Here is a 111,697-nt window from a genome sequence, read left to right as displayed (position 1 = left end):
TTTTTTTTTTTTTTTTTTTTTTTTTTTTTTTTTTTTTTTTTTTTGAGAGAATCTCAAGCAGGCTCCACACTGGGTGGAAGTCCTCTTTTGTTTTTTGTTGATGAGTGGTGGGGTTAAGGTTTAGCAATTTCGTTTATCTTTCCAAAGACCCAGTTCTTAGCTTACTTGATCTTTTTCTTTGTTTAGACTCTATTTCTGATTTGATTCATTATTTCCTTTCTTCTATTTACCTTGGGTTTTGTTCTTTTTCTAGTTCTTTTCTTTCTAGTTCCTTTAGGTATAAAGCTAGATTGTTTATGGAGATTTTTCTTGTTTTGAGGTAGTCGTTATAAATTTACCTCTTAAAACTGCTTTTGCTGTTTCCCATAGATTTTGGGCAGTTGTGTTTTCATTTTCATTGTCTCCATATATTTTTTAAATTTCTTCTTTCTTTGCTTACCTGTTGATTGAGTAGTATCATGTTGTTTAGCCTCCACATGTTTGTGTTTTTCTTGTGACTGATTTCTAGTTTCATGCTCTTGTGGTTGGAAAAGCTGCATGATATGATTTCTGTCTTTTAAATTTATCGAGTTATTTTTATTTTGTCCTCTAATATGATCTGTCCTAGAGATGTGTCCCATGTGCACTGTGTATTCTGTTTTTGGATGGAATGTTCTGTCTATATCTGTTATGTCCATCCAGTCCAATGTGTCATTCAAAGACAGTTTCCTTATTGACTGACTGCCTGGATGATCCATCCATTGATGTAAGTGGTGTGTTAAAGTTCCATACCATTATTGTATTACTATCAGTTTCTCTCTTTGGTTATGTGTGTTTTATGTATTTCGATGCTCCTGTGTTGGGTGTGTAGATATGTACACTTGTTATATCTTGTTGGACTGGTACCTTTATCATTATGTAATACCCTTCTTTGACTCTTTTTACAGTCTTTGTTTTAAAGCATATTTTGTCTGATATGTGTACTGTTACTCTGGCTTTTCTTTTTGCTTCCACTTGCATGATGTTTTTCTATCTCTTCATTCTGAATCTACATGTATCTTTAGGCCTGAAGTTAGTGTCTTATAGGCAAGATATAGATGGGTCTTGTTTTTTAAAATTTTTTTTTTTAACATTTATTTATTTATTTAATTTTTTTTTATATATATATGAAATTTATTGTCAAATTGGTTTCCATACAACACCCAGTGCTCATCCCAAAAGGTGCCCTCCTCAATACCCATCACCCACCCTCTCCTCCCTCCCACCCCCCATCAACCCTCAGTTTGCTCTCAGTTCTCAACAGTCTCTTATGCTTTGGCTCTCTCCCACTCTAACCTCTTTTTTTTTTTTTTTCCTTCCCCTCCCCCATGGGTTCCTGTTAAGTTTCTCAGGATCCACATAAGAGTGAAACCATATGGTATCTGTCTTTCTCTGTATGGCTTATTTCACTTAGCATCACACTCTCCAGTTCCATCCACGTTGCTACAAAAGGCCATATTTCATTTTTTCTCATTGCCACGTAGTATTCCATAGTGTATATAAACCACAATTTCTTTATCCATTCATCAGTTGATGGACATTTAGGCTCTTTCCATAATTTGGCTATTGTTGAGAGTGCTGCTATGAACATTGGGGTACAAGTGCCCCTATGCATCAGTACTCCAGTGTCCCTTGGATAAATTCCTAGCAGTGCTATTGCTGGGTCATAGGGTAGGTCTATTTTTAATTTTCTGAGGAACCTCCACACTGCTTTCCAGAGTGGCTGCACCAATTTGCATTCCCACCAACAGTGCAAGAGGGTTCCCGTTTCTCCACATCCTCTCCAGCATCTATAGTCTCCTGATTTGTTCATTTTGGCCACTCTGACTGGCGTGAGGTGATATCTGAGTGTGGTTTTGATTTGTATTTCTCTGATAAGGAGCGATGTTGAGCATCTTTTCATGTGCCTGTTGGCCATCCGGATGTCTTCTTTAGAGAAGTGTCTATTCATGTTTTCTGCCCATTTCTTCACTGGGTTATTTGCTTTTCGGGTGTGGAGTTTGGTGAGCTCTTTATAGATTTTGGATACCAGCCCTTTGTCCGATATGTCATTTGCAAATATCTTTTCCCATTCCATTGCTTGTCTTTTAGTTTTGTTGGTTGTTTCCTTTGCTGTGCAGAAGCTTTTTATCTTCATAAGGTCCCAGTATTTCACTTTTGCTTTTAATTCCCTAGCCTTTGGGGATGTGTCGAGTAAGAGATTGCTATGGCTGAGGTCAGAGAGGTCTTTTCCTGCTTTCTCCTCTAGGGTTTTGATGGTTTCCTGTCGCACATTCAGGTCCTTTATCCATTTTGAGTTTATTTTTGTGAATGGTGTGAGAAAGTGGTCTAGTTTCAACCTTCTGCATGTTGCTGTCCAGTTCTCCCAGCACCATTTGTTAAAGAGACTGTCTTTTTTCCATTGGATGTTCTTTCCTGCTTTGTCAAAGATGAGTTGGCCATACGTTTGTGGGTCTAGTTCTGGGGTTTCTATTCTATTCCATTGGTCTATGTGTCTGTTTTTGTGCCAATACCATGCTGTCTTGATGATTACAGCTTTGTAGTAGAAGCAATCAGACAATTTAAAAAACTAGACAAAAGGCATTCGGATTGGTAAGGAGTAAATAAAACTGTTACTATTTGTTGGTGACATGACCCTATTAGAAAACACTAAAGACTCCACTAAAACACTACTAGAACTGACAAACTCAGTGAAGTTGCAAGATACAAAATTAATATATAGAAATCTGTTGCATTTCTATACTCTAATAATGAAGTAGAAGAAAGAGAAATTTACAACTGCACCAAAAAGAATAAAATACTCAGAAATACACTTAACCATAAAGATCAAAGACCTATATACTGAAAACTAGAGGACACTGCTAAGAGAAACTGAAGAAAACACAAATAAATAGAAAGATATTCTCTCCTCACAGACTGGAAGAATTAATATTGTTAAAATGTTCATAATACCTGAAGCAACCTACAGATGCAATGCAATTTCAACCAAAATTCCAATATATTTTTCACAGAACTAGAACAAATAATTCCAAAACTATGGAACCACAAAAGACCCCAAATAGCCAAAGCAATCTTCAGAAAGAAGAACAAAGCTGGACAATCCCAGATTTCAAGACATACTACACAAATATAGTAATCAAAACAGTACGCTATTGTCACAAAAACAGACACACAGATTATAGAACAGACAAGAGAGCCCAAAAATAAATCTACGCTTATGTGGTCAATTAATCTATGGCAATGAAGGGAAGAATATACAATGGGGAAAAGACAGTGTTTTCAATACATGGTTTTGAGAAAACTGGGTGGCTACATGCAAAAGAATGAAACTGGACCATTTTCTTACACAATACACAAAAACAAACTCAAAATGGATTAAAGACCTAAATGTGAGACCTTACCATTAAACTCCCAAAAGAAAACCCATGCAGAAATTTTTTAGACACTGCCCTTAGCAACATTATCTAAGTTTTCTCAAGCAAGGAAAACAAATGCAAATATAAACTATTGAGACTACATCAAAATAAAATGCTTTTGCACAACCATCAACAAAACAAAATGGCAACATAGTGAATGACAGAAGATATGTGCAAATGATATCTAATAAGGGATTAACATCCAAAATACATTAAGAACTTACACAACTCAACACCAGAAAAACCCAAACAATCCAATTAAAAATTTGGCAGAACACCTGAATAGACATTTTTCTGTAGACAGAGATGACAGACAGATGAAAAGATGTTCAACATCACTAATCATTAGGGAAATGCAAATCAAAACCACAACAGAATATCACCTCACACCAGTCCAAATGGCTACTATCAAAAACACAAGAAGTAGCAAGTATTGATAAGGATGTGGAGAAAAAAGAACTTTCTGGGGCGCCTGGGTGGCGCAGTCGGTTAAGCGTCCGACTTCGGCCAGGTCACGATCTCGCGGTCCGTGAGTTCGAGCCCCGCGTCAGGCTCTGGGCTGATGGCTCAGAGCCTGGAGCCTGTTTCCGATTCTGTGTCTCCCTCTCTCCCTGCCCCTCCCCCATTCATGCTCTGTCTCTCTGTCCCAAAAATAAATAAACGTTGGAAAAAAAAAAAGAAAAAAAAAAAAAGAAAAAAGAACTTTCATGCATATGTAAAAATAGTATGGAGGTTCCAAAAAACATTAAAAGTAGAAATACCATATAATCTAGCAATTCTCCTTCTGGGTATTTATCCAAAGAAAATGAAAATACTAATTCAAAAAGATATACACATCTCTATGTTCACTGCAGCATTATTTACAATAGCCAGGATATGGAAGCAAACCAAGCATCCACTGATAGACAAATGGATAAAGAAGATGTGGTGTGTGTGTGTGTGTGTATATATATATATATATATATTATATGCAATGGAATATTACTCAGCCATAGAAAAGAATGAGAGCTTGTTATTTGAAATAAGATGGATGGACCTAAGAGGTATTAGGCTAAATAAGTCAGAGAAAGACAAATACCATATGATTTCATTTACATGTGGAATGTTTAAAAAAAAACTCATACAGAGAACAAACTGGTGGTTGGCAAAGGGGAAGTAGGTAGAGAAAATAATGAAATTGGTGGAAGGGATTAAGAGGTACCAACTTCCAATTATAAAATAAGTCACAGAAATGAAAAGTACAGCATAGGTAGTATAGTCAATAATATTACAACAATATTTTATGGTGACAAATAGTAACTACATTTATCATGGTAAGCACTGATTAATGGATAGAACTGAGGAATATGTTGTGCTCCTGAAACTAACATAACATTATATGTTAATTATACTTCATTAAAAAAATAAAAACTCTTTGCAAACTAAAAATCTGTTGAAAAATAATGCATCCATATATTACAGTATTAATTTGAGTAGTGGGATTTGGAGTGATTGATACATTCTACTTTGTGATTTCTGAGGTTCCCATAATTCTATCAAAAAACATCACCCTTCTGTACTACTGCTGGGAATGTAAAATGGAACAGTGAGTATGGAGAAAAATACAGCAGTTCCTGAAAACTTAAATAGAAGAAAGAGCATGTGATTCAGCAGCTCCACCTCTAGAACTCCACCAAAAGAACTGAAAAGAGAGACTCAAGCCCGTTTGTATTTAAACGTTCATAGCAGCATTATTCACAATTGCCATAAGGTAAAACAACCCAGATGTCCACTGACAGACAAACTGATAAACAAAAGGTGGTATATACATACAATGCAATGTTATTCAACCTTAAAAAGATACATATAAAATGGATGAAGCTCAAAGACATTATACTAAAGAAAACAAGCCAGACACAAAAGGACAAATATTGCATGAGTCCAGTTATCTTAGTTACCTAGAGTAGTCAAATTCATACAGAGTACGAGTAGTGTTGCTAGCAATTGGGAGAAAGGGAGTAAGAGGACATTATTGTACGATGGGTACAGAATTTCAGTTTGGAATGATGAAAAAGTTCTGGAGATGGATATTGGTGATGGTTACACAATAATGTGAATTGCTCCCATTGAATTGTATACTTAAAATTAGTTAAAATGGTACATTTTGGTATGCTTTACAATTTAAAAAAAAACACAAAACATAAAAATCAGAATTTTTAAAACAAATATTTTTATAATTTATTATTCTTTATTTTTATTAAGACTTTCCTCTAAGAGCAGTTTAAGGTTCACAGCAAAATTGAAAGTACAGAGAAAAACAATTTTTTTCAAAGAGCATGCAGTTAGAAACAAAACAGAATATACTATAAAATGTAATCATTTCCACTAACCTGAAATGGCTGCCATCCTAAAATTGAATTGGGATCCAAACTTCTTTCTAAAAGTGAAAGAAAAATCACAGCAAATTTTTTTAAACCATAGTATTGATAATGCCTACCCAATAATTTATCACTACTAAGCATGAAAAATGTCAGAAATTATATATTATAGTGACTTTTAAAATAAGGACTACATGGTTATTCCCACACTAATTTTTATAGCGAATTCTCTAGATTTCAGAGAAGTGTCCAAAATCACATAAACAAGTATAACATCAATGACACTTAAACACCACATACAAAGCAATTAGCAAAAAAGAAAGCTTTGAGGCTAAACAGTTTTAGCAATAAATTACTGTATGATCTTAGCAAAGTTAAACAACCTGTTCCTCTTCACCTCTTTCCTTATCTGTAAAATTGGGATGGTAAAACCTATCTTATAAATAACAGATTCAAACATCCCAGATTAGGTAAAATCCACCCACATAAACACTCAAATTAATCATTCAACATTTTATTGAATACCTGCTTTACAGTTACAATTTAGGTTCAATCTTAAAAGAGGAACTGGTATTCCACGGAGGGACTAGATTTCAGGAAAAAACATGAAAATATCAGAAGTGGGGGAAACACATGGTATGTAATTAAGGAACTTTAAATACCTATGAATGACTAAAACTTAAGACTACATACAGATGAACAAAGTAGAAGGAGAGGAGGCTTGAGAGCAGGAATTTCTCACTTTATAAACCACTTTCTAACAATATACCTCTGAGCTTCCTTCCATGTTTTGGTTTGAATGCTCTTGGTTTGCAGTCTGTCTTTCTGGTGTGTGCACAATAAACTTTTTCTGATTACTACTTCAATAATTCATTGGTTTTACCTCTGGTAATTCTAAACTTTTGACAGTCTGTGGTGTAAAAATGGGATCCAAAAGGGGTGCCTGCGTGGCTCAGTTGGCTGAGTGTCTGACTTCGGCTCAAGTCTTCATCTTGCTGTTGCCAAGTTCAAGCCCCACGTCAGGCTCTGTGCTGACAACCCAGAGCCTGGAGCCTGTTCCAGATTCTGATGTCTCCCTCTCTCTCTCTGCCCCTCCCCAACTTGCCCTCTATCTCTCTGTCTCAAAAATAAATAAACATTAAAAAAAAAATTTTTTTAATGGGATCCAAAGAAGACACCCCCCCAACCTCCCTTCCTCCTTAACTCTGAGGCCCCTATGGTGATGGAACCCACAGAGTCCATTTAATTCACTTTCTCACTGACTCTAGAGTTTGAAGTCAAGTCTCTCTTATATCTGAGCTCTGTTCTCTCCATTTTGAGCTGACTTTAATTTGCATACCTGTATTTTGTTTGTTGAAGCTTCTAGGTAAATCTTCCTATTCTACTCCAAAGAGAGGAGGGCAGGGAAACACATGGTTCCCTGTGTTTTAGAATAGCTTTTAGAAAGCAGGGCCCCTCATATCTAAGAACTAACTCTTAGGGAATCTAAAGGTAAAGATGTATTCTACCTGGTTGGTCTATGGACCAGGATTTTGTGCCTTTTTGGAAAAATGGGTGAACTTCTAGAATTGTAGCAGCCACTGGAGGGCAACTTTAACTTAGAGAAGTGTATCTTAAAGCTGTGCCTTTGACAAGAGAAGATTTCAAATCTCTCAGAGACAACAGAATGCATTCTCTGATAAGCAGAAACTTCTAAAAGACACAATGACTGCAAAAATAGCTCTAAAAGATCTTTGCATCATGCAAACAAAAAAAAAGTTACTAGGGGGAAAACAAACAACTTTGCTATCTGAGCAGGTAACCTCAACTTCCCAGAAAGACAATTTAGATCCAACTGTTCTTTTCTAAACTGGTGAATTTTGCAATATTATGGCTATCAGCTCATGGCTAAACTTTTTTAAACAAAAGCTACAAGATCTGTTTGCCTCTGTCTGTATGTTTATGTATGTCTATGTATGCATGTTATAGATGGGTAATATTTTTCTAATTCCAGATGCTATTGCCAGAATATGTAAGGAGCTCTATTTAATTGGCTTAAAGAAAAATAAGCACTTATAAATTAAGTACTCCTGAAACCCTCAGACATATAAAAACAAACCAAAATGTTTTTCAAGTTCACATGACCTGATACAACCTTTGATATGTAAAACCTAGTTTAAGTTTGTTGACTTAAAAAAAGCAAGCATGTCTGGGTGTCTGGGTGGCTTGGTTGGTTGAGCATCTGACTTCAGATCAGGTAATAATCTAGTGTTTCATGAGTTTGAGCCCCATATCAGGCTCGCTGCTGTCAGCTCAGAGCCTGCTTCAAATTCTCTGTTCCCTTCTCCTTGCCCCTCCCCCATTTTCGCTCTCTCAAAAATAAAACAAAAACATTAAAACAAAAGCAAGCATGACTTCAAAATTTGTTGATAAGAAAAATAGTGTGATGGTTAGCTGTTTAATGTCTAATCCAAGAATAATTGGTAAAAATAAATAATTTAAATAAATGTAAATAAAAAGTTTATAACAAGTTAAACTAAATCATGAATATTTGTTGAGTATCTAAATCATTTGCAAATGAGATAATATACTGAATCATTAAATGCAAAACATAAGTTTATCTACTTTAAGCTTTTTTTTTGTACAGTATTGTAGTATTACTAATACTTTATTTAAGGAAACTAACTTTAAACTTTTATTGAGATAAAACTATACATCACTACCAGAAATGAAAACAAAAAAACAAAACAAAAAACTGTCACTTGCTAAAAACAGAAAGTAACCATACCTATGACTGTAATAAACATAAACCAATGATATTTCTACCTGCTACCGTTTGGAGCTTGGTAACTGCTCTTTTTGTTAAAGTGAGTAATTAGCCGATATAAGAAAATTACTAAGGACATACAACCTCAACTAATAATTTTTCCCTGAAGCTAATAAGAACTACAGAAAGTTCAAAAGAAAGTATAACTATATCATTCAATATACTTCTCAAGTCTGAGGGCCAACTAAAACTGACCTGAGCAAATCAGTGTTTTGGAAATGCCATTTAAAGGTTGCTTAAAGTCTGCTCTCTGAATTGGTTCCCATCATGGCAGTCCCTCAGTACTACTACAGTGTCTCAAATCTACCTCAGAGTGAATGGTTTTCATTGTGCATCTCCCTTGCACTACTATGCAAGGCTCTTATTTATGTTTGATTTCTAGTTCCATTTGTATCATCTGCTACAAGATAACCTAAATCTAGTTCATCTTCTAGGAGAACTCTTCCAATAAATTCAAGCTTTGGCAACTCTCTTTTGATTAATGACAAATTGCTTTCTATTGGCACCTGCCAACATTGTTTTACCCTAGCCTCACTTGCTCAGTCTCAAAAGAGTCACTCAGACGTTAGTGGCCTAGGATTCATTAGAACAACCCCAACTTTTCGCTTTTTAATTTTTACAGACAGACAATAGATACTTGGGTCTATTAATAACTATATCCTTTGTCACATTAAAAACTATATTATAAAAAACATAGATCTCTAAAAGGTTTTTATAATTGTGTATGTACAAAGTTGCCAGTCCACAATTGCTTAATTCTTGTTTTTTACTAGGAATTAAAGATAAGAGTTAAGAAATCTAATTAATATATTTAATTAAAACTACTAGAAAGAGTAAGATTAAAAGAAAACAACAGTATATGAAAAGTAGTTAAAGAAAATAGAACATGTTTTTGGACAAGGAAAGAGATGAAGAACATGGGTATGTTGTTTTGGTAAAGGAATAAAGGAAGTAATTTTGTCCAAAAGTAAAATGATTATTCCAGAATGAGAAAAAAAAAAAAAAAGACGTAACAAAAACTGGATGGATATAAAGTGTAGAAGGTTTATGGAAAAGGGATCTTGAGAAAGGAATTTTTTGTGTGGTCTAGCTAAAATTGAACTGGATTTAAGTTTGTTTTTGCAAAACTGTTCCTACGATAGTGCTTCATCTGCAAAGAGATTCATGGAAAAGACTAAGAAGTACAGGTTTCTGTTAACTTTAAGATCATAACACTGAACTGGGTAAGAATTTCTAAAAATCTAATGAAAAACTGATTCATAAAGTTATTAACCCTAAGGTGAAGCAAAACAAGAATTACAGGAGACTGAATGAACTAATGAAGATGATTATAATTTTTTATGATTTCATTTAAAATATTGCTGGTTCTTCAATGTCCTGCTTTCCAGATTTAAAAAGCTCCATTTTCTCCTCTCTTTTAAGCTATCTATAGCTTACAGTGATTCAGTAAAAACTACTTTTGTAAACAAAGGTTGAAACATTTATCTTTTTCTTTCTACCTGATCCCACCAGAATTTAAAACCTGTTATTAAATAGTCTTATTTTTCATGACAATATATGTATTTACTTAAGCTCGATCTGATCTCCTTGTAATAGGACACAATTAGACAAGTCCTTAGTTTGGCTGCTTAGCCTGAAGAGCCCTGAAAAGTTCAATCTAAGATTCTTTATGAAAAAGTTCCAGCAAAGCAGATTTAAAAGAGCCTATATGGTCAGTCACTATTTTTGCTGCACTTATGTAAATAGGCCAAATTTATTGAAACTAGACTCAATTTGCAAACAAATTAGCCTAACTGTAGTTACCCTAATAGAAATGGGATGATGACAGAAAAATTATGATTATGTTTTGGTAATACATCTAGTGCTATTAATTTTCCTTAAGGTTTTATTTTCTACTTATAAACTGAACTGGATCCTGAATTCTAGTTTCCTCCAATATCTGGCTAGAACTCTCCAAACTAACATTTCCAATTTCCTCCCATTCTTGTAACTTGGAATCACTGTGAAAATAAAACTGCCCTTTTCTCAAAGCCATGCAAACTAAAGCTGAACAACCTGATGTAAACTTCAGAGAAACCACCAAAGCAGCTCATGTGAGGAGGACAACGTGCCTGTTGCTATGTGGTCACTCAGCAAGATCACCAGTGACATTCAAACTGCAAACCAGGAAAATCTGTCAGATTGTTACTCTTGCCTTCATCCATCTAAAGATAATTTGAACCCAACATCTAGAAATTTTCTCAATTGGTTTCTCTCCAAACTCAGACACTGAATTTATAATCTTCTTAAAATATTAGCTTTTATTTTTCTTTTGCTTCCACAGAAATGCCTCTCCTTAAATTACTTGATTGCTCACACCAGAGGCTTAATTTAGGTGGAAGTTCACCTGCAACACAGCCACTTAAAATAAAACATCTTCACCTTCATCCAGTCCTGAGTCATCACAAAGATGTGACTGTTAATATATCATATTATGCTTATGTAAATACCTTTAAAAAAACTGAAATCCATTTGATTTATTTACTTGGTTAAATCTTGGCACCTGGGAATCTGCTCTGGGAAATTTTCAATCTTTGGCTATTGTTCTCCTTAAATCACCTCTAATGCGCTGCATACTCTCCAAGGTTTTAAATGCCTGTCAGCAGCCACTCACAGACCAAATGGTATCCATCAGGATCAGACAACTGTATGAAATCAACAATAACCACATAAATGATGAAGATGGTGACCACGTGGCCCTTAGCCTAATAATCCAACTAATGACAACAGCAAAAATGTGATTCTTGGGGCGCCTGGGTGGCTCAGTCGGTTAAGCGTCCGACTTCAGCTCAGGTCATGGTCTCGCGGTTCGTGAGTTCAAGCCCCCCGTCAGGCTCTGTGCTGACAGCTCAGAACCTGGAGCCTGTTTCGGATTCTATGTCTCCCTCTCTCTCTCTGACCCTCCCCCGTTCATGCTCTGTCTCTCTCTGTCTCAAAAATAAATAAACATTAAAAAAAATTTTTTTTTAAATAAAAAAAATAAAAATGTGATTCTTCAGCCTGAGTACTTCAATGGTACAACCTGAAAATAACACTATACTGGTTGATCATACTCTCACCCTGCTGAGAGAACCAAAAGGGGGAAAATGTTAAAATCAAAAACAAACGGAGAAGAGCCTTGAAAATTCCTCAAAGGGACAAAACCAGTTTAGTCAAACAAAGTCAATTGACCTTACGTTGTTGTAAGACTAACTTGACCTAGGTAATTTCCTTTTTATGCCTCCAGAAATCATAAACAAAACTTGAAACGTTTCCCAAGGCTGATATGAGATAACCACTAACCAATTCCCTACCTTAAGAAAATGTTAATATTCGAATCACTGCGAGGAATAAAGTCACTGACTTCTTACTACATAAGCCGCTTTATAACAATATACCCAAGAGCCTCATTCCCTTTTTGGCTTGAGTGCTCCTGGTTCCCTGTCTCTTTGGTGGGTGCACCACAAACTTTAATTACTACTTCAGTGATTCATTGGTTTTACTCCCGCTATTTCTTAACTTTTAACAGCACCCACAGCAAATATTTCACGGGGTCACAGCCAGTCATTGATACTGGAATAACCGTCACTACGGTACCACAGGCTAATTCACCAGGCTCCCCAGCACCTGCTTTTTAAAGACAACATTAATTTAATAATACCCTCCACTTGGCCTATGCGTCCACCGTGCTGTTCACCAATAAACGGTGGTTGCCAATAAACAGACTTTGGTAACCAAGCTTCCTGCATGGGAAAGGCTAGAGATAAAAAGAGAGGAGCAGAAAGTTCAAGGTGCCCCTAAAGGCCCGAACTCCATTAGAGACGGGCGACGATTAACGCCGGTTTCTCTCCTGCCAATATATTGGTGAAAGGAAGTGATCCGCGATAGACCGGCCTCGCCCTCAGGAAGGAAAAAGAAAGGTTAGCCCATTCAAAGCAGAATTACCCCCAGATCCCCACCCCTCCACACTCCACCCCTACCCCACCCCACCCGCTTCCTCGGTCTCCCACCTCAAAGCGCTCGGCTCAGGACCACTAGGTACTGCTTTCAGCCACTCTCCAATGAAAACTTCCCGCCACCAAGCTTTCCTTTTCCTCTTGCTGGGAGCATCCGCCCTTCCGGTTAGGTCTCCTCAACCAATTGCAAGTAACACTCTTCTCTAATTGGTGAAGGGGTGTGGCCACCATTTGCGTCACCGAACAAGACTAAGGATGATTGGTCTATATTGGGAGCGGATTTCGCCAATGGGAAGCTGTCTTGAGGCTAGGGTAGGGGTGGCTGCGTGTTTCCGGAAGACGTGGCGGCTCTCCCCTGGGTTGTTTCCCGGCTTCTTTTCTCCCCACTTTGCTTAACGACCTGGGCGCCCGGAGGTGCAGTAGCCGTTCCCCTCACCGCTGCAGCCATGATTTCCTTAACGGACACCCAGAGTAAGCACTCGCCCCGGTATCCCCGCCTGGAGCCTCACACACCCGTTGCTCGAGCTCGTTTGGCTCGCCCGCCCCTCTGCCCGGGTCAATGAATGAAGCTCCGTGTTGGGGGCGGCGGCCTGCGGGACTGAGCGAGGGATGCGGGACTGGGAGGGCTGCCTTGAGGGGTCGGGGGCTGGACTTGCAGTGGCAGACCTGGTCTGGGAGGCGGGTCGGCGGGGTCCAGGGAGAAGTCCGATCTGGAGTGGGGGGAAGCCTTTGCTGAGCGTCTGTCTTGCACCAGGGTCTCGCCGCTCTCACCCCCAGTGAGATGGACGCTTTGTTCCTGCAGATGGCCACAAGAGAAAGTTTGATGCGCGGTACCCACGGTTCATCCTTGGGGACGTTTCTGCACATGACAAACTTGGGGTCCTCTACAAGTTACTGGCCGGTTGTTTGGGAGGCGGTATTTTAGATGTCACCTATTGTAGGTGTTTGGGTTTTTAAAAAATATGCTTACACTTAAATATTTTGAGTATTTCGCCTTTTGCCACCTCTGGAAACCTTCCAAAAATTCCTTGAAACGACTTCACTTTTCTACCACCTAATGTTTCCGCAGTAGTAAAAAGCCACTTTGTGTTCAGTTAAACGATTTCTTTCCTTAATGTTGTATATTGTGCTTTGTAGTTTGTTTTATTATTTTAGCATTTCTTTCTGCCTACCACAGAGTTCTCCAGGCTTATTTTATATCTAAGGTTAGCATTGCTATCTGTTACCATTTCTTTCATTATAACACTTCTACTTTTCTCACGCTTTTGTCAATCTTAATAGTTTTTGTATTTACCTATCTGCCCAACAATGGGTCCTATCTTTTAATGGTCATGATAGTCTTTTTGTCTCACCTTGCTTTATCTGTCATGATTTTTTTCTTAATTATGCTTAACTTACTTTGATTTTCAAGATTTTAAAATCTAAACAGTCTATTGAAAATAGAGTTTCATTTAAAATGCTCTATATTAAAGCGGAGTCTTAAAGTTTGGATTCAAGTCATGGCTGAGTTGAACTTGACAGAGCTTCTGTTGTGTCCTATATACACTACCACCCCAATCAGGTGCTTTTCCTTCCAGTGGTTGGATGGGTCTACACCTTCGTGCCACCTGCACTGACCCCTTTTGGTCTGTTGGCCTGCTCTGATCAGAAAACATAAAGTCCTTTTTTGTTTCTTTTTTTCCTTTTTTCTTTTCTTTCTTTTTTTCTCCTTCCCCCCCCCCTTACTGTTATAATAGAAACTAGCAATTGTATAAAGGCATCTTCTTTTATTTTATCAAGTGCTTTCATGTAAATCATTACACTGAATTTTTATTAGAGCCCTATAAGGCAGGGAGAGGTATATCTCTTCTATAAATTAAAAGAGGCTCAAAAGAAATTCAATGTGTGGTCATAAGGAAAGTGACAGAAGCAAGGCTTGATCCCAGGTCTCCTGGCTCAGAAACCTTTGTGTTCACTGGACCATACCAGCATCTAAGAAGACTTGACATAAATCTTATTTGAGATCTATCTTAGAATGATGTAATTCTTTCATAGCAAGAATAGTTGCAACGGTAGATATTTATCCTACACAATTATGCATTGATTTTTTTTTGAGAGAGAGAGATTGTGTAGGATAGTCAGATCCTATTCTGTTTGTGATGCAGTGTTCTGTTCCTCTTGACTGAGACCCAAAATTAAAATTAGGTTGTTACAGGAAATTAGGAGAATTGTATACCTAAATTGCTGAAATTTATTTCTAATTCTACTAATTAGAAGAAGTACTTAATCTCTACACAGTTATTCTAACTATAAAGTATTATTTTTTTTATCTGAGTCTGATTATTACACAGATTAAAACTATGAACTATTATCCTTTGCACAGAGATTCTCTTCTGTTGAAGACTTCTTATAGGGACAGGTGCCTGATTTACATTCTTCCAAAATCCAGAACCAAGGGATTGAGTTGGAATGTGGGCAGAATAGGTAGGGAGTGTTCCCCCTTATTAAATTGATGAGAAAGGTTAAATTATACTCTTTGATGTTCATTTGCCATATGTTTTAGTTAGGACAGTGGATTGGAACACAAAATGGTTAGTGAACCAAAAGCTCTTGGATTTCAAATGGTGTTTGTGTGTGTGTGTTTAACTGCAGAAATTGGCCATCATTCAAGTGATTTGCCGAGATTATTCTGGAATCCTGATTCTGGGAGAGGGTGACAGAGCACTGAACAGAATCAATAGCAATTCATGATTGTTTTAAGGGATTCTATAATAGCACTCTCCCCACCCCCTCCATAAAAACACAAGATTTATTGAGGGGATGGAGTAGGGCATTTCCCATGCTGCCTGTAAATCTTTACATCATTATGTCACTTTGTCTGAAATTCTACCGTAATATTCAGTTGAGTGGTTCAATTAGCTGATATTCAGTCGAGTTCTTTATAATGAAATTTTCTGTTTTTTAAAAGGCATAGGAAGAAAGAGAAAGCTAATATTAAAATTTTTAAATAAGATACCAAAATGTTAGTGATTGCTATTGGATTAAGCGTATCTTTCCTTATAAAGTTTCCACAATAAGTTCTCTTTTTATTTTAGACAAATTTCATTAAGTTGTTTTTATTAGATTGTTCTTTAAAAAAAAAAAAACACACACACATGGGCAAGAGGAATGCAGATTTGATAGCTGCAAGAGAGGAAGGTAAATTTGTTTTTCTGGATATGATCCTGGTGATGAGCGGGCAACTCCATGTAGGGCTTTACTAACCAGAGGGCTTATGAATGCATAAGCCTAGGGAAGATGGGAATTCAGGAGATGAGAAAAGGGCACAGTGAGGCCAGTTAGAGACTTTTGGCCCATTCAGGTCCGGAAATAACTTGGCAACATGATGCCAGTACCAGTTTGGGCAAATATGTCACAGGCAACTGTCTCCTCCTGGACTACACTGGATGAAATAGTTTTGGTTCCCCTGTTATGGTTTTTAAGCTGTGGAGTCCAGAAACAGGGTTTGAATTCTAGCCTGACTCCACGCAACCATCACTCTTCCTGCCCAGCTGTCCCCCCACCTCCAAGGTACCACATACATACATTTGCTGATTCTATGAACAGATGAGTTCCTAATCTGTGATACGTGGGGCGGGTGCTACTTTTCACCTCACATTTTTTGTTAAAAGAATTACAACATATTTGTATAAACACTTCAGTGAATATGAAACCATATCCAGATATTATCTTTTTTCACAGCAGTCAATTTTTAATACTTCTACTAACACCTACTTAGTTGTGTTAGGTAACAAACTAATCCTATTAAACTTGAGTCACCTAGAGATGCTTCTCCCAGAAGCTCAGTATGCTCCAGTGCCCTTGAATTTCATTTAATCAAACATATTTAACCTAAAAAAAAGGTAAGAAAATCCTGTAGGAAGGGGTATGATGTAATAGGTAAGGACAGGGACTGAGTCCAAATGGTTAGCCAGAAGTGTGACTCCAGGTATATTAAGTCATCTCTCTAAACTCCTCTTACTCGATCTCTAAAATGATGTAATGATACCTACCTTGCAGTAGTATTGGGAGGATTAAGTTATGTAAGGCATGCAAAGCACCTCCTAATGGCTAATTCATGGTAAATTCTCAGTACATAGTAGGTGTATTTCTATATAATTCCTTTCTGCTGAACAAACCTCTCAAAATTTTTATGTAATCATTAGGACAATTTATGAAAAGTTGGAAGTTAGTCATACTCAAGTAACTCAGCTGTCGATGACTAAATCCTAACTACTAAATAGTTATACAATGGAATTTTACTTGTTCTTTTGTCCATGTTTTCCTCTAGGAAATTATGTCTGACAGCTAAACAGTTATTTTGTTGAATTCTCTTAAGGGATTTAAGCATGAAAGCATTAGCTTCACATTTTCATAGGATTTTGTGTCTGTGGAATACATTTATCAGTATATTTATAGACTAGTACCTGAATTCTTTTAGACTAACTTTGGGAGAAAAGGTAGCTGGAATGGAAGGCAGTAGATAACTGCAAATTGAGGACATGGGGGATATAGAAAAGGTATATGATAGAAGTATTCAACTCATCAGAACATTTTACAAGTCTTAAATTTTTTCTTAAGTGGCTGTGACCTAGATTTGGGCTTTCTGGAGCCACAGCCAAAAAGTTAAGTAACAGATCAGAAATCATTAATGGTGTATTTAAAATTGAGTTTCCGGGGGCGCGTGGGGGGCTCAGTCAATTAAGCATCCTACTTCCGCTCAAGTCATGATCTCTCAGTTCGTGAGTTCCAGCCTCTCATAGGGCTCTGTGCTGACAGCTCGGAGCCTGCAGTCTGCTTCAGATTCTGTGTCTCTCTCTCTCTGCCTCTCTCCCACTCGTGCTCTGTCTCTCTCTCTCTCTGTCTCTCAAAAATAAATAAACATTAAAAAAATAATATAAAATAAAATTGAGTTTCCAAAAATATGGTAGTTTTTGCTCTGATTGATTATCTCAAGCAGATAGTAAGCATCTAGGTAAAATAAGGATTGGTGAGTATTTCCTGACAGCAAAACTAAAATGATCAAGGTGACTTAGTGGCTTATGCTTTTAGCATTAACAGAAAAGGACAACTGTAATCTTAGAAAGTTAGGAATCTTCAGACTGAAAAGAGAAGACCAAGAGAATGTGAAGGTAATAAAATTATTAGTTTTATATACAGGATGAACATAAACTTCAGTGCTTATGCTTCATTCACCATCAGATAGTACCTAGAAGAGATACAGGCATTTCGGAGTCTTTGAATAAAAAGAATAAAACTCCAGAATATTAATATTAAGTACAACTGTGTTCTTTGAAACTCTGGAGTGCTGCTTTTAGGACTCGTACACTAAACATGTGATTGGATTCATGGTTTAGGTAATTTATAGAAGATAAACCCATACCATCAAGAAGTTAAAAGTGATACATAACCTTCTGAAAATTAACTTTTGAGGAGATGGCAATGTGATTCTCAAAATACTACTGTTGTGAGAAGTGTATCATGGAGTGAAGTATACCGTGCAGACCCACTGTAACATTTCCACTGGGTTAAAGAAGGAGTTAGATGAAAAGAAGGAAGAAGTACTGGAGATATTGTGCATATAAATAATGTCATAGAATATGAAAGAGATAAATAGTAAAAGTAAACTCATACATTTATGCCTGGTGCCAGAGGAGTTCTTGGGAGGGAAAAAATTTACAACCCAAGATTTAGAATCCTGATTATCTTTCTCTGTTATGCATATGTTTATGAGAAGTGCTGTCTCTCATGAATTCATATTTTATATGTTGAGGTTATTTGCTGATGTTACTTTGTTATAGACCTTAATGAATGTCATAAAGTTAACCTGCAATGTTAGGAACCTATTTTCTTATATCATCCAAAAGAAAAACTGAGAAACTTTCTTACTTAGTTTATAGGGATCTTAATGTAACTTTAATTTTTCTCTACCCTTAACTATATAATTTATATTGCAGAAATTGGAATGGGATTAACAGGATTTGGAGTGTTTTTCCTGTTCTTTGGAATGATTCTCTTTTTTGACAAAGCACTACTGGCTATTGGAAATGTGAGTTTTTCAATATATATTTTAACTAAATTCATAAGGAAATTTTAACTGCAAATGAATTATTGCCTGCTGTTAGGTTGGGGGGAAACAATTCCCTATTATTCATGTAAAGATTCCTGTTAGCTTCTCTGTTTCCATCAGAAGTAAAACCTGTTTTCTGTTTAAATAAAAGGTAAACACTTAAAGAAGTTTTTGAATAACTACTCTGTTAAGTGTTTGATGTGTGATATATAATAGATTAAATCAAGGCTGCCTCTAAATAGGAGTTCAAAATAAATGACTTGGTAGCCCCTGTGTCTTGGTAAATTCATAAATATGTTTAACTTAAAACATATGACTTTAGACATTTGGTTCAGTAGCATGAAATAGGTTTTTAAAAGCCATTTAAACCTTTTAATATATCTGTATATTAAGAGTTGACTTCCTAAGAAACGTGCATATTGTTTATTTGGACTGTACTTTGTTGTCCATGTGTGGAGGTTGTGCAAGAGTGAAATATGTTAGAAGTGTGTATTACTGTTGGGCTTGTAATTGGAAATTGGAAGATATAAAGGGTAACAAAATTGTTCAAAATCGATAGGTTAATTAATAACATATAAGTAGCATTGGTATCTGAGAATACGAAGCTTAACCATTAGGTTCAATCAATATTTGTATGAAAATTTTTCATTAAACACAGTTATGAAATGGGGCACCTAGGAGGCTCAGTCGGTTAAGCCTTCAAGTCTTGATTTCTGCTGAGGTCATGAACTCAAGGTTTGAGGGATTGGAAACCACCACCACCATCACCCTGTGGACGCTGAGCCATTCAGCCTGCTTAGTATTCTTTCTCTCCCTCTCACCCTCCCCTAATTATGTGTATGTGTGCACACGTGCGTGCACGCTCACTCGCTCTCTCAAAAAATAATAAGTAAATAAAAATTAAATAAAAATGTTTCATCCCATTAAAAAAAAAAGATAGGAAGGAAGGCAAGTATTGGGAATAAAGTCTGGGAAAAAACAAGCTTTTACTAGATCACCATTTCTTGTTCACTATCTGAAAACATACAAAATATATATTTGAGAACGTGGCTTTATTTTTATTTCTGCTGCCACCAGATATTCTGGAATTAGTAAAACTAATTCCTCTTCCTGGCTTTTCATGGTTTCTTCCATCATCTTGGCCATGTCAGTACTTCTCCCACCCACAGAACACCTCTAGCCTAGGGTGAAGTGTGCAAAACCAGGAATACCTTCGGGTGACATATTTATGGGCAGCCTTCTTTTTTTGCCCTCCCTCTCATCTGCTTAGCCAAGCCCTCTCCATCTAGTTTACCTGGGAAAACCACTGCATGTGCACATGCCCTTCGGTAACATCTAATCTTTAGTTCTCTTTTTCTGTATTTAATCAAGATAGAAGAGGACTGAGAAGACTGGACTACAACTACAACATTAGCATGCTTAGCACACTCCTTGGTTCTGCCTCTTCGTGTGCACTGTAGTTTTCTCCAGCCAGTTGCCCACACTAAGAGCCAGATGTATTTCTTTTTATTATATTTAGCTTTGACCTTGCTTTTCAAATTTATGCAGTGTGTGTAACTGCTTTTCCTATCTTGCATTTTCTTTCTCTCCTAGGTTTTATTTGTGGCTGGCTTGGCTTTTGTAATTGGTTTAGAAAGAACATTCAGATTCTTCTTCCAAAAACATAAAATGAAAGCGACAGGATTTTTCCTGGGTGGAGTATTTGTAGTCCTTATTGGTTGGCCTTTGATAGGCATGATCTTTGAAATTTATGGATTCTTTCTATTGTTCAGGTAAGGCAATTTTTTTATTTTACCTTTTCTCTTTCAAGTACCTCAAATAATTATTACAAAAGCCCAGATATTTGCATCAGCATGAATACAAAGACCATAATTTTCTCAAATGGATTTTTGTTTACATTGAATCTTTTATTACAGCTTTAGATAATTCAGTCAACTATAAAAGTGTTTATCAAATGTATAAATAGTATACATTATCTTGTATTTTCAATGCAACAAAATTCATTTTATTGGGATTTTAAGGCACTGTCTTTTCTATTAAGGCACTGTGTCTGCTATTTTTATCAACTAAACAGTGATACATACATACAGCATTTTAACACTTGATGACAATTCTTTTAGGACATACTCATATTAGAAATTTTGTGCTAAATGAACTATGTTAGATTTTGATCAGTTAACATTTTACAAATGCTAGTTACTAAGTGAATAAATAATAGCATGCAATGTGAGAAAATACCTTTATATAAGGTAAGTTTATTTATTCAGGAAATGTATATCCTTTGTCTTCTATCTGCCAAATACCATATTCTTCATGGGAAGACATGAAAATGAATTAAGTGTCAAATCCGCCTTAGAAAATCTCTCATTTCTGATATGAGCACTAGACTATAAATATCCAGTAGTAGGGAAGCCTGTGTGGCTCAGTCGGTGAAGCATCTGACTTCAGTTCAGGTGATGATCTCATGTTTCATGGATTCGAGCCCCGCATCAGGCTCTGCACTGCTACAGAGCCTACTTAGGATTCTCACTTTCTCCGCTCTCTCTGCCCCTCTCCTGCTTGCACTTTCTCTCTGTCTCAAGATGAATAAATAACTTTAAAAAAAAAGAATATAGTAGTAGTAATAATAGTAGTAATGCTGTTACAAATGTGTAAGCAAAATACTATATGAGCATAATCAAGAAAGATCAAATCCTGGGAGAGGAAAGAAACATTACCACTAAAGGTACATTTGAAATTTGAAGTCTCCAAAACATTTAGAATTTTAATAGGATCCTTTGTTTTTACTTGGTTAGCAATTGATTTTGATAATAAAGAATATGTAAGTTCTGAGAACCTTTTTTTCCTTCTTCCTAGGGGCTTCTTTCCTGTGGTCATTGGCTTTATTAGAAGAGTACCAGTCCTTGGATCCCTCTTGAATTTACCTGGAATTAGATCAGTAAGTAATCATGTATTAGAAATAAAATTTTTAAACCTACAAAATAAATACTGTGATGTTCTTTACTTCTAGAAATACAAGTAATTGATGTTTTTATTATGATATAAATTGTTACATTGCCATAGATTACCATGAATACCAGAGAAAATAATCATTGCTGACCTTACAAAACCTGGAATTTTGTTTCACTATATCCATTTAATATTCTTGTTTTATTTATTTTTTTTAATGTAACTCAAATTTATATTGTGCCTTTCTCTTTGAAAGTTCTGGTACTTTTCAATTAACTTTTATATGATCTCTAATTTTAGAAGCCATTATATAAAAAGGACATCATTATTTCTAGTAAATATTATTTTCTTTCTTAGTATCACCAATAGCATGCATTAAGACAATTAAATCAAGCACTGATTATACTGGAAGTCAGATGATAAAATGCTGTTCCCAACTCTGTTCCACAGTTTGAATGATCTCATCAAATCTGTTCCTCCAAGATGGGCCATCAACATCCTAAAGTTGTTTACAGACATTTGTAGATGTTACTAACAAAGTCCATAGCATTTACTGGATTCTCAGGATGGCTCACCCACAGAAGAATAGGTACCATTGTAAGACAAAAATCTCATTTTCAACCTCAAGTCAATTTTAGAGTCAGAATATTACAGCCCAGACAACCTTGATGTTTGAAGTTACTTTTGGAGAGAGAATGTTGTGCTTTCTCTACACATAAATTTAACTGAAATCCTAATGAATCCATGGTACTTTCAAAGCAACATTTAGTTTTAGTGCACCCATTACCTATTTATAATAATATAAAAGGTTGGAATATGTATATTCTGATTTCATTTGCATTAATCTCCAAACTCATAGTGTAGTAAATGTTGTTTTTACTTAGAATGGCTTTTGAATTTACTGAAACTTCTAATTATGCAGTTGTAATCATTATTCATGTCCTTAATTTAAGGATCCTTCATTGTTTGCATAAATAAACACCCAATGCTGTCAGTTATGTTTCCTATCATTATTACTTTCTTATAATAAATTCTTAAGTAAAAGTGTGAATAGTGAAATGAAAAGAAGGGTTAAATGATTGCTAGAGTTTGATAGTATTGTGACCACTTGGGTTACACAACTTTTAATATATCCACTAATTATTTTGTTTCAATATTTGCATCACCATCTGGAGTGCTGAAGAAGGCCCAATTGCTTTGTATTTGGGGTGGAGTAGCCAAAGTAAATAACCAGTTAACATTAACGTGTGTTAAAATTTATATTCTGTAATTATTAATTTGTGCTTGCCTCATTACATCTATTTTTAATGTCATTGCCACTTTCAGTCTGAAGTCCAGAATACACATTTAAAGTATTTTTAGTCAATAGCTGTTGTTAATTGTTGAACTTAATGGAGTTAAATCTGTTTGTTCAAAGACTACATAGGCCCAGAAGAGATCCACAGTAATGGTCAGTGGAAATATCTTATTGGGTTCATTAATGCATGAATGGCTGACATTTCAGCTTTTTATTTTTTTATTGTTTTGTTAAGCTAGCAGTGTTACCTTCATTTTATCCAGTTTTTTTTTTATTCATTGTGTTGCATTTCTTGTGTTGCACCCTTAAAGTCATATGTGTAACATGTCATGCAAAAACAACCTTAGAAAAGAAAAAATTTTATACACATTTACATGTCAGAAGATTGTGGTGAGTAGTACTGGATTAACCATTGTCAGTCACACCTTAAATTGCCACGAATCTTACGAAGTTGGTTTTTTAAATCAACATATAAAATGTTGATATAATGTTTTTGTAATGCTCTGGGCTTTCTTTTAATTATCTGTTTTTCTTCTCCTTGCAGTTTGTAGATAAAGTTGGAGAAAGCAACAATATGGTATAACAACAAGTGAATTGAAGACTCATTTAAAATATTGTATTATTTATAAAATCCTTTGAAGAATATTCAGCACAAAATTAAATTACATGAAATAGCTTGTAATGTTCTTTACAGAAGTTTAAAACGCATAGTCTACAAAGTACCAATAGCAGTTAACAAAGAAGCAATGAGAACAGGCTTCTAATCAAGTGATCTGAGAAGTCAGCAAGCAAACTAAAGGAGATGAACTCTAGGTTACAGTACTTATTGAAACTCTTGAAGGCGATTTTTATTGTTTATCCACAATGTGCGAAGCACAGCCATCCTTGGAGAACTGTGGTGCCTGTTTCTTTCCTTTTTATTTTGAAGGTGCAGGAGCACGCATAGGCATTTGCTTTTTAGAAATATCCACTGGAATGGCAAAAATATTTCCAGTTGCACTGTGTCTCTGAAAGTGATGCATGAGTTAGATTGGATTATGTCATTTTAATGTATTAAAACCAAGGAAAACCCAGTTTTGATGTATGAATCACTTTTTTTTGTAAACATATGGCTAAAATAAAACATTTGTGGTTCTTCTGATTCTTAATATTTTAGAGCCAGATGAAAACTGAACTAGATATTCACTGTTGGAATACGCAAAGGTCATTTATTCTTTATAACTGAACACTCCAGAACTACTCATAAGTCTTGAGAGTCTAACTTGGTTATCTATATCCTACATTACATGTAAGCATCTAACAAAAAGCATTCTTAACCATGAAGTAGTCTGTTACATTGAATAGTCTTTTATTTAAGATACTAAATGATGCAAACCAAATGGATTTTTCCATGTCATGGTGTAGTTTTCCTTTCTTTTTTGTTTTTGTTTTTGATTTTAGCAGTGGTTTTACTGTTTTGCTTTTCATAAATAACTATTGGTAATGTTTACTTTAAGATGTAATATGTTAAAAGGTTAAACTTACAGGTATTTGTTAAGGGCTTTTCATGTAAAATTGAGTTTTCCTTTACTTTTAGCTTTTTCATAACATAAACATCAATACGCATGATGAATGCTTCATAAGATGCTTTGTCTTGAGTTCATGGAGAAAATACCAGAATTCACATGCTAAAGTTAGTTTACTGTAATTAAATGGGCTATAGTTTCTTAAAAACATGACACTAAAAAAATATGTTGTTTTTCCTACTATTGATGCTTGACTGGCAGTAAGAAACAGTGGTTGTTTCTTGGTAGTTTTCCAAGTTGACAGCTTTTCTGGTAGATGTAAGAACACATTTCAACAGCCACAGTACTATTTGTTATACCACTAATGATTGCGTTATTTACCTTTTTTTTTTTTAACAGTTGCAAAGCTTTTTAATGCACAAAATCATAATTGAAATTTGTGATTTTTATTTAGAAACATGTCTACAAAATATATCATAGCTTATATTATTTTTAGTTAAATCTCAATACACAGGGAACTCCCATTCTTGCTTGTCGAAAGAAGGAAAGACTTGGTATGTAGTTTAATGGTTCAGTCTTGTGAATTACTGCCTTTTGGTACTGGCATTTGACTTATGACATAATCTGTGAAACTAGATGATATTGACAAAATGAGACTCCTACCTCAATAGTTCATGGAATAATAAGAGACCTAGTGTTGTGTCTAATGTTCTTCAAAAAAGTAATATCCTCATTTGGGAGAGTGTCAAATATATACATATTTTGGGGATCGACTTATACAAGTTGCCCTGTAGGACTCTTCTACATATTTTTGACTGATCCATATTATTTTCAGTGGCTAGATAATTCTACCTTTTTAGAACAAGAACAGTATCTGTTAATGTAAGGAACATGTGTATTATTTAACTCCTTTGTAGACATGAATTTCTATCAAAATGTTCTTTGCACTGTAACAGATAACTTTTTCAAAATCTTATTTCAGAAGCATTATTAGAAGTTGTGTAAAGGATTTGATAATTTCCCAGTCCTTAGTAAGATTGAGAGGCTGGAGCAGTTTTCAGTTTTCAAAGAGTCCACAGTTAATCTCAAATGTGAGTTTGGGACTGCTCGGCAGCACTGTATATTTCTTATTCATAACCACTGATGAGGCTCTATTTTTAAACATATTAGTCTTCTGACAGAAAGCACTGTACATTGTATTGTTTCTTCCTTTCCAAAATTAGCCTTCTGTCTTTGTGACAAAAATGTACTTTGATCATTGCTATAAAGATGGAGGAGAAGGTCTAATACTACTTAGCCTTAAGTGTATCTGGCATTGTTCAAATGTATTTTCTGTAACAGAAACATACTTGCAATGTTTTTCTTTTCCCCTTATAAATTGTAATTCCTGGAATACTGCTGCTTTAAAAAGTCTCACAGTCAGATTATATGATCTAACAATTGAATATTGTAAATACACTTGTCTTACCTCTCAATAAAAGGGTACTTTTCTATTAATTGGTGGTTGTCTTAGCTCCGGCTGCTATAACAAAATTCTGTAGACTGGGTAGTATAAACAGACATTTGTTTCTCACAGTTCTGGATGCTGGGAAGTCCAAAAAGACAGGTGAGGGTAGACTCAGTGGTAAGGACCACAGCTGCCTTCTTGCTGTGTCCTCGTGTGGCAGACAGCTTTAGTCTCTTCATCTTTTTATAAGGACACTAATCCCATCATGGAGAGCTCATCTTCATGACCTCATCTAAACCTAACTGCTTCCCCCAAAACACAACCTCCAAATACCCTCATATTAAAGGTTAAGGTCTCAACATAATGAATTTGGGGAGGATACATATTCAGTCCTTAAGAGCGGTCAAATCTTTATAATGAAATCCTAAAAAATTAGTTTAGCATTGCACAATAGCTTGCCTCATTTTTTTTAAATTAGCCTTATATGCAGTTTTCTTTTCTATAAAATGGTCATTGCTTTTTTCATTTCCAAATTGTTTAGATGTACTCAAATAAACCTTAGGTTAAAAAGTTGACAGAAACTGGAGAAATGTTTAAATTATTTTTCTCAAAATGGAAAGAATAGTAACAATTCATAAGTATTTTGTGACGAAACCACTTCTGCGGTGTTTTGATTATAAATTTTGGTAAGACTAAAAATCACTGGCTATGTCTACCACTTAAGGTACCCAATAAGTATTTGTTGAATCCAATAATTGAACGTCAGGTCTTGACTATTGTCCGGCAAACCAGAAGTCTTAAATCTGTTTATCTTTCTAACCTTGTCCTCTGTGCTAAAATGTTCCAACCTCTACCCTTCTGTTACCTGTACCCATGTAGGAGATTGGACACAGAAGTAGGATGCCCCAAACCCAACAACTGGCACACATTTTTTTCTTTTTTAATAGGCTTCACACCCAGCATGGGGCACAACATAGGGCTTAAATTCACTACCATGTGATCAAGACCTGAGTTGAGATCAAGAGTTAGATGCTTAACGGACTGAATGATCCACCCAGGAGCCTCTGGCACACTCTTCCACAACCTTGTCTTTATTAGCTCTCAAGACCAAATCAAAAGTGCACCTCTGTCATATCTTCTTTGACCCACTATACCGAAACATCTGGTCCATCCTTGTCCTCTCATAGAACTTTCCACTTGTTTTGTATTATTTGGTTATGGAAAAGAGATTCCCAAGGTTCAAAACCTTAAGTAAAAGAAAGACAGTAGACATTGGCCAATGAATAGGGAATTTTATTTTGGATAGCAGGCCTTTTCTGTGTCCCTGAATCATTTTTTTTTTTTCCAACGTTTATTTATTTTTGGGACAGAGAGAGACAGAGCATGAACGGGGGAGGGGCAGAGAGAGAGGGAGACACAGAATCAGAAACAGGCTCCAGGCTCTGAGCCATCAGCCCAGAGCCCTACGCGGGGCTCGAACTCACGGACCGCGAGATCGTGACCTGGCTGAAGTCGGACGCTTAACCAACTGCGCCACCCAGGCGCCCCTCTGTGTCCCTGAATCAGAAACTGGTAGCCCTTTGAGAAAGATACTTCTATTTGTGAGACAGCTGACCTACGTGGCAGACTGGCCCTGGCATAGAATAAAGCCAAAGTAGAAGATTGAACCAATGACCTCATTCATATATACCAAAATCCTCTATTCTGTCATCAAAGAAGTAATTTGGATATTTTATTAGTATAATAGCCATATTATCCAAGTGACTTTACCCAAAATAATGTGTTGCCTATATGAACACAATAATCACTAACCTTGTAAAAATATGATTTAAACAGTGACCATTATTGTATAAATGGCCTGCGCAGACTGCAGTCGATTGGAAGAATTCAGGTAGCATCAGCAATACAGGCAAAATGGTCTTCGTTGAATATGTCTTTAAAAAAGGTGTAACCAGTGGGTGCCTGGGTGGCTCAGTCAGATGAACATCCGACTTCAGCTCAGGTCATGATCTCACGGTCTATGAGTTCAAGCCCCGCGTCGGGCTCTGTGCTGACAGCTCAGAGCCTGGAGCCTGCTTCAGATTCTATGTTTCCCTCTCTCTCTGCCCCTCCCCTGCTCATTCTCTCTCTCTCTCTCTCTCTCTCTCTCTCTCTCTCTCTCTCTGTCAAAAATAAAAAAAAATTAAAAAATTAAAAAAAAAAAAAAAGGTTTATCCAAGTTGTCTGGTGCCTGGTCATAATATCAGCAGAACAATATTGAATGGTTTTATCCCTCAAGTGTTTTTTGATCAAGTAACTTTTCTTAGCCTATCTCTAAGTTTAGATATGTAAAAGTCCTAAAATGTTGTGATTTAACAAAAAATATATTGGGAGGCAATGCCATTTTAGAACAAATGCATTATGCCGCTTTTGATAAGACTACAATATTGATAATATGTCAAAACCATTCTCTTCGTTTGTGCGTATTACACTGAAAATGGCAGCTTTGACGTAAAGCATCTGCTTGTGAATTCATCACCTAAACCTTTATAAACAAGCCACATCATACATTTTTCCTTCAAATTATAAATTCAAAACATGGTTTTATTGGTGATTCACTTTCCTGTCCCTCTTCCTAAAAATGTTTCTGTGTTTTTGGTAGGGAGAGGGGGAAGAGGCATTTTATTTGTTTGTTGAGTAACCTAACATTTGGGTTTCACTTAGGACTTCATTTGAAACAATATATAATTTTATTTAGTTTATTGTTCATTTTTGGAAGTTGCTACCATCCCTTGAAATTAAATCCTAAAATCTAATATTTAAAGAAATATTATGATTTTATCCAGTTTGGATGGTAACCTTTTAGTCCTTAGTTTTTAATGTTTTCCTTCTTCTAAGACCTTGGGAAACACTACAGGAGCAGCTTTGTCTCCTTCTTGCTTGACTTATGCTTTAAAGGGAATAAATATTCCTCGAGTTTCTACCTACAGACTACTTTCTATATTCCATTCTCATTTACTAACCTAACCTTATGTTCATGTCTTCACAGCTGGCAAGTCTAAATATCAAGTGCCCAAATCCTAATCTCTCTTACACAATCTATTTGCAGATAGAGAGCATCAGCCCCTCAAACTTCAATCCCAAATCAACTGTATCTGTTCTCTCCCCGTACACTCCCTGATATTTCTATTGCTAGCCATTTTCCCAGCCACACAGACTCACAAAGTTTCATTTTTGTCACTTATATCATCTAAAGCTTTACTACTCAAAATGTCTCAGGATCAGTAGAGTAACATCCATCAGCGTCACCAGGGAGTTTATTAGAAATGAGAATTTCAGACCTCACCCTAGCTGTACTAAATCAGAAACCGCATTTTTACAAGTTTTCCAAGTGATTCATATGCATTTTAGTTCCTGAGGAGCACTACTCTAACTTTTACAGGAAAGGGATTATCTTGCTTATCTATGGTACCTTAGCATATGGTGGGTACTCAGGTCCTTGTTCAGTATCTGCCTATGTATGTAACTGTTTCGACTGAATATTGATATACTTTGCATCCTTTCCCTCTTGCATTCTACACATTCCTTTTTGAAGTTACCTTATGTTCAGCATCATTAATGTCCCCTTCCCCCGGTCATCTCGATCAGCATACACGTTCGGTAAATGGTTTCTTAATTGTTATTCAGACACACAAACAAACCTGATTTTAGCAGGACACTGCAGGTGGTATCACCATCCTGGAATCTGACTTTAGCCCTGTAGGCAGGCAATATTGCCCCCAGAAACTTAAACTTACCACAACCACTTCGGCACCAGAACATGCTTCTCCTAATTCCCACTTTCCTCCATTTTAGCTCCAGATTTCCCATCCAAGTGGGCATGTCTGATTGGTGAAGCCTGTGTCATGTGCTCATATCCTAGCTCAAAGGGAGGCTGGGAAAGTGAGTGCCTAGCATTTTCAGCTTGTACAATAGAAGGAAGACTCTGCCTCCCACCAAGATTCTTATTCCATAATTCATAATTTAGAAAACTTTAGGAATTCCCTAAAAATGAAAGGGTTCAGATATTACTGGAAGGCCAAAAATTAGTAACACACTTCCACCATCCTCAAGCATCTACTCTTTAAAAAAAAATTCACTTTTTCTTTCCCCCTTTTAGTGAAATATAGTGAAACTAACCTAAAAATTGTGCACACTTGTCTTTCTTTCCTCATATCCTATTCACTTTAGACCCACTCCAATATAGCTTATGGCCTCAAAAGCTATCACATTCCCAAATCCAGTGCACACTTCCTAGTGCTCATCTAGCTTGACCTTCCAACATTGTTAGATATTCTGCTGGCTTCCATGGCCTCATGATCTCTGGAAATTTCTCTTTTCTTTTTTATTGCTTCACCTCAACTTGTTTTGCTGGCTCTCCTCCTGTTTATCTCTGTATGTTTGTTTTCATAGCTCTGTCCCTGTTTCTCTTCTTCTTCTTCTTCTTCTTCTTCTTCTTCTTCTTCTTCTTCTTTTAATTATTTTTGAGAGAGTGCAAGCAGGGGAGGGGCAGAGAGAGAGGGACTGAGTATCTGAAGCAAGCTCTGTGCTGACAGCAGTGAGTCAGTGAGCCAGATGTGGGGCTTGAACTCATAAACTATGAGATCATGACCTGAGCTGAATTTGGATGCTCAACTGACTAAGCCACCCAGGTGCCCCCCTGCTTCTCTTTTGTAACTCCTCTTAGTCTCTAGGTGTTCTTGTTCAATTCCAATCCTTTTCCTTCCTTAAAATTCATAGAATTCTTAAATTTGAATTCTGCCTTTAGAAAAAAGTCTCGGGGCGTTTGGGTGCCTTACTTGGTTAGGTGAGTGAGCTTTGGATTCCTATTGGAGAGACACTAAAGATGTTTGTGTCTATTGGTAAACATGCTTCATGCTTTATTAAAAGGTTGTACTACGCAGGTGCCTGATGGCTCCGTTGGTTAAGCATCCGACTTTGGCTCAGGTCATGATCTCTGGGTTCGTGGGTTTGAGCCCCATTGTCTCCCTCTGTCTCTGCCCTTCCCCCTTTCACATATTCTCTTTTCCTCTCAAAATAAATAAAAAACATTAAAAAAAATTATAGGCTGGTGACCTCTTTGCTGAGCTCTGTAGAGTTTTGCATTTCCAACTGCCTACTTAACATTTCAACTTGAATGCTTAATGCATATTTTAATTTTAATATTCAAATTTAATTTCCGTCTCTTTAACTGACTCCTTATGAAGTCTCCAATTTCAGTAATGGCTTTATCATACCCAATGTTTAAGCCAAAAACCCAAAATTCATCCTTGATTTATTTTTCTTATACTCTCATATCCCATTTATCCACAGGTTCTACGTTTTCTATCTCTAACATCTATCCCAAATTCATTTACACCTCTCCATTCCCTGCAAGTACCACCCAAATCTAAGCCATCATCACTTTCACTTATAACCATGTTTGCACATGAACTGGTCCAATTCTTCCTCTCCAACCTCATTTCCAAATGCTCTCGCCTATCACCCTGTGACCAACTTAGCTTTGGCCTCATTGGTCTCCTCCCTATTCCTCAAACAAGCCAAGCTCTTTGTCATCCCAAGATTTTGCTTTTCTTTACTCTGCCTGTTACACTAATTCTCACTCTAACTCATCTCATGTCTGATTCTACCTGATCCTTCCAGACCCCTTCAATTGTTGCCTTCCCTGAACCAGCCCACCACTTACCTTATCACATCACCTAGGTTATTTTTACTTTATAAAGCATTTAAAACAGTTTTGAATTGCCTTATTTACCTGTTTACTAGTTTACGGTATTTCTCCCCTGACTGGAAGATAAGCTTGATCACAGCAGAGAAGGTGTCTTTTTAATGCATGGCTGTGTCCCTTGAACTAAAAGAAGAAATGCCCAATACATAGTAGGCTTTTAATAAATGTTTGTTAAAGAATCGAATGGATACTTAGGTGAAGGATTGATGTAAAATTCCATTGAGATCCCCTAACCTTTTCATTTCTGCCCAAAGGATTCATCTTTAGTCATCAGTGATAGCTTTGATAGCTAGCTACCCAAAACAAGTTTGCTTACTGTATTCATTTACTTTTGATTCAGCCTGGGCTTGTTAATCATTGTCTCTACTACTACTAATAACTACTTTGGGAAGCTAGTGGGAAAAGCAAAAAATGATGATTCTGATATATTCAGGATATCTCCTGGCTGATGTGGTCAGTATCTAACTAAGTGATGCCCACTCATCAATCATTTCTCTACTTCCTGCAAATGAATCTCCCTGCAAAAATCATCAGATCCTCTCAATCTTGAATACTGACAAGAAGTCCCTATGGACTCCCTAACTCTGCTGAAGATCGGGAGGGGTCCTAGACACTAAGATTTAAAAGCCCCACTCTCAGAACAAGATTAGAAAACTGACAGGCAAAGTTGTAGTTACCTCAGGTTCTGGAAAGGAGCAGAACATGAAGGTAAGTAGAAGTTTTACTTACTTGAGACTTTTAAGCTATTTTATGAAACGCTTTATAGTTTCTTACCCATTTTATCTTTAATAAGCATTTTATAAGCTAACGGATATTTAAACAATATGCCTTAAAATATAAAAATCATTTGATTTTACTTCAAAAAAATCAGTCATTTTAGTGAATTAATGGAAATAACATATTTCTACTTTTTCTTACAAAGAGAACTCCCTTGCGGATTAATTACAAGGTAGACTAGGGAATCACCCTCTCCCCCACATGCTAAGTGTTATTAAAAATAATTATCAAAAATAGATCACGTCGAAAAGTAAGAGGTTTGTAATTGTTCGGGTGTAATGGAGTAGAAGATCCTATAGGCACAGAAACTACTTTCTTTGATCTTTTCTTGTAGGGACTCGGAAGTCTGGTGGCAACAACCTTGGCTCTTTTTCTAGTGTTTTCTTTCATAGGAAATTCCAGCAGCGCGCCACAGGTAATCAAACGCAAACACCGGGGCTCCTGGATGTTCTTTCCCTCCCTTCCTTCTTTTCTTTTCTTTTTTCTCTTCTCCCTCCCTCCCTCCCCCTCTTTCTTTCTTTTTTCTAATAGAGGACTGGGCTACATTGTGTTATTAACCGCTTTTCTCTTCTACCTGGGTTGTAGGGATTCTTTGAGAGAAGGAACTGGACTCCCCAATCTATGCTCTATCTGAAGGGTGCACGTACGTTCCAAATACTTTGCTCTCCCTACATCAATAAAGGAAGATCTTTAGGGGTGTAAGAATCCATGGGATAGATGCGTGGGGAGGAAGTAATATCGAGTGTGTTCCCTTAATAGCCGAGGTCATCCTGCAGGACAGAGTGGGGGTGGGGGGGTGTGGCAACGGAAGAAAAAGACTCCCTGATTGTTAGAAATTCTCCATCCTCAAGTGGAGGGCTGCTGGCTCTTGCCGCACAGGAAGACTGCAGACTGGCCTGGGAAACACCCCACGGGCTTGTGAACCCGACCACCGCTCAAAAGCCCATGCGCCGCGGCGGGCCGGGCGCGGGCAGGTACCGGCTGGGTGCAGCAGGTGCAGGAAGTGCTCTGGCCGGTCCCGGCTCGGCGCAGACAGGCGTGGGGGCAGGGCTCGTCTGGGGGCGGGCAGCGCAGGGGCGGGGCGCTGGTAAAGGGCGCTTGGTGCAGTCTGGGGGTGCGCGACGAGCGCCCGAAAACCGCGCGGACCCAGGCCGCCGCCGCGGACCCACCCCTCCTGACCTGGGGACCCGCGGCGCGGAGCCCATTTTAACCGCGATTGTTGAGTGTTTAGCCGGCCAGCTCAGCCCCGCGTCTCGTCTTTGCAGAGGGGCGCCGCTTCATCTCGGACCAGAGTCGGAAGAAGGACCTCTCGGACCGGCCGTCCCCGGGTGAGTGAGCCAAGGAGAGGGGGGCGGTCCGGAGACTGGCAGCAGGACTCAGCGGGCAGGGCGCGCTCGGCCAGGCGCCGAACAACTGCGGCTCCGCTCCGGGAGGGACGTGGCTCCGGGGCCACCCTGGGGGAGAGCCAGCCAGGGCTGAGTCCAAGCTGGCAGCCAGGGCACCGCGCACTGGTGCGCGGCTGAGGCTGGGGCTGACGCTCCCGAAGCTGAACTGGGCCTCGGCTGCTCCGACCGCCCTCTGGCCGACGGGTGTGCAGAGGTCCCGGGGGTGGGGGTTATCCAGAGACAGGCCAGGCCTGGGCTTCACGTTCGAGGAGTCAAGGAGGAGGAGGAGGAGTGAGAACTGTGCAACTGCCCCTAAATGTACCTCCCCGCTTTTGGCAAGACCTTTACACGGTTTCCTCTTCAATGTTCTTGTTATTAAACTAGTGTTTTTCCCGGAAACTTCAAATGTACGCTCCTATTCATTACTAGAAAGGGCTCTAAAGCAGCTCAAAACCGGAAATAGTTCATAGGCAGGGGCCATTAAGAGTAGGGCCAGGGACTGTTATTTTCCTTATGTGTGGCCAAGAATATAGATTATTATTTCAAACTGCTTTGAACGAATGAGAGAGGAAGTAGTCGAGACTCCAAGGAGGATCCATCCCATCCAGATGTTTCTGCCCAGACATCCCATGTTAAGCTCTGAAGGGAAAAGTTACTCAGGGTCCTTTATGCTAATGCACTCTCCTTTCATGGCATTGTCTGCAGTATATTTAAATTCCTTTTCATATATGTAATACACAGCAAAACCAATTGTAAGTAACGTCCAAGGGAAGTGTGAAATGTTTCAATTCATAAAAATCAGCCCTCTGTGGAAGGGGCATCCTTGGCTAAGGCATCAAAAACCTATTTTATAAGGGTTTTTCTATTTATAGTATATCAGAATAGGGTTTATCTACTACAGGAATATTTAAATGCTAATAAGAATGTGTATACACTTTTATTTCTCCAGAAAGACGAAGCCCAAATCCCCAACTACTAACTCTTCCAGAGACAGCAGCTCTGCTACTGGCTTCCTTGCAGAGACCACAAGAAGGTACAAATATGTGACCGCTTTCAACTGCGGGACAGGGAAGCTTTGATCACTTTTGGGATTCTGTGTTAAATACCAAGTTGCCTTTGTTCAGATTTTTGAATATAATTAACAGTTGCCCCCCTCCACAAACAATTCATACATCTTTCTTATATAAACACTAGCACATTTCTCATTAACGTGAGTCCCCAAGAACATGAAAACATTTCCTTGAGGACACTGGGGAATTTCATATTAATTTCATAAACCAGAGCCTATTGTGACCTTATTTTCACTTAGAACTCTAGCACTAAAAATGTTCAAAGTTCAACCTCATTATATACAGTTAATAAAACTGAAGCCAAAGAGGTTTAAAAATGTTAAATCCAATTGCTCACTATTAAAGACTGGGCCAAATGAAATTGTTGACAATGAAATAGTTTTTACTTGCATATGTAGCAGTATCTTATGGCTGATCCTAATAGATTCTAAGCCTGTGTAATTTTCATTATCCTATACAGCTGCTTCTATATGAAGATTAGGTATAATTTTCAAATAGAGACACTCTGGACCACCTGGGTGGCCTGGTCAGTTAGGCATCTGACTTCGCTCAGGTCATGATCTCATGGCTGGTGAGATCCAGCCCCACATCGAACTGTGCTGACAGCTCAGAACCTGCAGCCAGCTTCAGATTCTGTGTCTCTCTCTGCCCTTCCCCAGTTCGTGCTCTGCCTCTCAAAAATAAATAAACATTTCAAAAATTTTTTTAAAAATAGAGACACTCTGTCCATGTAGCATTGAAACCACTAGTTGAATTAAGGCATCTTGCTACTAGATAAGTCAGGGCTTTGGAGTATGTAACAGACTGGGTTCAAATCCTTGTTCTGCTGCTTTACTAGCTGGATGACCCTGAGTCTTAGTATCCTTATTGGTAAAATGGAATAATGATACCCATGTGCAGCGTTGCTATGAGAGCCAATTGGAACAAGGTACATAGTTTTAGTTACTATTAACAATGGAGGTCATCAAAGCATTATTTAGACCTAGAATGTTCCCTCTCAAAAATTGTAATGATGCCATATTGTGACATAATTTAAAATTTTAAATATTTATATATATATACATATATATATATATATATATATATATATATATATATATATATAGCAAGTGGTCTGGTGATCAAAGCACAGGCTGCTGGCCTTGTGCTCTGACACGTATGCTAACGGAGAAGACATATCCTTGGTGCCTACTATTGGATGGGGCATATGAGGAGGAAAAAAGAGCAAAACGTATTTTCCAGCTTCAAGCTTATGGTTTTCTTGGGAAAAAAAAAATACTGATGAGAAGCAAATGCAAGAGAGTGGGATTGGAGGTCTTCTGAACTCAGTGCAAGGCCAAGGTCAACGTGGATGGGTAGTGGGGATTATAATACTTAATTGAGCAAATATGCATTTATGCCTGCTAGGCGCCAGCTAACTGGCAGGCGGAGAAGAAAGCAGATTAAGGGGAAGCAGGAATGAGAACAATCTTTGCAGCAAAATGATGGGGTGAGCAGTCAGTGGAATAGCAGAACGCAGGAGGAGTGGTTATGTTAGAGCTAGGACGACCATTACTGCTATTATTACTACTGCCCGGAGCTACTAGTTGTTGAGGGCTTACTATAATGCAGGGGGCCAGGTGCTGTTTCAGCATATGATATAGGTCAATACTTTTAGCCCTCATAGTAACCCTGGGAGGTAAGGACATTATTATCCACACTTTCCAGGTGAGGAAATAGAGGCACAAAAAGATTAAGTAGCTTGCCCACTATTACATAGCAGGTACTTACTAGAACCGAGATGAAGAATGAAGATAATTTGTCTTTGTTTGAGAATCAGTAAGAAGTCCTCTGGATTCACAGCAGAATGATGACATGGTGAAGGAGGATGAATCTGATTATGGCACAGAGAGTAACAATAAAACAATGATTATGGTTCAGAGAGTAACAATAAGAACAGTAACAATATCTACAATATAGGAACATCTGCCTGTGTCAGATATGAATGCTAACCTTTATAGCTGAGAAAACTGAACCTTTATGAAGTGTGTTTACTTTCCTAAAGTCATGCAATTGGTAAAAAGCCACGATGGGATTTTAACTCAGGTCCAAGTGATTCCACTGCTCTCTCCATTATATCTTGCCGTCTCTCAAATGCATTGTATCGAACAGGAAAGACCACAGATGGGGATCAGGGAGAAGCCAAGGAAAGTGAAAGGAAACCACAGGAGTGAGGAGATGAGGTGGAGCAGTCAGGAATGGACAGAGAGGCTCCACTCCGAGGTGTCCTGGAAGGAAGAATAAGTAACTATTCACCGAAAGGATAAAAGGGAATCCAGAACAAGCACATTTTTGAGTGGTATTATGGGAGTTTGAAATGGTTATGCTGGTGAGGAATGAAAGTTTCTGTGGATATAATGGAAGTTCAGTTTGAGATGACAGAGACAGTCCAGTGAGTAAAGGAGTGTAGGTCAGTGGTTCTCAATTATCCATCTATGGACTGGTTCCATTGGAGTTAACTGGAGAGAGTCCTCAAAATACAGATGGCTCAGCCTTAGACCCAGAGATTCTGATTCTGTAAAACTTGAATGAGGCCTCAGAATCTGTATCCTTGAAAAGTTCCCCCAAATGATTCTGATGGTCAGTCAGATATGGAAACTACTGGAATTCAGAACCAGTTAATAAAGAGTGAAACCATGAAAATGGAAATCTCTTCTAGGCCTCAGATATAACAGGAGAAGGGCAAACAATAAAGGATTTGCCTTGGAGAGTACCTAGAGATTAAGGGGAATAGAGGAAAGTCATATCAGTGAAGGGACTTTTAAAGGAGAAGGCAGGGATGTAAGAGGAGAACCAGAATAACAGCATATCCAGAAATCAAGAATGGAGAGTTCCAAGAAAGGAGTGATTAAAGCATCACATGGAGCAGAATGGTTAGTAAGAGTACAGAAATCAATGGAAAGGAAGAGCCTGTTGGCTAGGACGGGTCACTGAATAGCAGTTCACAGGACTTTAGCTCAGCCCCTGCCCAGTGATACTACTTGCCACTGCCATGCCCCTTCTGAAACCTTGTTGAGAGTGAATTGGGGACAAGAAGTAAGCAGTGCTGCCTGTCCTGGCTCTCAGCACTCTTGCAATGAAAAGGTGAGAAGTAGTTGGATCATGGATAGAGGATGCTGCATCCAAGATGACCTTTACTATTGGACATTCGGCAGGCACACTTACTGATTGTTGAAATGTGTTAGGAGATCGCTGGCAAAGATGGATTGAAGGAGACATTTTTGATTTGGTTTTTGGGAAGATGTGTGAAGCCAGAAAGAAAATAAATAAATAAAAAGTGAGCTAGAATGAAAGGGGGGGGGGTAATTTCAAAGAGGGGAAGAAAGGGGCCCCTGGGTGGCTCAGTCGGTTAAGCATCTGACTTTGGCTCATGTCAGGATCTCACGGTTCATGAGTTCGATGTCTGGTTCTGTGCTGACAGCTCAGAGCCTGGAGTGTGCTTTGGATTCTGTGTCTCCCTCTCTGGCCCTCCCCTGCTCACGCTGTGTCTGTGTGTGTGTGTCTCTCTCTCTCGAGAATAAATAACATTAAAAAAATTAAAGAGAGGAAGAAGAATCTTCATTAGAAACTTTAGGAAAGGGTGTGTGATTATAGGTCCCAATTTCAAGTTTTTTTTGGAAAATAAATATAACTTAAAATTTTTTATTCTAGAGAGAGAGAGCACGAGTGGAGGAGAGGGGTAGAGAGAGAGAGAGAATCCCAAGCAGGCTCCATGCTCAGTGCAGAGCCTGACATGCAGCTCAATACCATGACCCTGGGATCATGACCTGAGCCGAAATCAAGAGTTGGACACTTAACCGACTGAACCACCAGGCTCCCTGGAAAATAAATGTAATTTTGTAGTCATTTAAGTTTCCACAGTAGCTTGTTTCTGGTGATGAAATAAGGGAACAAAATTTTATTACTTTGAATTGATGAGAAAGTTTTGGATTTACATACGATATATTCGTTACTAGCTGCCTTTAATATTTTTATTCTAAAATCCCTAAGTATTACTTGGTAGACTCTTATTTTATATAGTTAATTTTTATTTTAGTAACTGATATACAAGGATGCACTTCTTACAGAGTTTTTTTTTCCCCTTCTCTTTAAAGAGCAGCCCATCATCTGTAATATTCTAAAATGTGCTAGCCATTCAAGTTAAAATGTAACTCAGACATTTGAATTATATTGTAACTAACTAAAGGAATGTGATTTTATCTAGAAATAATCTTAAGGAAGGTTAGGAGATGCATTTTCCTCTGGCAACTCCCAGTCCTGACACCATGGTAAGTTTTAGCTCTTCTGCCCCGTTGTTACAGTCCCAGGAACCTGCTGTCATCTGACTTCTTAGCTATCCTGCCCCGGAAGTGATAACTCATGCTCTAAAGTTTTGCAATCCCATCCAGCTAACAAGGGTCTCCTCTTTTTGTTTCATTTCCTCCCCAGGCCTAGTATAGCTCAGGTAATAAGAGAATATGTGCAAAAGTATTCCCATGTCATCTTTCCAAGTAGGATGCATTGTTAATAGGAAACAGGGACACAGTGCCTTGATGCAATTTAATGGTTCTAATTGTGGATATTTTATTTTATTTTTTATTTTATTTATTTTAATTTTTTTAATGTTTATTTATTTTTGAGAGAGAGAGAGAGAGAGAGCACAAGTAGGGGAGGGCCAGAGAGAGAGGGAGACACAGAATCTGAAGCAGGCTCCAGGCTCCGAGCTGCCAGCACAGAGCCCGACGTGGGGCTCAAACTCATGGACCCCGAGATCATGACCTGAGCTGAAATTGTATACTTAACCAACTGAGCCACCCAGGCATCCCTAATGGTGGATATTTTAGACATGTGGCACACTTAGAGCAAGATATATGGCCTTTTCAGATTTCTACCAAACATACCATATTATAGTTTCACTCATTCTAGAGAGTGACATGTGACATGTGAGTTCCCCTATGTGTGTAGATATGAGAGGAAAAAATTTTAAACCAAATCGATCAAAACACACTTATTTTGATTCTCCATAGCAAAGTGCAGGAGTTAACATAATCTAGGAGGCTAAATGTTTGTTTTTTAAAGTTCTCTTTATCTTATCTTTTCTCCTTTTAAAAACGGAGAATTATGTTTATTTTATGTATTTTTTTTTCTCACAGCTGGAGAAGAAAACTTTGATCAAACCAGAATCCTAGAAGACTACTAACCTGGGGAAAATAGACCAAATTACATTCAAATACAGTTCTGTTCTTGTTGAAAACATGAGCATGTAAATAAAGCCTTTGGAGGCTTTTTACTTCAGTTGTAATCTTAGGAACATGCACAACCAGTTTCATTCTTTCCAGCAACAAAGGTAATGTAGAGTTCTTAGCTGAGAGCATCACCTTCTTTCATTGCTTCTGGTCCTGTTTAGGTCACCTTGTGTCTTAGTCCCCTTTAGAATTAAGCATAAGGCCAGCGACTCTTTAGAGTGTGCTTTCTTTTTGTTAAAACGAGTCTATCTTGATCTAGTGATTCTCAGTTGTTTTTTTTTTTTTTTTTCATTAATTTATGTCTCCTCAGCAGATCTCCCACTCCTTTTCTGCCTTTTTCCCATCTTCATGGGTGGGGGGATGGGGAGGCATGGCAGGATGGGAAAGAGTAGAGTGTTCTCTTAATAGTTCATCTAGGAGACATAAATTAAGAAGGGAAGAGGAAGGAGTTGACTGGGAAGAAGCCCTGTGATAAGAACACTTCAGTGTAGTTGCTGAAAGAGGGCATGATCTCTGAAGCTGGTGGAAGGTTCCACAATGGAGAGCTTCCCTTTGTGTTATTTGGGGATCTCTCTGAATTCTGGGACTTACTGGGAAATAAGCAGATGGAGACACACTCTGTTCCTGTGTACATTGTACAAAAGGAACAAACCAGTTTTTCAGAGGTAACTCATTTTTCACAGCTAAACAGATTCAAAGAGTCTGCTTACTCTAATTAGCTAGAGTTCTAGGCTTTATTTTACCTTAAAACATTACATAAAACACCCTGATAACATCAGTACAGAGTGATATGCCCAATCTGGTCCTTCTCAAAACTTTGAACTTAGGTTCAAAACTGTCTGAAAAAAACACACACATGCAGTAACACACACACACACACATATCCACAGCAAGCATAATAACCTATTTTTTTGGAATTGGAATGTGATCACCATGTTAATTTTTTGACCTAATTAATTGAGAGCTATTATTGATAAATGTCATAAGTGGAAAACATTGTGAATTCTTATTGTCATCAATATATTGTATGTCATCAATATTCAGTAGCTAAAGAATACCTTTATGTGAATGTATCTGTACCTTGAGATTATAGTTTCACTGTGTTATGAAGTCAAAACCTTGCTTATAAGATTTGGCTGTATCTTGTTTCATAATTGAATAATGAAACTATATTCAAGTTAATGTAACACAGATCTCTTGCAAAAACTAATATGCTAGCATTAAAAAAACTGTGGTATTATATAGACACCTGTCATTTATTATGAATTGACTTTAAAGTGGATTTTCTAGATAGTGCTTGTATCCAGTATATTGAGATTTTACTCATCTGACATAGACTTATACATATTGGCTATTTAAACATCATGCTTATTCCAAGAATATTTTAAAACCCTATCATGTGAAATAATTCTTCCCACAACTAAGCAGAACAACCTCAAGTATTTCACACTAAAACAGAGTTTTTAAAAGCTTTCAGGAGGTATGTGGGTGGCTCAGTTGGTTAAGTATCTGACTTTGGCTCAGGTCATGATATCGTGGTCCGTGAGTTTGAGCCCCACATCAGACTCTGTGCTGACAGCTCAGAGCCTGGATCCTGCTTCGGATTCTGTCTCCCTCTCTCTCTTCCCCTCCCCCACTCGTGCTCTGTCTCTCTCTCTCTCTCTCTCTCTCTCTCTCTCAAAAATAAACATTAAAAAAAACCTTCGAAATGACCAACAGCTATTAAAATAATACAGTGTTGGGGCGCCTGGGTGGCGCAGTCGGTTAAGCGTCCGACTTCAGCCAGGTCACGATCTCGCGGTCCGTGAGTTCGAGCCCCGCGTAGGGCTCTGGGCTGATGGCTCAGAGCCTGGAGCCTGTTTCCGATTCTGTGTCTCCCTCTCTCTGACCCTCCCCCATTCATGCTCTGTCTCCCTCTGTCTCAAAAATAAATAAAGGTTAAAAAAAATTAAAAAAAAATAATAAAATAAAATAAAATAATACAGTGTTATATTATAATACTATTAATATTGTATAGAATACCAAGTATATTATAGGCGCCTGAATTCTTTGAATGTTGTTCTGCCATACAGATGTGCTGATTAACATAGTAGTTGCATACAGGCCCCTCTGCCCAGCTGCTATAACATTCTGTCTGTCTTGGGATATTTTTCAGTTCTCTTTATTTCTATCTTTTTCAAAACTGAAATGAACAAAAAATGTTCCCATTGTATGGCTTATATTTTAAAATTGGGAAATACCTGCCTGCAAGTCACATCCATGTCCTAGAATACCACTTCCTTCAGGTGGACAGCTCCCACTGGACAGGACAGTGTCCACTGCTCTTCCCTGTTTGCTTCTGTATCCTTTCTCACCTTTTGCCATCTGGCCCCCAGCATGGGCTCTCAATTACTCTTTTTTCCCCTGGGTTTCCCCAGTGGGTGCCTCCTCTCCCCCAACAGCACCATAATGATCCCATGAGGAGAGGGACGGCAGAGGCCCTGGCATGTTAAAACCAGCCTCCAACTAGCATTTCCCTTTTATCTGGTTATGAGAAATAAACATCTGTATCCTATCAACCTTGATTGGATAATCAAAATAAGTTACATTATTTTGCTTCAGCGCCAGGAGAAAGGGAAGTGGGGATGCCACCTGTTGGTTTCCTCTTACTGGACGATAAATTCCGTTAGTAAGGGTTTATTTCTAATATGACCTCTTCTTTGTATCCCTCACATGTCTTCATAGAAGTATATCTTCACCCTTTGGACCTCTCCAAGCACCTTGACCAGTCCCTCTCCTGAGTCCTCCTTGTGGGAAACTATTAGCAGAGCGCTTGTCACATGTTCTAGTCTCATCAGTATATATAAAACCAGCTCTGCGCACCCTAACTCTTGACATGGAAGGAAGGGTGGTGCAATGCATGAAACATGTCTTGATGGCTGGTCAGGCACACACTATTTTCTATGGTTCCTGTACTCCAATTTATGAAGACATACCTTCTTGAAAAACATCCATTTTCTTGCACTTGTGTTTCTCCCAATAAGACCATTCATTTGTGCAACAACTGTGTATAAGGCACTATGCTAGAAACAGAGTCACCTACTAACAGCCCTATTTGTTGCTCTTCACCTGGCTTTGTCAGTCTTGGGGAAAGGACAGTAAATGACTGGAGCAAGGGGATGGAGTCCAGTGGCAGCAGCTGTCTGAATAGAGGACCGAGTCCAGGGTAGAAACATGCCTGGCTTTGCACTGGCTGGGGCGCTGGGTGGCTCCATCAGTTAAGTGTCTGATTCTTGATTTCAGTTCAGTCATGATCCCAGGGTCATGGATCCAGCCCCGTGTCAGGCTCTGTGCTGACAGTACAGAGCCTGCTTGGGACTCTCTCTCTCTCTCTCTCTCTCTCTCTCTGTCTCTCTCCCTCTCTCTTCCCCTCCTCCACTCGTGTGTGTGTGTGTGTGTGTGTGTGTGTGCACGCGCATGTGTGTGCACGCGCATGTTTGTGCACACCTTCTCGCTCAAATAAATAAACATTAAAAAAAATACGTGTTTGCAAGTCAGTGTATTTCCATGCACTCTATCATTTGTACTCCTTTCTAATCAGGGAACTATTCTTTCATTCAGGAAAAAAAAAAAGCACTTGAATTTTAAAATGTTTTATTAAGAAGCTATTTTATGGAGGAAATCTCATGCTTTCAATAACAATAGACTAACCAGTTACCAACCAAGGGTATCATTTGAATAGACGTATTGTGCCCCCTTACTAGGAATATATTTTCATTGTTATTGTAACACTGAAACCCCTTTTTATCATGAGATCTTTCTGGCACTTCAGCAAGTGAATATCTACATTATAATACAAATCCATCTCCTATTTTCTGACTCCCTGTGCAGACATTCCCAAACTGCTCTGCAGATGTTGGGTTAATTTGGCATGCACAGGGCATATTTCAAGGATTAGGCTTTAGGTAATTTATTTCCCTTTCTCCTGGGCCCTAAATGAGGTGAGTTTGCAATCATCTTCCATTGTGACCTGATTTATGGCATATATCCACCATTCATCTACTTTTTCTTAACAATGGTGATGCGATTTGTAGTTTCAGTTTGAGAGCGAACAGCTAAGAAAGAATTTCTGAGATAGTTTTGGTGCAAAAAGGTGATTTTATTATAGCATGGGGACAGGACCCAAGGGCAGAAAGAGCTGTATCTACAAATATGAGGGATGACTGATTATATATTTTAAGTTTGTGGAGGGGGTTGGGGTAGGGGTAACATAAGTTTCCAAGAAATTTTTGTATGCTGAAAGCAGGGTCTTGCAGGACCTTGAAGATTTAGCTATTGTCAAGATAAGGTTGCTTTTAGTCTTTAATGAAATATAAACATTAAGGCATTAAGGCAGCCATGAACCCCTTGAGGCATGTCATGTCCTGCATCTATCAGTGGGCTGCAGGCTGTAAGGAGATTTAACATAAACTGCATTTTTCTTGCCTTTGTTCTCATCAACGGGGCAAGCAGTGGAGAGCTAGATTACAGTTTTCCCCTAGTCCTGAGCCATTCAACCCAGACCCACGGTCGTTGTTACTCTTACCTTGTTGCCATCGACAATCCCACACTGAACAGACTAAAACTTTTTTAAAAGCTCTGCATATATTGGGGCGCCTGGGTGGCGCAGTCGGTTAAGCGTCCTACTTCAGCCAGGTCACAATCTCGCGGTCCGTGAGTTCGAGCCCCGCGTCAGGCTCTGGGCTGATGGCTCAGAGCCTGGAGCCTGTTTCCGATTCTGTGTCTCCCTCTCTCTCTGCCCCTTCCCCGTTCATGCTCTGTCTCTCTCTGTCCCAAAAATAAATAAAACGTTGAAAAAAAAATTAAAAAAAAAAAAAAAAGCTCTGCATATATAGGTCAACTGATATGCCAACCAAGGTTTTCACTGTGATCTAAATGTAACAATACTCAAGTTGTGGGGGAAAAAAAACAATCCAAGAATGAAGGTGGTTTCTTTTTTTCTTTTTTCTTTTTTTTTTTTTTTTGCCTATTTAGAAGTAATTACATTTAATAATTTTTTTTAAGTTTTTAAATTTATATTGAGAGAGACAGAGTGGGAGAGGGGCAGAGATAGAAAGAGAATCCTAAATAAGCTCTGTGCTCAGCGCAGAGCCCAACATAGGCCTCGATCTCACAAACCGTGAGATCATGACATGAGCCAAAACCATGAGTTGGACACTCAATGGACAGCCACCCAGGAGCTCTTAGGTTTAATTACATTTAAAACAAAGATATGTTTACAATCGCTCAGCAATGTCCCTAAGCACATCATGGATATGTTTAGAAACATTGTTCTTATTATAATTAAGTAGACTCCATATTTTCTTTTTGCTAATTTTTTAAAAGACAGTTTTAAATGTTATCCTTTACAAGGCACTATTTCATAGTAGGTGCTTTCTACAAGTTATCTTATTAAATGTCTTATTTACAAGACATCAATGAAAGCTTAATTGATATGTTGATATTGACATGTTAATTCATTTGGATTTAACAGTTCATCATTTATAGAAGACTGATTGATTGACCAAGTTTTTGAAAAACCTTTCCTTTTAAAGAACAGAAAAATTGTTTCAGTCAGATGGCATAGTACAGATGGTAACATCTTCCCATCATTAAGTTGAGACGTGACCTTGTAAATATGCACGAATAGGTATCAGGATCTGGATTTAAGGTAGCTTGTTTTCTTATGGATTTTGATTATCTACAAAGCTAGATAGAAATTCATTGTTCTGACTCATGTGAAACATGGAAATAATCACTAAAGACTGATTTAATTAAAATATGTTTGTAGTGGACATTCAGGACTGAGATCAGGATCCTTTGTGAGGAAACTGGGAGGCTTATTTGGTAGTTATGGAAGCTGTATAAATACTAAGCAAAGGATTGTGGTGATGATCACTTAAAAATAAACACTAGCAAATGAAAATTCTTATTGCTGGCATTAACCATTTTAAAAACATTTCTAAGAGCATCTGGGTGACTCAGTCGGTTAAGCATCTGGCTCTTGATCTCAGCTCACGTCCTGATATCAAGGTTGTGAATTCAAGTCCCACATTTGTAGCCTACTTAAAACAACAACAACAACAACACCCCACATCTAGTCTTCCTCCTTTAATGAACACTCTTCCTCGTGCCTAAATTTACTGGGGAAAAAGGAGTAGGGGAAAATAACTTGGACTTTATTAGAAATTACAAAATTGCCATTCACTTAATTTTCTCCCCTTTGGAGGCAGAGAATAAATCCTGTTGTAATAGTTAGAAGAAGAAAATGAAATCTGTAGCATTTTCATGTCTTTAAGTAATCATTCTTACTATGTTCTTACTACATTAGTTCTGTTCTACAAGCGTGGAATTCAGTTCTTGTATTCACCATGCAGCTTTTTCTTCCCACGAGGAACACGGCCCAGAGACAATGGCGACTTGATATTTAACCGATCCCTTTCAGCCTCTTCTTCCTCGTTGTAGCGCTCATCCTCTTCATCTTCCACATCACTGCTCTGAGGACTAGAGACCTGAGACCCTGAAGGGGAAGGTGGAACTGAGGAAGGCCTGGGATATTTAAATCCTTCTGTCTGCCAAAGACAAAAATAAGTCACAAACACTATAATGACTTTTTGAGTTTTCCAATGCTGTAAACAGTTTGCATGTGCATTTAATAAAAAAGCATAGTTGGGTATTTTTTATGGTCTGTTCATGAGCTATTGTCTTTGATTTATTTTGATTCTGATACCAGCAAGCTCAGGAGAGATTCATTAAATAAATAACTTCCTTTTATTATGCACTGAAATGTGCCAGGTGCCATCTATCTATCTACCTACCTACCTACCTACCTACCTATGTTATCTTATTCCTAGTAACAACACCAATAAATTTGTTTTTCCCACATACAGAAGATAACTGAGGATTAGAGAGGTCAGATGACTTGCCCAAGGTCACACAGCATGACCCTGTGTTAGGGCAAAGATTTGCATCAGGGCTATGATCACTCCAGATCCTTTAATATCAACTGTTATGTTACGCTGCTGATATTCTCAGTCTCTATGTCACCTTTCAGATTTGCTCATTGAAATTGCAGAATATGGGCATTCTGGACATGCATGGACAACCACCATTAGAAAGAGTCCTGGAAGCCAGGTCACTTAGTTTACCCTGAAATTCCACCAGTTACTTTTAGTTCAGTTAATGAGTAAATATTACTAGATTTAATCAAATTGCCCTTCTACCTAAGATTCACTCAGATAACTCATTTGTTAAACAAGAGCTAAGCACAACTATGGGTCTGGCACCATAATGTCACTGAGGAAACAAAGATGAAAACCAAGATTCTTGCCCTTTAAGAGCACACATGCTTGACCAGGGAGGACAACTGTATAAAATAGTTGCAGCCCTCGTCACTCTGTATCTCAACTATTTGTGCACATTATTATCATGTCATACCTATACAATCACTGCAAGGTTCAGATATTTTGCCTGAAAGCAATAAAAAAGAAAAGAAAAAACGAGCTGAGTCATGCATTTAGGACCTGGCTCAAAGCAGGAGCTCAATACTTACTAATTGAATACTTTGAATAAATGGATGAATATAGGTGAATTACCATCAAGTAGAGTGACTGCCTCTAAATAAGCTAAACAATTAACCCTATTAAAATCATGAACATGAGAGTTGGAATTTGTATTCTGAAGGGTTTTAAAAATGCTGTCATGTTCCATATGGGCAAATTCTACCTTGGGTTAACTTTTTAGATCCATTTCCCTTGAGACTTGATGGAGGTAGACCATAAGTTGTATTATTAAGCAAAATTGATTATGGTAAAAGTGACTCCTGACTGGGAGATTACATCTGAACTCAGAGGATTTAAAAATACTTGACAAGGATTATAGCTTTGGGGAATCCCTGAATTTGATGACTCTTATAACTGTACATATTCTTTGTGGAGATCATGGAAGCTGTGAGATATTGGCTCCTGGGCAGGGGTGGGGGGGGTGGGGGAGGCATAAAACTACTAAGCTAAGATACATCTCATACCTAATAATATAGGTTTCATCTTTTTTACACCTAAGCTTTTACCTGGTGGATAGGGTGGCAAAGAAGTGTAACTTTTGGACTGCTATGTAGACTGCTGTAAGGATGAATCCCACTGAAGAGAAATGTCTGATGCTGCCCTACTTCAAGCTGTGTTTCCTATCTTATATCCTTCTAAGAGAATGTGGTGACAAGTAGCCATGAATATAGATATCTAAGTGAACTTCAGAAGAAGACTCCTGGGGGCACTGCTGACTGCTACATGAATACTCATCTAATCCAACTCCTACTGTGGTTCCTGAATTCACTCTTTCTCTTGCCAAGTAGTCACCTGTATCTCAACATTTCCTTGGATAGCAAATTCACTGGCTATGAAAGCAGGGCAGTTCATTTCTCAATAACTCTCAAGAGAATGGGGGTCTAACAAAGCAGTTTCAAGCACTAAAGCAGGGAGAGTTTTAATGTGGGGGTGCTTCTCCAACAACATGAATTAGTTGACTGTCTGCCCATCTGCATAAGGCTAACTCTGAATCAAGGGCTTTGACTTGATCTGATCTGTTGGTTCCTCTATTCTTTGCTTTAGGGCAAAATTATGAAAAAAGTATAATAGTTTGTGTATTTAACTTCTAAATTCAAAGGTATTGGTAGGACTTACCATACATAAGAAATTTAGTTTTCAAAACAAATCCACAATACATAAAACACTTACCGTTGGTGGTGATGTAGGTTCCATATGGAATTTATCTGGAAAAGCTCTGCTTAATGTCAGGTACCTGGCATGTTGATAATACTGTGATAGAAAACCAATTCACAGGTTTAAAAAATTATATATTTCAGTAACCAAGTTATTATGTAAAATCTTATTCTCCTAGTTATAAAATCCATTTTTAAAGTGGTAAAACTGGGGCGCCTGGGTGGCTTGGTCGGTTAAGCGTCTGACTTCGGCTCAGGTCATGATCTCACGGTCCGTGAGTTCGAGCCCCGCGTCGGGCTCTGTGCTGTTCAGAGCCTGGAGCCTGTTTCAGATTCTGTGTCTCCCTCTCTCTCTGCCCCTCCCCTGTTCACGCTCTCTCTCTCTGTCTCAAAAATAAATAAAAACGTTAAAAAAATTAAAAAAAATAAAGTGGTAAAACCTATTCACCCTAAATTTAAAAACAGAAAAAAATGAGTTTATAGTTTTATTATTTTCCAGTGAATATGTAAAGAAATACTACAAAAAGTTGGAGAGAGGGGCACCTGGATGGCTCAGTCAGTTGAGCATCAGACTCTTGGTTTCAGCTCAGGTCATGATCTCACAGTTCATGGGTTCAAGTCCCGCATTGCGCTCCACGTTGACAGCACAGAGCCTGCTTGGGATTCTCTCTCTCTCTCTCTCTCTCTCTCTAATAAATAAATAAACTTAAAACAAATGTTGGAGGGAAAAGCCATACTGACCTTACTGAAAACTCTGAATTGAGCACTAAGGGGACTGAAAACACTGGCTTCATTCCACAGAAAAGCAGTATAACATGGGGAAAAGGTGGGGTCTGAATAATCAGACAAACTGGACTTAAATTCTGCTTCAGACCTTAGGTAAGAAACATAACTTGTAATAGCCTTATCATTCTGGTTTTATTCCAAAATGCAGACAGTACAATTAATCACCCAGGATTGTAAGGCACTGTCATTAGCATGTGTAGACAGTCTGCAAATGGAGCATCTATCATTTTTCAGGGAGAGTTTAGCAATATCTAAACAGATATATTATGTGAAGGCAAAGTCAACTCATTCTTTATTAAATCATCCAGTGCTAAGATATATAGACCTCTGGGTACTTACAAACCTATTACATAATTGAAAGGAGGTATTTTCTGTACTTGTCATTTGAAAAACAAAGTTATTCCCATTCCCACTGTATTTGAGGCATATGGTCACGTTATGGCTTAGAGCCAAACAAGATACAAATGTTTCTTTAGATGTTTTCCTCATATTCATGAACCAATACCTGTAATGCATCAAGTTAAGCACTGACAATAGAGTAACTGGTAAGATCACAGCTAGCTCCTGACGGATTTGCTGTTACAAGCTCAAACTAAATATGAAGATTTGAAGTTAGGACTTTCCGAGTTTATAGTAAGTAAAAAAGTACGTGAAAACATTACTGGAGATTTTAACAATGATGGTACTAAGTTGACTTTGTAGATTATGACAAGAATCTCAATTTTTATAATTCAGTGGGATTTTTAAAGTGGCTCTCTTGATCACAGACTTGCTTACTCTGCCCAAGTATCTCCAATCCAGAAGATCGGAGAGCCTCTCAGTTCGGTTTCTCTGAATAATTCTCTGGCGGCGGGACTGTTTGCAAAATCCATACAGAAACTGAGTCAGCTGATTGCAGGAATCATCTGGAGACTGGAACCGCCTGTCAACAATGTAAATGCCTGAGGGGCACAAAAACCAAAGCACAGATAAACGTAGGGCTAACCTTGGAATGTTTCTTCTCCCTTGGAATATTTCTTCTCCCATTCCTTACATTCTATCTCAGACTGCCACATGCATTACCCACTCCCTGACAGCCCCCACTGCCTGTTTCATCTTTCCCCTTCCAAGACTGTATTTCTCCCGTGATCTCCTCCTAATGGTTCACCACTGTCACCAACACACAGCCAACACAATGGATCTTGTTAAAAAATTTGGCAGCAGAGGAAAACCCTGATCAGGGATTCTCCCCAGGACTCCTCACTAACCAGAATCTCTGGGGTGAGACCTGGGTGTCAGTGATTTTTTTTAGGCCCCTTGGTGTTCCCACCATGCACCACTGGCTGAGAACCACAGCTGTAGCCTGAGGAAAGAGAACCGTGACAATGCAAGGGTAGGAGGCCAGGAAATTGGCAATGTGTGGGCAATCTATCCCCTCTCCCTTTCTTGCTGCTGGGCAACATGGACACAGAGATGGTGGTATGCAAATTCTCCCGCCATCTTAAACAATTTAAGTGAATTTTGCTAACTTGGCACAGACCCTTAAAATAATGACACTGGGGCGCCTGGGTGGCTCAGTTGGTTGAGCGTCCGACTCGGCTCAGATCATGATCTCACAGTCTGTGGGTTCAAGCCCCGCGTCGGGCTCTGTGCTGACAGCTCAGAGCCTGGAGCCTGTTTCAGATTCTGTGTTTCCCTCTTTCTCTGACCCTCCCCTGTTCATGCTCTCTCTCTGTCTCAAAAATAAATAAATGTTAAAAAAAAAAATTAAAAAAAAAATAATGACACTGACCAATCTACATACTCTAAGGCCATGGTTACTGTAATGTCACTTCTAGATAGTAAAGGGCCAAACCAGTTCAGAAAATAAAAAGATAAAAGGGCCAGACTTGTCCAAGTTTAGCATGCCTTTTATGGTTTGTCTTTTGGACCATATATTTAATATTAACAGCATTTTTATGTTTTCTGTGAACCACATAATTAAATCTACTTTTAATTAAACAAGAAGGATAAACATTACTTTAATCATCCGGATAGCTTTAGAGTTAGGCTCCATAAAGACCCTGTGCTTTGTTTGGCTAGAGGTCACTTCTCCCTGTGTTGGGTGAATGATGAAAAACCTCACCCACCGTAGGCAGTAGGATCAGCCACGTGCTCCTGCATGAAACAGCCAAAGCCGGACAGGTTTGTTGTCACACTGGGGATACCCATCACCGTACATTCAGCTGCCGGGGAAATAGACAAACGCTTGGCTTCAGACCAGTCCCTATATCCTCTAATGCACGCAGAGGGGTCAAAAGCCCAAGTCTGCCTAGTAATAGTGATGTTTATTTTGTACCAGGCACAGTACTGAGCTCTTTACATGTATTAACTCATTTAATCTTCTCAACAACCATGTGAAGTGAGACTGTCATTATCTCCATCTTACAGATGAAGAAATTGAGGTTAAATAATTTGCCCAATGTCATAAAGCCAGGGAATGGGGTAGAGCTGGGATTTGAAGGCAGGCGCTCAGCTCCAGGGCTCTTGTTTGGAACTGCTACTCTATGCTGCCTCTCTCATTCCAGCTGGTTTTGTTTTTTGCTCCATTCTAAGCCATGTCTCAAAGTAAGTGGTGAGTTTGTGGTGTCAGTAAATAGACTTTGGACATGAGCACCTCCTCCTATCAAATTAATCTGCCATGCCACAGATCCCTCCCCTTTTCCAAGTGGTCCCTGAACCTAGTCCTCTCTCACCTTCTAGTCAAAACTTGTTTTTCATAAAATAGCAGATATGGTTTTTGTTTTGTTTTGGTTTGGTTTTGGTTTTCTTGTTTGTTTTTAAAGAAGTATTACTTCTCAGGGTGCCTGGGTGGCTCAGTCAGTTGAGCGCCTCAGGATATGATCTCACAGTTCCTGGGACAGAGGCCCATGTCAGGGTCTGCACTGACAACTCTCTCTCCCTGTCCCTCCCCTGCTCGCAGACACCCTCTCTTTCTCTCTCTCTCAAAATGAATAAATAAGCGTTTTTAGAAAAAGAAATGTTACTTCTCACAAGGATGTCTTCATTTTTAACAAGGAATTTACATTTGTTTATGGAATTACTCTTGGTTGACTGGTAGTTTGGGGTTAAAAAAAAGATTTCCCCACTGTTCAAGAAGTAATACAATTTAGACAGTGGCCTTCCTTCTCTTCTGCTCTGCAAGTATTTCCTCTAGAGAGATGTGGTTTCCTAATTTGGTGGAGTGGGGTTGGTGGAGGAGAAAATGAGACAGGGATTATTGACTCATACAAGAATCTAATGCAAACCTGGACTTCCTTCCCAGAAAAATTCTTATGCATATATGTATAAGGAATTTTGCCTACAATTCCACACAAGTTCACTGAACCTTATTTTTATTAAATACTCATTAACACACATGTATTGAAATACCAGGTACCCATAACCTTAGTATATGTTCATTGAATGAATTTAATGGAGCATGTGCTAATATTCATTAGATTTTCTCAAAACACAAAACACAGACTTAAATGAATACTTTCTGGAGTGTGTTAAACTTAGTATCAGATAAAAAGTTATTCTAAAACAAATAGAGTTATCTAACATGCTAACAGCAAACTTACACCACAGAAGAGATATTGTTATTCCTGTAACTATAGGTTAGGTGAAGGGTGGCCAACTTTTTTTGGGTAATTCAAAACAGACAATGACTCATTTACTATGGAGTATTTCTCAACCTTATTTTCCTATCTACTTATCTTTTATAACACCTTTGGTGGCCTTTATCTTAAAACACTAGATGTATCTCCTCTATCATTTGGGTTAAGTTTATCTTTGTCCTATAAAATGACATTTGGTGGAAAGTCCTCTGTAATTTATAGAACATTCTCTTTACCCAACATAAATGACTTCCCATATCCCTCAGTCATTCATGCTTTTATTTTGTGCTTCTTTATTTTTGAAACTTCCTTGATAATAAAGTATGTTACTTCCTAGAAATAAAAGGAACAAAAGTCAATAACAAAATGTTAAGTCCACCAGTAAAATGTGCATTTGATGTATCTTAAAGGATAGACGCTCTATTATAAACAATTTAAGATGACATGTGGGCATTTCATAAGGAGATGTCATCTTTACAAAAGTGAACTGATACCCATAACAATTTTTAGAACTACAAGAGTGATAGCTGGAGGAGTTAGATCAATAGCTTTTCTGTGCCATATTTCAGGAGGAGATAATTCTTTATCTATTTCCCCCCAAAAGTTTTCATGTTTTTACAGCTGCTGGCAAATTATTCTTGGTGGAACTTAAAATGATAGAATAGGGCCTTATGTCAAAAGATGCAGACACTTCATGTTGCTCTTGTTGTAAAGTAAGATCCTATTTATATAGAATTTTATTCTTTTTCCATCTAGATGTCTATTTATTTGAGAGAGAGAGAGAGAAACAGAGAGAGAGAACGAGTGGGGGAGGGGCAGAGAGAGAGGGAGACAGGATCCAAAGTGGGCTTTGTAGTGACAGCGGAGAGCCGGATGTGTGGCTTGAACTCACGAACCACAAGATCATGACCTGAGCCAAAGTCATAGACTTAACTGACTGTGCCACCCAGGTATCCCCTATATAGAATTTTAAAATCTATATTGAAATTCTGGGATCAGAATACAAAGATTAGAAAAATTCTTCCTCTACATAATTCAACCTATGATCTCCCTAACCTTGACTGGGGCTGCCTCTCAGTTGGGCAATGATGACATTGAGATCAGAAAGCAAAATGTATTAATTATTTGTAAAAAACATTTTCTGAACCTTTTCTTTTAAAATTCTAAATGGAATTATATTTAAATAAAAAGGAAAATCTCTGATTGCCAATGTGAGAAGGAAAAGTTAGTATTACATTCTTTCCACTGTCATATATGTAAAGTACTTGTTTCCTTTTTAATAGGCATTTCTGTACAAATACAAATTGAGTGCTCTTGATACCAATGACAACCATGCTCATAAGGGACAAAAATGGAAAACAGATAGTGGATCCAAGAATCCACCACTAGAGAGAAAAGAACAAAAGGAGGATGAAGAGGTAAAAGGGCCTGAATGGAAGGATGTCACTGGTCATAATACCTACCACTGAATTGGCATTTTATCTTAAAAGTACCTCTTTTTTGAATGACAAGGGTATGAAGAAAACTTTTCACTGTACACCTTCTTATATTATTTATTTCTTTAACTATGTGAATGTGTTCCCTATTAAAAATTAAATACAGGGGCGCCTGGGTGGCGCAGTCGGTTAGGCATCCGGCTTCAGCCAGGTCACGATCTCGCGGTCCGTGAGTTCGAGCCCCGTGTCGGGCTCTGGGCTGATGGCTCAGAGCCTGGAGCCTGTTTCCGATTCTGTGTCTCCCTCTCTCTCTGCCCCTCCCCCGTTCATGCTCTGTCTCTCTCTGTCCCCAAAATAAATAAACGTTGAAAAAAAAAAATTTAAAAAAAATTACATACATCCATTAATTTTTAAAAAACCCACTTTGAAATAAGTTTTAGAGACTACTTTTGCTGGACCATTGTTTTTCATATTAAATTTACTTGTAGTCAATTTCTCCTTCACATGGATAGTTGGGACTGGTAGAGATAACTCAATAACATGTAATCTTTATAAAACATTCTTTTTCTTTGTAATATAATGTATTATTATAATTTAACCTTAGTGGAGTTACATATCAGCTTTGAATATTATATCTATATGCATAAAATATTAATAAAATTTAAAACATTCCCCAATCTATACAAGCCATATACCTGGAGTATAACCCCATGGTTCATAGTATGAAGGAAAAACTCCTAGATGACAACCTCGAACAAACTCTTCATAATCCATGGGTAATAAGGGGCTGGTGGAGGATAGGAACTCTGGGTGCAAAATCACCTAAAAAAGGGAAAATTCTAATGAGAAAAAAAGAATAGAAGAAATTAAAGCAAAAAATCTACCGTTTGGTATTCTGATACTGTAGAATCCTTGTGTTCTAGATTCAGGGAGAGAGAGAGAGAGAGAGAGAGGGAGAGAGAGAGAGAGAGAGAGAGAGAGGAGTAAAAAGAAAAGAAAAAAGTGTGGGTGCATTTCTCTCTCTCTCCATTCTGTGTATCTAGTCTGTGGACCTACTTTCCCTCAGGTTCCAAGGCCTAGATTGGAGGAAAAATGTGCCCGTTTTTGTTCTCATGCTGAACTACATCCTTCAACCCAGATTTCGTTGACAATAAGGGTATTGTTTTAAGACTTTATTTCCAAGTAATCTCTACACCCAACATGGGGCTCAAACTTACAACCCTGAGATCAAGAATCACATGCTCTACCGACTGAGCGAACCAGGCATCCCAACAATAAAGATTTTATTTTGTTTTCTAGTGGCTGACTGTTGTCTTATTTCTCAATTGCTCCTACCTCAGGCAGCAAAGAGGAGAGCTATGTAATAGGCCATTCTCCATTGCCCCAGGCATGAGTTAGCCCAGAGTAACCGAGCTAAGAGACAGAGATACTAGGAATCTAATCTAAATTAGATCAGACTAGAAGCCTTCATCCAAATCACAATCCTCTCTCACCTCGGGGTAATCACCTCCTAATCCATCTCCCTGTTTCTATTCTGGCAAGGTGTCTACTCAGTACAACGACTAGAGGGAACCTTTAAAAATGCCAACCCCTCCTCTGCTCAAAATCCTTCAGTGGCTTCCCATTTCACTCAGAGTAAAGTCCAAAGTGTTTACCATGGTCTTTTAAAGCAGTGGTGTCCAGGTAAATGTTTAAGAATGAAAAATCAAAATATAAGTATATATTTGTACATAAATTTACTACACATTTTACTGATATAAAAGATGTATAGCATACAATTTCCAAATAATAAAAAAAGTACACACAAAAACCTACACACAGATGTTTGTATCAGCTTTATTCATAATTGATAAAACATGGGAGCCGTTAAAATATCCTTTAATAGGTGAGTGAATAAATAAACTGCAGTACATCCAGACAATGGAATATTTTTCAGCACTAAAAAGAAATGAGCTAGCAAGCGATGAAGAAAAATGTACATGGAAAAAAAATGTATATTACTAAGTGAAAAAAAGCCAATCTGAAAAGGTTAAATATTGTATGAATCCAACTATTTGACATTCTGGAAAAGGCAAAACTATGGAGACAATAAAAAGATCAGTGCTCAAATGGGGGCAGGGTTGAATAGGCAGAGCACAGAAGATTTTTAGGACAGTGAAACTATTCTGTATGATTTTGTAATGATGGATACATGTCATACATTAATCAAAACTCACAGAAGGTACAAACAATGTAAACTACGGACCTTGGTAGGTAATAATGTGTCAGTATAGGTTCACCAATTGTAACAGATATACCATTGTGGTTGGAGATATTGATAGTGGGGAAGGCTACATATGTTCCCAGGGAAGGAGTACATGGGAGCTTTCTGTACTTTCTGCTCAACTTTGCTGTGAACCTAAAACTTATCTAAAGAATAGTTTATTAAATATATATGTAATGTACTCCTTATTATAAATTCTAGATGATTAAATACTCCCAAATGCTTTTGTTGGCTTTGGCCAAAATCTTGTATTCAGAACTAGTACATGGTTTCAATGCCTGAACGTAGTAGTTCTGACGTGAGATAAATGTCAGAACTTCATAGGTTCATTGGTGACATGAGTGACTTCTTCCCTGAGTTGGACATTAGCCTTTGAATACTGGAAAAATATCTCCTCATGTTTTTGTGCCACTCACAATTTTGTGTAACAACCATAGACACAACCCCCCTTTTTTTTTTAATTTTTAAGTTTATTTATTTATGACAGAAAGAGAGAGAGAGAGACAGCATGAGTGGGGGAGGGGCAGAGAAAGAGGGAGAAACAAAATGGGAAGCAGGCTCCAGGCTGTCAGCACAGAGCCCGATGTGGGGCTTGAACCCATGAACCGTGGGACCATGACCTGAGCCTAAGTCGGCTGCTTAACCAACTGAGCCACGCAGGCGCTCCTAAACACAATCCTTTTAAGTTTAATCTGCATTGTTAATACTTTATCCCTTTCTTAAGTTTAGACAATCGAGACACAATTAATCAAGCCATGATGGGTAGTGTTCACTGTCTTCACTCTCTAGAGACTCCCACCATGGCCAGTTCCAAGTTATCAATGTGATGTCACTGAACCAGAAATAGGAAGGGCAGTAGCACGTCCTTATAGAATATTTCCACCGTGTGGGCACAATAGCCATAAATAACTTCAAGTGCATAGGTAATCATAGAATGTAATAAACAATAAGTATGTGATGTTTTTTGAGCATTACCTTTCATTTTAATATAATTGATTTATATTTTAAGTTGATATAATTTAAGTTTTTGATTAATATTTTTTAAGTAAAATTTTTTTAAGTTTATTTTTAGATATTTATTTATTTTTGACAGAGAGAGAGAGAGAGAGAGAGAGAGAGAGAAAGACAGAGCATGAGTGGGGGAGGGGCAGAGAGAGAGGGAGACACGGAATCTGAAGCAGGCTCCAGGCTCAGAGCTGTCAGCACAGAGTCCGACACGGGGCCTGCACTCATGGAAAGTGAGATCATGAGCCAAAGTCAGATCTCAACCGACTGAGCCACCCAGGCCCCAGTTGATATAATTTAATTTTTTAAAATATCTGTTTTTAAAACTGGCTCACAAAATTTCTGAAAATTTAGCAATTGGCTCTCGTGGGCTGGTCTGAGCCACTACTGGGACTATGCTGCCTGTAATGTTATGCAAAGGCAGGGACAAGGGAGACAATGGCTATCATTAGAAAGCTATGAATAGAAAAGCTACTTAACTGGTTACTTGGATGAAAGAATTCTGCTATTTCTCCTATTTATTAACATTTTTCTTGAATCATTATTAGGTAATTTGTTAGTTTCTCCCCATAGTTAAGTAGTTATTAAAAATAAATAGAATCTGAGGGCACCTGGGTGGCTCAGCTGGTTGAGTGTCTGACTCTTGACTTCAACTCAGGTCATGATCTCACAGTTCATGAGTTTGAGTTGCACATCTGGCTCCAAGCTGACAGTGCAGAGACTGCTTGGGATTCTCTCTCTCTCTGCCCCTCCCCAACTTGTGCTCTTTCTCTCTCTCTTAAAATAAGTAAATACACTTTAAAAAAAAGAAAAAAATTTAGAAAATAAAATCTGATTTTAAAGTATTGGGATTATAATTATATATATAAAATTCATATACTGTATATTATAGTATTTATATTGTGTATATATACATCATATACATCATATGCAAACATATATATAATATAATATATAACATATATATGCTTATATATATGTTTATAATATATATGCTTATAATGTGTATATATTATAATATACATATAAATATATATTGTTTATATTGCATATATACATAATATACATACATATATACATAATATAATATAATAAAAGAATAAGTATATATTTTTCCAAAGATAAATTTTTCTATATTTTTCCAAAGAGATTACTTTCAAGAAAAACCCTAATTTAGATATATAAGAACAATAACAGTTATATAATATGTTCTATATTATAAATAATGTTTTCATATATCAATTCACTTAATCCTAGCAGAATCATGATATTCTCATTACCCTAATTTTATTTTATTTTATTTTAAAGTTTATTTATTTATTTATTTTGAGAGAAAGGGGAGGGTGGGGGGAGCGAGAACGAGTGGGAGAGGGGCAGAAGGAGAGAATCCCAAGCAGGCTCTGCACTGTCAGAGTGGAGCCCAGTGTGGTGCTCAAACTCATGAACCGTGAGATCATGACCTGAGCCGAAATCAGTCGTCGGCCACTTAACCGACTGAGCCACCCAGGCACCCGATATTACCCTAATTTTAGAAATAAATTATAAACATTAGAAATAAATTATATACATTAGTTATATTGCAGGAGATCCATAAACAGGAGATAGGTTAAACTTAAAAAAATAAAATGGTAAAACATCCAAAATTGACACAAACAGCAAAGTAAAAATAGGTAAAATGTTTTCCTCCATAAAGCAAGACCCGAGTTCCTATCATGTGCAAAGTACTGCAGTAGGAAAGCAACAAAACACAGATACTGACTGTGTCCAGGCAGTCATCAAATGGGCAGCCCACTGTACTCCTGGCAAATATCAGCAAACAGGGATTCAAAACTCATTGTGTCTACTTTGGCATTTGGAAGCCTAGGAAAATTTGTACTCTCCAAAGACCATTTCGGAACATGAAAACATCATGGCTCATTCGTTTTGTTTCCAGCCAAACAGAATAACAGCACAACTAAAATAAGAGAACAGCTCCTGTGGGCCCTAAACAGCCAATTACAAGGGCCCAGGGCAGAGGAAAGGATGTTTGAGGTCAGCCCAAGGTCATAGGGAGGATTAAATGAGATCCTGTGTACAAAACCCCCTAGCAGAGAACCTGGCTCACAGCAGGCCTTGGATCAGTAGGGAAAAAACAAATAAAAACCAAAAAGTTGCCTGACCATATTTATCCTGTGAGGGAATCAAGATCCCAGGAAGTTAATTTACTTTCACTGAGTGGTGGCACAGGGTCAAGACCTGGAATCTGCACTGTGGGGTTTCCCCACTACACACACTGCCGAGACAGAATTGATGATAAATTCAAATTCAAAATAATCTGCAACACTTCCTGAATCAAATGGCCAGTCATATGGAGAGCTCATCATTGCACTCTGAAGGTTAAGAATCACTCGATAGAGTTCTATAAATATTCAGATGATCAAATATGCACTTACATTAGTTAAGCTTTTAAGGTTAGTGTTAAGCTTTTAAAGGATACCATTCATAAAATAAAATACCTGATTCTGAATTGACCCAAATCCATCTCAGTGCTTTGAGTGTATATTGTTATGAAGGAGTTATTCTTTTATTTCTTGTGTCAGTGTTTGCTTTATGATAATAATCAATGAATGTCTCAAAAGATTCATGAGTGTAACTGTATAAACATAATTTGTATGAGACAAACTTCCTTCCCCATTCACTCTACATAAGCCATGTGGTTTTATATCTCTGGGCCTCTTCATCTACTTCCTCTGCCTGTTATCTTCATGATCAACTGATACCGGCATGATAAACTCCAGCTGGCTCCTCAATTAAGATCTAGCTCACAGGTCATCCATTTTATAAAACGTGATCAAGTCCTCCAGGCAAAGATAAGTCCTCCATTCTCTACTCTCATCAAACTGTTTACACCTCTTTTCTAAGAGTCATTGAGTACCAGGATTTGCTAGTATAGGGCTAAGTACAGATAAAAGCTAACATTTATACTGCATTATTATGCACCAGGTACTACATTAAAGGCAACATCCATCATTTATTTAATCCTCACAACAGTTCTGTGAGTGTGGGTTTATTTGACCACCGTTTCACAGATGAGAAGACTGAAGTCCATTATGTCATTTTACAAACTGATTAAGTGGCAGAGATTAAAGCCAGACAAGGGATCTTGATTGACAGCCCCAACTGCTTCCCCTGTGGAGAAACTACAGCAGTTGCTCTTAGCCTATAGACTTGGCAGAGGTGGGGACAAGGGCCAACTCATTTCTGCCCAACCAATGACTTTTTAAATGGGTGACATTTGTTTGGAAAAATCCCTACTGTGAATAGGAATCCCTATTAAAATTGTCGCAAGGCACCCATCTGCCTACCAACCTGAAACTGATAGGTGAACAAAACTTGTCAAGGTAAAACATAAAGGAAAGGTTTAGAAACAGGGAAAAGACATATGTAGTAACACTTATCATATTTTAAATAAGTCAACAGTAAACCACAATCACACACACGTGTGTGCGCACACACACCTCACATGGGCATCTTTTGTATTAAGAAAGGAAGCACTGTAAAATAATTCTGAATCTGTGTTAGCTATAGATTGTACTGTTGAAAACTATTTTTGTGTGTGGGCACAGGAGTGCATGTGCCTCTGTGTGTGTGAGTGCGCGCGTGTGTGTTTCCTTCCCCTAACTGACCAGCCATGTTAATGGTCTGTTTTTCCCCCTCATGAGTCACTACATAGTGCTGCTATGTGTGCATATTTTTCATTTATTTGTGAATTTTTATTAATTCTAGTTTTTGTTAATGACATTTGACTTTCCTTTCTGTAAAAAAAAAAAAAAAAAGGTTGAGCAATTTTTACAACTGGGCTGCAGTCTGTGGGTCTTTACTCCTCATCCTCCTCCCTGCTCTCTCCACCTGTCTGACTACCCCTCCCTGCCTGCCTTTGCCTTCAACCTCTTTATCCTTCACAGGCATTTTCATCAACAAGTGTTTCCACATCTAATCCTGTCTTGGTGTCTGCCTCTCAGAGAATGAAAACTGAGAAAATTCATATGAGACATAATCGCTGCCTCAAAGAACTCCCAGTCTCACTGGAGGAATGGACATAAATATTTTAAAAATACAAATAATTCAGTGTGATGATTCCTAATTTGCAGTAGATAGAAATCATCTTGAGGATGCACATAAGGAGGCAATTGTTCTATTTGGAGTAGATGAATGCATGTTAAGAACAAATAAAGGAAGAGATGACTTCTAGGTTGGATCCCAAAGGAATTGTTAGAGCGGCTGAAGTTAGGGCACTTGAGAAAGAGAGAATAACAAAAACAAAGACACAGAGTTAGGAAAGCATTTGACATACTTAAGAAATATGTACTTGTCCATTCCTGAGAAATTGCTTCACTTCTACCATACTTAAAAAAACAACAACACAGGTCAGCAAAGCATACTTTGTTCAGAGCTCTTAATTTCAAGAGACCTTCCAGGCTCAGTCTTCCCAAGAGCAAAGGAAGCATGAACCACAGCCATGGTTCCATGCTTCCTGTGCCATCTGTATTTACTATACATATCATGTGCCAGGCACCCAACAAGTCCTCAGGGGAAGAACCACAGATTTAAATATAAGTGTGACATACAAAGTTCTGTAAAGCTGAAAAGAAATTCATAAGTTTTCCTTCTGCCACTATTTCCTTTTTAAGGTGGGGGGGGGGGGGGGACTTGAGAAGGACCAGTCTAATTACATGAAAACGAGGTCAAATTAGTGCTGATACTGAAGTAAGGTATGTTTCTGCAGATCCAATCGTGCTGAAAAACGTAAAGGATGGTGCACCCTTGGGAGATACATCCCTGCATTTTCAGGGAAAAATTTGTAGCCTACCTATTATGTGATGTGTGCTACAGGTAAAACTTTTGGAAATGTAGAAACACAAATGAAAAAATAAGTCACCCATAATTCTATAGCACATATTTTGCATGAGTGTGTGTGTGTGTGTGTGTGTGTGTGTGTGCACAGAATGTGTTTAAATTGGATGGGTAACACCGCATGGGATATTTTATAAACAGCTTCTATCATTTAATTCTGCACTATGAGCTGTTACTATCTACTATCATGAAAATTCCTCCTGACTTAATTTCTGAGATACTTTTCCTCTTCTGACTCTTGCTCCTTTCTTCCACGGACTTTTCCTCTAATCTCTTAAATCTTGAAGTTTTCTTGGGTCAACACTTTTCTCTGCTCACTCAAGCTGGTCTTCCAGCACAGCAGGTTTGGCATTCCCCGGTATCCTCTACTGCCCCTGCACTGACAGCTCCCTTCTAAACCTAGACTCTGTTTTCTAAGTACACACGAAACATCTCTACTTGAATAGCTCACATGTAACTCAGACTCAATCTATCAAAAACAGAACTCAATTCATGATGTGACCTGACCCTCAAGCAAGCTTCTGATAATGCCTTTCCTTAGATTTTAGAAAGTATTGATTAAATAATGAAGCTATCATCCTTGCCTTCACCCTCTTTTTCCTTCCCAATGACCATGGGTCACTAAGTGTGATCTTTTCTGTAGGCAACCACCATTGTTCCGTCCTCTCCAGCACTTCCGGCATGGCCTTTGTAAAGGGCCCTTATCATCTCTCAGCTGTACTTGGTGGGGCGCCCTTAACTTGTCTCCCTCTGCCACACCCACTCATGCTTGTACCAAGGAGTGAATGCGAGATGAGGAATGAATATACGAATGGACTATTTTTTTTTCCAAGAAATTTTGCAGAGAAGTGTGGAAAAGACAGAAACATTTAAAAACATCAAGAGGAGACCAGGTTAAGGCAAAGCTTGTTTGCTTATTAATGTGAGAATATTTAAGGAATGACAGCAAGGGAAGGAGCTAGTAAACCTGGAGCATAAGGGAGGACTAACAGGGGAATGAGATCCCAGAACACCCTCAGAACCTAAAGGAAAAGAAATAATAATAGGTCAAGATTTATATTTGAGGGGTACTGAAGGAATTTAGATCTCATTGAATTCTCTGTTCACCTGATAAGGTGAAAGAAAGAAGAAGAAGTGAGACCTTTGAAAAGATTGGTAAAAGCTTATGACAACTTCATCTGGAATACTGGTGAATGGCTTGAGTAGGGATCAGCAACTATCGTTTACATGTTCACCATTGTGCCCTGCACCAAGCACTGTACCTGGAACATATTTGGCCCTCGGTAAACGTCCTATAGACTAAGCTCCACAGTGGCAGAAACCAGGTCTTATTCATGCAATGAACACTGTGCTTAATCATTGTAGAAACTCAACGGTCAAAAAGAATGACTTGGTCTATAGAAAATTCTATAAAAATATCATTAGCCACACTCTCTGAAACCGGAAGCTTCTCGTATTATCCCTTTAAAGTTGAACTTTATCAGGAAGAAACAAAGAAAAGTCATGCTCATCTCAGAGATTCACTAATTAAAGTAATTCTTAGATTATATTTGTATCATTAAAAATGAGGCAATTTCCTCATTCTTACTGCCAGTCTTGTACAACGTTAAGAATGATACTAAAATAGTCATTATATTTTAATCACCCAAGACAGGAAATACAATTATTTTTTTAGAAATATTATCTGAGGGGTGCCTGGGTGGCTCAGTTGGTTAAGCATCCAGCTTCAGCTCGGGTCATGGTCTCCCTGTTCCCTAATTCGAGCCCTTTGCCAGGCTCTGGGCTGACAGCTCAGAGCCTGGAGCCTGTTTCAGATTCTGTCTCCCTCTCTCTCTGCCCCTCCCCTGCTCATGCTCTCTCTCTCTCAAAAATAAATGAAATGAAATGAAAAAAAATTTTTTTAAAGAAATATCATCTGAAATAGTTCTGATAGGTGTCAAAACAAACACGGGAGGCTTCTAATAAACTCTCAAAAATATATTCTATGTCATTTTGAAATGCCCTATGTAAACAATTAGTTGTACCTTGACTCTGTCTGTGCGGTTGTTGAAAAGTCCGATCCGTCTAATGGTGCTGAGGATGGGATCAGTGGAGTCATCAATCATGTTGTGAGTGGTCACTGGAGGCAAAGACTGTCGCTGAAGTCATAGAGGAAAGAAAATGTCAGTTGTGGAAAGAATGAGTGTGACTAATTTCAACAATAGGTCATTGGCAACACATCATCAGCCTTCAGTCTGCTGAAATGACAGTAATGATGATGACTAAGTTTTGTGTGTGTTTCAGAGGAGGATAATGGGTTGAAGAACTTCCTTCAGATATTATGATACCTTTGTTTTTCACCTGCAGCCACTATGTGAAAGGCCTAGACTTCTTGACTACTTTCAGGATTTATTTAGAATGAAGGTGTCCTGAAATCTTGACTCAAGATGGATGCCTTTCCTGGATCCTTCCTAGCAGGGCTGACCTCTGATGGTTCCTGATGCCTCACTACTGTGACAAGATGTGACACCTAGCTTCCATTTTTTGCAATAAGTTCACTCAACTGAGAAACAGTCACTGTTTCTCACTAGTGAGTTGCCTCACTACTGTGACAAGATGTGACACCTAGCTTCCATTTTTTGCAATAAGTTCACTCAACTGAGAAACAGTCACTGTTTCTCTATCATGACTCAAAATTCCCCGGTATCCCGGCTCTGCTTTTTGAAAATTTTAGGGATGATTTTATCGTCATTGCAATATATACAGTTTTTCAAATGGATATATTCATTCCAAACAAGTTTTTTAAGTGGATACAAGATACATTCCATGAAAATGTTCAAAAGAGCCCTGAAAAGCACCCATAAAACAAGCAAAGTTATTATTTAGGTGAATGCATAAAAAATGACTTTTCTAGCTCTTACGCTTAAACATTTCCCAAACTAGCCCATTCCAATGAATTCAAATATTGATCTAAATTGATTTTAACAATCTCGGGAAGTGATGGGCACTCTTGTCCTTGTTACCTGAGTTGAAAAGATGGCTCTTTTCATAACTGTTACATCATCTCGATCCAAAATATTGTTCATGTCAGGAATTTCTCCTCTGTGAGGAAAACCGTGTTAATAACAAAAATAAAAATAACTGGCACTAATTCAATGTTTCCTATGTGTCAGACTCTGTTTCAAGCACTTCAAAAGTAAATATAAAACAGAGTTTTATATAAATATAAATATAAAAACATATGGTTTCCTGATGAAGCTTATAGACAAATTCCTAAAGCATGAAGAAAAATAAAAGAACAATTTTGATAGCATAAAAGAAAATGAAAATTTTTAAACATTAATGTTGACCATGAAAAGGACATTTTCATCATATTTAGCCTAGTCTTGAGTACCATGTTCCAAAGTGGCCATAACTGTCCATCTATGAGTTAATATTTTTACTGGTAAAAGGAAATGATTCATGCCTGCCACCATCGATCAGAAGATAACACAGCTTTCTCTTCATATTATAATAAAATCCAAATATTTTATATAATTATTATTTTATAATACATTTTAATTTGATTTGATTATTTAGATTTTATTTTATAAATTTATATATTTAATTTATTTCATTATGCATTTAATGTTTATCATTCATAAAGTAAATATAGATTAATTAACATTACTTAATGTTAATAAATATTTTAATATGTGAGTAAATATAAGTATTTAATATATAAAGTCCATGTATTTTTTGACTCAAACATCTTGTGAAATGTCCCTCCATTTCACATTGACATATAATCCTTAATGAGACTTCCATTGAATTAGAACCTATTTACTTATGTAAATATGTTCTCATTTGTACATCTTGTTTATAACTACTTGCCAGATGAAAGAGAAAACAAAACCTGTTCACATGACATAATACGTATTCAAAGTCTACTAATTCCTTTATATTGGAACAAAGGAAACACATTATAGTGTAAATTGTTAAATTTGAACAGTGGAGCCCTAAAATGTTTGAAGTGGTCAGGATTCCCAGCACCTACCTTAATAATGCATCATAGAGTTTCTTTCCAAATTTTTCCTTCACAGAATGTGCAATGTCCCTGTATAAATTGAAAGATTTATAATTTAAACAGTGTCACAATTTGTAATCTTTTTTTGCTATGGCCATGCTGATGTTTTTGTCAGTGTATTTTTTGAAATTACAGGTCCTTTGGTACAAGCTCTTCTATTGTTTTTCCTGGTTGCCAGTCTAGTTGAATTAAAACCTCCAGAGCTGAGGCAGCAGAACTGCACTGAGCGGCCCACAGAGCTTCACATTTTTTTGCTTCAGGCGAGGGCAGGGAGGGGGTGTGGCTGGAAGTACAGATGTAACAAGATGGGGAAATTCTGTGATAATTGTTGAATCTGGGCTATGGGCATGTAGGGTGTCATTATACTAATCTCTTCGGCATTCATTTTTAAATTTTCACAAGAATTTTTTTTTTTAAGTTCAACCCATTTAAAGATTTCTAGGGCCGCCTGGGTGGCTCGGTTGAGTGTCCAACCTCAGCTCAGGTCATGATATAACAGTGCATGGGTTCAAGCCCTGCATTGGGCTCTGTGCTGACAGCTCAGGGCCTGGAGCCTGCTTCGGATTCTGTGTCTCCCTCTCTGTCTGCCCCTCTTTTGCTCATGCTCTGTTTCTGTCTGTGTCTCAAAAATAAATAAATGTTAAAAAAAAAAGTCTAAAAAAATAGTAAAGATTTCTACAGAGGTTTTATCCTTCCACAGTGGTTCATTCCAAAGCTTTTACAGTAACATAGTCCAATAGGCATTCCATAATCTGACATAATAGCCTAATGAGAAGTGAGTAGCATTTGTGCTATAATAATATTAAGGGGGAAAAAAAAACACAACAGTCCAAAAAGATATATCAGAAATTATGCATGTTAAAAAAAATCTCTACACTTACTGCTTGAGAACATTTATAGGACATGAGATTACCATAGTTGTTTCCGCACTGCCTGGCCTTTCAGGGTTTCCACATTGAAATTGTTTGTCTTGGCAGGCATAATGAAAAACACCACCACTGTGACGTCACTTTTATGCATCTAATGAGGGATTAGGAAACAGAACCAGTCAACTACCACAGATAAAAGAAAACATCAACAGATGGACCTTAAACTTAAAAAAAAAAATAGTATTTTACATTATCTTTAGATAAAAGGAATACTTATTTATGATTGACAGAGAAATTATACCCACTTTCCTGAAGCTGACTCCGAAATATTATTTTATTTGGGCTTTCAGTCAGGATTTACTAACAATTTGAATATTCACACATAAAATATTTTCATTAACCAGCTAAAATATAGAGCAACTGCTATTGATAATTACAGTGCTTTTCTGGGGTTAAAAAAAGTCATAGGAGGGGCACCTGGGTGGCTCAGTTGGTTAAGCGTCCGACTTCAGCTCAGGTCATGATCTCATGCTTGTGCCCTGCACCAGGCTCTGTGCTGACAGCTCAGAGCCTGGAGCCTGTTTCGAATTCTGTGATTCTGTGTCTCCATCTTTCTCTACCCCTCTCCAGCTTGTGCTCTGTCTGTCTCTCTCTCAAAAATAAATAAACATTAAAAAAAAAATCTACAGAAGTCATAGAATAGGAAACTCACTCCAGGAATAGCCACTGTATTAGAGAAGAATAAATGTACTATCTGAAAGAATGCTATCTTTCAATTTCTCCAAGTATTATAATTATCTTTGATGTCTAAAATAGCAATTGGCTTTTTCTTCACACTTAAAAATAAAGTGACTATTAGGAGCACCTGGGGGCCTAGTCGGTTAAGTGTCCCACTCTTGATTTTGGCTGGGGTCATGATCTTGGAGTTCATGACTTCAAGCCCCGCATTGGGCTCTACATTGACAGTGCAGAGCCTGCTTGGGATTCCCTCTCTCTGCCCCTCCCCTGCTTGCACTCTCTCTTTCTCTCTCTCAAAATAAATAAATAAACATTAAACACACACACACACACACACACACACACACACACACACACATTTATGCAGCCACTCTGGAAAATAGTGTGGAGTTTCCTCAAAAAATTAAAAATAGAATTACCCTACGACACAGCAATAGCACTTCTAGGAATTTATCAAAAGGATACAGGAGTGCTGATTTGTAGGGGTACATGTACCCCAATGTTTATAGCAGTGCTATCAATAGCCAAATAATGGAAAGAGCCCAAATTCATCAACTGATGAATGTATAAGGAAGATGTGGCATATATATATATATATATATGTATACACACACACACACACACACACACACACACACACACACAATGGAATACTACTCAGCAGTGAAAAGGAATGAAATCTTGCCATTTGCAACAATGCTGATGGAATTGGAGAGTATTATGCTAAGTGAAATAAGTCAGTCAGAAAAAGATGGATATCATATGTTTTAGTCATATGTGGAATTTGAGAAACTTAACAGAAGACCATAGGGGAAGGGAAGGAAAAATAAGTTACAAACAGAGAGGGAGGCAAACCATAAGAGACTCTTAAATACAGACAATAAACTGAGGGTTGATGGGGGGGGGGGATTGGGGGGGGGCCAGGGAAAACAGATGATAGGTATTGAGAAGGGCCCTTGTTGGGATGAGCAGTGGGTGTTGTATGTAAGTGATGAATCATGGGAATCTATTCCTGAAACCAAGACTACAATGTATACACTGTATGTTAGCTAACCTGACAATAAATTATTAAATATATATATATATTTATTATACACACATATATATGTGTGTGTATATATATATATTTAAAGTGACTGTTAAATGTATAGATAAATTGATTAATAATGTCCCTAAACATGATATATGTTTGATATAGCCTTGACTCCATTTATAAAGCTTGTTGAATAGATACATACTAGGAATATTATGGAATAAGATTATTCCAGCCTATTCTAGAAAAATCCATCTGGTCTTTATTATTGTATTACTTCCTTATTAATGTGGTATCAGGAAATCTTTTAGGATACTTAGTACAATATCTGCTCTAAGGCAAAAACAAATCTATGTGCAAGAAAAAAAATTAACTGGACAGTGGTTCAGAGCTCAGTAAAATTTAGATTGTCTTGGTATCTCAGTAAGATTGAAATTCTACACCCATCACCTATAGCGTACTCTTATTTATTCTATATTTCTACATGATAGAATTAGAATATAAGCCAGTAACTTTCATCACTAGCTTTTACATGATACCATTTTGTATAGCTGCTTCTACTGGCACAAGTTTTATTGCTGGATTAACTGGGAACCTATATCAAGTCTCACCTTCCTGAGCAAAAAAAAAAAAAAAAAAAAAAAAAAAAGATTCCACATTGAAGTGGGAGGCTCCTTCCCCCTCCTTCATGTGTCCCTGTAGTGGGACATCTCCTAGTTTCACAATTCAAGACTCTTAATCTCAGGGGGAGGCATGGCAGATGAGTAGGGAGAGGAAAAGCATTTGTGTGTGTCTGCCCAGTTGTACAGAGAGCAAAGGCTTGGTTGCCAGCTGTGCATGGTACATGTTCCTCTGAAGGCCTTCTTAGGTTGGGGGAAGATGGCAATCGGATGAGATAATGAGTTCTAATAGCAAGTTCAATATTAGGAAGCCTATTGGTGTCATATACCAAGCCACATCTTCCATTAAAGACTTTTTTGGTTTTAAAAATTGCAAATTTTGTTCTGCGTTTGCTTGATTTCCTCACATTTATCTTTCAATCGATTAACTCTTGGGACAGGAGAAGGAATGTTACAATGTCATCTTAAAACATAACACCATAAGCTTGTGGCTCTCTTTAAAAAATATCTGATCAGGTAAATATACAAGTGAACAATGTAGCAATCCCAATAAGCAAATTGAAAGACCAGAGTCATTTTTAGAATAAGGTTGTCATTTTAAGTAATCAAAATCATGTATTCTCTTGAAACCATCCTAAGAAACCAGAAAGTTCTTTACTTCTCACAGAAGGAAGTCCTGTTATAAAAGTAGTACGTGGTGTACCACCTAGGGTGTTCTTACCCTCAGCAGGAAATTTAACCTGGATAAGGCTTCTAGGAAGATGTCAGCTCCTTTGTTTGAAAACTCGTATCTCCCAGCAATGAAAAGGAACAAAGTCTTTTCAAGGTCAAAGTCCAGATGACTAAAACAAAACAAAACAAAACAAAACAGTTTCAAATAAAATAAGACAACGGCAACAAAATGTACAAATGAATTCTGTTAAAATTTAATGGGACTGAGAAAGGTAAACATTTACTGTAACAATCTTGTTTTCTCTATGTCATAGGTCCCTAAAACATGTGCTATTTTTTAAAAAAATTTTTAAATGTTCATTTATTTTTGAGAGAGAGACAGAGGGTGAGTGGGGAGGGGCAGAGAGAGAGAGATAGTGAAACAAGAATCTGAAGCAGGCTCCAGGCTCCATACTGTCAGCACAGAGCCTGACACAGGGCTCGAATCCATCCATGACCTGAGCCGAAGTCAGACACCCAACTGACTGAGCCACCCAGGTGCCCCCGTGCTTTTTTTTTTTTTTAAATAAAGAAAAGCATACCCATAGAAATGACCTCGAACAAAATCTTGGATCCTGGCCTTGTACGTGGCATGTAGATTTTGAAACTCATGTACTGCTGAAAATTTCTTAACACTCAAGCCATTTGGAGTAACTACATCTGGAAAAGCAAACATAAGATCACCATAAATATCTTCTCTTGGGAGGGGTACCATTGTAGAAAAATAGTGTGCTTAAATATATAAAATTAGATGTCTATTAACATTTCTAGTTTCTAGCATAGAACTAAAAATTCGTAACACTTCACAATAAATTGTTGACATAGGAAATCAGGAGTGTGTGACCAAAATAATATTAACTAGTACAATGAAACATCTAATTAAAAGCACCAATAATGATTAGTATAATTTTCCTTTATTGATTGCTTACTATACACCAGGCACTATTCTAAACACTTTAAAATGTAATTCATTTAATCCTTGCAAAAACCAATGGAGTAGGTGTTCTTATCTGCATTTTCAGAGACAGAAACAGAGGCACAGAGTTGTTAAGGAACCTGTCTGAGAACACAAGTGTCAGTAGGAGTAGAATCCATGCATTATGCCTCCACGTGTTGTGTCTTAATCATTTTGTACACTGAACTACCTCTTAGCAACTTATTTTGACCGACTATGTGGGAAATGTTCTCTCCACTTGGAAAACTGGAAAGGCAAGCCTTTATTTCTAATTCCCAGAAGATTTTACTCAAGCAGGAAGACATTTTTGTTTTCCAGAATACTAGTCTGTGACAAGAAAGATAGAGACTACTCAGAGTAAAAAATTAGAGCTACCTACTGACTTGAATACATGGGTTGTTGCATTTAGTAGCAGTAAAAACAAATGAGATAAAAAAAAAAGCTATGTCAAAAAAATTTAACATATGGCATTGGAGATTTTTGCTAGGTTTGAGATTTGAGTTAAAATTATAAATACGCCATTATTTTTGAAGGATATTTTACAGTTAACAAACTACCTTAAGTTTTTTTTTAATGTTTGTTTATTTTTGAGAGAGAGAAAGAGAGAGAGACAAAAAGTGTGAGTGGGGGCAGAGCAGAGAGAGAGAGGGAAACACAGAATCTGAAGCAGGCTCCAGGCTCTGACCTGTCAGCACAGAGTCTGATGCAGGGCTCAAACCGCTGGAACCGCAAGATCGTGACCTGAGCCGAAGTCAGATGCTTAACCCACCGAGCCACCCAGGGGCCCCAACAAACTCCCTTTTGAAATGGTTCCACAAAATCAACTCAGGCTTCTTGGTCATTTCTCATATAAACAACTCATGGTTCTTATGAGTTTTTACTAAGTAATTGGGCAAATGCTATACTCCTTTGCATACCTCCCCACAGCAGAGTGGATTTTAGGTTGCCAAAGTTTTTAGTAAAAGCCCTCCTGAATAATTCCTAGATGAAATGTATAGTGTGATCTGGATAGTAGACAATCCTCCCTTATAATGTATTTATCTTTCCATAACATTATGTAGTGCTTACCTTGTGCTAGACTCTAGTATATTTGATAAATATTAATTTAATTTTTGTCAAGCCACAAGAAGTATAAGTTATTTTGCTATCCCCATTTTACAGATGAAGAAACTGGCCTGTTGAGAGGTTACATTATTTGGCCAAGTAACTACAAAGTAAAAGAGGTAGGATTTAAAAACAAGGCAGCCTGGCTCTGAGATCTATGCCTTTATCTACTGTGGTGGTCAGCTGTATTGTCCAAAAAGATATAGAAGCCCAAAATGTATGTGAATATCTCCTTATTATGACTTTATTTCCTCTGGAATTTTTTTTTCATTGTTTCACAAACAAAGCTATATAAGGATGAGATTGTGCAGATAGGATAGTAGCTTTAAGAGAAAGTTTTATTTTAAAACAGGAAAAAAAAACCCACAAGTATTTTTGTAAGCTCAGAAAAAGATACTGTATGCAAGAAACCGGAAATATGCAAGAAAGAAATAGCATGGTGATGGAGTACGTTTCTGTAAGGGACATGACAGTGATAATCCAACTGAATGCTGGAGAATACTTGGAAAGACAAAAGAGGAATAGGCTCTTTATTCTGCCATGATTCAAATTTCTTGGATTCTTTTTTTTTTTTAAATTATCTGGCACCTTGAAATACTTCCTCTAGACATTCAACAACCTATATTTGGAAGAAAAACAACCAGAGACAAGATCACAGGGATTAAAGAAAGAGGATATATTAATTAGGACTGTTTGGTCGCAAGTAACAGACCCAGTGCTAACACTGTGTGAATAGGTCCTAACCCTGGTTTATCTATAATAATGAGGAATTTATTCACAGGATGCTAGTGTCTCATGGCAAGGGTTTCTCTGGGCTTCAGGAATTGGTTTAAACCATTAGTTTAAATCACTGTGGAGAATCTAGAGTCTGTTTCTGCTTTTCATTGTACTCCACTGTAGGTTAGTCTTCTTTGCATCCCATACAACATAGAAGAAAAATGGGCACTGCCAACAGCTTCAAAGCTGACATTTCTTTTTTTTTTTTTAATGTTTATTTATTTTATTTTGAGGCAGAGAGATGGAGTGGGGGAGGGGCAGAGAAAGAGGGAGAGAGTGAATCCCAAGCAGGCTCTGTGCTGACAGTGGGTCTCCATCTCACCAACTGTGAGATCATGACCTGAGCCAAAATCAAGAGTTGGGCGCTCAACCAACTGAGCCCCCAGATGCCCCTCAAAGCTGACATTTCTGTTATACAAGAGTGCATTCATACAGACTCACCTGTTTAGACTCCCTCCTGTGGGAGTATTCTGATTGGCCTGGTTTATGGTGGGTATCTACCTCTGGACCAATCTGCTGTGGCCAGGTGATACAGTCAAATTTTTTTAAAGTTTATTTATTTATTTTGAGAAAGAGGGAGAGAGAGCACAACCAGGGGAGGGATAGAGAGAGAGAGGGAGAGAGAGACTCCCAAGCAAGCTCCAAACTGTCAGCTCAGAGAGGGGCTTGATCTCACAACCATGAGATCATGACCTAAGTCAAAAGCAATAGTTGGACACTTAACCTACTGAGCCACCCAAGCACCTAGAGTTATGTTTTATGAACATGCCTCTTGGCATTGCAACCTCTGGATGGATCTGGAGATAGTTCCCAGAAAAGCTTTCAAGGTCTTGGGAGAAGTAAAACAGTATGTTTCTACTAAACAGGACTGATGGGGCAATGTCATAAGATGTAGGACTGACGTAATCTCACACAAATTTCTGATATTTTCTGAACTTTTATTTCCTTAAAATAAAAAAGTTAACTTGCTTACACCCACCAAGTAACTGTGACAACCCTAGGACATAGGCCTATTTCAAGCATAGCTCATTCATTCAACAAGCACAGATCGAACACTACTATGTTGTAGATATAGCTTAGTGTTCATTTTATTACAAAGCTACTGAAATTGAGAATTAAAATATGTGTAAAGATCTGGGTGGTAATAGTGAATCCAATTTTTCCTCTATTATTTTATGGATTTTTCTTTGTTTTAAACAAAATTTTTATACTTCAATGTCATTTAGGACTGAAAGATTTTTGACAAACTCAGAGATAATAATTACCAGGCTTTCTCTTCAGCATATGTTCTGCCTCTATTGCTGTTATTTCAGATACTGTGGTGAACACATGAGCACAATGGACAGAGGCTCGCTCCATGCAATACCGGTGGTAAATCTGCCTTTCCCCAGCCTCTTTGTCTATGTCAAACTGTTTAAAAGAAAAAAAGAAGGAAAAAGCAAAAACACAAACACATTTTCTCATACTACTGACGCTTGAAAAGCATGGAGGTTAGTGGCATTGACCCCCTGTGTAGTCAGAAATCTGCAATTAACTTTTGACTCCCCCCATACTTAACTACTAGTAGACTACTGTTGACCAGAAGCCTTACCAATGACAAAAACAGTTGATTAACACATATTTGTATATGTGTTACATACTGTATTTTTACAATATAATAAGCTAGAGAAAAGAAAATGCTGTTAAGAATATCATAAGGAAGAGAAAATACATTTATAGTACTGTACTTATTGGAAAAATCTGTGCATGAGTGAACCTGTGCAGTTCAGACCTGTATTGTTCAAGGATCAGCTGTACGATCCATTTACACAAGGAAAACAAAATCACATATATTCATACTGTTTTTCTTCAAGACTGTGTAAAATTTTATGACCAGAAAAAAGTAGTAACTTTTTATTAAACCTATTACTAAAATGTATACCCACTCATGCTTTATTTATTTATTTATTTTATTAAAAAAATTTTTAGCGTTTATTTTTGAGAGACAGAGCATGAGCGAGAGAGGGGCAGAGAGAGAGAGGGAGAGACTGAATCCCAAGTAGGCTCCAGGCTCTGAGCTGTCAGCACAGAGCTGACGTGGGGCTCAAACCCATGGACAGCAAGATCATAACCTGAGCCAAAGTCCGAGGCTTAGCCCACTTAGCCACCCAGGCACCCCCAGCCACTCATGCTTTAAAAAGTACTGTTCAGGGGCACCTGGGTGGCTTAGTTGGTTAAGCGCCTGACTCTTGATTTCAGCTCAGGTCTTGATCTCACGGTTCCTGAGATGAAACCCTGCATCAGGCTCTGTACAGACAGCACAGAGCCTGCTTGGAATTCTTTCTGTCCCTCTCTCTCTGCCCCTCCCACCGCCCTCTTTCAAAATATAAATAAATAAACATTTTAAAAGTATTGTTCAGGGGCGCCTGGGTGGGGCAGTCGGTTAAGCGTCCGACTTCAGCCAGGTCACGATCTCGCGGTCCGTGAGTTCGAGCCCCGCGTCGGGCTCTGGGCTGATGGCTCAGAGCCTGGAGCCTGTTTCCGATTCTGTGTCTCCCTCTCTCTCTGCCCCTCCCCCGTTCATGCTCTGTCTCTCTCTGTCCCAAAAATAAATAAACGTTGGGAAAAAAAATTTAAAAGTATTGTTCATTTCTGCTTCTAAACTGCTGTTTAATCCTCACGTGAATATTTCTACTTTGCTGTAATTACTTAGAATTCTTAATTTTTGATACCTTAATTATATTAACTTACCTTACATTTTATAAACATTGAGCTAATTACTTTCCCCAAGGACCTTATCATATTTTCCCCATAAGCAAAGAAACAAAGCCGACAGTAAAGTCGATACTGAAAATAAGGATAATTATTATCACCCTTAATTCACTGAAAAGCTTTCTGACAAAGAGAAAAGACAAATGATTTTCCAGGGTTATATAATTCCTACCACTGTATAATTTCAAGAGGGGTATGGTTACTTTAACTGGATGGTGTGTTAAATTGTGCAATCATCCTTTATTCTGGGTATCTTAACTTTAAAAAAAAAAAAACAAAACAACTTTAAAAACCAACAAGCCAAACACCAAACAATTGATTAAATAGTTGGCAACGGTTATGGGCTTTTGCCATTTTGCTTAGCTGCTGAATATTATATCTCACATAGCTGCAGATGAAACTAGCTGTGTTTGGGGCGCCTGGGTGGCGCAGTCCGTTAAGCGTCCGACTTCAGCCAGGTCACGATCTCGCGGTCTGTGAGTTCGAGCCCCGCGTCAGGCTCTGGGCTGATGACTCAGAGCCTGGAGCCTGTTTCCGATTCTGTGTCTCCCTCTCTCTCTGCCCCTCCCCCGTTCATGCTCTGTCTCTCTCTGTCCCAAAAATAAATAAACGTTGAAAAAAAAAATTAAAAAAAAAAAAAGAAACTAGCTGTGTTTAAGAGAGAAAAGTGTATCAAGTTTCTGGTATTATATTAGCAGGGTGTTTTTCATAATAAAGAGTATTAGAAGCTCAACAGTACTCATCAAGCTCTCTTCTAAGCATGATGTCATATTTAATCCTCATAAACCACTAAGGCTTGTATTGTGTCTTCATTTTGTGAAGGGGAAACTTGAAGCTTGTAGAGGTTAGGAAATCTGCCCAAGACCACATTCCTATTAAGTGTCTTAGCAGAGCCCTAAACTGATCCTTAATCAGTCTGACTCCAAGATTGTGCTACCTCCTGTTTTAGAACATTTAGACTCCAGCTCGACCAAGTCAGTCCCAGTAACTACTGTCCCATATAGAGGAAAATACCGAAAAAGACTAAGTAGATGATTCTAAAGACTACAACAAAGAAAGTCTTAGAGGATTCTTTCTTGTCTGTAATGTTTGCAACTATTTATCTGAAAATGTTTGAATCAGGGCTCTATATGGCATCCTTGGATCAGCTGAAGTTTTCCCAAAGGCTTATATGTCTGGTCTCATTTATTCAATCAAATCTGTCATTCAATCAATATTTGTTGAGTAATTTATTGTTTCTGTGGCCCTCAAAGAACTTATAAATTAGTGAGAAAACAGGTTAAAATTAAGCAGAAATAGGTAAGTGCCTGAGGAAGGCATAGGGTCAGAGTGAGACTGATTTACAGAGTGGGACTGAGAATAGTGAAACATAGCTCATACTATGCAAGTGTTTATATTGTCAGTATCACTTCCAGAATGTAAGATTTTCAAGGGCAAGGACCATGATTTATTAATCTTTGTACCTCCAAGTTGTATTGTTCAAGGATCAGATGTATGTGAATAAAACGGCATTTGAACTGGGATATGAAACTTTAATTTGGGGAAAGGTTATTTTGGATTGAAAAATTAACTGCCCTAAAGAACAAGTACATAAAGTCAAATAGGGTTCCTGGGTGGCTCACTCGGTTAAGCATCTGACTCTTGATTTCAGCTCAGGTCCTGATCTCATGCTTCATGGGATCGAGCCCCATGTCAGGCTCTGCCCCTCCCCTGCTCACTCTCTCTCTCTTTCTCTCAAAACAAATGAATAACTATTTTTTAAGTAAAAAAACATAAAGCCAAATAGCATGTGCAGAAAAATAGCATCTGATGTGACCGTAGCAGAGAGTATAGAATGTAGGAGACATAGTAAGACAATAGACAAGGCTAGAAAGTTAGCCTTTGTCCTGTATACAGTGGAAAGCACTAAAAGGGCTCATTTAAACATATGATAAAGACGGTCTATGCTTAGAAAAAATAACTCTGGAAAAAGTATGAAATGTTTTCTGTTACTGAGCTTTTGTGAAGATTAAATGAGATAACACATAACAGATGTTTAGAAAAGCGCCTGGCACGTGGAAAGTGCTCAATAACTTTACCTATAATCATCATCATTATTGTTGTTTCTGTTGGTATTGTAGAAAGTAATAAGATTTCATATATGGGGAAGGGTTTACCATCTGGACTTTTAGAGATAAGAAGATAGGATGTCTAGATGAGCACACCAAGTACGCAGATATACAAAGGGAGAATAGTAGAGGCCTTGTGATCCCGTGAAAGGTCTCCACGAAGACAGGCATGTGCCTTTTCCTGGTCCTGTGGGGTCTATTACCTTCCAGGCCTGCAGTATGCTTGCCACATCTGTGGTTTACAGCAACTCTAGGTGTTTATACATATTGTCCACTTTTCCGCATGTTTATGATAGCCTGTTAAAATCTCTGTCTGGTAATTCCAACATCTAGGACATATCTGGCACTGGATATTTTGACCATGGATCTTACTTTCCTACATTTTTGTATATCTCATTACTTTTTCCTGAATTCAGGAAAATGTGTAAAAAAGAACAAAAAGTGAGGCAAAGCATAGATAAGTTAGCAAAGCACAGTCTAGTGACAGAGGATGATAATCCTGTGATTGAAGGTGATGAGCTCAAAACTTGGTCAGATGGAAGAGCTAAAATCCATCAAGCAATTGTCTATGGTTTCTTTCACTGTCTGTTCATTTCCATCCAGACAACACTGTCCTTACATTTCCACCCAGGAAATCCTGATATCATCAAAAAAGAGAGTCCAAAGCATAAGAAAATTAATGGCCTTTTTTTTAAGCAGTAGTTATGTAGCCATTATAATTGAGGGGAAAATCAATCAATGGCTAGACCAATAAAAATGAATTTGGAAATATCTTCTTGGAGAGTCTCAGAAGACTGATATGCTGGCTGAAAATGGTTGAAATGCTATTTTAGTTAACAGAGTTAACTAAAAACTTAAAGCGACATCAAAGTCCTTTTGAACTGGCTATTAACTAAACATTTTCAGTGAGCAATTAAAATTTAAATGAAATAGTTCTACTCCTTCTGTTTTTAAATTAATTTTAATTTTTATTTTTGAGAGAGTGCAAGCAGGAGAGAGGCAGGGAGGGGTGGGGGCAGAGGATCTGAATCAGGCTCTGTGCTGATAGCAGCAAGCCTGATACAGGGCTTGAACTCATGAACTGTGAGATCATGACCTGAACTGAAGTCGGTGGCTCAACTGACTGAGCCCCCCAGGTGCTCCTACTCTTTCTGTTTTTATAACAGTTGGGTACTATTATTCTTGTTCCCATTTCTCCCCCATATTTATTTGCCAGATTCAGAGCTTACCTGATTCTGGGTCTTGCATCAAAGACTAAATTATGACTCATCTCTTATGTTGAACTTTTAAAAAATTTTCATGTATACAATTTGTTGTTATTATGCAACATCCAAATTCTGAACCTATTGTGAGCATGAGGTGGGGGGATCTGCTGTAGAAGATGATTATGGGGGCTTTTTCTGTGAAAAATGATTAGGAGTTTAACTCAAAATCTAGTTCCTAACTACTTATGATCTATACTCACACTGCTGGGAAGGATATTTTACTAGAAAGACAGGCTGGGGCTGACTAAGCTCACATATTTCAACCAGTGAAGAGCTTTAAGCTGGTGAGATATATCCTATTTGAAAAAAGTATGATATAAAAGGATATTTTATTAAGAGGATAAATTGAATTATGTAACTATATACTGTAATCATTTTTTTACTTAAAAGCAACTAATAATATCCAATGAATTTATTAGTTGTTTTTATTAATTGTTACTATATAATGGTCTTAAGTATACTGAAGTAAAATACTTGATATGCTTCTCCAATATTTTCTCTTTCACAAAAACCAAAGTCTGCTCTTTTCTGGGAAATAAGGTTTCTGAGCTTATCACAGATCACTGGTTTGCCCTTATCAGTCTACCATTAGTACATACCATCAGGAAATTTCCCTGATCTGACTTTATTTTGAATGTACATCTTATGTTTACAATCTGACCTTTAGATTAGTCTGACCTTTTTATAGAAAAACTCTCATTAAGACCACAAATTGATTTTCAAATGTTAAAGGTTGTCAGAAAGAACTTTCCTGCACTCAGAGGTCTTTGGGATAGTAGGACAGCTTACCACTACTGTTATCTAAGTGTTCATGTATTACAAACTCTCTCTCTCCCCCTCTCTCTCTCTCACACACATACACACCACTCACACATGCACATATTATTTCCACAGAATCCTAGGACTTTTTTTAAACTGGGGAAGTGTTTAGAAATCAACTTTCCAACTTCCTAATTTTTCTGACAGTAAATAGGACCCTAAAATGCTAAGTTGATTTCATTGGCAATATAGATACCAAATTTGTAAAAGCCTGACTTTGTGGTACTCAGATACTTTGTTGATATTATTGACATGATAATATAAAAGATATATTTTTATTAATCTGATTTAACTGACAGAAAACAAAAGAAAAAAGTCAAGACTGAATGACTTTGGTCCTCTTTAGAGTTGGGCAATCCACTAGGATAAGGAAACCGAACTGTTTGATCACCAAGGATCCACATCCCTGTTCTAAATAACCTGTCTTACTTGACCCTCCCACAAAACTCCACCTACACATTGCAGAGTTACAGGAGAAAGCTGACCATTTATTCATTCAAAGGAGAGAGGAAGACCCATAGTGCAAGCTGTATGCCTAGAACCCTTGGTTTGTAGCTGCCACTCAGAGCTCGTGTGGATCTAGCATTCTCACCATGTTTCTCCAGCCTCAGGGTAGACAGGAGTCCAACCCACCTACGCCCACCATGCCTCCTGGGATCTTGGGTCTGTCGCTCCAAAGTAGGTAGACATCGGCCTGTCACCACAACACTCTACTGCACTCTGAACAAAGTTAAACTCAATCGGCTGTCACCTCAGGGGAGGCTTTGTCATGAATATTGATTAGTTAAAAGGGCATTTCTGCCATCTGGCTGGCAGATGAAATGTAAAGATCAATACTTCTCATCTTTCAGTTTCAAGGATCAGAAAGAAAGGTGGTGAGGGAGGAAGGAGGAAGGACTTTTTACCTTATCAAGATGGTTGTAGAAATCAATGTTTGCTGCACAGAGATACCTGCCAAGCAGTGTGGCATGAGTGGTAAATATTGTAGCGATAGGAAGCTTCCGAGCTCGAGAAAGGATCAGTCCAGTTCCTGCCTGCCATTCGTGGAATTGGGCAATGACATGTTTCCCATCTGCATGATCCGTCACCTACATCAGAGAAGAAGCATTTAAAACAGTTGGTAAAGCCTGACCTTGCCCATGACCCACAGCATAAGGAAAGTTATCATACCTGTTAATTTTAGCAAAATTTAAAGAGAGTTAAACATGATGTGTACAGATTTAGCAAGCAGAATTGTTTTATAGGGTTTAGCTTCATGTTCATAAAACCCATGTATTTTTATGGTCTAATCCTTCCTTGCAGTAATGGATCAGATTTATTTTTTGTATCTACAGAGGGGCCTCATAGAACAAATGCACAGGAGGCACTCAATAAATATTCATTGAATGAATGAATGAATAATAGCAATAATATTCTTGAAGATCTCGCTGAGCAGCTGAATCAGTTGGGACTACCCTCTTACAAGGTTCTTTTGAAACAAACAATAAATGACTTCATGTTTTAACTCCATCTTATTTGGATTTTCTGTTATTTGCACCCAAAAGCATTTTAACTGACATATTATTTTAAGAATATGGAACTGGGCAGAAGGGGACTAATAACTTGTTTAGAAGCAAATCCTAATTTAGTAAAACCCTGAGAACATAGGTCTAATCCCGGTCTAGATCTAAAACTAGGGAGGTGTCAGTTTCTTTGCCTTAAACTTACCTTGTTTCACCCTTTACATTCTACTTTTAATATTTACATCCCACTGCCATTATGACTGCCTATTTCCTCAATGAGGGAGTAGAATTGATAACGCAAAACATGTGCATTCAAGAAAACTGAGCAGAGAATTGGGAAGCCGAAAGTTTACCCAAGGAGGCAGTTCTCATATTTAGAGAACATCAGCATCACCTGGAAGGCTGGTTAATCATGGATATCTGGGTCCCATCGCCAGATAATCTGATTCAATAATTCTGGGCTGGAGGCAAGAGCTCTCATGTCTTACATGTTTGCAGGTGATGCTGCTGGTGGCCCATGGAAATACTCTTTGAGAACCACTGACTTAGGCTAGGACCTTTGTATTTCAGAGTACCTGCTCTTCAAAATCTCCTCACAGTTATTAGCAGTTGCACAGATTGGTAGCATCCAAGAGGTGACTGCAGAAACAGGGCTTGCCCAGCAGCCTGGGATTTTTGTCAATGTCTTTATTTACCCTTTGAATCAAAGAAAATTTCTGTTTCTGAAACGGCTTTATTTTAGAGAATATTGGGGCTTTATTTTCTTGCTTCTCTCCTCTCCAGTTCTCTTTAACAGAAAGGAAGAGGGCAGACACACACACACACACACACACACGGAAGCTGACCTCAGTCCTGGGGGGCAGTGGCTCAGGGAGGCAGTTTTCAGAGGAAGAGTTGGTTCCACCAACTGATGATAACACAAAACTGCTTACTGTCATTAAGCCAGATCTTGTCAGTACCCTCACCCTGTTCTCCTAATTCTGTCACCAACACAAGCAATGGGACTGTCCCTTCACCTTCCCCTTAACTTCAAAGCAACCTTTTTGTGGCTATTGGAATATGACTTCATCGGTAAGAAAGACTGGTCAAGGGGACACACTGCCAAGCATGCAGTTCTGTGATTTGTCCTTAGACTACACCCCCCCTTTGCTAGGATGTTCTTCCTTCACCATCTGATTTTTAAGTTAGGCATAATCATTTTGAGTTAAGGCAAGGAATGCAAAAAAAAATCCTCCTGCCATGCTTTGAGAACTTAAGAAAGTGCAGGCTTGGCTTGTTTCACAGGAATTGATTTCTAAGGCTCTTGGTTTTTTATTTTTTAATTTTTTTTCATTTTGGGGATATTGCACTACTGTGGACTCCTTAGCACCTGCTGAGATCACTTCAGCCCTTAGAAAATGATGAAAATATCTAAAAGCCACTGCAACTGCACAAGTACTCGTGCATAAACAAAACCAAATATTTCAAGCTACTTTCTACTCCCATAAGTCTAGAATTCATGTACATAGTGCATGATCATCAACCATCCCAAAGGCTAGTATCTAGTTAGAGGAAAGCTAACATTTTCTCAGATTCTTTTGAAATGTATTAGGACAATCATGATGGCATCATTGCATTTAGCTTAATCTCAAAATCATGGGATCATTGCTGGGCACAGACCACAATCATGTTCCTCCTCTGTTGTATGACTATATGATAAACTATACCTCTTTTAAGAACCAGGCGGTTAAAGATCCGAATATTAGCATATCGTTGGCTTCTCGGTCATGATAAGGGATGCCGACACTGCATGCTTCCCAGAGATCTCCCTTCCACCTGTCCAGGTTCCAAGCCGAAGAGCCTATGTCAAATAGCACCACGTAAGGACTCCCTTCTATCAGCCACCTTCCAAAGTACACCTGCCATATAAGGAACACATGGGCTTGCAGTAATAACAGGCAATGCAAGGGAGAAAAAGGTATTTATGCTTAGAGTATGTACACTTTATTTACAACTCAACAGCAGATGATCCAAGCTGTATAGGAAGCTGTAGTGGTGACCCAAAGCATCTGATATTTGAGCCTGAAGATGGAATGGGCTTGCATCCATTCATCTAGAACCTCCAAGTTCTTGCTCTTCGTTAAATGTGGTCATTTAAAAACCAAGTATCTAGATCATGTGATCTTTGTCCATCTGTTTCTGATTACCCTCCTGTGACCTTGAGTTCATGGTTTTAGGATTTAATATCATGGTCTATGTTTTTATGATAGAGTCATAAGAGAAACTGGTCTGTATCTTTAACTTGTAGTGGGATATAGTGTCTATGGTATCACTTATTTCCCTATATGCAACAGGACTTGTAATAATAGGTCATGCTAGAAAAATGTGTTTCTGTGGACAAATGTATACGATTTCTTTCATTCCTTCTATCAAAAAAAAAAAAAAAAAAAAAAAAAGAGGTGACACAAAGTGTTTCCCAATAGGTTGCTGCCAGATGTCTTAACTAAATATATTGCCCAAGATACTTTATCTCTTTAATCTAGCAGCTCAAAGTCTAATCCTATTACATTCTTCAAATTGAAGTCCTTTATTCCTATTTTATTTTGTGCAAGTTTTAATGTATTAGCTCTCATTTTTTTTCCAATTGTAATTATATAATCACTGTATATGTAAGTTTTAACTTTCTTTTTGGCCTCTATTTTTTCCACAGTAATTTACACATTCTTTTGTCCTGAGTTTTATTTTATGTTTATTCTCCTATTTCATGGTATGTAACTCCATACATCACTTCAAGCGCTTCTTGGAAATTGGTGAAAACTAAGAGCCTCTCATTGGGTAAACTGAATGTGTCCACATGTTTAAATATTGACCCTTGTGACTCCACCCAACGCTGAATTTGGAGAGCTTGAAAGCCCATTTGATCATCATTCTGTTGCACAGGACTCAGGAATGCATGGTGATTTCTCTCCCATCTAGCCTTGGACAACTGTGAAAGACCCCCCCATTATCTGTCGGTTGCTCCCATTGTGATTAGCAGTTATCATGGCATTCCTCCCTTTTCAGACTGAGTTTTCCTGAGCCCCAAACAACTTTTGAATACTTTTCTCTTTGGCACATTCATTGATTTATGTATTCATTCAATGACTAGTGCCTAATATGTGACATATGATACAGTGAGCTAGGGTCATAGAGAAGTGTTGATACTAGAGAATGTAAGCTAGCTTGTATTGGCTTCCAGTGACTTCTTGGCTATAACAGAAACATCCGTACATCAGAAATACATTTAGAACCTTGAGATCAATCAGTCCATTATGCTTTTCATCTCCCTCTTCTTTCACAAGAGCTTTAAATGCAAGCCCCTTCCAGAGTCTAGGTGTTTCCTTTTGGCATATAAATATGATCAGGTCTCACATTTAATAAAACACTAATTCTCAAAACAATGCCATTTGCAAACTACTTAATTATCCTTTTTTCTCATAGAAAACTCTCATTGACACAGCTTCTGTGTCCTCCCAATTCAGTCATTCCTCAACCCACTGCAATCTGCTTTAACCCTCTTCTCTCCTGAAGCTATATTTCACAAGATTACCATGAAAGACCTGAATGTTGCCAAACCCAATTTACCCTGGTTTAATCTTTCATTGACTTAATCCCTTCTTCATACTTGAAACTTACTCCTCACTTGTTTTGACCTATTCTGTTATGATAGCAACAGATTACCATAAACCTAGTGGCTTAAAACAACACAAATTTATGACCTTACATGTTTGGGAGTCAGTAATCTGAAACAGGTCTTGTGAGTTAAAATCCACACATTGGCAGAGTCGCAGTCAATCTGTAGTCTCTAGGGGAGTCTGTTTTCTGGCCTTTTCCAGCATCTAGAGGCTACTGCATCCCTTGGCATGTGGCCTTTTCCTCCATCTTCAAAACTTATTAGGCCAACCTCTCCTTCCACTGGCACATCTTCATTCTGATTCTGACTCTACTGACTCTCTTTTAAAAGGACCCCTGTGATTACATTGGGCCCACCTCAATAATCCAAGGTAATCTCCCCACCTCGGGCCCCAAATATACAAAATCCTTTTGCTACATAAGGTAACATATTTTCAGGTTCTGAGGATTAGGACTTGTACATCCTTGTTTCTGTATCACTAGCTGTGTTTCTACTTTTACAATCTCTGAGTTGTGGGGTTTTTTTTGTTTTGTTTTTTAATATAGATGTTCTAACATGTTGACACTCCCCTCAAGGCTCAAAACATCTGCTTTTAGTCTATAAACTTCTACTGAATAATATTATCAACAGCCATAATGTGAACTACAATTTAAACACAAATAACTTTCTCCCAAACATCTCTATCCTATACTTTTTGTTGAGCTCCAAATCTATAACCCTACTGGACATTTCTTGATGGTTTTCACAAAGTGCCTCAAATGTAACCTATTTACACTTAAATTGATCATCTTTCTCACAAACCCAGTCCTTTTCCCTAAGGAGATAGTCTTCTCTTGTGAGGTCATGTGAATGGTGGTTTGTTCTCGCATAACAGTTACTAGGTCTTGCTGGGTGAAGTGTCAGTCGGTGTCCCTTACCTGGCAGCCATGTTTATTCATTGTATCCACTGCTCTTCTGATAGGATCATTTATAGGTTCACACCGTTCCACCTGAGTCTTCATATTATGCTCAAAATAGGGGCCAATCAGAAAATAATTGTCTCCCCATTCATCTGCTGTGGTTTTGGCCTTCGTCTGAATCACAGTATAGATGCCACCAACTGTTGAAAAGGAACGGTTCTGTTTATCATTCAGGTTAGTATTTCATTTTAAGTGATGAAGGCATGGAAATGAGTCCTTGTTTTTAAGTTAGCATTTAGGATTTATCAAGCACAAGAGTTTATTTAACTTTCTAAAAGAAAGTTTTATTTATTTATTTAAAAATATAATTTATTGTCAAATTGGATTCCATACAACACTCAGTGCTCATCCCAACAAGTGCCCTCCTCCATGCCCATCACCCACTTTCCCCTCTCCCCCCATGCCCCATCAACCCTCAGTTTATTCTCAGTCCTTGAGTCTCATGGTTTGGCTCCCTCCCTCTCTGTAACTTTTTTTTCCCCCTTAAAAGAAAATTTTTAAAGGACACCAACAAATAGTTACTATTTGGTTCAATTCAATGCATATTTTAAAGCCTTGTCTGGGTGCATGTCAGAGAGCAGCAGGTTGGCAGCAGCAGAGAATTACAAACATTTGAAGGAAATCTGAGGAGATGATTGGAATAGAGCAGTATGTAGCCTAAAGCTCTATCCACACTGAAGGGTCAAAGTTGGTTCCCATAGCCATTGTCACGACACACACCCTCAGCAACAGTTTTCACCTTTTACTCTTGCAGTGGTCCAAGAGGCCAGAGTATGTCCATGTAACAGCCATTGCTGAAATGATGACCATGTCTGTCAAGATAAAGAACCACTTACCTTCAAAAGTAACCAGCAAGGTACCTTTTGGTAAGAGAAAAGAGCTGATAGATTTTGAGGTGGGATGCTTGGCCCAAACCTCATGTCGAACCCAATGACACAAATTTTCACATGGTATTTCATTTTTCCCCTCTGGCACTGATGTCATGACTACTAAGACACAGGGCCAAAAAAATATGTACACTCTTGGGAAATATGCACACTCTTGGATCCAGCATGTCTACATTGTTCTGGGAAATAAGAAGAGTGCCAAATGATGTCTATTAAGATATTTATTGAAGCATTACTGTGGCAAAAAAATTGGCAACAACTTAAATTGAACTAGTTAATTCAACTTGTCTAAGGCTCAATTAGCTCTTCTGTTCAGTGGGGATAAAATATTACTTAGCTTGGGGGCAGAAGGCAGGTTGTAGCAGAAGTATCCCAAACTAGGGCTCATTTGAGTAAATACTGAAAAGGGTGAAGAAATTAGGCAAGCAGCTATCATGGGGAAGAACTTTTTAAGCAAAGAGAAGAGTTACACCCAAGGCCCTAAGTTGACAGCACAGCGTGCAAGGGGAGAGTAACAGGATGCAAAAGGAAAGGTTTGAGAGGCAGGTAGGTAGGAGGAATAGGGAAGACCAAGGGGAAGACGACCTTCATAAACTCAGGCAGGATATCTGGTGCTGGCTCTAAGCAATCATGTTGTATGAGAATATGAAAACAGTCTGAACCAACTTCTTGAATAATTCTTTGTCCATGAGCTATAGGTGAGGAAACAACTCAAGAAATGCCGTGAGAAATCACAAAGCTAACACAGATCCTGGCACCAATCTTCAGCTCTATTTCCTGGAGCAATTTTATTACTTGTATATTAAAAAGAGAGATTCCTATTTTTCATCTCAGGTTTTCATAAGTTATTTCAATTCATCAGGATAGAGCGTTCGATAGCAATTGCATCTCTTAAATTGTCTTGGTAATTTAGGCTTTAAATAATAAATCTTACCAGTAGTCACAATCTATGGCCAAAAGGTAGAATTACCATCTGCAAATTTTTCTTTACACCTGAATCTCAAAATACACTTTTGGTTAAATTATTTTTAAGAGGTGAGACACATAATGCAAATGTTCGTACTACTATATGAGACCAACAGGATTCATTAATTCACAAAAGAGAAGAGTTAATATAATTTCCCAAATGTAAATATTATATGCAAGTAATTTTCATATGAGTCTACATAAACTTATTGTCTTTAAGAACTTCATCTCTAAGAAAAGACTTTATGACTATAGAAAATTTAGAGAAATTTGAAACTAACTTGAACAGAGAATGGTAAGGACATTATCAATCACATTTCAGATGTCAGGTGATGAGAATAGCATGGAACACATGAAGACAACCTGTAAACCTTGCCATCAGAGACTTCTAGACTGGACCAGGACCAACGGGATTCACTTGCCATCAACAATGAATCTGAGATGACATACATTGAGGCCAGCACCAAATATGCCTAAATATTTCTCCAAATTCCAGAAAATTTTATGAACTGTTAAAACCATTTCTTGAGGAAAACAAATTTAGAGAAATAATTTGCAAGAGTAGCTAAAACTTTTTTCTTTAAAGAGTCACATCGTAGCAACGTACTTATATATAAGCTTTATTTACACTTGCTATCCATAAAAAGACAATCTTCAAATAATTTCTCCTGTAGACTTATTTCCTTCATCTTTATCTTATCAGGGGCTATGTTATAGGATTCTGATGGCACACATTTATTAATGCCTTACTCACATCTCTACTCTTGAAAATTCTCTTTTATGTGCAACTATGTATCTTGCCCAGAGATCTTAGGACATCCTTGTTTGTTAGATTATGTGTTTCAAGTTCAAATACACTTGGGTAAATGCAAATACATTTTTATTTGCCAAAGTACAAAAAGGAGAAGAGAAAATCTTTACTAAAAAAAAAAAAAAAAAAAAGAATGATTAGATGTGGGAATTGAAATGCAAAATTAAACATTGCTAATTAATTTGCTACTTCTTTTTCCCATTTCAACTTTGATGGGGATAGTCCCCAAATGGCATTAGACTGTCATAAATACTATGGATATGCTGTTTCAGTCTATCAGGAATAAAAACATAAAATTTAAAAAAAGGCAATCCTGTATTGGTTGGGGCCTAATTTAAAATGAATCTTTCCCCCTTGACTTCTTCCTGTGCATCTATTCATGGGGAGGTCACCTCACCACTATTTCATATATTCAAGCTCCGTTTTAGCCTCTCGCTGTCCTCATCATATTTAGATGCCAACTAATTTCCTTCAGCTTTTTCTTTGTCTAAATGCCACACGTTACCCCAAATTCCTCTCCTGGCATGCTAACTACAGGAGAATGTGATGGCATAGAAATAGAATCATTCCTATTTTCAAATTTGGAGCATAAACCAGACATTCCCCAACACATATTTTTTTATTGAATTATTGTTTTGCCACAGCATAGATCACTGAATTTGGATTCACCCTTCACTTTCAAACATGTACTTTGTATTTTATTGATCTATATTTTCCTGAAACAACATGGGAGCTATCTTTAGTGTGAGGGCAAAGTATCAGGCCTTTCATAAGAAAGAAAAGATGAGATCCCATGGCATATGCCATGGAGATAGTTAAAACCCCAAATTTTCATCTATAAACACTGCTTATATTGCTAAAATCAAGATTCCAAAGCAGTATGGAATATGGACACCAGCCAAATAAGGTGCTGTCTCTATATAATAAGTTATATGTTATTATGCTAAATATATTATAGACAACAAGGATATATATGTTTTATATAATAAGGAGGTATAGTTGACCCTTGAACAATGTGGTGGTTAGGGCTGCCAACCCCTCACATAGTCAAAAATCCACATATAACTTTTGACTCCCCAAAAACTTAACTGCTAATAGCCTACTGTTGACCTGAAACCTTACTGATAGTATAAACAATCGATTAACACATATTTTGCATGTTATATGTATTTTATATTATCTTATTACAATAAAACAAGCTAGAGAAAAGAAAATGTTTATTTTAAAAATGAAAATGTTTATTTAAAAATGTATATTTAAAAAATCATACGGTAGAAAAAATACATTTACAGTGATGTACTGTATTATTGAAAAAACTCTGCATGTAAGTGGATCCACATACTTCAAAATGTTCAAGAGTCCACTGTATTTTATATATTGGGAGAATCTTCACTATTTTTAATTGCTTAAAGTTTACAGAATTTGGAAGTTATATGACTTCTGTATGCATAGCTACTAACCTAACCCTCCTGTTCCAAGATACAGTTGCAGAGCAGGGGAAGTCATTATACAGTTAGACATCATTCTTTGGGCAGCAGGTCTGATGGGAAAGAGTTACTGGTGACAATGGTCAACAAATGGTTATGTGTCCAGAGCTTTGCTGGCCTGTGGTTTAAATTAAAGCATATGCAGTTTGGGGCAAAGGAGGACAATACACTCAAAGCAAGACTTTAGACACTCCTCACCCTGAATATTCCACAATGATAACTCCAAATGTTTTATACAGGAGGGCTCAGACATGGTAATGTGGATGAAAAGGAAGTGAGGAGACTAGTGCTCATCTTGAAGCTATGTGTGTGTCAAGCATAGTTTTTGCATAGATTGTGTTCCATGTGGTGGGGCTTGGGATGCCGCTGACACAGCCACTGCATATCCACACTGGGCAAAGGCACCTCAACCCTAATTACTGTAACCCTGATCCATATCTTTCCCTTTCCCCTCTCTGCTTTTGCATTTAAAAATAGAATCATGGAATTGCTCAAAGTGAAAGGCAGTATGAAAATGAATGATCCAACTTCCTCATATTATGAATAAATTTTATGAAGAAATAAGAATAAGATAACACCTACAGAGCATTTATTAAATGCTAGGCACTGTTCTAAGTGATTTTCAATTGGTATTTCTTCTCATTTGCACAACACCATTATAGGTAGGTGCTATCATTATCTTTATTTTTAAATAGAGAATCTGAGGCACAAAGAGGCTATGAGACTGATCCAACGTCACACAGGTAATGATGGAGTTGGGATTCCAATCCAGGAAGTCTGACTCCAGAGCCCACAGGCTGTAGACAGCAAGATTGTAAGAAACTGTGTGGAACAACATATTGATGGATTTTTAAAAGTGACGGGTGGGAGGGACAGAGGAAGAAAATGACCAATATCACAAAAAGATAATATCTAAGACTTGGGAAAAGTGGAATCCTTTCTATTCTGCCTTAGAGAAAATCCATTTGGAAAACAATACTTAGAGGAAACAGCTTTTTTATTTTGTTTTTATTTTGTCTCTTGACGCTTTGGGTTAACAAAAAGGAACTCAGGGTTTAGGGAACTTTAGAGCAGTGGTCCTCACATCAGTCATTAAGGCTTTTGGAAATCTGATGAAAGCATTCAGTACTCTTCTCCAAGAGGACTTATACATTCCATTTTCAGATACAGTTTTAAAGGTTTACAAACTCCTTGTGGTCCTCTTTTATCAGGGTCCCACCTTCCAAACTCCTGCCTTAAAAGAGCAGACTTGCAGTTACAATCAGTTTTTACCACACCGTTTTGACTGTTGGTTTCTGAGTTTCTCCCTATGCCTTTCACACCGTGTGACCTAGAGCGTTGATGCCCAGTTTGAGAAGGGAGAAAGTAGAGTATTAAATGTGTTATATTACATACTGGCCTAGGACTAAAATGTATTGATTTTAGTAAATTTTTAAGAAGAAGCATTCATTTAGCAACTATATTTCAGAAGTGCTCACATGTATTAAATTAGCAACATTATTTGTGACAATATTTATTCAAGTCTTTTTAATGATCTTAAATATTCTCAACATAATTGGTCCATAATCTACCATGATTTGGGCAGGTCTTTGCAGAAGAAATGATTGTAGTGAGGCCTGCCTGAACAAAGGAGAAAGTAAACCATTTTGTTTCTTACATCTGGGCAAAACTCTCTATCCTAGACCACATCACAGTCTTTAACTTGTCTGTTACTTTCCTGCTATCCTCTCACCCAACTAGTAATAGCACTTTTTCAAAAACACACCTGACTACTTAGTACTTTCTGCTGTTTAGAACTTCAGTGGCTTCCCACCATTCACGCATTGGAGGTAGAATTTTTAAGTAACCCTAAACTTCATGAACTGCCCCCTGCTGGTATCTCCCATCTGCCCTCACATTCCACTCCTTTCCCCTCTCTGAGCTTCTCTCAGATCTTTGAACAGAGTACACTTTCTCACCTCTGCATCTTGGCACATACAGTTCCCTCATCCTTCTTTATCCTTCCTCCATCACCATTACCCAATGGCTATTCATCCTTCAGGTGTCAGCTCAACTGTGTCTTTCTCACAGAGGTTCCCCCCGCCCAACCCCAATCCAGGTAGAAACCTCCCCTCCCTTGCCCCCAACATGTAGTCTAAGAGCCACTGTTCTCTTATTCTTATTGTCATCACATTTGACTACAATTGCATGTTCAATGTCTATCTTCCTGCAGGTTTGTAAGTACTGGAAGACTGGGAATCAATTCTGTATTGTTAAACTCTATCTCCTTCATTTCCCCGTGCCTGACATCTAATAAACACTTGATGAATCTTTATGAATAATAAATGAAGAGCAATGATAAATGGATAAGTGAATAAAAGCAATGAATGTCAAGGGCAATATGAACAAGGGGAAAGTGTTATTTTGAAGTCTGAGAATTAACATCCAATAATTTAACTGTGACTCTCTCACTTGTTATATTTTACACATATTCATTGTTCATTGGCAAAATTCTGGCAGAGAGGGATTTTTTCCCTCTAATAAATCTTTTGTTTTCTTGGATGTAAATAGATTTCCTTGCTTGCCACAAAACATTGTGAGATACCAGGAGCGTATGACATTAACTTCATTCATGAATAAATGGATATTCAGGTAATTTAAAGGATGTTTTTCAAAGTCTTAGAAATCTATGTCCCTTGACCTAAGTCCTGTGTTCTTTCATCTATAGGACATTTCCTTAGGCAATGGTTTTTTCATTCTTGTGTGGTAGTAAAAAGAGAAATAAGCTTAAAGAAGACCTAAATGCTAGTCCCAACCCTGCCATTTGCTTAATCATTTAATGCCTTAGATACCCATTTCATCTTTGAAATAGAGAAGTTGGATCATTGATCTCTAAGATGCCTCATATCACTGCCATGAGCTACACGGAAGTAAAAGTTCAAAGTAAATTTAAAGAAAACCTACATATATAATATCAGTGTATTGCCAAGGATGAACACAATAACTGTCCATTTATATAAAAATTTCTAAAAAATTAGGCTGTAATAAATATTAAAATAAAGATATGATGGAGATGATGTCAATGTTGGTAAATCACATTGTGGTTCCCTTTTCCACCAAAAACTTTTTTTTCTTTCCTTTGCATGGGAAACAAAAGAAAACAGGTTTCAAGGAAACTTAGGGCTAAAAACAAAATGTATTTATTCCTTCATTCAAAAGAAAAAAAAATCCATTGAGCATTTTCTGTGTACCGGTACCATTCTAGGTCCTGAGATCAGCACACACGTCACCAAGATGTAAGGGATAACAGTTTTCACCAGTGTGTTCCCAGCGCCAGGAAACAATGCTCCATTAATGTTTGCTAAGTGGAGAGAAAAGAAGGAAAGAAACAAGAAGAGGGGGCTCTGCTCAGGTGCTAGAACTCACACAGGGGTCTTCTGAACTGATTCCTGGCGCTAAAGAATCCCCCCAATTTTTCCAACAAGAAATATCCTTGAGTTCCCACCTACTCTGTAGAGAAAAAAACCTTAATTTCAGGTCATAGCCTAGGATATGTATAATAGAGATGACTCTGTTCCAGGGAACTTTGGGCACATTCAAACACCTTGTGAGTGGAAAAAGAACATTAGAAAAAGCTCTTCATAAAACACTTTTCCATAATAAGATTTCTGTCCTCTTTGCCTCCATCTCATTAAACTACAGAGAGGAAGAATGTACTTTGTTCTCTCACATTCAGTCTTGCATTTCTACATAATCAGAATTGATTTTTTATTTTTACGTTATGAATTTTATGAATGTACACACATGAGAACTTTGAACACTTAGCATAAGGTGAAAATAAGAACATATGTCAAATATAATTCCTCTAAGTTTGAAATACTCTCATTCTTCTTAATAGGAGCTCAATATAATACATTCTGAGCAGCTTCTAAGTTAAAACTTTAACTATAAGCTGATCTTGAGTTATTAGAAACATTATTAAGTATTTCACACAGTCTTTAGCAGTGCATTAAAGTGCTTGGCATTAAAGTTTGCAATTGGTCCTGATCACATATGGTTTTCCTTAAAATAAAATACTTGTTTATGCTTTTTTGTTGAGAGAAATCATAAAACCAAAAAAGTAAATTACTATTATATTATAATATATATAATTATATATATAATATATTATTATTCCTGTTTTGTCATAACATACATGTCAAATTTAATTTAAATGCACATTCCAACGACTGCTTTCAACTGTCTCCCTTCCACACAGCCCCATCTAAGTTATCATTGTCTGTTGAAATAGACAAGGTTAAATGTAACCTAAACTTATGTTCAGTTTGAATACTTCCCTCACTCACTGTCAGTTCATTCTCACTACAGTCCCCTGTGAAATCCTAATCTGCATTCTTCAACAATCTGCCAAAGAGCCACTTTCTAGGGCAGTACAAACCTTTATTGGTTACTTCCCAAGCGACTTCAAACAGCAGTAAATCCTCCACAGGAAGTTCTTCCACTTCCCACCGAGGAAGCCCGCTCAGGGATGTCACAGATAGAGATCGGCCTCGGAGCATTCTTTCTCTGGTCCTCTGAAACTTTTTTGAATCCCTTTTTCAATAAACTGTGATGCCAGTAGCGGTGTGTCGAGAGCCTTGCAGGGTCAGAGCTGGGAGATCTCAGGTTTGGGGAACTTATTATAGGTATAAACCAGTCAAATGAAATCTCATGTGCTTCCCAGAGAACTCAGTTGAAGGAGGAACCCTTCTGTACAGTCTTTCTGGGCAGGTCCAGTGAGGACAGTATCTCCAATCAGTATCAACCTGACCAACTCAATCATACATAAAATCCTCAAGTTCTGGGCTTAGGTAAGCACCCCTTCAGATGGTGGAATCCTCATAGGCTGAGCACGACACAAGTCCCGACCTTTAGTCCTTGTCCTTTTGGCCAAACTCCTAGACTCATTCAGTCATCAATGCTTATTTCATCACTTCCAGAGTGATCCAAGATTAGCAATTCCCCTTATTAGGGTTGCAGACCATTTTAGATTACACATAGAATTCACTGGGACCATTTACAAACTTTCAATCCTTTTAGATTTCCTAAGTATTCTTTGAGTCTTATTTCTAGAGCATTAAAAAAAAATCCTAGTTTTTGTAGTCTACATTTATAATCTAAATTTTGATGTTAGGCATAGATCTTGGTTCCCCCTTCTCTTAATTACTTTTCTCAAAAATTTCCCTATGAAAAAGTATAAATCCCAGGTGGTTTTGAGTACAACATGCAAGGAATGTAACTTTGACTGATCAATGATGATTAAAAAGTAAAAAACTATCTCCAAAAGTTTAATCAGATCACCTCAGGATTGTTTCACTTATTCCCATCCTCAGCTCATTACTCTTTTTGAAATTCCTGGTCCTCAATTCTCATTTGGGGTTTTTGCTTCAAGTACCAGCATTCTCAACAACACATCATCTCCTAATGACCCTTCAAGTAGACTTACATAACTCTTTTGATCCTATAATTCCTAACAGAAGAACCCCCTTTGCCAATTATTTGCTTTTCTGTGGTGAATGCCATTTTCAAAATTTCTCCTTGAGTCAAGAGGAGTGAAATAAATGGAATCATACAAAATATGTCCATGGAATATATCTTCATCTATCCATGTTATGTGGATGAATCTTCTTCTTTCATGTGTGGCAGGGAGGGAAGGCAAGGAGAGACAGTAATTTATATAATAAAATTTGGAGAGGAATCAGAAAAAGTTTTCTGCTTTCTGTTTCCTTGAATATTCTCTTCAAAGATTTGTGCTGAAAACACAAATTGAGGGGCACCTGGGTGGCTCAGTGGGTTAAGTATCCGACTCTTGATTTCAGCTCAGGTCATGATCTCATGGTGGTGAAATTGAGCCCCACATCAGGCTCTGTGCTGGGTGTGGAGCCTGCTTAAGATTCTCTCTCTGCCCCCATCGCCCCACAACAAAAAATTTAAAAACAGTTTTTTTTAATAAAATAACAAAAACATTAAATGTTGAGCTGGGAGTAGAAAGAGAACAGTCAATCAGACAGAAAGGCAGGTGGAATTTCTCCAAGACGGCAGAAGGTCTCAAAAGTCCTGATCTCTAATTTCAAACTCACACTAACACTTTATCATTCAATGAAAATGAGGTAAGAGGACAATTAGGGAAAAAGGAAGACTTCTGTTTGGTTTGCTTAGTAGGTATTCCAGCAGAGGTCACTAGATACGTTTAGAAAACCACACATTTTGCTTTGACAGCATGTAATCTTCTTGTAAGTCTTTAGGATATTGAAGGCTTGATTAGCCTTTACCTGCATATCCAGAAAGAGTCAATTAATGTATTTATGGAACACCTATTATGTGCTATTATTCTGGAAGCTGAAGGTATTTTAATAAACAGTAAACAAGTCCTTGCCTTCATGTGGACAGATAGGCATCAATCTTGTTAACAACTGAACAATATTATTTCAGGTGTTACTAAGTTTGTGAAGAAGAAAAACTGCAAAGTGATAGTGCTATTCAATATAAATGAGTGTCTTAGCTGGAGAGTGCTTGGAAGATTGTTCTGAGAAAATGATAGTTGAATTGAGACACAAAGGATAAGAAAGAGGCAAAATGTTGAAGATCTGGAGGAAAAGGGAGCCCTAGCACATTGTTGGTGGGAATGTAAAGTGGTGTAGCCACTATGGAAAACAGTATGGAGGTTCTCAAAAGATTTTTTTAAAAAGTACTACAATATGATCAAGCAATTCTGCTTCTAGGTTTTTATCTGAAGGAAATGAAATCACTAACTCAAAAAGATATCAGCATTTTTGTGTTCATTTTACAGCATTATTTGCATTAGTTGAGACTAAAGATGATGTGTTTGTAGGATTTGGAAGTGCATCATATGAATATTTAACTTCTGAAAATTCAATTATATCTTCTAGACAAAAAGAAAACAGAAAGAACAAGAGAAAACAATTTAAATAGCTTGGGAGGATCCATGTGATGAGGAGAGAGGATGCCCCAGATGAGGGGGAACTAGGAAACCACATTTCCTACATTTGGTCTTTCCATAGTCTGAGTATCTCATTGGCTGAGTATCTCATGTTACTGAGGTTTGACATACATTTTTCCATTTGTATAATGGCTATAGAATCCAACCTCAGTAAAAATGGCTCCAATTAACTCTATGTAAAAGATAAGTAGCAATTTGCAGTAGAGTAATAATAGTGAAAGTAGAGAGAAGTAGGTAGTGGGATATGGGTAACAGTCGGCAGAACGTGGAATTGATTGGGTGTGGAAAAGTAAGGGTAGTTTGGTACCTACCAAAGAAGGCAGATGGTTAGGTAGTGGACTAAAGTAAGAAATATGGGGGGGAAGAATAGATTTATTTGAGAAACTAGGTAATGGCTTCAATTTTAGAAATGGCAAGTTTGAGATACCAGCCAGATGTAGAAAGTTAGATATTTTTGCCTCCTCAGAACCTCAGACAAGAAGTCTGGGACACAGCTGGTAACTGAAGCCACGGAAGTAGTGAGATCTCAGGAAGAGGGAGTGCAGAGTGGGTAGGGTAGATCCGCCGGGAAGAGTAGGGTACATTGTTCCAGAAAGTTCAACTTTTATGGCAACGACGATGATATGGCGCCCTGAGTTGTACTTGGTACATACAGCACTGCACAAAAGGTACAATTATTTCTCAAAAATGGGGATTTCACACAAAACTTTGGATCTCTATGTTTCATTGAAAACAAAATCTAAACCCATTTTTCCTATTTTTTGACAAAGACAACAATCTGCTAGAGTAAATCTGTCCTTTTAACTGCCATCAGGGTCATTTCACTCATTTACCCTGTCACATCTCTAGAAACACAGGAATCTTAACTTCTGATTCACTTTTTTTCTGTGCATATTTGGAGTTGATGATCAGGAAATGGCCAAAGAAGGAGGAAGTAATAATTGTTAAATTAACATTGTAATCTAAATGGACAATGTCCACCCATCATATTCAAGACAGTGAGAAGGATTTTTGACTTTGACTGTTGAGATTTTTTTTTTTTAGAGACAGCGTAAACAGTCTTACTCAGACACCCAGGATATGTTTTTAGTGTAGACTTTTTGCTTTACTGTGCTGTCTTCTCTGGTTTTATTTTAATCTCTTCTTTAACTGAGTAGAGTATAAAAGATAAAGGTATTCAGAAGGGTAACTTTAGCCCCTTTAAATAAAGAGGTGAAAGAATGAGATTTTGAGCAAGAGAGGAGGCAGAGATATCTCTCTGGAAACAGTCACCCTGAGAAGTTCAATCACATTTTGTGATGTTTTTGTCAATGAACACCCCTCCTCCATTTCGCAGTAAATTTTCAGTAAAATCAATATGAGCGTTTTTTTAAAAATCAGATAAAAAATCAGAATCTGGAGCAAAGGTTTGTGAGGATGGGAGCAAAAGCTGCCAAGAGCAGGAAACAGATGCTGTATATTTACCAGAAGGTTGGTAGAAGAGCAACATAGTGGAATTGTTAAAAATGAGGGCTTTGGAGTTGGGCTTATCTCAGTGAGAAGTGGACTATTTACTAGCCTGTAACATAGGGGTGATAATATTTACTTCTCGACGATGTTGTGAGGATTAGATAAGAGAATGTACACATGTCTCTCCTACAATATCTTCAAAATCCTGCTTCTCAGGGTCCAGAGACTGCAATCTAGATGCATGAAGTTGACTGATGACAGCCCAGCTCAAGCTGCTAATCTCTCCCTCCTGCCCTGGTCTCAACTCAATATTTCTAACCTCCACACCAGTGTCCCTGCATCTATGTAGAGCTTGGAGGAAAGGGGAGTTTAATGGCAGCCAACTAATGGTCTTCTAACTATGGGCTTACTTTTCTGATAATCTCCACCAATTCAGGATGTAAAATATTGGCAAATATTTTTACATAGTAATTTTATAGTAAACACAGATATGTATACTATGCCAAGGCTCATATATATATATATATATATATATATATATATACATATACATATGTGTGTGTGTGTGTGTGTATAAATGTAAATGTCAAAATGACAAGGGTGACAAATAATGTATGTGGTGATGTTAAATGAATTTCCTTCCCAAACGGTGTCATGGAAATAGTTGATTTAGTAATATTTATTTGTTTGTTTGCTTTTGATATAATGAAAGAAACTGTAATGGTAGTACGGCCATTGCACTAGATCAGTTTCTGCTGGGCAGAACACCTGTTAGTAATCACCCACTTTCCCTTCCTTGTCAAGGCTCAGCGTAGTTAGGCAAACATACACAACTTGATGAAACCAGCAGTACATGAGACCCCAATTAATTCTTTTACCATCAATGATCATCAGATGTCTCCTTGAGATCAGATATTTTTTTGATTTAGCCATTTATATCGACCTAATAAATCTCCATTTTGTGTGCAGAAGGCATAAGATCTTGTTCTCATTAAACACAAGTCTTGGATTTGATGGAGTCAGAACAAAAGGAAAAGTCATAATAGTCATAGACATTACCTCGCCCTGTTTATAAACACAATTCCATGGGAAAATCAGATTTTAAAATTTAATGTTAGATTATATTCGCATTTAAAGTTTTTTTTGGGGGGGGGGCGCCTGGGTGGCTCAGTCGGTTCAGCGTCCGGCTTCAGCTCAGGTCATGATCTCGCGGTTCGTGAGTTCAAGCCCTGCGTCAGGCTCTGTGCTGATGGCTCAGAGCCTGGAGCCTGTTTCAGAGTCTGTGTCTCCCTCTCTCTCTAACCCTCCCCCGTTCATGCTCTGTCTTTCTCTGTCTCAAAAATAAATAAACATTAAAAAAAATTTTTTTTTAAATAAAGTTTTTTTTTTTTAAATCATATCTTTCACAAGACCAGTAGAGAGTTTCTCAATCACTACACTTGGAAGAGAAGTGTTACTTTATGTAGTTGGCAATTCCACTTGCACTTTGACTAGAAAACAAGTTGTTCTTTTAACACTGAAGTGGCTCCCAAGGAATACTGTAGAGTCATTTTCCTGATAAGTGATTATAAAACTCTTTAGTATTGGGGCACCTGGGTGGCTCAGTTGGTTATGCATCTAACTCTTGATCTCAGCTCGGGCCTTCATCTCAGGGTCATGAGTTCAAGCCCTGTGTTGGACTCCATGGTGGGCATGGAGACTACTTTAAAAAAAATTGGTGTTGATGTAGACTGGAAGGTTAAGAAGAGGAAAGGGGTATAGAAGGGTATTAGAATGCCAAAAGATTTCTTTCTAAACCCATGCACTAGCCTACAGATGGCAAATATGTTCTATTTGTTTTAACAGCTCTTCCTAACACAGTGCAATGAAGATAGGTATGCATGGGAGTATATGCTTCATCATTACTGATATCTTAATAATTAAGAGCATGGGTTTGATTATCGGGCTGGTGTGTGTGTGTGTGTGTGTGTGTGTGTGTGTGTGATCCCAGGCAATTACTTTAAATGAAGTCAGTGTTTCATCAAACATGTGTATAACCATGTAGTTAAATCCACAAATGATTGAATAAATCAGTGATAAATTAATGAATGGTTGATTAAAGGTAATGCTGTTCTGTTACTTAATAGGTCATGTTAACTTTATTATGGGAAAAAAATACATTTTCTTTCATATTTTTTTAGAGATGTTACTTAGAAAGATCAGCTTTGCTTGAAGAACCAAAAGTTCATTTCATGAATAAAAACAAACTTTAAAAATGCTTCCTTTTTATGGGCACCTCAGTGGTTCAGTCAGTTGAGTGTCTGGCTTAGGTCATGATCTCATGGTTCTTGGTTCTTAAGTTTGAGCCCTGCCTCGGGCTCACTGCTGTCAGTGCAAAGCTTGCTTCAGATCCTCTAATCCCTCTCTCTCTGTCCCTCCCACCCCCCATCTCAAAAATAAATAAACGTGAAAAAAATAGAAAGCTTCCTTTTTAGAATATGTACTAAATTGGTTTTCCCATTAATCCTGGGAATATGGCCACCTGACAGAAAACACATTTCTCAGCTTTCTGCAGACCAGGTGTAGACATGCAACGAATTTTTTACCAAAGGAAGGTGAACAGATTGATTTGTGTCCCTGACTTCAGTTTTCCCCCAAATGCCATAGTTCATAAAAAATATTTTCTCCGTGAAAATATATCATATAATACCATAATTAGATAAATAGTAGTTCTTATATAAAGGGTAACATATTCCTTAGGGTGAACCAATCAGGAAATACAAAGTAACTGCAGTACCAGCAGGTATCTCTCAGGTAAGTTTAGGAAATTAATAATCAGAATATAAAGCATGCAGTTTCTTTCTTTTTTTTTTTTTTTTTAGGAATTATTCCATTTATTAGATGAATGTTTTGTGTGTCAGTCTGAGTACTCCCAGAAGCACATGCCAAGACAGAATTAAGTGTGTAAGGATTTTATTAGGTAAAACAAAGGTGAGGGGAAATATGGAGGGATCTGGAGAAGTCAGGGAGGGCAACTTCAACCCTGAGACAGAGAAGAGGAAGATCACTATGCAGTGTATGGCCAACCTCAGAGGAATCTTGTGTCTCCCAAGAAGAAGGTGCTGTGACCAGTGATTGGCTTGGGAGCAGTCCCTGGGAAGCTGGCTTCAGCACAAAGTGTGCAGCATGCAGTTTCTTTTTTCTTTTTCTTTTCTTTTTTTTTTTTTCCAGTTTATTTATTTATTTTGAGGAGAGCACGGGAGAGAGAGCAAGCGAGCACAGAAGCACAAGTCGGGGAGGGGCAGAGAGAGGGAAAGAGTCCCAAGCAGGCTGTGTCCCTGGGGAGCCCCATGCATGATGCTCCATGCATGGTGCTCCATCTCAGGAACCCGTGAGATCATGACTTGTGCTGAAATCAAGAGTGAACTGTTTAACCGACTGAGCCAGCCAGGTGCCCCAGCATGTAGTATCTTCTGAAATAACCAAGGTAACCAGGAAGAATTAAAAATTAAAAGCAATCTGTTATCTCATTGGCAATTAGACTAGCAGTTCTTTTTTTTTATTAAAAAAATTTTTTTTTCAACGTTTATTTATTTTTGGGACAGAGAGAGACAGAGCATGAACAGAGGAGGGGCAGAGTGAGAGGGAGACACAGAATTGGAAACAGGCTCCAGGCTCTGAGCCATCAGCCCAGAGCCTGACACGGGGCTCGAACTCACAGACCGCGAGATCGTGACCTGGCTGAAGTCGGACGCTTAACCGACTGCGCCACCCAGGCGCCCCATAGCAGGTCTTACCTTCAGGGGAGAGATGGGCAAATAGACAGAGACAAGTTAGATTATGCAATTAAAAACAGATGTTGAGGAGCACCTGTCTGGCTCAGTCAGTGGAGTGTACAACTTTTGATCTCAGTGTCATGAGTTTGAGCCCCACATGGGGGACAGAGGTTTTTAAAAAATAAATAAACTTTAAAAAACAACTGATGTTATGGGAAAAGATATTTGCAAATGACATATCGGACAAAGGGCTAGTATCCAAAATCTATAAAGAGCTCACCAAACTCCACACCCGAAAAGCAAATAACCCAGTGAAGAAATGGGCAGAAAACATGAATAGACACTTCTCTAAAGAAGACATCCGGATGGCCAACAGGCACATGAAAAGATGTTCAGCGTCGCTCCTTATCAGGGAAATACAAATCAAAACCACACTCAGCTATCACCTCACGCCAGTCAGAGTGGCCAAAATGAACAAATCAGGAGACTATAGATGCTGGAGAGGATGTGGAGAAACGGGAACCCTCTTGCACTGTTGGTGGGAATGCAAATTGGTGCAGCCGCTCTGGAAAGCAGTGTGGAGGTTCCTCAGAAAATTAAAAATAGACCTACCCTATGACCCAGCAATAGCACTGCTAGGAATTTATCCAAGGGACACAGGAGTACTGATGCATAGGGGCACTTGTACCCCAATGTTCATAGCAGCACTCTCAACAATAGCCAAATTATGGAAAGAGCCTAAATGTCCATCCACTGATGAATGGATAAAGAAATTGTGGTTTATATACACTATGGAATACTACGTGGCAATGAGAAAAAATGAAATACGGCCTTTTGTAGCAACGTGGATGGAACTGGAGAGTGTGATGCTAAGTGAAATAAGCCATACAGAGAAAGACAGATACCATATGGTTTCACTCTTATGTGGATCCTGAGAAACTTAACAGGAACCCATGGGGGAGGGGAAGGGGAAAAAAAAAAAGAGGTTAGAGTGGGAGAGAGCCAAAGCATAAGAGACTGTTAAAAACTGAGAACAAACTGAGGGTTGATGGGGGGTGGGAGGGAGGGGAGGGTGGGTGATGGGTATTGAGGAGGGCACCTTTTGGGATGAGCACTGGGTGTTGTATGGAAACCAATTTGACAATAAATGTCATATTTTAAAAAAAAAAGAAGTTTTACTTATGATGGCATCCAGTTTTAACTTTATTCCTAAGTATCCTTTATCCATGTTCTTATTATTCTTTTTTTAACCCTTCTTCAAAATTGTGGTATTTTCCTGTTATTGAATGTATCATTGTAAACCGTTTGAAATATTGTATAAAAATGTATATCGTAAGTAAATACAACTGCATAAAAGGCCACTGCAAGCAAAACCTCCAGAATTCTTGACAATTATGCTCCAGATATTATGCTCGGGACTGGGATTCAAAGATGAAAACAAGACAATGCCACTTTCGACAGTCTTATTAAGAAACAAGACTTGTTATGCAAACAGAAAAATGTTATAAAACGCAGTATGACAAATGTAGCCAGAGAATCGGCACAGGACATTAAAGAAGCATCAGGGAGGAATAGTTACCATAACCTAGGAAAGTGGAGCCTAAAAAAACGTTGGTCTAGTGACACCTAGAGGATGAGAGAGGCGTTGGCCAAGTGCAGAATGAGCAGGGGACTCACTAAGCCAGCCAGAGGAGAGAGGAACTGGAAGCACACAGGAAAAGAAACAGGTCACATCACTGTGCGGGGAGGGGGGGGGAGGGGGGGATTGGGAGGGGCTTTGAAGTGCAGCCTGGTGTCGCTGGAGCATCAGATTCCCAGTTCTGAGTGTAAGATGAGGAGACGGGAGCCAGTGGCAGGGGCTTACTTCCACAGAGATATTCGCTACAGGAAGTTGTGGTGGTGCAACGCACTGAGCATCTAGAAATCTACAGTGAGGGGCACCTAGGTGGCTCCTTTGGTTGGCTCCGGTCATGATCGCACCATTCTTGAGTTCGAGCCCTGCATCAGGCTCTGTGCTGACAGCTCAGAGCCTGGAGCCCGCTTTGAATTCTGTGTCTCCCCTCTCTCTCTGCCCCTCCCTCGCTTGTGCTGTCTCTCTCTCTCAAAAGTAAACAGTAAAAAATTAAAAGAAAGAAAGAAAGAAAGAAAGAAAGAAAGAAAGAAAGAAAGAAGGAAAGAAATCTACAGTGAATGCTGACAATATTTAGGCTATTTGAATAGTTATGATTTCAGGGTTTTTGGATGTAAGAATAACATACTCATTAAACTCTCTAAAGAAGGACATTCATTGACATAAATATGTTTTATAAAGATAAGTAATCTCTCCCCTCCTCTTCCTCAATTCCTTAACCTGAGAACTGACTGCCATGATGCTAGGATGTATGGAGATGCTTGTCACAGGGAAGAAATGCATCATTTCCTGAAGGAGGAATTGTCCCCAAGAAGGCAGAGTTTCTTGTCCTGAAAAGTGCATTCGACTTTCTTCCATGATAGGGCTGGGTTAGAAAGCCTTCTTTCCCTTCTTCTTTCCTTCAATCCTTTCCAAATCTTCTATCTTTTCCTTAGAGAAATACTCAGTATTTTTGCAACTGTGACATTTCAACATTTTACCCATGCTTGATGACTGAAATTTGCCTAATCTTGCTTTAAGTGCCTAAATATGAAGAATTCTGCCTGTGCCCCCAGAAAAAGGTACACATTCATGAATCTAGTTAGTAATTTTGATTGAGTGCTTATGTACCATGCACTGTGACAGGCTCTAAAAAAAGAGTGGAAGGCAACAGGCATGAAACATAGTAGGGAAAAAGACACTAATCAAATAATCACACAACTAGAAACATATAATCACAAACTGTGTTAAGTATTATGAGGGAAAATTGCAGGATGCTAATAAGGACTTTTAACAGAGGAACCTGCCCTATTTAGGGAACCACAGAAAGCTTCTCTCTGGGACAGTTACATTAGATCTGATGGTGAAAGAGAAGCAGAGCATTCCAGGAAGAGAGCACAGCATGTACAAAGGCTATGAGGTCGAAAGGGTCATGGCTTATTCAAGAAACTGGAAGAAAGCCAGTGTAGCTGGGATTCAGAAAAAAGAGAGAGAGAGAGAGAGCTGCAGAAATACGCATTTACTATATTCTACAAAATCCTGTCATACAGGTTTAGGATCTGAATACTTAGTCTAAGAATTTGGAGGCAATCGAGTGTTTTGAGTCTGAGTATGACTTGATCGGATTTGTATTTTCAAAAAGCACTTTGGTTTCCAAGTGGCAAGAGTGGATCCTGGAAACTATTACAAGAGATGATTGTAACTTACCCCGGGTTGTGGTGATGCAGAAGTAGAGAAACGGGAGAAGGCTGGAGATATTTGCAAGGCTGCACTGATAACACTAAGAGCAATGAGCAGGGGTTAGGCCACAGTGTCAGGAGTGCAGATTCTAGAGCCGGACTGCCTGACATGAATCATGGCAATAACACTTGTCAGCATGACTTTAAACCAGTTCATTAACCTCAGTCTTAATTTTCATTTCTGTAAAATGTGCATGCATATTGGTACTTCCCACCAGGATTGCTATGAGAACAAAATACTCAAAAGACGTAGACTATCTAGCACATTGGCTGACACAACCAAGTTCTTTAGAAATGTTTGATTGTATGAGGTTTGGTATGGGGAATGTAGATGGAAAAGAGGAGGAGTCAGGGAAGACTGTCAGTAATGATATCCATTGCCTTCAAACCTGGCTGAACTTGGTTTAGAATGAATCATTCAGTGACATGAAATTGTTAAGCTCTAAACTAGTAATAATCAACAAAAGATGATTATGCTTTTGCCCAATGGGAAAATCTTTTTTTTTTTTTTAATGTCAGACCCCAGTGAGGAAATTATTCTTCTTTCAAAAAGTGATCCATTTTTGCCAAGGAGTGTTGAACACAAAAATGGCAAAATCACGAGAAGCTGCCCAGATATCACAGAGCACACATATTAAAATTACATAAGAAAATGTTCCTCGGACAATAATTAGCCACAAACTCTTTAGGAAGCTATGGAGACCCTCATTCATCTGTTATTTCCAGAACTATTTCTGGAGTGCCTATAATAGGTCAGGTGATTTGCTAGGTGTAGAGATACAGAAGTGACCACAACAGATAGACATTAGATATTTTATGTTCCTGGGTGGGAAGACAGCATTGTAACAATATCTGTTCTTCCCAATATGAAATCACCTGAACTCCTAGCAGAATCTGAATGAATTGATGCTTTTGTGTGGTGGAATGAAGGTTTGAGGGTGTGGTGGTTGTTTTGGTAGTGGTGGATTTATCCTAGTATGTTAGAATTAGAAATTACTGCCTAAATGTTAATGTGGAAGACTGATGTTATTGTTATTGTTATTACTGTTTTAGAGAGAGAGTGTGGGCGCTCACATGTCAGAGAAAAGGAGGAGCAAAGGGAGAGAAAGTGCTGGGAGCTGATCCATTCAGCTTTCCTGATGGCACAGCCCGGGTGGTTGGCAGAAGGGCAATGCACAGCGCCCCTCCGAATGGGAAGCTACTGGTATCCCTCCTGTTACTCATCATGGCCATCCCCGTGGTCCAATTGACACTGATGATTCAAAATAAACCCATGGGGGCAAACTCGGGGATATTTTCTGGGGACGACCCCCAGGACAAAAAAGAAACCTTATATCCAGCCGGTGCCACCCCCGCCTGCCCGTCCCCTACCTAAAGAAGGGATAGCTCCCATATATTTCCCAGCCAAGGAGGGGGACAAATGGGTTCGAAATCCCCACTCCGGCAACAAAGGAATGTATCCATGGATAAAAGTTACTCCAACCCCTAGGCCCACTTGGCCCCCAGGAGACATTCCAGATGATAATTGGACCTGGTGGGTGAAGGTACAGAATGGTTCATTAGTTCCTAGGTATACATTGTCTCTGGGAATGCATAAGGCGTGGGTTCCCAGGGCCCTCTTGGCTCCCTCCTGGCACCCTAGACCAAAGAGAATACTTTTGTTCCTTGTACCGCAAATGGTTCAAAGCAAAAATTAAAAAGTCATGTCCCTGTAAATGTTCCACTTGAGGTGTTGAGAGCTAGATGACCTTTCATGAAAATAGCAAAGCAAATGCCTTATAAACTATAAATAAATGTAGATACATAATGAAAATAATATGAGGAAATTAATCAATAAACAAAGGGCAGGAGGGAATGTTACAAAGAAATAACCATGAAGTTCCTTAATGGGTGATTACACAAAGGAACATTTTTAGAATTAGGTAATGCCGAGAAACATAGATGACACACGCTACAAGGAAATTGCTAACAAACATAATGCCACAATAAAGCGGCCAATCTAACACACTGCTGTTGTCTGTGTCCATTTGTTATTTTCGTGGACACCATTCATCCTTTGGGAACCCCTGGACCTACTGGAGCTGGAGTCTGGCAAGAAAGAATCTCTTTTTCTTTTTTTTTCCTAAGTCTTATTTATTTTATTTTGAGAGAGTGCTCATGTGCTAGCAGGGGAAGGGCAGAGAGAGAGAGAGAGAGAGAGAGAGAGAATCCAAAGCAGGCTCCATGCTGCCGTTGCAGAGCCCCAGAGCCCCATGTGGGGCTGAATTTCACCTTGGTGACATCATGACCTGACCCGAAATCAAGAGCCCATTGCTTAACCAACTGAGCCACCCAGGTGGCTCTGGGAAGATCGATGTTAAACACAACCCAGGAAATTCTTTAAAATAAAACACTGTAGGGGCGCCTGGGTGGCGCAGTCGGTTAAGCGTCCGACTTCAGCCAGGTCACGATCTTGCAGTCTGGGAGTTCGAGCCCCGCGTCAGGCTCTGGGCTGATGGCTCGGAGCCTGGAGCCTGTTTCCGATTCTGTGTCTCCCTCTCTCTGCCCCTCCCCCGTTCATGCTCTGTCTCTCTCTGTCCCAAAAATAAATAAACGTTGAAAAAAAAAAATTAAAAAAAAAAATAAATAAAAATAAAAAATAAAATAAAACGCTGTATCTGAAATTAACAAATTGAATAAAAGAAGCAGAATTGATACAGTAAAAATAAGAGAAAATTAAGTAAACCTACTCAACATGAAAAAGGCTATATTTTACAGGTCAATAGCAAATACTATACTGAAATACTAAAAGTAGTGTCATTAAAGTCAGTAAAACATTATAGATGTTTGTCATTGTTATTTGGCAATGTTTGGCATATTCCAGCTATTTCAACCAAACAAAAATGAAATGGGTTATAGATGCTGGGAAGGAATTACTGTTTTAGATGACTGCCTACCTAAACAATCCAAGAAGCAGCATTTAAAAACCTATCAGTGCTAATATGACAATTGAATAGGATGGCAGATACAAACTAACTATATAATCACTGATGGCTTTCTTTTATACTAGAAAAATTCAAAATGGAAGTGGAAAAAAAACCTCCTCTCACATGTCACACTAATGATAAAGGCTTTAAAATACATATGAATAAATTAAACAAGAAAAGCAAAATAAAAGTAAAATCTCATATAAAAAATATAAAATTACTATTATAAATTATAATGGAATAATTTTATGTTACAAAATTTACCAATGACTTGAACACAGAGATATTTTATTATGTTACAAAATTTACCAATGACTTGAACACAGAGATATTTTATATTCCTGGGTGAGAAGACAACATTGTAACAATATCTGTTCTTCCCAATATGAAATTACCTGAACCCCCAGCAGAATCTGAATGAATTGATGTTTTTGCGTGGTGGAATGAAGGTTTAAAGGGGTGGTGGTTGTTTTGGTGGTGGTGGATTATCCTCGTACATTAGAATTAGATGAGATGTTGCAATTTTCCTATTAAAATGATCACTCTAGTTGCTGCGTAGAAAGTAGATTGTGTGTGTATGCTACAGGAAGAAGAGCTGACGTGATGTGTGTGTGTGTGGGAGGGGGGTGTAGGTGGGAGGAATAAGAAGTTAACAGGTTATAACTGAGGGTGACTTGGACCATGGTAGCAACAGAGGCAGCAGAGAGAAACAGGCTCTTGAGAGACGTAATGACAGTCTCATGTCTACTCTCATGTCTATTCTCACCAGTAGACAGTATCATGAGAGTAATTGATAAGAACAGGCTCTTGAGAGACGTAATGACAGTCTCATGTCTACTCTCATGTCTACTCTCACCAGTAGACAGTATCATGAGAGTAATTGATAAGAAACTTTAGGGAAAGCATCAGTAAAACCCAGGTATCTCAAAAGAAGATCTAGAAATAATGAGAAGAATGAATTTTCTACCAGCCACAACTACCTAAGGGTTTCAGCGTTTCTTGCAAGGAAGAAACTAGAAACTAATAACAAAATTATCATTTGTTTTTGCTGTATAGATTAGGCTTCAGTTAAGTGTTTAAAAATTGTTCATATTATTAATGGCATAATGTGAATTCACTCATTCTTACCTAACGCTGTTTTCTTCATTAAATCCTAGTTAGGGAAGCCCTCCAGAGATTGATAAGCATTACATATCTCAACTGGGTCAATGCTGTTTGATTTGCACTCAGTCTTCTGCTATCCAGAGTAAGGACACTGGGTTAGCAGTCTTTCTCAGAGAATTTTGTTTTCGCTAGTCCAATTGCGGTGTCATTTGCTGACTCTGGAGAATAAATTCATTGCACCAGGAGAGATGGATTCCTTTCTACCTGATCTTTCAGACAGTTTTAAGGTCAATTCTCCATGAAGATGTAGTTCCAAAAATATCATTCTAGCAAATAATTATCAGAGTAAAAGCCTAGCCGTTAGAATCTTCTGAAGTCCTCAAAAAAAAAAAAAAAAAAATCAAAAGAGAAAGAAATGTGTTTAGGATAGATAACTACTTTTTCTTCCTGTTATTCTATAAACTTCCCTGTTCCTTCCTGAAGAAGACAGCATTTTTTATTTTAAATGATGCATTTTGATAAAGGTGAGTTTCTAATAGTCTACAAAAATTAAGACAAAATTGTATCCCATAGACTGATACATATATCTCAGTATGTCTCCAGAGCTCCTGTGGTGTGATGAACGGTACCAGATATTGAACCAGTAGTGAGCAAAAACTAAAAAAAAAAACAACTAAAAACAAAACAAAACAAAACTTCTTTGTAGAATTCATTTAGTTGCAAACATGTAGACTTTTTGCTTTATAAAGTATTTAGATTTTTAAAATTCCTAATTAAGATTTGCATAGTGTGCAACTAAATAAACTTTAAAAACAACTTTCAAGGTCTTTTTCTATTTTTCCACAAGTCTTCTTGTGAAAGCTGTATGTTCTATTCTTGAATCAAGGCCTAATTTTAGCCAGTTGCAAAGTTGAGATAATAAATGCTTTCAGAAAACAACAACAACAACAACAACAACAACAGTATCTTTGAATTTCAATCCAGACATTAATTTGGTCTAGGACTTAAGGACTCAACATCAGTTGTTTTTTTTGTTTTGTTTTTTTTTTTGTTTTTTTCTTTTTTGCCAATCCTTTTTTTTTTATTTATATATGAAATTTATTGTCAAATTGGTTTCCATACAACACCCAGTGCTCATCCCAAAAGGTGCCCTCCTCAATACCCATCACCCACCCTCTCCTCCCTCCCACCCCCCATCAACCCT

At 38.0% G+C, this 111,697-nt stretch overlaps 4 protein-coding genes across 5 annotated transcripts in view; 2 read left to right on the top strand and 2 right to left on the bottom strand.

Moving 5' to 3' along the window:
• The window catches only part of RECQL (RecQ like helicase), an 81,742-nt gene extending 69,000 nt beyond the window's left edge, over positions 1 to 12,742 (bottom strand). The window contains exons 1-2 of the mRNA XM_040487867.1: positions 12,626 to 12,742; positions 5,804 to 5,850 (exon numbers count right to left, since the gene is read on the bottom strand). Of these exons, the coding sequence (XP_040343801.1) occupies positions 5,804 to 5,819 (16 nt within the window). The 5' untranslated portion in view covers positions 5,820 to 5,850; positions 12,626 to 12,742. The remainder of the gene's footprint in view (positions 1 to 5,803; positions 5,851 to 12,625) is intronic.
• Positions 12,743 to 12,880: 138 nt separating this feature from the next.
• On the top strand, positions 12,881 to 25,907 carry GOLT1B (golgi transport 1B). The gene is made up of 5 exons (XM_040488702.1): positions 12,881 to 13,042; positions 18,547 to 18,638; positions 20,253 to 20,431; positions 21,516 to 21,597; positions 23,450 to 25,907. Exons 1-5 carry the CDS (start codon positions 13,018 to 13,020, stop codon positions 23,486 to 23,488), a joined length of 417 nt encoding a protein of 138 aa, XP_040344636.1. The 5' UTR covers positions 12,881 to 13,017; the 3' UTR covers positions 23,489 to 25,907.
• A 6,398-nt stretch (positions 25,908 to 32,305) lies between these two features.
• Positions 32,306 to 41,341, top strand: SPX (spexin hormone). Its single transcript, XM_040487866.1, has 6 exons — positions 32,306 to 32,311; positions 32,715 to 32,795; positions 33,303 to 33,354; positions 33,646 to 33,708; positions 34,715 to 34,798; positions 40,007 to 41,341. Exons 1-6 carry the CDS (start codon positions 32,306 to 32,308, stop codon positions 40,051 to 40,053), a joined length of 333 nt encoding a protein of 110 aa, XP_040343800.1. The 3' UTR covers positions 40,054 to 41,341.
• Positions 41,342 to 46,213: 4,872 nt separating this feature from the next.
• On the bottom strand, positions 46,214 to 95,768 carry GYS2 (glycogen synthase 2). Of its 2 annotated transcripts, none has more exons than XM_040488701.1 (16): positions 95,310 to 95,768; positions 86,700 to 86,881; positions 83,837 to 84,028; positions 81,534 to 81,716; positions 74,951 to 75,095; positions 71,392 to 71,509; positions 70,860 to 70,980; positions 67,792 to 67,898; positions 66,849 to 66,908; positions 65,836 to 65,914; positions 64,858 to 64,971; positions 55,368 to 55,494; positions 51,728 to 51,823; positions 50,397 to 50,560; positions 48,850 to 48,930; positions 46,214 to 46,637 (listed from the first exon to the last, which is right to left on the bottom strand). In XM_040488701.1, exons 1-16 carry the CDS (start codon positions 95,428 to 95,430, stop codon positions 46,545 to 46,547), a joined length of 1,983 nt encoding a protein of 660 aa, XP_040344635.1. In that variant the 5' UTR covers positions 95,431 to 95,768; the 3' UTR covers positions 46,214 to 46,544. The 2 variants fall into 2 exon arrangements, with proteins under 2 accessions (XP_040344635.1, XP_040344634.1); XM_040488700.1 differs by having other exon boundaries at positions 46,214 to 46,689; positions 95,310 to 95,767.
• Between the last annotated feature and the right edge of the window lie 15,929 nt (positions 95,769 to 111,697).

This window comes from Herpailurus yagouaroundi, unplaced genomic scaffold (genome assembly GCF_014898765.1).
Source record: "Herpailurus yagouaroundi ecotype Mexico unplaced genomic scaffold, PumYag 166, whole genome shotgun sequence".
Lineage (NCBI taxonomy): Eukaryota > Metazoa > Chordata > Mammalia > Carnivora > Felidae > Herpailurus > Herpailurus yagouaroundi.
Note: the sequence above shows the minus strand (reverse complement) of the source record. Positions and strands in the feature narration are given on the sequence as shown.

Bases quoted from the DNA above. Each gene is read 5' to 3' on its own strand.
- SPX (XM_040487866.1), top strand. The intron at 32,796-33,302 runs GTAATCAAACGC...ACGGGCTTGTGA, and splicing joins ATTCCAGCAGCGCGCCACAG to ACCCGACCACCGCTCAAAAG. The intron at 33,709-34,714 runs GTGAGTGAGCCA...TTATTTCTCCAG, and splicing joins CTCGGACCGGCCGTCCCCGG to AAAGACGAAGCCCAAATCCC.
- GOLT1B (XM_040488702.1), top strand. From the start codon at position 13,018: ATGATTTCCTTAACGGACACCCAGA. The intron at 13,043-18,546 runs GTAAGCACTCGC...TTTATATTGCAG, and splicing joins TTCCTTAACGGACACCCAGA to AAATTGGAATGGGATTAACA. The intron at 18,639-20,252 runs GTGAGTTTTTCA...TTTCTCTCCTAG, and splicing joins CACTACTGGCTATTGGAAAT to GTTTTATTTGTGGCTGGCTT.
- GYS2 (XM_040488700.1), bottom strand. From the start codon at position 95,430: ATGCTCCGAGGCCGATCTCTATCTGTGACATCCCTGAGCGGGCTTCCT. The intron at 66,909-67,791 runs GTAATCTCATGT...CAATTTATACAG, and splicing joins GCAGTGCGGAAACAACTATG to GGACATTGCACATTCTGTGA. The intron at 50,561-51,727 runs GTGGGTGAGGTT...TGTGCCCCTCAG, and splicing joins GGCTGATCCTACTGCCTACG to GCATTTACATTGTTGACAGG.